We start from the raw sequence: 127,579 nt of genomic DNA, 5'->3' as shown, positions 1-127,579 counted from the left end.
ATGAAACATTGGAATCAATTATTTCCTTGGGGGGACAGAGATCGGATCAGTACAACTGTGTACGACCATAGGGAGAAATGGGGAGTAAATTTCCACCAAACAAGATTAAACGAAGAAATTTTCTAGAAAAAAAAGAGGAAATGGCTGAGCTCCAACAGTTAAAAAATTTGCAAGAACAAAATTCTGAAACTTGGATTTTCAATAGCCAAACTTGTTTGACTTTTGAAACTCAGAAATTTCAAGCATTTTCTTGAAAATTTCTGAGACTAATCTCAAACTTTCTGAGTTTCTGGCAAAGATTTACTCCTGCTCTTCTATCTACCACGGCCCAAGTATATGTTGTAGATCAGTAATACTAAAAACACTGTTTAGTTAGAAAAAAAAAGTATGTTTAACGATCTGTGATTGAATAAAAAAGATTAAATGTGTCAATTAGGCTAAAAATGAGACTTTGGTTTCTTGAAATCTAAAATCTCCATTAATAAATTACTAAACTGATGGCTAGAGGTGGGTAAAATGAGCTTCTTCCACAGGATGGCTGGACTCAGCCGTAGAGAAAGGGTGAGGAGCTCCGTCATCTGGAGGGAAACCAAAGTAAAGCCTTTGCTTCTCCGCATCAAAAGGAGTCAATTGGCTAAACTATCTAAATCAATTCCACTGAAATTGAAACATGTCCATAGTTCAGATTGAATGATTCAGGGTGATTGGTGCAACATCTGTCCATTCATTCTTCTACCGCACAATGATGCAAAATGTCTGACTTCACTTTCTGACACTCTGTAGCTCAGTAGTGAAAGATAGTCCCAGCAACAGTTTCTGTGAGTGGATCAGTTTCTTGGACCACTTCGGTGGCTTTGCTGTTGGAAAGGAGAAGCAGCAGCTTTACTTAAGCTTCTTCATCACACCAGGATTCAATAGTCACAAGATGTCAATCATGAGCAACTAAACAGGATGTTGGATGCAAACTAAAAAATAAAATTGGTGCAACATGTTGAAACAAGGTGATAATCATTTCAGTGGCTACCCACAAGAAAGATGCATGAATCTGCTTTGGCTGGTCAGGTCTTGATTTTCTCATATACATTTTGAAGAAACATATGACACCCATTATTAAGCTAATGTATATATTTTTTCCATGTCAAATTCTGAAACAACACAAGGACATCTAGAGCTTAGTGCATTTTATTCTATGTTGACTGAAAACATAAACTCTACAAAACAGAAATCTTCTAAAAGCTGTTTTCAAATTACCACATATATTCTTTATTTCAGATCTAGAACAAAAATCTAGCCCCTCCACTTTCTCTCACTATTAATGAGATGCTTATTATCTTTAAACTCTTAGAAACTTTAAACACAAATTAGATCATTTTAAACAAAGCTGAAATAAAATTTCAAAATTATAAGGCTCTAGAAGCATAAACACAACTTTGAAAACACATGGAGGTCTAAGAACAGGTGGCCAAACCAAATGGGAGTAAATCAAACTTTTTTAAACTGGAACAGCAGCCAGTGTGTGAAGGATAAAACCATGAAATGAGACAGGAGAGTTGTTGGTAAGGTTAAAAGCATATTATTATCAAGTCATATGATTATTTTTACCTTATCATTAAAATTCTTTGAACAAAGCAACAACCTGTTTATGAATATTTGAAATCAAGTCAGAAATACATTTCCTTAGTAAATAGCTTGTTGGAAGTTGGTTTGCCCTTTTTCAGGGGCCCCACAAAGTTTTGTAAAGGATGGCCAGCTGGGGCCACAAAAAAATTGGGGTGGTACAACAAAACCAAAAATCATTTTAGAGTTTCAGGAATTTTAATAGGTATGTTGCTGATCAAAAATAATTCTAATGTTAAAAAGGTTTTAAAAGAAGAAAAAAACTTTATGTTAATATTTTTACAAGAATATAGGGAAAAGCACAAATTTTTTTAATCCTTACTAACTTCAAACTATACCAAACTTTTGCTGTCCTAAGTCAGCTATGAAAATGATTTCTATTTTCTAAATGCCATTATGAGTAAGACCATTTTTAATTTTAGTATCATTAGATCACATGACTTTCCCCCATCACTGAAGCTCTTCCTTCATGTCACATTTCCAAACTGTGTCCCAGCTTTCGCTGTTGCTTTTGGAATACTGACTTCTTCTTCAGTGAGCGACCTTTCAGTCCATGCAAGAACAGGATTGTTTTAATGTGGAATGACATGTCCAGCTCCAACCACCATTTTCCTAAGGTCTTTTGCATTTGTTTGTGGGACAGATTTACAGTTTTCTTCCTGAAGATTATACTGGCTGGAAGAGATTTGCAGCAGAAAATTGCTTGAATAAATGACTGTAGCTCTTTCAGAAATCTGAAGGTACATTTGACTTGTCTGCATTTCTCTTCCTGATATCTTGGCTTATTTCGTTATTTTTCCCCCCATGATGTCACACAAGGAAGTGATGAATTGATTCCTTTATTTAACTGAAAAATTGTAAACGAACCTATCAGAAACTTACAAAACCATGACGGCATTATCAGAGCACGTTAATCTAAGTGTATCTAAGATTCTGGCTTTAAATAAAGTAATACAAAAATCTAATTCTTATTCTGGCATCTAGCTGAGGAAATAATTAGGGTAATCATAATTTACATAAAAATTCTGAAATGAATATATTTCTATAATCCTGAAATACTATCCCTTTTTTTTGAAAAATTGACCAACTTATCAAGTTTTACTTTGCTGTTGTATATAGCTCTTTAAATAAATATTGGAAGTCAAAATATGTAAATGTACATTAATCAAAACACTAAATATTTATAGGAGGGACTTTGCTTATTTCTGAAAGCCATAAGTTTTTCTTTCTTTCTTTCTTTTTAGCGCAGAGGTTCAGTAGCTGGCAAACAGAAGCGGGTCCGCTGTCATTATTAAAAACTCGGCGGCAGTAACAAACTGAGGCGTGGAGCTGCAGATCTGAAGCAGCGGACCACAGACTGCGTCTGACGGAGGTTCGCAGAGGTCTGGAAGCCAGAGGGAAGGAGGGAGGTCCCGGGCTGCGCAGAGGAGGCAGGACTTTCTGGCTCCGCGGTGCGCTCCGACACCAGAGGTCCGCTTTAATATCAGAGGAGGAGTGGAAGCAGGTCGGCTTTTAACACCGCGCAGACACGGAGGCTGCGTGCAGTCCTGAACAGACAAACATCGAGCATCAGTGCGTAAAACGGAATTTTTGGATTGATACCTCAGATTTAAGATTTGTTTCCCCCCCACAATTACTATTTTTAAAGTTCAGTGCGCTCCCCGGCGTCTCTATGGACACTCATGAACTGGATTTGTGACTGTTCTTTTCCTCATAAATGACTTTAAGCTCACAATGGACTCAGTTTCCCCTGCAGAACCTGTGCAGACGCGCTGTCTCCTGCCTGCAGGCGCGTCTTTGTCATTTTAATGTCGCTGTCATTACCGCGCGTCTGTCTGATTGTCGCTCCGCATTTCAGAGCAAGCTAACAAACTGTGGAGTCTCTCTGCTGGTTGCAAGGCAGACTCTTGTTGTGGACTTCTGATCTTTATTTTTTTTTTTAACTGGAATATTTTTTGCATCCAAACTTTTTGGTCCTGTCTTCCTGGAGCAAACCGATGATGTCGCCCCGCTGCTCGAACCCTTCCTCCTGGTCCACCTGTAGGTTTTTCCTCTGCTTTTTGTGGCTTCTACAAACGCCCCGCTCTTCCTCTCCGCTAATTACAGGTAAGATTAAAGGGATCAAATGGCTTCATAATAACACATCACAACACCCACGGCGCGTAAGAAAATCTCCTGCAAACCGCTGTTATTTAGTCTGCTGCCGCGTCTCTGCGCTCCTGCAGCCTTTAGCGCACCAACCCTGGAGCCGCGCTGCAGCCTCGCTGTGTTTCCCATCAGCGGTAATTTAGCGGTGAAGTTCTGGGTACGATCCCTCGGCATTCGCCTGCAGGTCGGTGCATGATCACCATGGGAATCAACAAATAAACAAGATCCTGGTTAAACACGTTTATTTATAACAAAGAGTCGCATGCGTTTTGATTCAGTAAGACAGCCAATTTGTTGTCTTGATCTTTAAATATCAATCACAATTTTACACTAAGATGATTGAAATCTTAGAACTTCACAGAGAATCAGGAACGATGACACCGGCTTATGAAGCTTCACCAAAATCATCCCCTCTGCGTCCTGGGGACGGAATGAAGTTTATGTTTTATTTCATTCTTCCATCGCGCGTACATTAACATTTCTGTACTATTTACTTAATAACTTTAAAAAAACGACTCAATAATTTGAATCTTCAGGATAAAAGGTCCCTGTTAACTTGTGATCTTTGCTGAAATTATAGTTTGTGCCACTTGGAGAGTTATAATTACATCGTTTTTAGTTAAAAACAGGCTGTGAAGATTGAACCGCTTTTCTGTCCTTCATCCTCAAAACTTTGCTGCGTCTGTGTCTGAACGCTTGCTCTCCGTCTGACATCCACTTTTTGCAGCACTGCAGAGGTTTTAGAGAATGAGATGCAGAGTGGATGAAAAACTGATGAAGTGTTGCGGGATTCTTGACAGCTTCACAACTGATAGGACTTGCGCGTCTCTGCGGTTCTTAATGATCTGAAAATGCAGCAGATTCATTTAGTTATTTTTCTTCTGGTTTCCAAGACTCAATTTGGCTTGATGGTTTTTAATTCCAAGAACACAAAGACCAGAAGCTGTCAGGACCAACTTAGAGCTTCCGAGATCCAAACCCGATAACAGTTTTTATGTGTCCTCCATATTTTGGTAGTTATCCCTCTGTCTGACTCCAACACATGAAGATGAGAGTAAAATATGTATCAGATGGGCCTCCCTTGGCAAACCCGACAGTCAATCTGACTCAGATGAACAGATTCCTTCTTCTCCCATCTCAAATATGTCTGTATTATCAGCAGAAATCCTCAAGAAGTTTTTGTTTAGCACCATTTATACAGAGATTATTAAAAGTCAAGGAATGAAGAAAAGGGGGGGAGAATTGTGAAACATATAAGGAACACAAAACAATTAAAATTTGGGCAAAAGTGCAGATAAATAAAAATGTGATTTAAAGCAGCCAACACTTTCTGCATATATCTGTTTTTCTGGTTCCAAGACTGAGGAGGTTTAGTTCTGGTCCTGGGACCCCTGAATGAATATCACTCAAATGAGCTGAAGTTTCAAAATTGATCACACTTAACCAACATCTCTGAATTATATTTAGGCCCAAGTCATTTCAGCAACCTTAAGATCATTAAAATCATTTTGTTTTGAAATCTATTGTTTTATTAACAGGAAACCAGTTCTTTAGGATCCATTTTCCTAGTGTTGGCCAGGGATTCATGAGCTGCACCTGCCTCATCAACTGCTTATACTATTTATTATACTATTTGTTTTTACAATTATTTGTTAGAGACACCTTTACAAAAATATAACTTGCCAAGCACAGAATTATGCACCAGTTTTTTGCATCCTGTGTTGACAGAAAGACTTAGAGATTTTATGAGATTGTTAGAATTCAAGTTTGAGTCCGTAATGACACCAAGGTTGTTATATATTTTATTTCTAGTTCAGAGACTGTAAGGTACTGTGGTCAGTCTCAAAAATATCAATTTGTGTCTCATCAGCATAGAAATACAACAAGAGAAACATAATCTGAGCAACAGATGCTAAGTAAAAGTAGTCTAAGAATAGAACCCTGGGGAACCTCAGAGTTCACTATTGTTTGCTGAGACTTACAGTTACCAAATGCCAAAAAGTAGACCCGACCTCGGCCCAATACGACCTGAAGCAGTTTATCAGTGTGGCAGTGCAGCAGGTGGAAATGAAGGTCATTTTGTTCTCTGCAGGATTCTGTCGGTGATCAAAAGTACAACATTTCTGGTCTAAATGTACTTCACAACAAAGCACCTGAATGAATAATTTAAATCAAACTGTTTGCACAACTAAATAGGTGAAATTTACCCCAAAGCCTCAAATAAAGTTTAAAAGATTATTTATGCATTAATCTGTTAAAAATCAACAACTTTGACTTATTTGTAGCTCAACACTATTGCATGAATGCATCCTGAAACCACAGGCTGGCTAGAAAATGTATCGTTGGGCTTGTGCAATGAGACATTAAAATGCTGGAGGTTCTAAATAGAACTGTACAAATTTTAATCGTTTATTTATTATTATCAAAAGCAACAATCCAAAGTTTAGTCACAAAGCTGTTTTTGTTCAAATGTGTTGAAAAAGCAGTGCATATCTATGTTTTAATTGAGGTGATGGTCTCCTGTTCTCATTATTTTTTTCCTTACAACTGTCTGAATTCTTCCCCTTCAAAAATATGTTTTTATGTGGTTTTCTTTACCCTCCAGAATTTAACTGTAGGGTTAAATTCTTCCACCTGTAGTTCATTTAGTTGGCTCACTCGATTCCTTTTTCAGGTTCCCTTCTTTAACAAGTTCAAGCTCCTCAGTGGGATGTAGAAAAAGGGAGCAGTTGAAGTAAGATCAACCCCTCCTGTTAGAGCAACCAGTGAAGAAAGTTTGTGTTTTTAAGTAATTAGCATTATCCCACTATTTTCTGCCATCTTTGGTTCTTTCTTCTGTTCTGCTCGAGGTAGTTTCAGTTTAATGTAAGAAGGAGATTTTAATCTTTATTGATGTCCTGGTTAAATAAAGGTCAGAGAATGTAAATAATTTGCTCAGCTTGATGAGTGTATAGGTCTGAGGTAAAATCAACGTAACCTTTAAACAAATTTGTGAGAAAAAGACAAACAACAGCTGAATAACAAGACAGTAAGATTTTTTGGGTCCCAGACGGATCCACAGTGCCTCTCCGCCCTCGTTTACCCCCCCCCCCCCCCCCCCAACACTTACAACCCTGCAATTTTAATTATGCTCGAAGGTTGTAAATTTTACAGTGGTGGTGGAGTCGGCAGGGTTTGTCTGCTCTGCCCGAATCCACAGGCTGGTTTTTACTGCCGAAGTCAGACAACACGACTAGTTACTGCAGGAATCCCTCCACTACGGATGATAGAAAACACGTATATCTGTTATTTAAGGTCCAGTTTTTAATCAATATAGTTGATGTGAGCAGAACACATCGTTTGATTGGCATACATTTTGTTTATTGTAGTCACAGATCAGTGAATGGCCTGAAAATCTCCCCTTTATATTGCTGAATATTGGTCCAACTCAAACTATGTACACATTGCTTTAGTTTGGGATGTGGGTTCAGGAAATGGTTAACTCCTGATCAATCATAATTTCCTCAAACTGAAGAGACATCAGGTTAGAGGTTATGGCACAAAGATAAAAAGAATTGATCCGGTGTTGCACAAAATGTTTTAACCTTTACAGTGTCTATGTTGTGTGTCCCCTACAGAAGAGGCAGTGAAGCAAACTGAAGTCATTTATTGAGAACTGGGAATGAAGGTTATACTTCAGGGACTCAAAGTGATGGAAGCCTCTTGAAAACACAAGAGTTTGATTGCATTGGCTGTGTGATTCAGGATCAGATGTTTACATGAGTCATAATGGGAATTATTGGCTTTTATTCTACATAGATTCCCCAGAGAGAACAATTTGGTCAGAGCTGCCACTAAAGTTAAACACTATTTACAGCAACTTCCACTCTTATTGGTCCCATGGGTAAAAGGTGTATAAAAATCTTTAAAATACTAAATATTTTATTGCAGTAGCATAATTTCACACTGGAAAAGTAGGGAGCATCAACTTTTATTTTGAGAGAATATGTTTAGTAGGGGGGCGGGATTCGAATTTAAGTAAATAATTGTTTTCACCAGAATTAGTGGTGCCACACTCATTGGCACCCCTGCTGTTAAAACTTTGTACAGCCCTCACTTTCCTCATTTCGAGAGGACTTTGTGTTCTCCTATAACATTTCACAAGGCTTTGGCTACTTCTGTTGAGACAATCTGATCGTGGGTGTCCAACTCCAGTTTTCAAGAACTACTGTCCTGCAACTTTTGCATGTATTCCTTCTCCAACAAATTTTTATCAAATGACTGAATTACCTCATCTGTCATTTAACTCTGCAGAGGACTGGTCATTCATTTGATTCAGGTGCATTGGAGCAGGGATGCATCTAAAAGTTGCAGGATGATAGCTGTTGGGGAATAGAGCTGGACATTCCTGTTTTTTTTTACCCCTCCAGGGGGTCTTTTGTGGACTCTAGTGTCCCTTATATGATAAAAGGCTGACAGGAAATGGGGAAGGAGAGGGGGGAAGACATGCGGCAAATGTCGTCGGGTCCGGGAGTCGAACCCGCGACGGCCGCGTCGAGGACTCAAGGCCTCCAAATACGGGTCGCGCTAACCGCTACGCCACCACTGCACGACCGTTGGACATTCCTGTTTTAAATGTTTCTATCCGGAAGTCAGGAGGTGACCATAGAAAATTGTACATTTTGTGCTGTTGTGTCTTTTGTGTTTATTTGGCTTAAAGATCCAGTGGTAATCCTTTTTTTTTTTTTTTTTTTACTGCAAATTCCTCCAGATTTTTAGTTTAAAATGTTCTGGTACTTAAAGAAAAAAAACAAAAAAAACAATGTTTGTGGTAAAGAAAGAAGGATTAATAATTGAAAGCTACTAAGCACTCTGGTGAACTAAAGAAAGTTACATTTAGAAAATGCTTTAGATATATGCATTTTATGGGATTAATAGGAGTATTTTTAATAAGGCACAGGTGATTTTTTTGTTTTACATAGATTGTTGTCTACACATGTCTGGGGAGAACATGAAAACACATTTCTTTCAACATATTTTTTACCAAGTGTGCCAATAAATGTGTCAAGTGTTGTAAGCTACGTATGTCATCCGTGCCAATGTCAAACGTGAAATGGATCATTTCAAGTATTAAGATTTAAATATGAGCTTTGAACAAATGTGATGCATTTTCTAGCTGCTGCACACTGTACTGTATGTTAAAGTGTTCAGCAGCAGGGACAACCTGAGTGACAGCATGACTACAAATGGATATTCAAGTGAATAAATGCAGAAAAATAAATAAATATGCAGTCTATACATTTATTGCATGTAATAGTCCAACTTTATAAATTACCCCATCCAGTTGCAGTTTTATGAAGTGGATAACTTTTAATTATCAGGAAGTTGTGATTCAGCAGTCAACCAAATCTGTTCACACGAACATCAAAAATGATTTCTTTGAGTAGTCTCTGCAACAAATTGGTCTCTCATCATTCGGTTCAGATGCTGTATAATTTTTCCCTGGAAACCTTAGCTCAACAAGAACAAAGTTGCAACCACATCTTTATATCACTTCCACATCTGTGGCTATGCATCATCTCGTTTCCATCCAATAATATTTTTCCCATCTCTGTCACCATGGGGGGATTGCTCTGAATAAAGCAGATCAGACGCATGAGTAAACATCAGAGCAGTCAGTCTGGAGCAGATTTCTTCCTGCATGAGCCGCTGCGCTCTGAGACGTTGACATCTGTATGCTTCAACCCATAAACCCATGTGTTTGGAGTCGTTTCCCCTCGTTGGTTCAGGTTACATTTGCACTCGTAACAAAGTGACTGACTTGTGCTTTTAAGACCTGGGTTCGAATGTCACTCCATTTACCTGGACAGATGAATGAATACAATGGAGGAAAGTTGAGCAAATTTACAGAGTTTTTAAAGCAGTTCTGGGATGACAATGTCACATTCTCTTGGCATTATAGATAGATTTTCATAAGCTATAGAAATTACAGAACAATTTACATATTGTTCTGTAGTGGGGTGCATTTCTAAGACTTGAATTAGGAATGCTCCTCACTATTCTGTCCTTCACAGGCACTGAAGCCAGCTGTGACAATGAAGGAGAAGTCCTGCACATCCCCAACATCACCGACAACCCCTGCATCACCTGCGTCTGCCTGGTAGGAACCCGTTTTCTTCTCTGCTCTGCTCACATTAATGAATGCCAAGTTATCAATCCTCCTCTGTTTGTTCTGCTCTCTTTAATATATAACTTGGTGTTTCCGTTCTGGCCGAGTGAATGACATGAACTCCTTTTGCACTGATAGGGATATTTGCAGAGTCGATCATTTTATAGGAAGATTGCAACAGTAGCAGGACAGTTTCAGCTGGTCTTTCGTGACAGATCAGTGCTTGCTTTGAATGATTTGATTAGATGGTAAACTTTGGCATCAAATTGCATCGGTAAGCAGTTTGTAATTTAAAACAAAATCAAATGTCATGATGCAGTTTTTCCTTGCAGTGAAATACAAAGTGGGTATTGTTTCTTTTTTCCAGGCGTACCCATTATCCTGCCTTGGTGCAGTTGTTAAAACAGACCAACAAAATGTTGGGAGACAACTCTTTCCCAGAACATGTGCTCTTTGACCCCACATCCCCCATTACTGCTGTAGAGCTCTTTGTTTCCGAGGATGAGAATGGACCAGAGAGGCTTTTCTGGTCACTGCTTTATTTTTGGCTGAATGAAAAGTTTTGGCTTTTAAATGCCGTTACCTGACCTGAGTTTATCCTACAGGAAGCAAGGAAGTGTGATGCTGAGGGGTGTGTTTAATGAATCCCAGATCTAGTTCCAGATCTGAGCTCTGACTTCCACAACAAGTTAAGATGTTTTCACACATAACAATCTGATAGACTTGGTTCAATTGGTGCTGTTTGCTTTCTCACTGCACTGTGTCAAATGAACAAAATATTTTGAAAAAGCTGTTCACCCCCTCAAATGTGGTGGCACTGCACTGATAACTACTGAAGGAAACAACATGAAGGAGACACAGAGTGCAACTTCCTTCTTCATAAACAAAAATGGAGTGGCGCCAGATTTTAGCAGTTGTAGGATTTCTTTTCTTGCAAAAGACCACAAGCCATTTCTCCCACCAGCATTAGACTCTTGCGTTTGTTTTGGTTGTATTTACCCAGAATGCTCTGCTCTATGATGTGCTTCTTGATTTTGGAGCCATTGGAATTGGGGGATATTACTGTTATGAGAGTGACAGTGAGATGATTGTAGCTTTGTGACATGGTGTATTATCCTGCTGAAAGTAATCCTCAGAAGAAGAATGCACATATGATCAGAAACAACAACCAAGTAGCTGTGGAGTTTAAATAAAACTTACTTGATCTAAAAGATCCAAAGGATGTCAAGAAAATGCACCTGATTTGGTTTTCTGCTACTGTAGCTCATCTGCTTTTAGGTTCAACACCTTATTCATTCAGAGATGGGATTTCTCAGTTATAAGGTGTTGTGAAAATGGTCATTTCAGCTATTATTGCCTTTGTTACCTCTGACATTAATCAGAGGTATCTTCATCCACTGAACCTCAGCTCGCCAGATATTTTGTCCTTTAACCAGAGAGATCTCACTAGATCAAAACAATCCATCTGGTAACTAAATGTCTGGTTTTTGTCTGGTCTGATATTCAGTTTGAACTTCAGCAGGTTATATTCTCCACAGATAGAGACCTAAATGAACTGGGTTGCTGCCATGTGGTTGGCCAATTGAACAGGTGTATCCAATTAATTGAGTGGGGAAGTTGTGTGGACATATGACTTTGTTTAGTTCATAGCTGCTGTCTGAATGCAGCCAAAATAAAGACAGTGATAGTCAGTTTTGGCTAGCTTGTTTAATTTGCTCAAAATGAACAAAGCCAACAACTTTTATCCAGATTCAGACACCAGTAAACATCTTTTAACCTTTTACTGTTCGTCCCTTTACACATTATTTAGACAGAAGGAAATTATTTTGTTTTCATGGAGTATTGGAGATTTGGAAGTCATTAGAAGGTGTTACTAATTTATAGATGATATCAGAGCCATTAAGTGTATAAATTGTTTTAATCAAAAAGATTTGTTTATTGATCCTGAAACTTGAAAAAAAATATTTCCATTGACTTAGATCAGCAGTTTTTTCTGACACACAGCAGCAGAAATATTCATCCACTGCTGTCTCTTGTCAAAATGTGCAGATATTTACTTATGTGCTAATAAACAAACTCAACAGAGACATCATGACATGACAAACAACCTCAATGATCTTTAAGAAAACATCCTTTAGAGAACATTTTTTAATTTGTGATTATTTCTCCTATCCATCTCTAGCACATTGTGTCTGACAAGCAACAGCTGGGTCCGGACCTAAATTTCGGGAACCGCTAAATTAACAGTTTGAGCTGCATTTTTCTCAGCTGACAGTGGAAATGTTACCACAGCTTTGTTTGACAGCTTCCATACAAATCAGGAGGAGAAAGTTGCTGTTTACCTTGAGAATCTGCATGTTTAGTTATCATCTAAGTGCATTCAGCTGACGGAGTCACACGCCAGCCAAGCCAACAGATTGTCCAGAAGACGTGTGAGAAACTGAGTTCTGCACAGATTGTGTCAGATGTAAAACAGTCCTGTACAGTCTTGGCATCTTGATTGTTGTATTTGAAGGTTACGTTGCGGTTGTGACAGTCGGGTTGGAAACATGACACTTCTGTTGTGTTAATATTTTAAGTCACAGCATCATAAATTAATCCAGACTACCTGTAGACAAATCCTGGTTATCTTTTATAAAGTGCCATTGTAAAGTTTTAGACCCCTGGAATTTGTTTTACATTATGTTGCATCTCATCCAGAGACTTCAGCGTGTTTAATTTCAGATTGACCATCTTCAGTTCAACTGAGCGAATATTTTGGAAAACCAACTTTCCCTGCGTTTACACACTTTGAGGTATATTTCTACTACCTTTACTCAGACTGAAATATTTGTCCATTCCTCTTTGTAAAATTGCTGAGGCTTTTGGATTTAACTCTGGACTTTGACTAGACCTTTTTACCAGATGGATATGATTCCTAGTGAAAGGTGAATCTCTGCAGCAGATTCAAGCATTCTGCAGCCTCAAACTGGTTTTGAGTGTTAACCTCCATTAACGTTCGTTCACCAGGTTCACTGACCCCGCTGAAGAAAAGCATTTCCCTACATGTCTTGTCTTACTTCTTATGTCTTTCATTCAGTTGTGGCTTTGACATACAGTATATAGATCTATATAGATCTCTCTCTCTATATATATATAGGTAGATAGATAGATCTATATATACAGTACAGACCAAATGTTTGGACACACAGTTGTGTCCAAACTTTTGGTCTGTACTGTATATTTAGATCTATATGTGTATATAGATCTATATATCTACATATATATAGATCTATATATTTATATAGATCTATCTATCTACCTATATATATAGAGAGAGATCTATATAGATCTATATACATATATGTGATACTTTTCTATTCAATTATTATTTGTTTAAGATCTGAGTTTAATCAATCCCAATATTAGTTGTTCAACAAATTACATCATTATTGATAATTTCAGTACAAGGTAATATAAAATATTGTGAAGAAAACTTCCCCATGCTGGAGATTTAAGTTTAACAGTAATAATAAATAAAGTTATCTTTAAAATGAATCACTCAAGTGACCCAACAGTAGACTTAAACATCAATAAAATACATCTGGTGTGTTGTTTTTGTCTCCTGCAAACTTTGCTTTAATTCTATTCATTTTTTCTATCTAATCATAATAAATCATAGTCAGACAGAAAGAGTCATGAAACAGGAAGAGCAGTTTCCTAGAAAAAGAGGAAGTAAGTTTCCAGCCTGCAAATTTATAAAAAATAGTTGAGACTATTCCTTATTTTAAAGCATGAAAGTTTTAAAGAATGAAAGTCTAAACATTTTGAGTAATTGGATACGATTCAAAGTAAAATACTTATATTAATATTGGTTTACTTGTAATAATACTTACACTTACATTTGTGGGAATGCTTGCAAGTAAAACAAGTAACTAACTTTGGTATCAAAAAATTAGAATCATGGATTATTATTGGTTTCTTTTCAGAAAACATCTGTAATAACTCACACTAAGATTATAATAAGAGTAATTAATAAGTTATGGTTATAAAATTATAAATGAATGCTAAATCAGAGAAGCTAAAGAAGTTATAAATGTGATTTTGACATTGAACTTGAAATGGTGTAAAATGTGTAACTGCAATTAAACATCACTGATATGTTGGAGGTAGATGGTAGGTGAAAGGTGAAAGGTTAAGGGAAAAAGAGGAACTAACAGGAGAGCAGAGATGATCAATGCCTTATTTGGAAACAGGTTGTTGAACAACTTAAATGTTTCAAAGAAAAGGTTGTGCTGGCCATGGTCATAGGAGGACCACTGGGCAACCCTGAGACATTAGCACAGACATCAGGACATAATGTCTGTAAAACAGTGATGGATATGAGATCATCTGTCTAAGCACACAGCCAATGAAACAAGCACAGCAACAGTGCTAGCCAATGCAAACGCACCAAAATGGTGGATAAACCCTATAAAAGGTGGGTGCAAAAGAGGAATCTTTGGTTGGATCCTCCAGGCAGCTTCGAGCCAAGATCGAGATGGACAAAGAACTCTGCAGCTGAAGAAGAGCCGGGACCACAGAGCCGAAGACTGTCCTGCGCATGGGGACCAACCCGTCAGGCCCACAACCTGTGGCTTCGAATCGCACTTCTCTCATCAGCTGGGTTCAGACCCCAAAGACAAAGATGAAGACAAAGGCAAAGACAAAGACCAAAGGCAAAGAAGAACTGGTGCCTTCCTTCCTGCCAGCACCCAAGTCCTGTGTGACCACACCATCCATGCAGAGAAGAAGCTCATCAGACCTACAGAGATCCCGGCCTTCATCGATCAACATCTTCCTCCTGCTGCAGCACCTTCCATTCACAGATAAACTCTATTAATTTAGTGACTACTTAAATTAAACTGGTTGCGTAGGATTTTATTTAAAAGCTAGAGGTGTGCGATCCTGCATATTTTGGTATCGATCTGATACCAAGGAGCCTTTAGGTGAGTTAGTTTGTTTGTTTTTTTCTTTTAATCATTTGTCCAGACGTATGACAGAATTTGGACAGAGTTTATGTGCTTTAGTATGATATTAACATGATATCCATGCATTTTTCCTACATAGACAAAGCACAAATAATTACCATTTGAAAGCAAATCAAAAAAAAAAATCCTTTTTTAGGTAGAGTTGAAAAACTACAGTACAAAATTTATACAACATTTCATGCTGTAGAACTAAAGCATCAATCCAATACTGATGCTGACATGATATCGATATTATTGATATTTTGGATCAATTTGCCCATCTCTACTAAATGCAGTTGAATTATTTTGGGGGAATACAAATGCACATCACTCTTCAGATTTTCATTTTTTTTTTAATTGAACAAACATGAATTTTCCATTTGATAATTCTGTTATCCATACTTTTGCAAGGCAAATTGCTGTCTTTACATTTAGAAAGCTCACAGAATAATTACCCAAATTCACCTTTTTTACTCCAACCTCTGATACTTCACATGTATCGTAAACCTCAGCTACTGTTTGGCTCCTGGTTGGTTGCAGGAGGTTCTCTTGTCCTCTGTGTTATCAGGCAGACATCAGCAAAGTCCTGCTGAATGATATCAGTCATCAGCAGGCAATGGCTGCCCTTTCATCTCTACTTTAACCCCTCCGCTCCACACACTTACATATCAGCCCCCCGCTCCCTCCTTTTCCTCTACACACACATAGACACTATATCCCTTCATAGCCTTACACACATCCTGGTCATGCTTTTTTAAATTTAACCTATTTTCATCCTCTAGATTTTGGGTTTCTCCTTTTGTTCTGCTTTCTCAGGTAAAATGCTTTTGTTTTTATTTTGGCTTCTTTTTCAGCGTGACTGACTTGCTGCTGTTTGTCATCCCTCATCTTCACTTTCTGTTCACTACCCCAAACGTTGGGATCCTTTTTGTTCCAATTTTTTCTGAATAATTGCGACTTGATGGAAGATTAAGTTCACTTTTCCAAACTGTGTGGAAGAAAAAGTTAAATTCAGTGTTGCATGATCGACACAATCATTTCTGCACTTCCAAAAAGGGTCCCATGTCACCATGAAGTCCCTTTGGGGGGTAACGAGCCACTGGGTCTCCAGTGTCACTTATACATGGGTCGGAGGAGGAGGAGATGGGGGGTCTGCTCACTGAGTCCAGAGTATGGACACACACATGTATGGACACAGAGGATCCATTGTGTGTGTCCAGGCTGAGGCAGAGCAGAGAGTGGATGTGGCTGACAGACTGATTGACAGATAGGTCGCCATGGCGATCTGTTATCTTGGAAGGAGTCAGTCCATCTCTGTCACTCTCTTCATCATCCTCGTCTATCTGTCTGTCCATCTGCATGTCTTTTTCCACTCTCTCATCGGTTCTTCCTCTCCTCCTTCACCCCCAGATCGGCTCTTTTTTTCCCCTTCACATCCCGTCATGCAGATGCAGTTCTTTCAGAATGTCTTGGACCTACACGGACGCCTGTTGTGTCCGTCCATTGAGTCAGAACAGTTAAACCTAGCTTTTAGGTCAGGAAATGTTATTTCTGGTGAACGATTTATCAATGACAAAAACAATTCAAAATGGTGGATGAGCATCAGTTTTAAAGTTTGCAGAACCCTTTTCTGTAAAACTGGATTTATACATCCATGTCAGGGAAAGTAACAATTAAACTTCAGGTTTATATTCAACAAATGCTGTTATAAGTAATTATATTTGTGTTGCACTTGTTTGATATTAAGTGTGTGTGTAAAATAAATGTAAATAAAAATGTGAAACACAGTTTCTGCAGTTTTCACCAACTCTAATTTAAGACATTTTAATCCCTTTTTAAGACCAGTATGAATGAAATTTAAGATTTAAGTAGTGCATCTTACATTTTTGCATAGAATGAATGTAGCATGATTTGGATTGGCAACAGAAGTGAGCCAGTGACAAAGATGAACACTGTCCAGCAAACTGACGATAAATTTACACTTACCAGTGATCAACTAGTTAGAGGTAGACACAGCATGCAATGAAGATGCTCTCATGTGACTGAAAAATAAACTATAGAATATACAAGATGAAAAAGTTCTTCCTCCACAAAACACAAGGCCTGTGATTAACATATGAAAGGCCAACTGGTGTTTTTTCTAATGGATTTAAGACATTTCAAGGCCTTTTGTTTTTGTATAGATGAACTTCAGACTCTTTAAGGATGTGTGGACACCCTGTATAACAAGAACATTTAAATCTAATGTCACTCTTTATCTGCTCTGGTGAAGCAATGATGCACCCAACAGGAGGTGAAAGATTAACTTTGCAGACACCCGTTATGACTTGACTCACCAGTTGATTTCATGCCTAAACAGCACAAGGCCAAAGTAAGTTTCCTATTTGCAGGTGCAACATATTTGTTGCTGTTCCTGTTCATAGCTCAGTTTTCAGTAGGACCTCCCTCTGTTTCCTTTGCCCACTTAGTTCCTGCAGGGTGGTTTGACAGATACATGGCCAAGAGTCAACAAGTGAAAGGTGGGATTCACCCTGGCCAAGTCACCAGTCCATCACAGGACTTCATGGAGACAGTCAAGACAACTCTGCAAACCCATACAATCACACACTCATACTTGTTCACAAACACTCGCACCTGGGGACGATTTAGTAAAAAAAAAGAAACGTGAACATTTTGGGATGGTAGGAGGAAGCTTTCTTTTTTGAGTGTGATGTGACGGAAATAAAACTGTGCCTAAGTGTAGCCAGGAAAATATGTTCATAAATAAAGATATTTATGAACAATATCACCTATTCTGTCCTCTAGACACTATGAAACACAGCTTATTAGCATCAAAATATCAATGAAAAAGTCTGATTGATGTTGTTTTATTTTATTCTAACTTATTCCAATTTTTATTTATTTATTTATTTCTTTGATTATTAAGGGATATAAAATAGTGGAACATTGAAACAGTCTGTAGCACCTTTATTTTGCAGTAAGAAAATCCTGGGTTCAAATCCCAGAATGGATCATGGCATTTGGATCTCATCTCTCCAGGTTCTCTGGCTTCCTCCCACAGTCCATAAACATGGATGTTAGGTTTATTGATTACTCTAACTTCTCCTCTACACTGCCTGTTATCCAATGACCGCTGGAGAGAGGCAGCAGCTCCCTGGTACCGCGTAAGGAAAAACTGATAAAGACTATTGATGGACAGGATATGAAATAAAATCAAGTTAAAAGTGCTTGTATATAATTTATTTTACAAATTAAAAGAAAAACAAGACTCTAAAGGTTTGGCTGTGACTGAAAATCCAATTCTGTTTCTGTTGATGACAGAAAAAAAGGTTGAAAAACCTCAAACAAAACAAAGAAGACATTCGAGGAGATGAGCAAACAAAAAGTAAAAGAAATACATTTGTGCCATTTGCAGTTTGTTTAGTCTCTCAGATATATTATTATGAAGAAAATGAAGATATTCTGTGCACTTGGTTAATTGCGTTCCTCATGAAAAGCCGTTGACAGCTGAGCAAACAAGCTGCTCTGACAAAAACTACAATTAGAAACAAAATAGCTTCTAAAACTTTACCTCGCAGCAGTTTAGCACATTTTTCCACTTGAATCCTTCAAGTGGAAGGATAAATCAACCAAACAAATCTTTGGTTGATTTATTTTGTTTGCAGTTTGTCATTATTGTAATTTCAGTTATCTTTGTTCTTTTTATAAAGTGAAAAATGGTTTTGTGTGCGCTGTTTTGATGTCAAGAAATAATGTAGAACGTTGAAACATTGAAATAAAGTGAGCTGTCCAGGTTAAATAAAGTATTTAAAAACTAAAGTAAATAATTTGAGAATAACAAGAATCAGTATTTTTCAATGTTTAAAACAATTCTCAACTTTAAAACAAACATTTTGTCATTTGTTAACTAATACCTCTGTTGTACAGTGTAATTAATATATACATTTCACCATCATATTTTGCATGTTTGACATAAATATCAAAGTAAACAATGTTACCGAATACTGTTCTACATTTGCAAAACAATTCATTTGAGATTTGTTTGAGCAGGGTTTTTAAATCACTCCGTGCCCCATCTCTTCACATGGCAGCATTTATGAAACTGACTAAAATAAATATCTGTATGACCCAAATCAGAGCCGCAATATGAGACTCTGTATATTTGTGCTGTAGATGCTGATTAGAGGTTGTTTTGTGAGAAAGAGAAAAGAAATCTCAAATGAAACCTCAGTGTAAATACTGGATTATTTAATAGACGGATGTTGACGGGAAACACAATATAATGAAATGTGAAAAGCAGGGAGCTTTGATCAGTCGAGTTGTTTTTCGTGTGGAAGTGACGCTGAATCAAACAAACTTTTTCCCAGCTCATCTTGTTATGAGCATTTTCGACGTATAGCAGAACAAGTCTGCATTATTTCATCCTTGGAGAAAACAAGAGCCGACGCTGAAGGGGTCAAAGCTCCTGCTGACCGTTAATTGATCAAACAAACATTCCTGTAGAGCTCTGTGAGGAAGTTTTTACACCCGGTAGCAGGATCTCTGAGGAAGGTCAAAGGTTGTTCAACCTAACGAGTAGATGATCAATACAGGACGGAGGTTTGCTTGATAGACAGCTGATAAGAAAACAGCAGCTCTGTTATCTGTTGCCTTCTATAATGTTAATGCTAATAAATGTGCATAAATGCCATGTTTAGCTTTTACTACAAAATAGGAACACATTCTAACCTCTTGTCTTCTGCTCATAATAAGTGTGTTTTATTTGCTTTATTGAAATATCTGATGGAGAAACTGTTGGAATTCAGTTATTTACATGACCTTATGGCTTTAGTGTGGAAGAAAGGTTGACTCCCTGTGGATTGACTTTTAAAATGATTTTAAAAGTCAATCAACAGAAATTCATCATGTTCCTAGAAGTACTACTGCTATGCCTTTTGGTTTTGGAGTGTACATATCCAAACAAATACAAAATGCCCAAAAAATGTTAACAAATATTTGTCAAAGCATATAATGTACTTTGCTACTTTCAAATACTGAGGGCATCCAGTGGCAGAAATAAGGTGATGTGCTACCCTTTTTATATTTTGTTTTGTTGTCATAAAAGTTAAATATTATAATAAAAATTCTGCAGAAATTCCAAATTCCAAAATGGAAAATTATCTTTTTTAAGCTTTTGTGCAATGCACCAATGGCTTGCGGAAGACACAAAGTATTTCACTTTTCAAATTGTGTGTAAGAAAAATGTGTGATTTAATTTTAATTGGAACCACCTGTTTAGAGTTGACCTTGGTTAGCAGTAACTGGAACACTGATCAAAATGTCTTATGTGTATTTACTTGATGATTTTGATGACAACATGTGACAAAAAGTAATGTTTATTGCGTTTTTCGTAATTGATGACTGTGTGATGTTTTAATGATGTAAACCACTTTGAAATGCCTTGTTGCTGAAATGTGCTAAACAAATAAACCTGACTTGACATGTAGACAATGTCACAGTTAACGAGATTTTTCTGACATATTCCAGTGAAAAATTGAGTGAGAATTACATGTCTGAACAATCAAGTTTTCTAACTTTTGCAGAGCAGCAAATGCAGTTTGATTCGAAGTGAAATTTGGCTTCTTCGTACTTTCCTCTTGATTGTGAAGTGATAATGGTGTGGCGATCTAAAGTTAGAACTACTTAAACTATTTCATTGTTGATTTATGCTGAACAACAGACGTGTCTTTTTTTACCCTTATGTTACTACTGTTAAAAAGTTAATAGAAGATCTCTCTTCTCTCTGCCAGTGAAAATAATAACATGTAAATACAATTTAGCTGAATGAACCCTTGATATGGTCTTGGAGTAAGTTTAGAAGTGAATCTTAGAAATGGCTTTGTAACTATTTCAGAACTGATATCACAAAGTTTGTTTCACATCTGGTCTTAACTTTCTTCTTAAATGTGCTTTTTTAAAAACTGACAGATCTTTTTTCATGTATTATGACCTTTTTTTTTTAATCCAACCCATACTACTTATATTCATTTCAAGATAAATGAATTATCTTACTTGTTGAAAAACAAAGTAAGAGACACGACAACATTTGTCTCCTTGGAGTGCTGCTTTTGCCTTTTATGTTTTGGACGCGAGGTGAAAGGTCACATTTAGAAAAGGCCGTTAAGGTTTGAGAGGCTGGGAGGTGTTACGGTCCATGGACGTAAATGGGGTTTTAATTTAAGGGCTGATGGTGATGAGGTGACACCGTCTTATCTCTCCATCCCTTTACCAGACCTGAAAACATAAAAAGGAAAAGGATGCTTGCAAGATGAAAGCTTTAGATCTTTCTTTCTTCTGCACAGCAGCTTTCTTTGAAGTACGTTTAAGTAGGAAAAGTGTGTCTTGAATTAAACAGTAGTCTGTATAAAAAATTGCTTGTTTTGATGAATTAATAATAGAGGATATTTCATTTAGTTTAAGGCCATTTTAGGTAGAAAACTATAATCAGGAACTGATATAAAAGGAAACCAGGATAAAATGGATGGACAGTTTTATGAATGTGGGTGAAACAGGAAAAGGGAAAATAAAGATGGAAAAAAATTAAGAAACGAGGTGAAGCAGTGAACACTGTCGCCTCCGAGTGGCAGAGCTAGCCTAATTTTAACATTCAAGAAATTATGTTGATAATATATTGTTCAGTAACTCAGATGTACAGCATTTTATGTTTTAGTGTTTTTATAAGAACCTTTGTCCCAAATGGCATTATGAAACATTTGTTTTTCAATAGTAAACAACATTAAGACAGATTACAGGATTAGCTACATCATGCAAACCATAGATAGAATCACGTAATAAAATCTTGTCAATTAAAGTTTTTGTGTAAATTTGACCCATTCCATCAAAAGTTTAGAGTCAATGTTTTGCAGAAATGCAGTGTCTTAAAAAAACACCTAGCTACCCTTCATAATCTAACCTTTATTGGTCCCTTCTTTCTTTTTTAAAATAATTTTATAATATCCACCCTGAGTTTAATATTTTCATCTTTCCCAATTAGAGACTTTTCCTCGAACCAGTCTGAATATGTGGTGTTGGAGCTGAGCAGCTAACAGCAAAAGGCTTTTGATCAGCTAGGTTATAGACGTTGACCTTTTACATTCAATAAACACATTAGTAAATTATTCAATTTCACTGATTGAGTTTAAACAATCTGATTACTTGTGCAGTTTCTTGTTCTTGGTTAAATCCGGCGTCTTAGCAGCTGAAATTGTTTGTGATTGATTGTTTTAACCAATTAACTAAAGTTCAGCCGTGAGTTTGGGTTACAGTTTGTCAAGTAGATCACTGTGAAGAAAAGTAAAAGTTGTAAATTCAGGCAGTCGAACAAAACCACGTCTGCATTTGTAGAACCACAGACCATCCCACTGGCATCACTTTCCCTTTGACACAAACCCACTTATAAGCATACCAGTGCCTTATCCCTCTTAAAGTTTGTGTGTGTTGTGGGGGTGGGGTCTCAGTCTCTGCCACAGACAGTCAAGCAGCCTTGGTGCCGTGGTGGTATTTCAAGTGTTTATAAGGCGAGGTGACCCGGTGTGACCACTGACCCCGGCGCAACAAGGGTAGCAGCAGAGTGGGTCACATGTACCACCAATACTCTGCTAATGGATAATAGTGCAGAGACGAAGAAGGACATGACCTTCCAGATGCTGATTTTCAGAATTTAAAGGCACATTCACAAGTTTTTACTATTTAAAAATTGTTTTAAATGCAACACAAACATTTATTATGCCTAAAGCTACTGTACATTGCAAAACTGAACATGTTCTTTCCACTTTGTCACATCCACAAACTGAAATGATTTTATTTTACCCAAAATAAGTAAGCAGTGCATGACTGTGCACTAGATAGAAAAGTAACCTGGACTGAAATTTTAACAAAAATAGCAACAAAATGTGGTGTTGCTTCTTATTCAACACTGCCTCTAGTCTGAGGAGCTTTCAACTGATTCTGCATAAATGAAAGAAACTAAAACATTTAAATTACAGTTGAACACAAGGTTGGTGTTTGGTCAACTTCAAATTTAGATACATTTATTTACAATATCAAAATGTAGGGTTGGTCGTGCTGTTTTACTGTCCTTATATTTGAGCATTCACCACCATTTGTGTGGAGGTTGCATGTTTCTGTGAATGAAGTTATGAAAACAAGCAAATTAACTGATTAGCTAATTGGCTACCCAGTTTTCCTTAGGTTTTAGTGTGTTATTGTTTGCCGTGTATAATAAAGGATATTTAGAAAACAGATAAGTCAATTAAAAAAAAAAAGTAGCTATATAAGAACAGATCTCAGGACTGGTTCTGTCACAATGACAAATATTGCTGGACAAAAACTTCTCCCAGAAAATTTTGCAGTGAACAATAATGTTGTTTTAAGACCATTTTCAAGTAATATATGTAAAAGCATAATAATACAAGAACACATTCTCAGAGACCAATAAACTTTAAATTCTAATGAACATTTAACACTGGAACTGGAAGACATTTTATTTACATTTGGATGTAAATATCCAAAATAAATAAGCAAAAAGCAGAAACAATAAATAAAATGAATTATGAAGTGTCTGTAAAAAAAAAAAGTTCTTCAAAAACTGGGCCAGTTGAGACCAAAGCACCAGAATGAGGACTTTTGTCATCCAGTTTTTGGTAGAAAGAGAGAGAGAATAGAGAAAAACTATAAATCGTGCAAATGGGAATTATTGAGCTTGTTTTAATTCATCATGCGATTAATTGATTTATTGCTTATTGCGACAGGAATACTCAGGACCAAGACTCAGAAGCTTCCTGTTGGTTTACTTATAGCAGCAAGTTCACCGCATGTTTACAGTCAGCTTTAACAGTCTATGGGAAAGTTTCACAAACTCAACTACGGCTGTCTTCCATGATAGATGATTACGGTTTAAATATATATAGAAATCTTTTGCCTTGCAGTTCCTTGAATACCCACTGTGTAGCTTTCCTAATTTATCCATGGCTTCTCTTTAAAATTACAGGCTGAGCCCGGGGCTACACTTATAAAACAGCAGTGGTCTGAGGAACCACCTCATCATCAATTGATAATATAGTGTTCTAGTTGTTTTGCACTTTGACTTGTCACATTTCCACCATTTAGTGGGTTTACATCCACGGCCAATCTTTCTTTCCAACAGTGCATTTATTCCAAAATACTGCAGTGAACAGAAATTTTGAAGAAAAAAGAAAATCTCTTGGCTTGAAGAACATTACACCATGTCTAAGATTTACAACATGTAAATATCATGTTGTATTGGTAACACTTTTCCCTAAGGTGCATTAAAATCTAACAGATTCTGTCAGTTACATGGAAGAAGGTGTCTATTAAAAATGTCTAAGAGTGCAGAAAAAGATATAAAGTAACATAAGTCTTGTTCTTTTGTAAGAAAATGTTTAAATTAGCAGTAATTGATACTAAATTAGAATCCTGTTTGACTGTCTTCTAGATTTTGCCTTTTCTTATTAAAAGACTGTATCGACAACTAAGCACAATTTTTTACATTTAGGTATTTATTATGATATTTTCATTGTTTTCTTCATTTCACTATGTTTTGGTTGTGTTCGCAAAGTGAGACCCTGATGAGTATTTTCACCTTTGGCATTAATTATAGTGAAACTGATTACCCAGATAAATAAATGCATTAATACTTTATCATTGTCCTAAAAAGAGGACATTAGATATAACTGGATGTAAAGCTCAGCTGTCCTTGTGAGATTTTCTTCTGGTTTGTTTCCTGTAACTAAAGCCAGAGGAATGTCAATTGTACATTGCTATTTATATTTACTAAATGTTCTGATAACTTTTATTAGTAATATTTTATGCTACTATGCCATGATTAATATTAGCATCCTGTAAATTAAAAGTATCTTTGCCAGTTTAAATTCTTCAATCCCTTTGCTTCAGGATAAGAGCTGACATTAATCAAGTCATTAAATTCTTCTGCTTCTTCATGAATATTGTAACTCATTAACATATAACTGACTTGTATTTTGCCATAATTTATCCCTGTTGTCTGGAATAAAATGAGATTTTGAGTTTGATGACCAGGTATTAAAAAAATTAAGATTTGCAGAGTAACCTTCAACAAATCAAAATCCCATGCTGAGTTTGTCATTTTCCTCTAGTTGTCATCGTCCCTCTAACCTGTTACACTTCATTATTTGCTTCTTTCCATCTCGGCTCCTCTCCTCCCTCCTCTTGTGTCATGACATCATCTGACCTCGGTGTGGTTGGGGTTTATTCGGAGAGCTGCAGCTATATAAAACTGGCCGGGTTTATTTTCGCACTCGTTTGATCCGTCTTTGTTGGAGCCTCCTGCCGCAAGGCCGCAGGACCTGCCAGCCTCCGCTTTACAAACCCTCATAGTTTGTAAAGTAAAACACACTCAGAGTGGGCAAGAAAACGGCAGTAAAGACTGGGTGTGAAACTTGAGAGAATTAAGCGACGCCGGTTCTGACCGGTCCCACCGTGCTTGTAGCAGCGCTGACGGACACAGAGCGTAGTGTGTCTGGAGGCGACAGGAGGTTTGTTGTGCTGGTGTGAAAATTCACAGCTGAAGCGTCGAGGCTGAGCCATATTTTATTTCTCAGACTGCAAAATTCAAACCAAGCTGCGAATTTGGAAAAAACATAGAGTAGGCACAGCAATTCTGTTTAATTTGATCTTCTTCATTCATACCTGCACATTTGGTGGTGCTGATCTGTCTGCTCAGGCACAGCTAAATGTCACACTGCAAAAACACAAATTCTTGAGTATTTTGATCCAGTTTCTAGTGCAAATATCCCAGTATACTCGAAATAAGTCGAAATTAATCTACAGGTACATTTTTAGAAGCTTAATTTAAGTCAATAATCCCTTAACTAAAATATACTAGTTCCACTGACAGATTATTTCACTTAAAACTTGGGAAAATGTCTTGTTATAGGTTAAATAGTTTGCCAGTGGAACTAGTACTTTTTAATCAGTGGTAAGGAATTATTGACTTAAAACAATCATTAATATATCTTGCTGAAGAGTCTAACCATGTTTTCAGTTTCTCCATCCCTGACTTTAAGATTAACTTTATTTTGGTACATTTACAGCATTACAAACGGGGCTATTTTACGAACCAATAATTGACCACAAAAGGAATTGACTGAAGCCAATGTTTATTCTTGCTTAGCCTATTCACAGTGTCTCAGCACGACTCTTTGGCTGTGACAAAACATAACAAAACAACCCAAGAACACATAAATCTAAGTAAGGAACATCTCTATAATTCATTAACTAGTTCATGAGAGGAAAAAAGTGTCCATTTTGGGTGTTCCAGCAGGAACCAGGGTGACAACTTTCTTCCATCTGGTTGGAAATGAGAAACACACATTCAGCGGCGGTCTGAGTGAAGATTCTTATGTTTCTGTGCAATAACACAGCGTCCTATAACACATATTATAGAAAGATGTGTTTCTATGTTTCTGTGTTATAGGACACTATAACACAGAAACATAAGATTCTGGGATCCCTGGCCAGAAGCTCCCAGTCAGGCTGATTGCAACAGCTAATCAGACTCTTAAAACAGAAAAAGACAGGCCCTACTAAAACAAAGAGGTTTTAGTAGGGTTTTAGTAGTATTATAGGCTATCATAATGGTAGTCTATAATAATGAACGATATCAACTGTAACACATACACACATATTTAAATGCTAGACTTGATTAATGTGACCTTTGACCTATGTAATACTCAGAATAGCGACAGATTATTTGCATGTAGCTTCAAGCCCCGCTGTAATCAAAAGTGGTGAAGAGGCCTTATGTCGAAATTTTATTTATATTTCTCCTGTAAAATATGCCCCAAATAAACTCAAATGCGCCTTTTTTTATAAGCTTGCAATTCATTATCTACTGTATTTTGAGCTATTGGCTGTTTTTCCTTTTAAACAAATTTAAACAGAGAAACATTTCAGTCTTTTCACTCCTTACTCCCACAGCTGTGAAGGTTTATTTTAAAATTTGGGATAAAGATGACTAAAAAGCAAAACTTTTATTATTTAGCAATCATTTTTAAACAGGTTGTCATTTCTAGAACATTCTTTAGCACTGTGTCACTTTCTTTAATCATATCACTATTTTTTCTTAGCTCCTGTTTATACAATAGCAGCATTCCTTCTAAAGCATTTTAATAATATATAGAGAAGTTTTTTCTTAATCTGGACAGTAAGAGAAGATTTGACAAAAAGGATTTGTACCATTTGCATCAGGCTATAAATTTAGAAAAAGTGTCATCAGGTCACAGATATAGATTCTTAAGGGCTTTTTGTTAAATATGAAGAAAAAAATATAAATAATTGAAGGCTTATGTAGTGCTCGTGCTTCAAATAAAAACCCCAAGGTTGGTCATGTCAGAGTAATAAAAACTGAATATTAAATAATTACATTTGGATGATTACCTTGAACAATGCACGTCATGAGGCCCGAATGTTTTTTTTTTACCAGACAATTTTAAAGCATCTTTATTAGCTGGTATCTTGGTCATGATAGCTGTTTTTAAACATTTAGAAGTAAAATTTAAAAAAAAACACTATTGACTTTGATAGTCAGTAGTGATAAAACATGATGGAAATAATGGAAGAGACAAAATGAGAATGTGATATAATAGTAAGACTAAAGTCAGAGTTTTGACAGTTGAGCAGTGCTCTCTTCCTGTCTCTCTCCTGCAGGATGGGAAAGCAGACTGTAAACAGGAGAAATGTCCGCTGGTCTCTGATGACTGTGCTCTGGTGGTGAAACAGACTGGCGCCTGCTGTGAGCGGTGCAAAGGTAAGACAGATGAACAGATCCAGAGTAAGACGAGCATGTATTACTATGTCTTCTGACCCTGATTTGTAAAATAAACAGTGATGATGATAATAATGAACTTGGGAGCTTTTATTGTCCTGCTGTGGTATCTGCAGCTGGAGGACTTTAATGGGGAGAACTGCTATAACGCAGAAACATAAAACTCATACAGATTTACCAAACCTTCAGAGACCACTTTACTGCAGTGCATGCAAACAGCCAGGCCTCAATGCAACCTGTGGGAGTAAATCTGGATGTCTTTTCACCTCATGTGAAGCCACATACACACAGCCATAGCATGTGGAGACAGTTTGGCTGCTGAATGGGTTCACTGTCAGGTTTACAAGCAACAGAAATATAGTTACTTTTATGAGTCTGAAATCATCCAAGATGATTTATTTGTTTATTCATCCACATGGGCAGCATCATTCTGATCTTTGTCTTAATGATCAGAATCGTTCAAGCATCTCTGAGGACGATCATCTGTGTTTAAATCTTCTTCTGAATTTTCTTATAATTTACAGCGTAATAGCTTAACACAAAGTTAATAAATAGTTGAATCTGCAAATGTTAGTATTGGATGCTAAATATACAAAGCATGTGTGTGGAAATGTATACCTCACTTAAATTTCTCTTAAGAGCCCCTTAAAATACAACAACTTCAAGGGCAGCAATGTGATATATGGGCAAAATGTAAAGAAATTCAACACAACATGACAAGCTAATAAAATCTATCAATATGTAAGGACAATGCCCAAATAATCAAATAAAAAGGGTATATCATACTCAACCAAAATCCTGTGTAAAGAGAAGTTTTTTTTAATAGTATATAGTTCTGGGGATATCTCACTTGAGATGGGAGGCTGTTCCACAATTTTTACACATGTATTTCCTCAATTTTTATGTAAGTATTGAAACAAAGTCTGCAGTGCAACAAGATGATAAAAATACTGTTTGGTGTTTTTTTTTCCAGAACGTTTTTCTTTTATGTATTTTCACATTTAAGTCTAAGGTAACTTTTGTTTACCACTGAAATAAATCAAATGGATGGAAATTCAATTCAGACAAAGCAAAAATTAATAAAGTTACCTACAGTAAACTAAGAGCCATGTTTGTGATGCTTAAAAACAATGCCAACAAAATAACCAAATATTTATTCTGATTTCTTCAGAAGAAATATGTTTTTAAGGAACTAACCTGCAACCAAACTGAACCTTTAAATAATAAACAAACCTCCAAAATGACCTTATTTCTTGAAAATGTGTTTGATGAAGAAGCCATGTGGCTCCATGGAAATATAAAAACACTCACACTTACCTCTAGCTCTCTGCGGGGCCGCAACCTTTTTGTTTGCAGCTTTGTTTTACGACTCAGCACTTCATTAATAGAAGTGGAGAAAATTGCTGCGTCGTCACTGCGGCCAGCTTCCTTTCTGATGAACTCTGTTATGTCTTTGCTACTGGAAACACACCAGTTGGTCGTGTTGCTGTGTTTTCACTTCTTAATAAAATCCTTCTCACAACTGATGAGAATCCCAGTCAGGATGCGTCACTTTATTACAAGACTGTGGTCTGAAATTGCTTTTGAAAACAAGTTTATACGTGCCGCAGTGGAGGAATAATGAATAAATCAATTACTACAACTGTGTTAGTTAAACAGATCCTCTGAATGAGGGTACAGAATGTTATTGTTAGCTATTTAAGTACATTTACTGTTTAAGCCATCAACAAGGTATTGCTTTTGGAAGCCAAAAGTTGCAGAAGTTTTTATTTATTTATTTATTTTTACTTTATTAAAGAGAATAAGATTTATTGGAAATGTTATAGTGAATTTTCACAAATAAATTAGAAATAGTTTGAGTCAAAATAGTTACTTTTAATTACAGTAACTTGATTAAAAGTTGGTCTCTTGATTCTGAGAAAACACCTGAGAAAGGGATCACAATATACTGATTAATGCCTGATGGTTGTGATTCTGCCTTTTTTACACTACAAGTCAAACTGTTTTAGTATAGCACTACCTGTTGTAACATAAAGTGCTCTAGATTATCACTTAAACTCTCAAAGAAGTGCAGAAAAGACACATTTTCTCTCAAATTGGGTGCACAGTACTTTAGTAGAAAGCTTATTTTTGATATCTTGCTATTTTTCTATCTTCAGACTGCTGGTTTTAACATGTGAGATTCAGATTTGTTACCTGAACTCAACCTTGATGTATTATATACTCTGCTCCAAAGTCCTAAGTACCCCAAATATTTCTAACAGATGCTGTTTTACACTGATAAAATATAAAAAGCAGTTAGGAAGAGATGGTAACTGTGCCTTGCAAATGTAGTCACACCCCTTGAACCCATAAGTGTACATTGTCAGCATTTAATCTGACAGACCAACACAAAGGAATTGAGGCCAGAAACCTAAATCCAGTTGGGAATCTGTAGCAAGGCTCTCTGTCCATCTGACTGAGCTGAAGTTGTTCTGCAAAGAATAGAAAAACATTTCAGTCTCTACAAAGCTGGTAGAGACATTAGACTGACCGTTCATCTAAAATCACAAGAAAATACATAAAAGTGTGAGGTTGTATAAGGACAACATGTGGGCAAAGTTCATAATGCAGGAAAGTTTTTTCAAGCCACCGTGTTGTTCTGTAACAGTGGGATTTTGTTACCTGAACTCAACCTTTTTTCTAAATTACTGCAAGTCTTCCTGCAGCAGTGATATTGCATCACCGGATTTATTTTACAAAGCAGAAAGTAGATCAATGGCTCTGATTAGGTTTCAGTGTATGAAAAGTTAAACATTGATCTGAGACCGCTTACTGTAAAAGGGATGAAATGAATAGGCTTCTCATTCAGCGCTGAAAGGAAAGTGGGTGACAGTGGAGCGGTCGTTATGTAAAGAGTAGCTGTTGCATCTAAATGCTTTGCTCTGAGGCTGGATTTGTGGAGGAATGGCAGAGGACTAGAGTTTCATATGTACATTTTTCTGTTTCCAGTATTAGAGTTGATATAGAACCTGGATAAAGCAGGTTGTTTGGTAAACTAACTCTGAGTTAAACTTCTCCACAACCACATTCCTGATCCATGTGGTGTATTCCTTGGTCTTCAGGATGCTGGTTTTTATTATTATTATTTACAAATGTTCTCCAATAAACAAATCACACACACAGATTGTTTTACTAATATGTGGTCTTTTATATAATTATCTGTTCTAAATTTGTGAGGTTAGATGGGACTGAATACAATAATGCTAAAGGTTTCAGATTTGTATTTATAATTTTAAAAAAGTATAAGAAAAGAAAAAAGCTAAAATCCCAATAAAACGCACATTCAGTGAATGTGTGGCTGCAACATGACAAAATGTGGGAAAAGTTGGGTTGTATGAATACTTTTTCCAAGGCCTGTATTTTCTCATCACAAAATACTTTTATTAGGTCCCCCCAAAATAAAGATTTATTACCAAGAGATGTGAGTTTATTACAGGAAAAAGTTGAAGCAGCCCTGTAGCTAATATTTCAGGAATGTTAAAATCCAGATTTCATAAGGTTGGGACTGCTTTTTATGAGACATAAAAAGTGGTGATAAACAGATAAACTTTTTTTTACAACATATTGTATGCAGCTTTGGTATTGTTTTACTTTCAGAAATCCTTTTATTAACTTTAACATGAGGAGAAAGTATTAGATTTTTTTATGAAGGGATTTTAAATAGTTAAATTAGAAAAGAAAGTTGGGTTAGAAAATGATATAGTTAGGAGCAATTATAAGAATCAAACATCCATTTATGTTTTTGCAACACGTCTAGCGAGACAACATGCACTGATGCTGGTTTTCTCTTTAAAGCCAGTAAGCCTACATATCATATGTAGTTCCTGTCATAAAAGAAGTAAAAATAAAAATATCTTGAGAAATAATAGGTTATCTGATCACACTACTTACAGTTTAGAAGCATCTTCCAGTTTCATTGCTGCCTTTGATGTTAATCACGAAGTTCATGAATCACAATTTTGTCTTTGCAGATTTTCTTCTTGGTGAACCTGCAGTTCATAAATGATCTATGGAAGAAAGATTTTTCAGCATTTGCAGAAAACTAGGCGTAATATTTGAGATTTACATCTGGGATGATGAATGTTTCATCTGGGATGTTATGTTTTTGTCCTGAGATGAGTTCATGCACTAAATCACACTTTAATTCTCAGCTGCAGCAGTTACTTTATGTGTGTTATTCTAGGGATATTGTTGCATAGCTGCTTTCTCTCTCAGACCAGTTTAAGCATTCAGGTGTTCATGGTACAACCTGAAACAAATAATGCCGCTGTTTTGTCTAATAGAAGACATTTCCAGAACAGAAAAGAAGTGTTTTCCAACCAAAACCTCTAAAAATATCTGCATAGTTACAATTGCGTCTTCTCAATATGCCGTACATGCCACAGCTGGTTAATTTCTAAATGTTAAGAATGTAAAGAGAATTTAAAAGAATAAATCTAACCATTAACTCATCGTGTCTGCTTAAGGCTGCTTGTTAGATGGACGGTCTTATAACAGCTCCGTATCCTGGATGACCTCTACCAAACCCTGCATAACAAGACGCTGTCAGGTGAGTCTCTGAGATATATGTGACTGGTAGCAGATAGAAGGGGGAATTATGAAGTGGGAAGACTGGAAAAAGTCCAAAGGACAGATAAACTCATGCCTGGATAAAAATAACATAATTGTCATGCAATAATCAATGATGAGGATGGAAATAAGTGTATCTATGACACAGATACAAACTGTGTCATAGCAGTTAAAGATTGGAAAATAAAAAAGGCGTAATGATATATTTTAGATGTGAAGCTGAAGGAATTATTTTGCTTCTTGTTCAGGAAGGAGTGATCACAGAGTCGGAAGTTCAGTGTGTCATTCACTGCAAGAACCCAAAAATCCACCCAAAAAAGTGCTGTCCGACCTGCCCGAGTGAGTATTGGTTTTGATGTATAAACAGATAAAACTTTTCATAATTATTTATTTATTCTACTCATATTCATTTAGAGGGAACGCAAGAAGTTTATTTAAAAACATATCAACATCAGCGTTTTTAATCATTTTAATTGCTTTGTACTCAAAATAATTTGGCATTTGTTTTTTTTTTTAATTTTATTACCCAATTTACATATTTTTTAGACTTTCAAGTATTATTTATTGTAATATTTTCTGATTTCTATTCAGACATTGGTATTATTTTCACTGTAAAACACTAGAGTCAAAATTTGTTTATGTTTTCAATTGGTGTTTCTGTGTTTTTCATCTGTTTTAATGCAGTGAATTATTTTCAAAACAAATATTATTAATGAGCTTAACAAAATGTGTTTTAATAAGCTGAATTTAAAGGACATCTAAATAAAATATGGTTAACATCTTTTGCTGCAGGTTGCATCTTTGAAGGTCTCCTTTATAAAGAGAAGGAAGAGTTCAGTCCTGAAGGCAAACCTTGCATCAAGTGCATGTGCACTGTGAGTACACATTCAGCATAAATTCACCTTTCCAACAGGATCTCTGTCCTGTAAATGAGTTAGCTTTGGAGTCTCTCAGGAGTCACAAATTTCTGGTTGGAACAACATCCGCCTCTGCTTTCCCCGTTTTAATTCCTCCCATGTTCCTGCTTCCCTCCAGCATCTCCCCTTAGACAAACAAACCCTTCAGGCAGGTCCATAAACACATGAACGTATTAATGTGTTGACGCCCAATAAGGACACCCTCCAGGATTTTTAAACAAATGCTCAAGCAAACTTGTTATCATACTTTCCCTTGTTTATTTACAAAGTTAACAGAGTTCCTTATGATGCTGAATGATTTTACTGTATCTGTCTGACATTTAAAATGCTGTGTCAAGCTGTATCTATGAAAACTTGCTATGGAAAAATATTGTTTTTGCTGTATTTATCTTTTGTTTTAAGCAGAGGTTGAGCAATAAAATAGGCCAGAGGTGCACAGAGTGTGGCCGGGGAGCCGTTTCTGGCTCTTCAGATGATTGTGTATGGCTCCTATCCCCAGTTAAAAAGTAATGCTAATTGGGGTGCTGGGGTGGCGCAGAGGCAAAGCACAACCCATGTATTGAGGCCTTAGTCTCGTGGCGGTGGTCGCAGGTTCAATTCCTGGCCTGGCGACATTTGCTGCGTGTCTTCCTCTTTACTTTCAGCTCGACAATTTTGTCCCACATGGCAAAATATTTAGGTTATGTGCAAATCACATTATCTATGACAGAGTGTAAAAACATGGAGGCTGATGTGATATACAAACATGAAACCATAATAATGTATGTTGGTAATTGTGATTTATCTTTTTTTTAAAATTATTTTAGGGAGGACGGACTCTATGCATGAAGGAAGTGTGTCCTGTGCTGTCATGCCCCGCTCACCTGAGCCACACCCTTCCTGGACATTGCTGTCCCAGGTGTATTGGTATGTCTGAGCTTCAGCTCCTTTGTAATGCTCTTACTGTTTATGTGATTTTCTTCATACATGATTCTCTTTCACCTCCAGGTCAGCGGAAGGTGTTTGATCTCTCTTTAGGAAGTTGTCTTTTCCACAGTGATGTCTATGAGAACGGTACTTGCTTTATGCTCAACAACTGTACCACCTGCACATGCAAGGTACTTTCTCCAAGATTCATTTTTATTGCAACAGATTTAACTGTTTAACTTATTTTACTACTCTTTTCTCGACAATATGAAATGTGAATATTCTTCGTTTAGAGCTTAAGACTGATTGTACAATGCTTTTTTTTCCCACTTTCTTAAATATATACTGTGTTATTGTACTTGAATCATTTTTGATTCAAGTACAATCAAAATGATTGTACTTGAATTTTTGATTCAAACTCAGACCAAACGTGGTCTGAGTTTTTTGGACTTAAACTCAGACCAAAAAATGTCTTCAATTCCAGAATCATACATATCATTTCTAAGTATTTGGGTACAATTAGCTTTTATGTTGTAAGATTTTGATCAAACAATTGTGGCGTCCTTAACAAATTTCTTTGTTAATTTGAAGTAATTTTAGAAGAAATTTCTTTTACCGGTAATTAATATTGTATTACTTGCTTCGAAGTCTCAATTTCAAAAAGCCCAGATAATAATCTTTTGGCTTTCTAAGCCTCTGATTGGTAAATAAATACTATTATGAAAACCATGAGGAAACAAATAAATGACCGGATATGTTTTATCTGATTTACTGTCAGATAGTGCAGAAAGATTATTCTATATCTTTTTATGCAGTGTGTGTCAATATCTAGGATCAAGAGTGATTAACTCTCTGTTTCTTGTCCTTAAGGATTCAACAGTGGTGTGCAGAAAGCAGTGCTCACGTCCAGGCAGCTGCCAGGGCAGTCAGTGCTGTGATGAGTGTTTGTCTTATGTGAAGGTGGAGGAGGTGAAGTACTGCAGAGTGCGGAACAAAATCTACAGGGTGAGGACGAGAATGAGTGGAGTATTGATGGACAGATTAGACACTTTTTGATAAAGAGTAATAGATGGATGGAGGCAGGATGGATGGGATGAATAGATTGATAAATAATCTATTTATCAATCATTCATCATCTCATTCAGGATGGGGAGCTGGAGAGCTCCTCTTATAGTAGATGATCATTATAGCATCTAAGCTAAACTAGAACTCCAACCAAGATGCTGAAAAGAACATTATTTTATGCAAACAAATATTGTCTTAGTTGCATCAGATTTTTTATGTATAGATTTTTTTTAATTTACTCAAATTACAGTAGATTAAAGCAATGGTTGCACACCTTTGCTTTAATATTGGTGCTTCAAATATTACTAAATCAGCAAGCAGCAAAAGAAATGCAGATGTTGGGTTTATGGCATGCTGTCTGAATGCAATGTGCCAATTTATTCTGTATGTGCTCTAATTCTGCGACCCTGTTGTGTCTGTAGGAAGGAGACATGTGGTCGTCAGTGAACTGCACTCTTTGTGCCTGTGTTAAAGGCAATGTCGAGTGTCGGCCCAAACAGTGTGTGCCGATCACCAGCTGCCCCTCGGTGAGTGACAGAGATTCACTTCCACTTGTAGAAGTACATCTGGATTTTCCGCTTATTAGATTTGCAACTTGTATGTTATTTTGTCTTTTCCCAAACAACCTGCACATTTTACAGGTCCATGTTATGGTTCAAGACTTTCTGTCATTTCCAAAGTCATAAATGCCCCAAAATGTTGACAAAAACTATTAGCCTGATCTAAAAAGTACCAAAAATTATTTTCTCTTATCTTTTTATAAAAATAAAATATTCTTACATTGTTATTTCACTGTCTGTTGATTTATGTGTAGGAATTGCCACCATTTACTGGTGAATAGAATAAAACAATATTTACTTGAATAAGAGCTTAATATTTTAGACTTTCTGAGCTTGCACAATTTCCTTCTGGTCAATATTCACCAAAGATTAATAAAAAAAAACATAGGTAGTTGGTTTTAGGTATATTTTCTACAACTGTTAAATGGCAGCAGCATGCTGAGTTTAAAAGAAGTTTGTGCTGCGTTCACCTGTCGCAGAGTTCGCTCCGAAGTCGTCTGTCGGTCTGCGGGTGATGGAGTGGATTCCTGACATACCGCCGACCGGTGCCGGTCATGAAGTCAGAGCTGGTGTCAGTGTTAGTCCAAGTTCACACGCTTCCAGTGGTTACAACAAGCCCTCACCTGTTGTTCGTGGTCAGAGCTGGAGACTACAGAATGATGTTGGTGGTCTGTGTTGTAATTTCTCTAAAAAGAACATGATTTGTCATGTCAGATTAAATTTCATCATTATTTATAGACATTCTTGTTGTTTTATTTGGAATGGGAGAACACCATGTCAAGGGTTGTGTCATTTAGACACAGAAATTATAATTTGGGAAATAAAAACATCAAATTATAACTCACCCACTCTCATGTCACCAGTGTTTGTGAAGATTCAGAGTGAAAAGGACTGCAAGTAGTGGAGAAAAAGCACTATAAATTGAACAAAATCTACGATAATTTGCTTACTGCTTCACATTATGTTCTGAATCTCTATTAAATTGTTTAAGACCTCTGCAATGCTTCACAAGGCCCAAAATGGAAGCATTTTATTAAAGAAGTGCACCAAATGATGTAGTTTATTTGCTAAAGGTTTGTAATAGTGAAGGGGCAATGTGGCCAATATTGAAATGTAACGTTTTAGTGCAAAAATACATTGTGAATTGTTCATTGATTAAAATTTTTTTTTAACTTTCCAGTGGTTTGAGCAAGACGGAAAGCATTCTGGTCTCTTGGTGTATCACCAAAACAAACATGAAAACAGGAAGAAAATAACAGCTGCTATGAAGGTGACATCACTTATTGAACAACAATGAAATATTAAAGAGAATTTGGTTGATTAAATGTTGTCTAGGAGCAGCTGATGTTAAGAGATGAAGGAATTCCTGTCAACCTATTGCATCTACTATCAAGCCAAACTTTGAAAACATGTTCAAAACACTTCTTTCTAAAACAGAGCTGGATGTTGGTACTGAGGAGAACTGAGAAAACCACATGTTGGCTGAGTTTTGGATTAATTTGTGATGGTAATCTGGTTGTATACAGCACACAAACTGCTCCACCTGTCCTTAGTGGTCACAACTGTGACTCTTCACTGACACAACACACTCTCTAAGCTCACACCGACACACACAATCTCTCCCAGGCCGTCCTCCTGCGGTCAGCAGCAGGTCACCCGAGTGTCTGGGTCCCCTTTGGAGACAGCGTGTCTCCGAACAGCCTTTTGTCTGTATTACGTTTGAGTGACAGCAGAGAAGAGGTTCCCTATATTTAGGCCCTTGAAAACTAATCTGTCACTGTGTGTGCATTTTGAAAGGGAGTGTGTATTCCTCTATGTGTGTGTGTGCACTCTTCAAAGACTGAGAGTGGCCTTTGTGTGGAGGATAGAACTGAAGCGTATGCTGGGAGTACAGAGAACGTCTACGAGCGATGACAGATGAGTGGCGTGCGCATGAAAAAGACAGGGGAGGAAAACTCTACTTTAGAGTTGGCCTGTCCAGGTTTTCAAAGGATAGTTAGAGTTAAAATGGGGGTTGCTGTTCGAGCTTCAAAATTAAGGCTTAAAGTTTAGAAAAACATTACATCAGTGAGGGTCCTCATTTAGAAGCAGGTGCAAATGAAGAGCGTCCCTCAGGCAACAGAAACTCTGCGTGTAAAAGAGTTCTCTGATCTGCTCTTCTGATGGAGGTTGAAACACACACATGCACACACATGCACTAACACATAGACAGAGGTTCCTGTTACACAAAGTCCATCACTCGCAGTTGGAGCATTGATATTTTTGTGGCATCCCTGATTTGACTATAAACTCATTAAAACACAAACCATTTCTTTTGAGCTTTGGTGGGTACCACTAACTAAAAGTTACTTTAATCCCAAAACAATAATCATAAACATTAGCTCTGCTAACACTAAAGTGCAGTATTTAGTGGAAGCTATGCTAAAGCACTGACTTTGATTCAAATTATATTTTCCATTGAAAGATTACAAAGATTATATTTTGTATTTAAGTTTATATCTTGTTCGCTAATATTTATATTTTATTATGTTCCTGTATATTTCTTGTTTGAAAAAAAATTTTTGGGGAGAAAAAAGAGAATATGAGAGGAAAGGATCTGCTGCGTAAACAGTCTTCACCGCTTCAAAATTAGAATAGACAAACACCAACACTAACACTCTTAACAACCAATAACCAAAACTTCATTACAGATGTTTAACTTTGATCAACTGAAAGTTTGCAAAGCAGCCAAGTAATTTACAACTTTAGAATTTACCTAAAAAAAAAACTATTTTGGGAAGTTAGCAAAAGCGCAATTCAAAAAATTAGCTCCGCTAATTAGCAGAAGTGTGTGCACACTGCTTAAGAGCTATACATTTTAGAAGTAATGAAAAACTACAAAAATTTAGAAAAACAATCCATGTTTTTACTAAACATTCAGTCCAAAGTTTTATGATCTTGTAAATGTCAATTAGCTTTTCACATGCAACTTTGTCAGCTTTTCTGAAAGGAATCGAGGTTTAAAGAAACTTAAACTTTTAATTTCACTCAACATGTTGTGTACTGATAACAATGACTCAAACTGTGTTTTTTATTCAATGCATTATGATTATGAAGGGATATGAACCAATTCAACCATTGAACAATTTTTCCTTGAATGATTCTGACTGGTATTTTGCAGGCCAATAACTGAAAAATCTGTTTATTCCAGTCCTCCCATTAATTAAATGGATCTGTTATAAATTTGATCACTTTTAGCTGGACATTCTTCAGTCTTTTTGTTTTTTTCTTGATAAGTATGAATAATGCCTCCACCTTGTTCCTTACAGAACAAGATCCTGAACAGAACCGGCTGCTGTCCAGTTTGCACTGAAAGTGAGTAAGTCCAACTAATTGGAGTATTAAATAATCTCTTACTTATCTTGACATTTTTTTTACACACACACACACGCCCACACACACACCCCTATATATGCTGTATATATATATATAAGTGCTGCATGAATATACAAATGATCCTAAGAGTAAATCTTTACTTCTGAGAGCAAACTTCTGCCGCTTTGGTTAAGTAGTCTTCACAGTACTTTGGTCCAGACTGTGGTTTTGTTCTCAGGTCATTTTTCCTCAGCAGAAATCCCCCAGCATGGTCTATTTCAGTAATACAAATACCCTCTAAACCTCATTTGCACATAAAATAAAATGTAGTTTTATTTGGGTAAGGCAGACTTTTTACCACACCACATATACTGGTTTCACTTCTGAGCAAGGCAGATTAGAGCCACATATTTCTGTATTTCTCATAAATTCCGTTTCTGGAGTTGGATTTCAAGTTTTTCAGATACATTTGTTTTAAAGCTTGTGATGTTCCGTGGTCTGCTTCTCTTCCACTGCAGTTATTTATAGTTACTCAGATTTAAACAGCACAAGCACCTTTTCCATGTCTTTTTTTTCATCATTTCCTTTCTCCGTCTTTTTTTCTGTGCAGAACCTGGTGTATGCACAGTGTTTGGTGACCCTCACTACAACACCTATGATGGCAGGACCTTTAACTTTCAGGGAACTTGTCAATATGTGCTGACACGTGAATGTGGCGGGACCCAATCTGGAATGCCTGGAAACAGCATCAACAGCTTCACGGTAGGCAAATAGGTAAACAGAGGTTGAGGGAATTTGCTTATCCCAAGTTAGATGAAAAATAGAAGGAAAAAACTCACCTCAGCTCAATATGGAAACTTTTCTACTGTGGAAGGAAAATGAAACATAGTTTTCAAAAATTCTTATGATTAACAATCTAAAATGTGTGACTTGCATTTATAATTTGCCACTTTTACTCTTTACCCCATATAAAATTAAGTGCAGCCTTCATAAGTCACCTACATGATAAAATCCACTTCCTCTAATCTCAAATTGTCCTGACACCACCAAACCAGCCAGAGATACAATGGGATGGACTGGACCAAAACATCTTCATGTGTTAGAATGGCCTAAACCTAAATTGGACTCTGGGACAATAATTGAAAAAGATGTTCACAGACACTTTCCATCCATCCCTACAAAGGTTAAGCTGTTCTGCAGAGAGGAATGGGCAAATGGGATTTTGAGTTATTTGCTTGGAATGAATACAAATGAGTGGTATACCTTTCTAAAAACAAGCTTTTCCAAAACAGCTGGCTGTTAAAAAAATGGAAATGGTTGATAGATTTACCTTCACATCAAGATCTTGAGCTTAAATATTAGTGTAATGAGTCAAATTTTGCTTAATTGCAGGTGTTGGTGAAGAACGATGCTCGGCGAACTCGCTCGTTCTCCTGGACTCAGTTTGTTGAAGTTCGACTCGGCGCTTTGAGTCTCAGTCTGCATCAGCACCTCACAGTTCGAAGGAATGGGACTCGCATTGCACTGCCGTACCACGGCCCTGGGGTGCACATCGATTTAGATGGATACCTGCTTAAACTCACCACCATTGCAGGTTGGGACACATTAAGACACATAGTATATTTGGATATTGTTGGGCAACTGAAAATTTAGCCCATATTAACTTTTTTTTTTAAATCCACAGTCCCTAAGCTTTGTTTTTCACACTGCAGGTCTAGAAATCACCTGGGATGGCGACAGTTTTGTAGAAGTTGTTGCTGCTCCCCACCTACGCGGTCGCCTTTGCGGCCTCTGTGGGAACTACAATGGTCAGAAGCGAGACGACACCATTGGGGGTGATGGCTTGTTGAAGTTCGACGTGGACGAGTTTGCCGAGTCATGGAGAGTCGATGGAAATGATGTTTGCTCCCAGCAGCATCCACCTCGCAGGTCGACGTCCCACCTGTGCCCCGGCACAGTCAAAGTCAAGCTCCGGGCCCACCGAGAATGCCAGAAGATAAAATCGTGGGATTTTCAGAAGTGCCACCGTGTGGTTGATTTTGGGCCGTTCTACAGGTAGAAACAAGATTTTTTTTTTTTTTGTGGAATTGACTGTTTTGTCCACAAGCCATTTTGTCACTGATTAAGCTTGTGATAAGAGTCTTTGTCTATTTGTGCTACTCTTTAATCAATCAATCAATCAATCAATCAGTGTGTTTGAGGTGTGTCTTGATTTAACAAAAAGTGTAAATCAACTGTCATTGCTTTGTAAGCAATGACAGTCATCTGGCCATTCCCAAATTCTTTGAAGATAAAGGAATCTTGATTGTATTTAAAAATTTTACTTTAAGGAATATCTGAGAAAATTTAGATTTAATGTTGTGAAAGTGAAGCCGTTCTACACTAAATCATATTGTGCTCTTTGCAGGTCATGTGTGACAGACATGTGTGAGTGTCCGGTCCATAAAAACTGCTACTGTGAGTCTTTCATTGCCTACAGCAGAGCCTGTGAGAGAGAAGGAGTGCCGGTACAGTGGAAGCCTGACGTCGTCTGCATGGGTTAGTGTTTGTGACACATCGCCAGTCCCATAGACTAATACATAGAAGAAACACAATAGTTTATAGAGATGACTTGAGATCTAAATACTAGCCTTTCTGATTTCCTTTCACCTTAAGAGTGTTGCATAGTTTATGTGTTTATGGTAGAGGTATCCTTAAAGGGAGCTAAAAATAGTAAGTTTGTTTTATCCCGAATAAAATTTGTGATTCTTGTCATAAAACTAGTGTACAGAATTTGGCATTTAACTGTATAGATTTGCTAACAAAACAGCTTGGTTTATGTTTTGCTATTTACATACTGAGTGTGTTTGTGCTTAAAAATAATGCATGAGGCTATGAGATGTTTGTTGCATCCAGTTTTCATGCTTTAAGTCCTGATTTTCTCTTTTTTCTACTTCTTTCTCCCAGCCACCCAGTGTAAACATGAAGCAGTCTATGACACCTGCGGTCCTGGATGTATTAAAACCTGCGACAACTGGAATGAGATCGGACCATGTCATAAACCCTGCGTGGCCGGCTGCCACTGCCCCGCCAATCTGGTTCTGTTCCAGGGACGCTGCATCAAACCCACGTCCTGCCCTGGACGGTGACCCTTGTTAACCTCTGACTGAGTGGGAGGGGCTAATTTAGGGAGACTCATCTGTAGTGTTTAAACTAGAGGACCAAGCTAACAAAGAGCGGTAAGGACGCTAATGGGTTCAAGACTACCAGTCAAATGCACCATGGTACTCAGGGTCCATAATGTTGCAAAGAAATGTGCTGCAGTGACTTCCAACATAAGAGAAACAAAAAACGGGGGACAGACTGACGCATCTCAGATGTTCTTGTGACTCTTCTGATGCCAAGTACTGTGGCATTTTTAGAAGAAAAACTAAATATCAAGAAAAAACTCAGGGCACCATCTGAGGACCGCTCAGGTTTGGGCCTTTGAGAAGCTGCTTGGGCCAGAGGACTCATCTCAGAGCCAATCAGGCACCTCCTTGCAGAGATTTAAGTTGGAGACACTGGGTATACCGATTTGTGCATTACTGAGAAACTTTCTGATGCATCATATCAAACTGCCCGGCTAATCTCTATTCCATCAGTGCATACTGTAAGCTTACCAGATTCATATAAAAGACAGAACAGCTTTTATATTATTATTGCTCTAATTATTATTATGTGTTGTTGATGTTAATTTATATATCCTTCATTGACATGTTGTAGCAAGAGCCAGAACCAAGAAATCTAATTGTTTTGTTTGATTCAAAGGGAAACAAAAAGCTATTTATGTATTTGTTGTGTACTTTTGTGTTACTGTTTGAAGAAAAATGCCCAAATGTGACTCATTTATTGCACCATCGCAGGGAATAAGTACTGTATTGTATTAAAGCTCCGTGTACAGTTTGTTGTGGATAGTATAAAACCTGAAGGTGTTCATGTAAACATATGTTTCACTTGACGATAATTATTTAAGACCAGCAATATATCATTTGTTTCGAAGTTCCTTTTTGACTACTGTCTCTGCTCTTTATATTAAATGAATATTGGAGTATATCACTATCTTCAAACAGAGAAGAATTGGACTGATAGTAAATTGTCTTTGAGAAATGCTTATACTACAAAAAGTAAAACTGGAATCAAATATACAAGAAAATTATAGTACTGGGAGCAACATTCTAGGAAGTGACAAGGGAGTCAAAAATAAAAAGTAAATCAATTTGTTAAAAAAAAAAAAATTAGCTGAATATAGATGAAGTATAGGTAAAAATGAAAAAATTAGAAGCATACAAAGTGCAAAATGTTATTTTCAAATATTGTGAGAATTTAATTGTTTTTTTTTAGATATTTCAAAATCCCTTTTTCCATATTTTGTTTTGTTTGCTGCCTCTGCAACTAATACAGAAATAGCAAAAAGCAATGGAGAAAGAACAAATATTAAATAAATTGTATTTTCGTACCTTTATATATAAACCTGCCTAAATTATTAAATATATACAAAATAAAATATGTGTAAAGTTAGTTTTTATTTACAGAACTGTATCTAATTATTCATTGTATGGATTTTATTTTTAAGATTTTTTTATGCTGTCCAATCGATTCTGGATTAATGTGATATACACAGCGCCGTGAAAAAGGTTTTGCCCCTTTAAAGATGTCTTTTGCTTTAAATGGTTCAGATTAAACATTTAAATATCAGAGCAAAGAAACAAATATTGAAATAAAAAAAGGTCATTTTAAAATGATTTTCTCATTATTAAGCAGAAAAATACATTCAATACCAACTTGGCCATAAGTGTAAAAGTAAGTGCGCCCTAAACTTAACTACTGACTTCAGGTATTAGTGATAACTGAAAATGAGTTGTTTCCTTTGTTGTAGAGAAATTTTGGCCCACTCTTCTTTGAAGGATTGTTGTGAAGAATCTTTTAAACATGAAACACCTGTTTAAAGTTATGCCACAGCATCTTTTTCTTTTTTTTTTTAGTGTTTCAGTTTTGGACTTGCTGGCAGGTTTGACTCACTTATTTTAATCTTATACATTTGTCTAGTCAGTTAACAACTTTTTTTCCGGAACATTTAGCAGATCATCAAGATGTTTTTTGCACATGTGAAACTTTTATCTCAGCAGTGGTTTTTAATTTTGACTTCTCTGATTGATGCAGCGCTTCAGATGTTCTGGGTTCTTTTGAGACTTCCTAGACGAGTCACTGAAGCTCTCGGAGTAGTTTGAGTTTGCTGGCCTCTTCTGGGAAGGTTCAACATTGTTCCATGTTTTTTTTCCCCCCATATATGTAAAATGATTCCCACCGTGGCTAACTGGAGTTCTAAATCCTTAGAAATTGCTTGGTAACCTTTTCCTGACTGATTTCATTAACTATTTGTCATCTACTGCTTTCTTTCAGCCTACTTCATGTTGTCAAACTGGTGCTGCTTAAGTGATTTCTTTATTCTACACATCTGAGAGTAATCAGGCCTGGATGAGGCTAGTGAAATTAAACTCAACCTTCCAAATAATGTGGTTAATCAAAGTTAATTCATGATTTATTAGGGAGGACAATTACTTTTTCCCACAGGGCCACACTGGTTTGAATATTTCCTGTAATAAATTATATCAAACTGATATAAAAATTGCTTTTTGCATTTGCTCAGGTTATGTTTGTGTTGTCTTAAAATGTGTTTTATGATTTAAAACATTTCAGTGTGACAAAAAAGAAAGAAACAGAATAAATTTGTAAGGGGGGGAATGCATCAGTACACAAAGTACAAACAGAATTCTTCACCATGAATGTGGGAAACTATTTTACTGAAATTTGCAAACTTAATACAATCCAAATTTCACATAAATACATTTCTAAGACACAAAACTAAAATAACAAATACAACACAGTAAGTAAAACAACTGCACACTTTTGCAAGACTTTTACAGTTTCGAAGGGAAACAACAAGAAAAAATATGTTAGTTTCTTTTTGGAGTAAATCAACAATTGAGTCTTACGCATTTACCAGATGCCTAAAAATAAACTAAGCAACACTAACATTTCCTTGGATATTAGAAAGTTGACAATCTAGTTTGTTTAGTTAATTTAGCGAGCTAGGTTATTTGCATTCTCTTTGCACTCCAAAGTTGGATTTTTTAAGTCCGTGGTGGAAAACGGAAGAATGTCCATTTAAGCTGGAAGTCATTATTTCCAGTCTATATTCGGCATAGAGCTGTAAACATGTTCCTTTTGTGTTTTCATCCACAAAATGGAGAGAAACATATAGTTATAAGCTTGTATTGCGTATAGTACTGAGCACCAAAATAAATAACTACGCCTCTCATTTTCCAGCTCACAACTAGAATGAGCTCAACATATTTATGATTATTATGAAATTTGTGATCACCTCTAGCAAAACACACCTTCCAGCTTCTTTTAAATAAAAGGGAAGATCCCAATTTATTGTTATTTACTGCTACAGCATCCATTTGTAATGATTCTGCAACTGATGTAGATAAATTGAAGCATGAAAGAGTAAAAAAAAAAAGAGAGTGATGAAATCTGACATTATGAACCTTAATGATGTAAAAGTATATTCACTCAAATTTCTGTTAGCTGTACGTCTCTAGTCTGCTGGTTACTTTAAGTTTGGGACCAACAGACCGGGAGTGTATGTCTGGATGCAGTTTTGCTCGCAATAATACAGGTCAGAACTGGAGTAATGGAGCATTCATTTTCACAAGAAAAGAAAAAAGTCAGTTTTTGTAAGTAAGAGATTATTTAGTACTCCAATTAGTGTAAAACAGTCTATTTTGTATGTAAAGTAATTTTAAATGTGATCTAAAACTTTCTACAAATTCCCAAATGTAATTATGAGTCACTCTGTAATAATAAAAAAGTTTTTTTTCTCTATGACATCTTTTACAAAAACTATTTTATGTTTAGGCCTAGTTATTTTAATACTGAGACTCTTCTTTATTAGTAACTCTAAATAATAATACCAAACACAAAAATGTTTGCAGTTAAGTTAAAAAAAACAACAAAGTAACCAATTATACTGTTTGCACAGAAAGACTGTAAAACTGTAAACTGAACACAATCAACAATCCTGAATGTCTTTCTCTAGGTGAGTTCTATTCTTTGGCATTTTCGGAGTATAACACATTTACTTTTGTTACTAAACTAAAATTCTGTAAAGCATTTAAAGGTCCTGTGGCCTGGTATATTTCTGGGTCAAACAAACAACACATGTCTGAAACAAATAAAAGTTATCCTATAAGCGTTTTTTGGTTCCAAGTGTCCTATAATGTAGAGCCTTTATATAGTTTTAAATAACTGCCTCAATGATTGGCTCGGGACGGCTGAATAATAATGTGAAATCTCTGAAACACAGAGATGATGCTTCAAGTACCTGACATTAAGACCAAAAATGACATATAAAAATCAAACATTAATGAGAAAATGACATGTGTCTAAGCTGAAGGGCAGACACAGTACACACAGCTCTCAGATAGTAACACTCTCTGCAATCAACAAAAGAGCTGCGACTAAACTGGTAACCTTTTTCTCTTTGATTTTTTTTTTTTTTTTTTGGTTATCCAGTTTTAAATACACAATGGTTGACTTTATTCATTTTCTAATCTACATCTGTTGCTATTTCAGAGAAAGATGAACACAATGAGTAACAGTTAGGGTAAACGAAGGTCCAACACAAACAAATCACAACATTATCTTCCAGAGAAACCAAACCAAGTTTGGAAGAACCCATTTTTTTGGTATTACAAATAAACCTACTCAATGAATGTCTTTCATTGACTAGGTTTCTGTTTTAATATTGAATCTTATCTGCCATCTTGTGGTGGGAGAAAAGAACATCATCCAAGATGTTATTCATCAATTATAATAAGGAACTAGTATGAGCAGCTTTTATACCAATTATAAATATCCTCATTTTCTATATAATTAATGAAAATCATTAGAATCTCTTTTTGAAAAATAGGGCAGGTAAAATTCACTTTCTCTTGTTTTTTGTAGTGCCAAATAGCCACCAAAGAATCAAATGTGAAATAACTGAAAGGTTGTTTATACACTTTTTGCAGTTAATCTTTTAGTATTTAAAGAAAGAATGCATATGAATGCAAGTTTGATTTGTGTTATTAACTAAGAAGTGCTAATAACAATAACATAAAGAGAGGATGTCCACAGCTTTGTCTGACATACGGGGAGGAACAAGTGGGTGGTTCCGACTGAAACCTTTATCTTGTTAATTTTAATATAAAAACAAAACTTAATAATAAAAATAGAAGTATTCGGCTGATAAAACTAGCTTCTTTTAGTACTTAAAATATGCATGAATGCTCTATATATAATCTTCCATCACTCTAAGGTAAAACTCTTCCAAACAAAATATACATCTAATAAAAATAAACTCCTAATGTGTCTGGGTGGCCATCTTTAAGGAAATACTAAAATAAAACTTTTAAAATACAGTCATGCTACAACATAAAGATGGAGTCAGATATCACAGCAAAGAAACAAATGAATCAAGAAGAAAAGAGGAAGATGAGGAGGAGTGTGAAGGAGGAGAGGCTGACCCAGAGAGTTCAGTCGTCGTCGCTGTCGCTGCCCGACTCGCTGAGCTGAAGATCGTTTCCTGCAGAGAAAACAGATGAGAAACTGTTTCCTGGAGACACTTCAAAGCTAGCGGTAATCAGAAACTCACGGAGTGTGTTCATGAGCTGGTTGTTGCCCTGCTGCCGGTCGACTCCTCCGTTGACCACAGGGAGGCGGCTGGGGGAGGTCTGGCTGAGCGGCCGCGGTGCGTCGGTCTCGCCGTCACTGCTGCTGCTGTCGTCACCGCTCCCCGAGGCGCTGGCTGAGTCTGAGGAGCTGCTGCTGCCGCTGCTGCTCATCTGCTCTATAACCTCCACCTCCGCTCTCAGCTCTGTCAGAATGGAATCAGCGTGCTTAGAGTTTCTTCCTTCTTCAAACTGATCCAAGTCAGACCTTCTAAAGCTCATCTACAGCATCTTAAAGGAGTAGTATTATGTAAAATTACCTTTTTTGAACTTCACATCACATCAAAAACCTGCCTGGAGTGTTTAGTGACTGTACTCCCCTATCCTCTCATACAACAATAACACATGGACTATCCTCACACACACACACACACACACATCACGGACTGTTTTCTTCACACACACATACAACCTGTAAATTTTATCTGCCATTATTTATCTATAATCCATTCCCTAACATTCTTGTATATTCTGTATAATCTGTGCATACAGCTCCCATATTTATATTTATACACAATATCTATATCTCTTTGCTATAACCCCTTATAGTCCATACATACATAGTCTTGTACATCTGTAAATAAATATTTATATCTCGTAGAGCACTTCTGGATAGATGCAAACTACATCTCGTTGCTTGTACTTGTGACAGTGCAATGACAATAAAGTTGAATTCTATTCTATTCTATTCTAGTTGATTCTTTCATATATGTTGGAGAAATCATTTAATCTCCATGGCAACCATTCAGTTGTGTAAAACACCTGTATTAACCTAGCGCCGCCTCTGAGCTGCAGTTTCCAAGCTGCCGCTCAATGTCAAATGTTAAATTACAAAGTCAAATTTCTAATAAGTTATATTTAATATATACAGCATTTTTATAACAACTGAAAGTAATTTGGTTACTTGATTGTGCTATGACATGGCACTATGAACCTGGAAAATACATACTACTGCCCCTATACTATTTAGCGTTCAGGTAACTTTGATGTGTGCGGCTGAACCTCCTCACCTCTCTTGATGTCATCGAGCTGCGGCTCAGGAGAGGGGTTGTCCTTAGTTTGGGAGGGCGAGGTTTTGATCCCAGTTCCAGGTTTGGTTGGGGCCCGGAACTGAGAGCTAGGCTGGCTGGAGCGAACTGACTGCTGCTCAATTCGGGCCTGGATCTTACTGCTCCCCTCTGCCCTGTAGCATAAACAAACAGCACATATACCTAATATTAGACCTTTTAGATTGTTTTGTGGAAAACTGTTCAGTTTGTCTTCAAGTCTAAAGCATTTTCCCCTCACCTTGTTTTCTTCACCTGGATGCTGCTGCTGAGCTTCTCCAGGACGAATTCACCCGTATCATGGTTAATGATGAGAACACAGTCCTTCTGATATGGTCGCTTGTTTCCCTTAAATACTGTCATAGGAGGCGTGGAGCCCTGAAAGACAAGTTTGATTTTAACTTTCTGTTATTTTTTATTTTCCCTAGCTACATATTTATTAGTAAAAGTATTATTAGAGATATGTAACAGACGGATGGATCTCAATGACTATTTTTCAACTAATAAGGAAACAACTGACCAGTAGCTCCCATTTTAACCAAATCAGAAACACTTTACTTATTTATATAGTAAGGTTGTCACATAATTAACAGATAAACTGTAACCACTGACATATTACTCATTACTCAATATGTCAAACTGGAGTTTTAGGGATTGTCAAGTATGGCCTAACTGGCAATATAAAAGTTGCTTTGTGTCACACCCTCCTCTGAGAGTCTTACTGGAATGTGAGGTAGTGTAATGGTAACTTCATCTCCTTTCCCGACTTGCAGCTCTCCTTCACAACTAGTGTCAATAGATGCTGGTTTGAAGTCATCTGAAAAAGAAATTGAGGCATTAATCACGGGTCTGGTGAGTTCTTAATATGTATGTTTATAATAATCTTTAGGTTGTGGTACTAATGTACTGGTGTCTCTTAAAGACCAAATTCTGTCAGTTTAAAATATTGTGCTTATTTAGATGAGCTGGTTGTTTCCAGTATATGTAAGGCTAGTTAACAATGTTTGCACTGACTAGAGTCACAAACACAAAATTAAATATTATCCCATTAAATGTGGTATATGTAGAAGCAACCAAGCCAAACGGCATGGCGTTACCATGTTTAAATTGCTCCACAATACATTTGAGATCTTTTGTGATAATTAATTGCATCTCAAATAAATTAATGAATAAATGATTAATCTTTCTGTGTATTTATGAACTGAAGTCTGCTAAATAAAGCTTGATTGATTTGCTTCAAATACTAGGTTAGAGACTGCTGAGGTAGCCTCTAGTTCATTCCACTTACAAGTTAATGCTACATAGGATTATAACATTCAGAAAATGGTTGAATAAATACACAATTACAACAAAAGAGGCAACAAAATGTTCTCAAAATTATTTTTTTTTCTCAAGGGGAGCAAGAAATGTTTACTGTTACTTTAAAGTCTTTAAATTTTATTTCAAATTCTAATTTAAGGGTGCAAAAATATATAAAGTGTTATTATAATGTATAAAACGTTATTTCGTTTGCCTAATTTCTGTAGCTTTGCTTGTGGTTCTTCAGACAAAATGTACAAATCTGTGGGAGTAGATAAAGAAGTAAACATAGCTACTGTATAAAAAGTAGAATACAGAATAATAAAGTCTACAAATGTCTTATTGTTTAGTAATTGTACTCTGTTTTCCTATCCCTAGTCTTTATTAACCTTTGACTGTCGATGACTAACTATGGACCTCTCTCTGACTCAGAAAAAATTTAGACTTTTAAACTAAAATATTTTCAAGTACCTTGTCAAGTACTATTTCGGAATGAATTTATAGTATATCCATATTGTCCCAATCGAATTTTAAGATACTTGTAACAAAAACAATGATATTGTTGTAATTATTTAGTAATGATCTGCTCAGTCGTCGCTTCTGATTGTGACTGTAAATAAACACAGCGGCGCCCCTAACACTCACATCTGATGGTGTGAAAAGAAGATTTTGGCCTCTTCTCGAAGCTTTCTCCGAGCTTCAAAACATGCTCCTCTTTATCCAGCAGCGGATTCGTACTCCCATTCATGGTCGAGGCTTTCTTTGAAGTTATTAAAAACTTACATTTGCGTCAAATGCTCTGAAGTGCCGAGTTAGATCTGGCTACTTCAACTGGGTTAAACAGAGAATCCAAATAAAGAAAAAGTTAGCCTGCGGATGCTAACTATTAGCAAAACAACAACGCACTTCCGCTTTTGGTTCGACTGTAAAATACTTCCGAAAATTGGTTGTAAGTAAGTTTTTAATGAACAAACAAGAATCTCAACGTAATAATTTATTAAAGTCATCTCACGTTTTATTTAATGTTTACTGGGAATTTGTATCTATGTCAAGACAGTGGTGCCACTGAAATGGACAAGGAATTACTATTTTTGACTCCACACGGTAGAGTTTAAATAACGAACAAGATGGCGTCGAACGGTGGAAAAGTTTAGCAAATTATATTCTAGTTTTAAATGTCTAGATGTTAGCCTTTTTAAAAAATTGTTACTTGTTGACAAGGCACCCAATTAGTTTTAAGGTATCATGTCATTTACAGGAATTGAAAAGTGCGAAGTTGACCTTACACAAACCGTAAAATTGAAATCCAAAGATGAAACGTTTCCATGCGGACAAGCAACAACCTCCACAGCCAGACATTTAACCCAGGAGGAGCTGGACAGACTGAGCAGCGAGCGGACTCTGGTGTCCGACTTCAAACAGATGAAAATTGAAAAAGAAGCTCAAAAAAACTGGGACTTGTTTTACAAAAGAAATACTACAAATTTCTTCAAAGACAGACACTGGACCACCAGAGAGTTTGAGGAGCTCCAAGCATGTAGAGAGGTTAGCAGACCGAGATAATTCTCAAAAAGTACTCAAATAAACTTCATCAACTGATTAAAAGCAAATGTGACTTACTGTAAAACCAAGAATTTGGCAGCGTGATAGCATTCGGTAATGTAGTATAACACAATGCCAGGGTGTAAAGATGTAAGCAGCCATCAGCATGTTAAGTGGTAGATTTCTTATGTTTGAAAGACTTTTTGAGGGAAATCTTTACATCTAGGAAAACCTGATAGGACCAAAAGTTGTGTGGCTCACTTAAACGAACTTTTTCTGTCCCTGTAATGTTTGTCTGGATATTTAGTTACTTACATTTATATAATAACATTCCCCACTACTATAGATACATTTTTGAAGAAACAGTAGAAACAACTGGCTCCACAGAAATGTCAATGTTAGATTTTTGGAGTTGTCTCAAAGTTTTTGTATTGAGCATAATTTGAACTTATATCAACACATGCATATACTAAATAAATTGTTATTTAACAGTATTCTGTATTTTTTCAAACCTTTTTTCAGTTTGAGTCCCAGAAGCTGGTTCTGCTGGAGGCTGGTTGTGGAGTAGGAAATTGCATCTTCCCTCTGCTAGAGGAAGACCTCAACATCTTTGTTTATGCGTGTGATTTCTCACCCCGGGCTGTTGAATTTGTCAAAGTAAGATTTCAACCTGTGAATCTTTGAATTACGTTTGATTAATTATAGAAGCCCAATTCTACGTTTAACAGTTTAGTTGCTTTTTTAATGCACAATAACAAAAAAGTGACAAAAATAATTCAAGATTTAGTGAAATCAGACTTATTGATGTCAAAAAAATAAAATTAATTACAATCAGCAGCTCTGATCAGTAGAGTGCAGTTTAGTTTTGAAAGCTTGTGCTTGAGAGTATTTAAAAACATTTGGAAGGTTGTATATGTGATTTGTTTTGTGCTGTTGAAACAGAAAAATCCTCTGTACCGCCCCGACCGCTGCTGTGCGTTCCAGTGTGATTTAACAAAAGACCATCTGACGGAAAATGTTCCAGAGGCCAGCGTCGACGTTGTTACTCTCATCTTTGTCCTGTCGGCCATTCATCCTGATAAGATGAAGGTGGCTTTAGAGAACATTGGCAAGGTAAAAACAGAGATGGACAAGCAAAACGTGCTGAGGGTGTCATTGTGACACAAATAGGTGTTTTAGTTTAAGATGTTGTGTTTGTGCTGTTGGCGGGGCATGATGAGAAATTAATTGAATATTGGATTTGTAAGTAATTAATAATGATTAAGAGCATTGTTATCAAGGGCAATATTTGAAGCAATTAGCGAAGTTTTTCAATTCAGAATCTTTGACTTCTTTAAACACTGGGTTAGACAGCGCATCTGTTTACATTCCACTGTGTGATTAATTGCGTTCAATATTTTTTATGTATTTTTTTCTGTTATTGATCCATTAAGATTAACAAGTTAAAGTCCCAGGCCTAGTTTGTACAACATTCATTTAAGTGCATATTTTTCCTTTTGATACTATGCATACAGCATGCCAACATTTTTGGGAACATCATTTGATGTCTAATATGGTCTGAATCTTACTTTCAGGTCCTGAAGCCTGGCGGTGTCGTCCTGTTCAGGGATTACGGCCTCTATGATCACGCTATGCTCCGGTTTAAATCTGGCAGCAAGCTGGGGGACAACTTCTACGTCCGTCAAGATGGAACAAGGTCCTACTTCTTCTCTAAAGGTCAGTAAAGTTCAATGTAGGTATTTTGTTCAACACAGACTATTAAGAGACACAAAAAGTATTTATTTTTCTCATTTATAAATTGAATAAATACACAGCTGTTTCTTTTGATGTCTACTTTGCCTATATTATTGTGATTAACCAACAGTTTCTTTCTTCTTTTTTTTTATTGCCCTTAAGTTTTAGCATCTTGGACTCTAAAGTAAATCTGAAGTGTGACATCAACATTAAAAATTCTTCTAATTGACCAAATATAATGTGAATATGTAGTGTTTGAATGCATATCCATTAAACTATGTGGTAGTTTCTCAAATATGGTGTATAACAAGCAGTCCTCTGTGATCGATTTCTTTTACATTCTCAATCTGTTTTCCTTAACTGTTTTCAGAGTTCCTGGCTAAGCTGTTTGAAGAGGCGGACTTCCAGTCTGTGGTTAATGAATATGTCCTGAGAGAGACAGTCAATAAGAAAGAGGGGCTTTGTGTTCCCAGAGTTTTCCTTCAGAGCAAGTTTATCAAACCAGCACATTCCCAACAAGGTTCTGGACTGTTATCTCACAATTCTTCCAAAGAGAGCAAACAAGAAGATTGAAATGTGGACAGTAAAACAATTTATGTCTACTGGATGAAATTGGAAACTACAATAAGGGACTTGGGGTTTCCTACCATGTTTGCTCTTTGAACGAGGAGGTATTTAAATTTTTTGTACAACAAAAATTTCCAGCTCAGTAGCATGCCAATATAGAACCAGGTGAGGATTTTTTTTAAAATACTTTTTTGTTTGTACCCTTTTAAAAATATTTTTAACCATCTTTGTCTTCTTATCCATTGAAGATGATCTGTAAACCTTGATTGGGTCATTTCAGTTTGGTCCTTTCAAATAGTCATTTATTCTTTAAAATAACAATGATGTCACAAACTCAAAGATATATTCACATCCAGGCTACAGAAAATAAACTCAATACAGTCAGCTGAATTTCATGTACCTTGACATTCATCAGAGCTTGATGTCACAATTTTTTTTTGAGTGAGAATAAAAAGTGACCGAAGACTATGAAACATTTGTTTATGTATTGATAGTACATACTGTATGTTTACCAGATGAGTGTGCTGATGTTAATCAGCCTCCACGGCAAAGTAAAGCAAAGAAAAGACTATTGGCCAAGATACCTTGATCGAAAATATCCACAAACTGTTTTCTGGGATGAGATGTTTTTAAGAATGTCTCACTTTATTTCTTTTAATTTAATTTATTATCCAAAAAGACAAAAACAGTTAAACTGCTAATTAACATACAAATAATTACTTCCATAAATGTTTTTTAATGATAAGTGAGCAGCCAGCAGAAGCAGCGTGGGGTCTCTGTGATGCAGTTTTTCAACCTGACAATGTGGTTTCCTGTCCAGGATGAGAAGAGCAACTGCAAAGTTTCCAGAAGCACCAAACACATGCATGCTCTCTTTATGTGACCAGCTATTTAAAACACAAAAAAGACATCAAGCTACAGTATAACAAAAGAGATATTTAAAATGCAGAGATGACATCCATCCATTAAAATAAAATGTTACTTTCTTAAACTTAGATTTTGAAACTACTATAAAAACTGATTTCTGTAAAAATCATTGTAGTTAATACTTTCACTACTTTCACACATGTTTCTTACCAGTTATAGTCAGCTAAATCTGTAATTATCTTCACACCAAAAAACATATGCTGTTTTTTTGATCTCTGTGATGAAAATGAGAAAACATACTAACAGGTACAATGTGCACCCACTTCCTGAAAGGCTTGCATGCAAGACTCAAACCACAGAACCTTTTGTGGAGATGACCATGCCCACCACCACAGTTTTTGCAAATATATTTTGTTTGAAATATTAATTTTTGGAAGTTCCTTAACACTTTGAAAATAGCTTTTAAAAACAGTTTGCATGTTTGGTGCAAAGACACATAGCATAATCTCTGTGGATTATACTTTCAAGAGGACTCAACAACAATACCCAGCAGGCAAGGGCGTTTCCTGTTAGTGGTTTGACTCACAGGCCTTAAACAATCACATTGCTCAATAAATGAGAGAGCAATGTGTTGAATATCAAATCGGCAGGTATGTTCTTGGAAGAAGTGAACAATTACAGTAAATGCACTTTAAATGTGCTGAAAGTGAAGACAGTTTAAAAAGTATTTCTGTTTTGAAAAAAGAGTTTCTGATATCACTGATAACACTGATATTGACCACCATCACTTCTTCTAGAGAAACAGCATAGATTGACTCATAAAAACGTTTTTAAAATGTTGCAGCATATTTATTTTTTTTTTTTCTGAGTAACAGTGGTTCAGTTTAGGCTCTTTTATTCACTATTATGTTGGATCCTCATCCAATTCTGTTTGTCACAGCTTCAGTTTCCTGACTGTAGAAAGCAGCTATTTCCTTGTAGCCATTTTCTGACTTACAAAGATTATCAGACCTCTGCTCACTTAAATAATATTTAATTGAGCAGAATGGCTTAGAGAAATAATTTTCTTTATTGAATCATGTATTTATATCATGAAGACCTACTTTTCTCCACTTTCCTTCAGAATCTTATTCAACACATTCAGCATCCTCATGATCGTGCCTTTTGTTATGCGCAAAAAAACTTGACACTATCCCTGCTGATACATTTCCAAGTAATCATTTGATTGATCTTTTTTTGCTACTTTTTTAAAAATTCTTTAAAACTTTAAATATTGATGATTGATGAAGTTATTCAGTGGAATAATTAAATCTGTTTTTTAATGGTAACATTAACAGTGTTTCTATGGGGATGAATTAAACTTTTTAAATTTTAATTAGTGAGATGTTTTTCAGACTTCAGAAAACTGAAAATCCACCCAGAAGGTTTTACCCAACCAGGCCACACGCAACTGAGATTTGGTTATAAGATATATTTTTGCGTGCTACTATTTTTGTTTAAAATTCCTAAAAAAATTGCTTGATTTTTCTTCCACTCCACAGACTTGTACTCAGTCTGTAAGTACTTACTTTCCTTATATATCGGCAACCAGGAGTGAGCCAAAGATTGTAACCATGCAACTGTCAAAAAATCTTAGAAAACTGACCAACAAGCATATTTTATTACATTCATCTTATTAAAAACTTTGCAATAGAAAGCAATCACAAATACTTAAGCATAAATTCCACATAAATGACTGGAACTCTTCAATAAAACACAATGTATCTTTCTTTAATTCAACATGATTGTTTTGACCAAATGTTTTAAATGACTGCTGGTTTCGCTTACACACAAAAGCATGTTAAAGGTTGGGAAGATTCATGAAATATCACTGACAGAAACAGTCATATTACCTAATGGAGTACAACAGAAAAAAGGTTAATCTGCACAGAAATATAGTTTGATCTAATTTGATAATTTAAGACAAAAGACTATGTTTCGGAGGAGTATACTTTGACTCATGATCATTTTAACTTGTCATTTTGGAAAAGAAGCAGCTCAGGGATATGGTCTTCCTGCAAGAAAATATAACAGAGAGCAAAACAAGGCGTTAGACTGGAGAGAATGTGTAGTGTCTTATTTCAGATCAACAGTAATGATTTAAACTTTTTTAGCCAGTTATCTTAATCTAATTAAGAACAATGATTTTCTGATACACCTACTTTTGACCTCGATGGTAATGAAATGTCCCATTGCTTGCTCTCCACTCTCACATGTAGCTTTACACTGATATCGACCACCATCGCTTCTGGTCACACTCATAATCTCCGTCACGACTTGTCTACGTCTCCATTTGTCATCACTGATCGTCTCGTTGACTGTGGTTAGGTACCGGTCAGGATCAGTCAGCTCACTGCTTGTTTCGGTAATCTCTTGTAATCTATGCCACACCACATGTACCACTCCACACTTTTCAAAGAGATAATTTGCCTCACAAGATAGTTTGGCTGAGGATCCTCTTGGAGGTTCGATGGTCCTTTGAGGGTAACGGACCACCAAGAAATCTGCAACATGAGAAAAGAAAGCACAAACTATAAGGTTTGCACTTGACTCATAATGAGTTCTGTTGATTGCCTTTCAAAAGTAAAGTATGGGGGTTAGTGCCTATCTGTAAGCTTATCACATAAACAATAAATCAATTAACCAAAAGGTAAACAAGATCTTAACCACTCCTTCAACTGGGACATGGTAACCAGAACAACCAGTCCTCTCTCCTTCCAGGGGACAACCTGCTGCTCTGTTTGGATTTACGTAGAAACCGAGTGACAGTTCCTTGAGGGCTCAGCTTTACCAGAACAATAAGGCTTGTTCTGGTAAAACTGCTGCTCTAATAGAGACAACTACAAAAACAAGAGTTGAAGCTCATTATTCTAAACCTGAAGATGTGGAATGTGATTCCTGTACCGACAAAATGGCCAAAGCCCTACGGTGTGCTCCATCTTCAGCCTCACTATGACACCACCACTACAACTCCTTTTTTATTAAAATTTTGTTTTAATAAAAAACAGAAATATCAGACGTTTCATCAGGCATTACCTACTTTGTGTGCTCTAAGTTTATAAAAGCTCTTAAAAAACAAGTTTTAAAGAACATTTTCACAGTGTTAGAAAATTTGTGATGCTGAAAACATTTCAAAACCTGATAAACTAATAAACAGCTTACAAAAAAATAATCAAGCACTTATTTTGAAAATTTATATTTAAACTCTATGCTAAAAATATCATGAACAAAATTCAGAAACAGGTGATTTAACGTGGCCAGTGTAAAATATGAAAATTTCTTTAGAGAAGTGAGGACCTTTAAGGCACACAGTTCAAAAAACAAAATATGTCACTGATACATTAATGTAGATTTCTACATACTAATTTAGTTTTGGTGTTTAAACCAAGATTTAAAAGCAAACACAACTTGAGTTGGTTTGCTAACCCAGCCCCGCATCAAATGTGGTATATAAAATAATCGCATGACAACGTTTGGTAAAAATACCACAGATTTCTGTTATTTAATAAAAACAGATAAGCCTCCTCTAGAAATAACATAAAATCTTCAGTTAGTAATAGTTATTGCTTAAATTTGATACCCAGACTTAAAAAATAATTTTGGACCAAAGTCAGTGATAGTTTTTGAAAAGTAAATAACTAATAAATAAAATAAAGTCGACTCATTGGCAGCTCCTTCATCGCTGTCAATTTTAAAAACTATTTCAAAGCTTCTTTTTACTCATTGGTCTTCAACAGCTGAGACTTGATTTTACTCTACTTTTATTGGTTTGCAGTAGATTTGATCTGTTTCATTGTTGTGTTTTATCATGTTTGGCATTTAATTTTAATTATTTTACATTGTTTTGTGTTTAGTTTTGTCCTTATATTTGATGTGTTCATAAATTAAACTGATGATTATGATGTTGAAATGCTTAATGCACCCAATTATTTTGTTCAAATTGGGTCACAACGTTTTGGTCTAATTTAATTAAAACTTCACAACTTCTTCTGCAACAAAAAACAACATTTTGGTTAAAAATAAAGGAAACAGCAGTTTTATTTGTATAGAACATACTGTTGATTAGGCAAATTTATTTTTATTAAGGAAATAAATGTTTTTACCACACTGAAACCAACTAATGCTGATTAAAAAAAAATCAGCATTTTTTTAAATGCTTTTTTTATGTTGAGTCTTATGACTGTTGAGTCATAAGACTCAACAGTCTTATGACCGAAATTCACAAAGTGTTCAAAGCAGGAAATACAAACTGCCTATGGTGTGCTACTAAAATATAAAGAATAGTTCTTATATTTAATGGTTTAAACAATTTAGGTAAGATTGCTTTTGGTTTTGTCTGTCCCAACTTAAGTGAGAGTGGGGTTATAGATTCACCTTCTAATTCGCTTTGCAGCTTACCATCAAAAAGCTTATTTGTCTTATTTGTTTAGCGAGGTCCTTTTTTTCTAGAGCCACAAATGTTGACCTACTTGGTTTATGCTTCACATTATTTCTACCTGTTAGTTTTGCAGTGACACTTGGTTACACATTAATTAAACTTGTATGCCAAATCAATAAAGTCCTTGGAAAAGTGATTAAGATTTAAAAAGTTATGGAGTGATTTACAGTGATTGATTTTCGGAGTTATCAATATTAAATGTCTGAGTATATTTTGTCAAATACAATGAACAGTTTTACCTCTTTTTAATATGTTGTTAATCTCATTTCATTGTGCTACAATTTCTATACTCTTCCTAAAGCATGTGGTGCAACCTATTTTGTTATTTAATATGATCTATAAATTTATGAATTGATGATTTTCTGAATATTTATTATCAACAAAGTTTCCTGGTAATTTTTAGGCAAGATATTTAAAACGTGACTTTTTCCCTGAAATTTTCATTTTAAAAACTGTGTATATTCTTTTCAACATAGCTACATTTAGATTATTTGCCTTATAATTTGGACACTAGTTGTCTTGAATCAGCGATATAGTGTGAGAGATATTTTAAGTAAAAAAACTGTTTACTAACCTGTTTCTTCAGCAGACAACAGACTCAAAGTCACCAACACCAGCAGTGTAGGTCCAGTAAAGACAACCATTTTCTGCACAGGGAGGACGCAAGAAAGATCAAATGAGCATCAGGTTGAAGAGCACAGGTTAAAAATAGATTTCACATCTGTGAGCCGCGTGAGTAGAACTGGGTCTGGCTGCATGTGGGTGGAGGTTGAGCAACTCTCTGCTGTCTCAGAGCGAAGCTTCTGCATTCATCCTGACCATCAAAGAGTCTGCTCTATCTTCATATCGCTACTGTTTCCATTTTGCTGCTCTATTTGAAAGTCACCTTTGCTGAAATACATTTGCTGCCTATTGGGTTTTTATTTAATGTAATGCTTAACAGATTAAATTATAATAGCATATTTTAGTTAGCTATTAGTTGCTCCATAAATAACTAAAATGAGAGAATAAAGTACATAAATGTGTTTTTTAAATGAATTTCCTCAGATGTTTGTTTTGTGATTGCTTGCAATCATGGGAAGAAACACTTGAAGTGAAACTTGATATAGATGATAATCATCAAATAAGAACACTTCAAACTAGTCATCCACACATTCTTATGCAATTTCCTGTCTCCCATTTTATATATTCAGTCTTATAATAAGGATTAAATTGGCTGAGTTTAATTTACATTTTTGTTTCCTTGAACCCCATCTTCAACCAACCTAAATATTTGTATATCTATGCTAATCAAATTTCAGTTACATATTTATTTAGTTAAATGTCTCATTGAAAATAAAATATTTTTGTCATAAACAACCATGGCACAGAGGCATATACAACAAATAAAACCCATAATAATTGGTATGAAACTAATGCAGCTGAGCTTTAGAAATAGCAAGCTAACAATAAAACAGAATAGCAGGAATAACCTAAACCAAGCAAACTTTTCTCTTGATGCAAAAAACTGATTGAACTTTTATAGACTTTTATAGAAATTTTGTAAATGATTCCATTAAACAGTAAGGACTATTCTGACTGAAGAATACCGAGAAGAGGCCTTAGTGGGTGTGGTACACATTTAAGCACACAGGGAAAGGTGGCAACAGCACAGTTAGAGAATTTTATTTTTTTTTAAAAAATACAACAGGAAAATCTTCATAATATCAGAGCAGCATGTGGAGAACAGTTCTGATTGCCAAATGGGGCCTTCATGAAGCACTGAGGTTTTCAGCTCAGGGGTTTATTTCTGGATGCTTCATGTGGGCACCAGTCCCCCTGCTGGTCAGAGATGGTTTAACAGGTATAGATCATTTTATTGACTATTGAAACACATGGAAATGACCTTCAAATCAATTCAACTCAACAATAACAACTTACTTGTAACTGATTGCATAAATGAGCAATGCATTATTATTATTATTATTATTATTATTGCATTTTGTGTATTGTTAATCTATTAATTTCTGTAGAATTTACATAAAATTGCAGTAAATTTAATGTAACATGCAATGAAATGAAATCTGATACTGTCAAATAAATAATTTGTTTAAGTTTTAGATTTCAAACTGTTTTGTTTGTAACAGTTCCTATTACAAACAAAACACATTATAGAAAGGGCAATTAACTTAATGTGAGAAATCACAAGTTTTTAGTAAATTTAGTTTAACTTCCCATTTCTAAAATGAGGTACGATACGAATCTGATTCCTTCCTACTATTAAATCTCACTTAAATTGTTGATATCCTCATTTTAAGCTAGCTTCTAGCTTGTTTGTCTCAGACTTGTGCATGGAAGTCATAGTTTCAGTCATTGAAATTAACAATAGTGTAGAATCAGCAGAGAAAATCACTATCCCTGAATTTGTGTTGTGAGATAGAAGAGACAATACCTTATTCTGAGAATTACCAAAAGCCTTTTTCACCTTCCTGGTACACAAAACTAATCTTCACAACAGAGGACCTGGCTCCCAGAGACCAGGCTTTTGTCCATCCCATGTCCCCAGCATAATGACAAAAGAGGAAGACTGCAGCTTTCAAACTAATGTGTAATCAGAGCATTTTGGGATTTAGAAACTGAAATCATAAAGTTTATAGTGTTAAACAAAGGAGAGCAACATTATAAAACGAGGTGTGGAAAATTACTACATGCTCTGTATGATGACATGCCAGCATTTATTTCATTTCACTGTCTGACACCAAAATGTCCAAACGACTTGCCTCTACCGCAAAGTTTTATTAGATCTACAAAAAGCGGTTGGTGTATCCTCAACTCCACCAAGCCTTGACAGCTCAACAATATCATACAGCAATAAAATTTTACGTACAAACCTCATGACGAAGGGCAGATACAGTTATAATTTCACAAATACTACCTTCTATATCAGATTTAATGTATTTAAAACTTAAGCATATTTGTTCTTTGTCTCCTAATGACTTGGCTGTCTGCTATGTTTTTAGTGTTTTTACTTCATGTACTTTTGATGCACTGAATTGTAATAGATTAAGAATTTAAGACTGCTGAGACTTTTACACCACTAATAATAGGAAATAAAGCAACCCATAATAACAGCAGTACAGGACATGAAGTCATAAAGGACATCCTGTACCACACATATGTGTGGTTTTTGTAGGTGCAATGAATATACTTTATATCTCTACGTTGCCATGAAACGGTACACTCACCGCTAATGTTGTTTGCAGTGAAGTTGTGAAAAATTCTGCTAATTAAGATTACACCCTGGTTCCTTTAGACAATAGCCTGCAACTTATCATCAAAAATGTGTTTTTAATCAAAAGCTAAAGGTTAAACATGTAGTATTTTTCTGCTTATTCAAACATCCTCAACCTGAAAAAGTTACTTGTATAGAAAACGCAGCCTACGTTTCTAAAGAAAGTTTAAGGTGTTTGGTGAATTCCCTGTCACCACATTTTATTTCCGTAATATATTTTTAAGATCGGCCATATATTACCTTGTTTTTTCCACTGTATTGTAATCAGCTGGCATAAAAAGGGTGTGATAGTGGCATCACTAGACACTCTCAGGCAGAACTTCTTCTAACCACTGAGCCAAGACCATCAGAAGATGGAGGCAAATGGATACATGAATTCACTATCCAACAGAACGACACAGAGACAGAGATGTTCTTTAGGTGAGAATTTCTTAAATATTTTTTATTAAAATTTCTAATTCTAAGGTGATGCAGGATACAGCAGAATTTGACATTTGACTTGCAATCATATAACAGGCTACACACAGGATTCATCACACCATATGTTGGTCATTGTGTATTTGTTCCTTTTGACTTTTTCTGCATAACATATACACAATGTAGGATTCTGAAGGAATGCTTTCTTTAACTCAAATCAGTATTTGAGTTTTACTAAATATAATTTTTTTCAGTTTAATATGGCTCCAGTTCCAAACACAGCTAAGAGAAAATTATTGAATTGAGCCCTATTGCTCTCAGTCCCATTTATTTTACAAGCAGAAAGCTCGCATCAGAGAAAGGTGGTTTCATAAATCAAAAGTAGTTGGCTTATTAGAATACCTGGGAAGTTAGAAAAAATGCAATTTCTAATATTTTGGATGAGGTTTGTGCTATTAATTAGACTACTTAATCATATTCTTGTTCAAAAATCTCTGGAATCTGAATGTAATTAGCAACCTTTGATTAATTTTTTAAGAGACAGCCTACAGTGTATCAAAATGTTTGAGATCAAACTAACCTTATTATTAGACAAAGAACATTTGAGTAAATACAAAATATAAATTTCAAATAACAATTTTATTTATTTAAGGAAAAATGTATCCAAACCACATTTGAATCTGCTTATACTCAGGTTACTCTGAGCATATGTCTGACTATCAGAAGAATAATCTTCTGATTTAAAGATTTTTGTTTGGTGATCTGAAATGTTCAAGTGTAACAAAAAAGCAAAAAAATTGATTAAGTCTGTAAGGGAACTTTTATGGAACTGTATGCAAGTGTGTAGATATGAAAATTTATTCATATGTTTTATGTATGATCTTTATTTATTTACTCGGTGAGATGAGTATTCATCTTGTAAACCCAGAGTTGTTGGTGCAATTGTAGCTTCCTCCCATGCTACATTAATATACCCGTAGGTAACGCAGTTGGTGGAAAAATGCCTTGGTATAAAATCACTAAAGTTCTGAGCATTCACACCTAATCTATGGCTCCTCAGTCTGTCAACTCTACTATCCAAAACCTAACATGTAGAAACAACTAAAAGTACCACTGTAGTTCTCATCAAATTTATGAATCTAATACATGTGGTGCTTCTTGTTTTTCTTATAGGAAGAGCAAGAGTCTACCAGCTGATTGGAGTCAGCTTTGTCCTGTTGTGCATCACACAATCAGTTCTCAACGTTTACCTTTGGTATCAGTCTGGTAAGAAGCAGAATACACTCTAACCTGACACCTGACATCATACATTGATATTTTTCATAGCAGCAACCTAGTTGCTGTTAGGATCTGTTGTTCTTTTCCACATCTCTGTTTTCCACCAGTTTTATTCTCTTCAGTGTTGTATGTGAGGGTGGATCCTCCATGTATCTCTGTAGCTGTGTCTCCATTACAAATTTGAGCAAAACTTGACTATCCTGCTAATGTTGAAAAAAACACAATTATGTGTAATAATGATAATGATAATAATTCACGGGATAACATGCTGCACTATCATCCTCCTACTACTTCCTATCGTCTTCTTCGACTTTGAAAGTACAATCCACAATATTTTGGAGAAACAGTAACGGCTGTAAAACAACTGAGATGACTGCAAAGATGAAAAGCCAATAAGAATAACAATAATAATAAAACAAGAAATTTGGTTTTGTTAGGCAGAATGTGAAAAGGTTAAAGTGCCTTAATCTTTTGAAGCATATTGCACACAATAGAGATGTGTTCATAAATGAATAAAGCAAAAATGTTTGTAAGAACACAGTTAACTTTATTGTAAAGAGCAGAATTGTACTATGTGGTTTTTTTAATGGAAAAGCAGCTTACACAACTCCAGCAGTCACTAATCAGTAACAACAGACGAGGCTATAAATCAATAAAGTAAAAACTGCCTTATTGTAAAAACCAAAGGCTGGGGACCATGAGGGATGGAAAGAAGTTAAAATGGAAATAACATGGTTTGTTTAGTGAGGTTGTTCTTCAATATCAGATATGATACTGTTAAGAATATCTTCATTTTATTCATAGCAAAACCACCTTTTTTATATATAATTTCCAAATTATCTTAGCATTTCTTCAGTTGTACCAGATACAGTCCAATAAATCTATTCTCTTTACATTTCTAGTTGGAATTTCAAAAAGTATGAATGTCTCAGCATGCAATGTCACCTTGCTGGAAGAATTCCCAGCTTTTCCTTCAGAGAGAGAACAACTTTTTTTAATAAAAGACCAACATCTTAAACAAATAGACAAACTGCTTCAGGAGAAAAACGAGCTGCTTGAGAAGAACAAACAACTACATCAGGATCGAGTCAGTCTGAACGAGAAAAACAAGCTACTGGAACAAGAAAAAGATCAACTTTTCAATGAGAAAAGAGAACTGCTTCAAAATAAAGACAAACTGGAAAACGAAACAAAAAAATATCTGCAGGAGAACAAGCTGCTAAGTGAAGAAAAATACAAACTGAATCTAGAGAAGAATCGACTTCTCCAACGGTATAGTCAACTAAAACAAGAAAAAGATGAGATGGCTAAAGATAAAAATGAACTGCTTCAAAACAAACTTGAACTGGAAAAGGAGAAAAATGAGCTACTCCAGGAGAACAAGCAACTAAAACAACAAAACTGCAATCTGTATCAAGAGAAATTGAAATTACAAGAAGAGAAGGATTTACTAGAAAGGAAAAACAAAGAACTGGAAGATGAAAGAGTGGAAAAAGAAAAACAGATATCAGAACTTCGGGCAATAATAAGTACAGGTGAATGATCCTTTATTGAACATTTTTTAAAACAGATATGCATTTTTTAAAATAAACACATCTTCTACCATCTTGAATTAGAACCTGTTTTGAAAATATTTATCTGTAAACTACAAAAAAAAACCATTTACTTGATTTGTTTCCCACAGTTTTTTATGCTGTACTTTGACTACATATTAATGCGTAAAAATGTTAAAGCACTTTATTACCTTATTTTGTTTTAATTTTGTCATTGATTTCATAGTGGAGGCCAATAAGTCAAGGTGTCCGCCAGGATGGCAGAGGTTTATGTCGAGTTGCTACCAGCTTTCTGCTGAGGCAAACACCTGGATGTATGCCAAACAAAACTGTGAGAGCAAAGGAGCTCAACTCATGATGCTGAATGATGAGACAGAACAGGTGCTTCTTTACCTGTTAAAATATGCAGAAGTTCAAACTGATTCTGTTTGCTTACTCAGTTCAGTCGATTTGTATTTTTTATAATACAGTTCTTCATTTTGAAGAAAATTTTCCCACAGTGAATTGAACAGTATTTATGGTTGATATTTCTGCATTACATAAACATCATAGCTTGGTTTTCCATCTATGATTCTTCCCAACAGAGACCTTTTATTGGCGGAGTGTTAAAAATCTGGATCGGCCTGTATGGTAAAATAGAGAAGAATACCTTAATTTGGTATCTGAAGGGGGTAGATGGAAGACTTCTGAAATCAGGGTAAACTCTTCCTCTGTGTCTGTCCTCCATAATATTTCTCTCCATTTTGTGCTTTAAAACTCTGTACATGACTGATTTAATGAGACAGATTTAATGCATTTAAAGCTAACACAAGTTAGATGGATTTTGAGATTTGGATTAATGAAAAAACTCAATAAATAAGTAAAATTAACAGATTGACTCTTCCATGTTTATGTCTTGAATGCTGAACGCCTTTATCATGACACATTCAATAATTCACATCAAGTCACTCATTTAAAATATGTCAATTCATTGGTTTTCTTATGAAAACTCATTCCACTTATTTGTCTTTTCTCTGTTTCCAGTGGACCAAACACCCCAAAGCCAAAATTTTGGACTATCTTCTCCCAACATTGTGTTTACATCGATCAGAGTCTTCCATGCATGAAGACTTGGTCGATGGGAAGCTGTATGGAAAAATTCTTTTGGATCTGTGAAACGCCAATGGTTGTAGATCTTCTTGAGATGTGAAGAAATCGATATCTTTCTAAACAACCGTGCCAAACTTTTATTTTAAACACATTGTATTTATTTCCTGTTATTGTTGGCTGAACAGACCAAACTCAGCCCAAATCCTCATTATTACAAAAACTTCTTTTTCCTTTCTATTGCCCCAGTTACTATGTTTTTGACCTTGTGTTGTTTGGGACACAAATTGCCTGATACCCTCCATTAAGGTTTGTAATAAAAAATTCACAATTTAAATGGTAAAAAAAAATTACTCTTACTGGTTGATTTTCCAAGAGCAAAAGCATCATCATTTGAGGTGTTTGGTAAATTTCCTGTCAGTCAACTGATAGTTATTTCCTGTCTATATATGTTTTATGTCTTTTTTTTTCTTTTCCTGTTTCTGGTGACAAAAATGCAATTTTTGTGCAGCACCAAATAAGACATGATGACTTTTACAACCCCACACTAATATCAGGAAGACCTCAACTGCTAGAGCAGTCAAAGACAGAACCTTTCCTAGGGTGTAAGAGTGTCAGTGCAGTAAGAATGGAAGTAAGAAACTATGTGAATGTACCAGTCAACAGAGGGATGGACAAGGCTAGAGGTCAGAATATTTTGTTTTCTTTGTATGTTGTAATTATTTACATTCCTCTCGCTTTTATAAAATAAATAGAAAACTTTTCAAGTATGACTCTTGATCTAAGAAGTAAGGAAATATATATATATATATATATATATATATATATATATATATATATATATATATATATATATATATATATATATGTTTGTGATGATTAATCATACAGTTGTCAATAACATTTTTTTTTATTTGCTTGTTATTGTGTTTTATCAATCCTGTCGTTAATCCATGCAGACTTGTGTGAGAATTTGTGACATCATGTATTTGACAAATGTACTTCATTTCTAAAATGCTTCCAGTAAAACAGGTTTTCTGGTAATAATTCAAATGAGAAAAATAATATTTCTTAGCATTTAGCATTCTGCTGAACTACATTTTTTTTTGTCCTTTGTTTCCGCTTTTTGAGCCTGTCATTACAATCCGTAGCTCAGATGTTAACAAAAACAGAAATGTTGGTATGAACCATGAGATGTCTGTTTGGATCTACAATTGTCAAATATCACACATTTAACCAAGCAAAATACAATATATACAAATTTGGTGAGCTGAGTTCGTCTTGTTTAATACCCGAGTCTATAAAAAGCCTTCAGGACTCTTTCTGAAAATTATTAATCTCCCATTGCTTTTGAGAATATAACACCATGTTGAAATATGCAAGATTTATATTCCATTTTCCATGTATTGGTAAGTATACAAAATTCTGTTATTTTTTAAGCTTTACAAAACACTTTCTTAACCTTCTCCTTAACCTTGAGCAAGTTACAAAAAGTGTCTTAAATTAGTTTTTTAATCAACTCAGAGTTAGACATCACAGCTGGCTGAGCTACAACTAGCCATTTGTTCTATGAATACTAACAACGGAAAGAAATGAAGAAACTGAAATAACATTTTTATCTTGAATGAACATAGTTAGTTCTTAATTTTCCTTTTTCTTGCAGGAAGTAATAAAATTCTTCAGATTGTCGGAGTCAGCTTTGTTCTGTTCTGTATCATACGATCAGCTCTCAACATTTATTTTTGGCAGCAACAAGGTGAGCATCCGCACACATTTCCCGCTTTACAACCACATTACATGCATTTTAAAAGGGTTCTTATGAAGGGTAACTCAATTCTCTCTTTTTCTTTTAATTAAATATGAATGTCATAGAAATTGGCAACTTTTAAATATTTATCTAAGTGGTTCTTTTTCTTAGAGTAAAATATAACACTTTACTCTAAGTGTTATCATTATTATTGATCCAAAAACATACAACTTCAATGTTTCTGAATCAATAAGAATTGCCTTGCCAAGCTACAATTTCACTAATATTTGATCAAGTGGCCTTTAGTGTTTGTAGCCACCAACAAGCAACAATACAGATATTTTCCACTGATTTACCATAAACAATGAATGTTTCCTTGTTCCTCTAGTTGGGCTTAATAAAGTCTTTAATGTCTCGGAATGCAATGCCAGCTTGCTATCAGAAAATGACATCAGAGAACATGCTGTAAAGGAAAACCATGTTGAAGAAATAAACCAACTGAAGCAAGATAAAGCCAAACTGAGTAAAGAGAACAATCAACTGAAGCAAGATAAAGCCAAACTGAGTAAAGAGAACAATCAACTGAGGCAAGAAAAAATCAGTCTGGTTCAAGAGAAAAATAAACAACTTGAAAATGAACAGAATTTCAAAAATGAAAAGAATCAACTCTTCCAAGAGAAAAAATTACTACAGGACGACAATGACAAACTGAATAAAATACTTCAACAGAATGAAGAGAGAATGAAGCGCCTGATGGAGGAAAACAGAAAGCTACAAGATCAGATAACAGGTAATAGTTTAACATACAGAATGACACATACATGTTTAAAAAAAAAACAAAGTGGTACAGGCTTCTTAGTTACTATTATTATTATTGTTGTTTGTTTGTTTTTCCAAAAATGAAAGTCTGAACAGTCTTACACCTCTGCTTAAGGAATGTAATAAAGTTGTTTTTTTTAATATTGAGATTCTGGCTCAGATATATAAAAAAGGACAAACTCTTGTTCACTTTCACATGAACTTTTTCTGGTTTTTCTGTGTGGCTGCTGTGATGTTATTTCTCACCTAATTAGAAAAAGAAATAACCTGTTCACTTTGAGTCTTTTCTTGAACTTTCTATATTTTAAAATTGACTTCTGTCCCTAATAGTTCTTCAGCTTGTATTCTTGTTCTGATTTACTCATTCATATTTCCTATGCTGTGCTATGTGTCCTAGATGTATTGCCCCACCTGCCATCCACCCCGGAATGCCCCCCAGTGTCTTCCCCAGTGTGTCCCCCATTAACTCCCCCAATATGCCCCCCAGTAGATCCCCCAGTATGTCCCCCAATAATTCCCCCAATATGCCCCCCAGTAGATCCCCCAGTATGTCCCCCAATAATTCCCCCAATATGCCCCCCAGTAGCTCCCCCAGTATGTCCCCCAATAATTCCCCCAATATATTCCCAAGTAACTTCCCCAGTGTGCTCCCCTGGATGGCACACATTGAAGGGGAGCTGCTACTGGGTTTCTAGTGAGCAAAGCACCTGGGTTGATGCTAGGACCATGTGTGAGTCGTACGGTGCGGATCTCGTGATTGTCAATGATGAAACAGAACTGGTATGAGAATCTTCTTATTTTTCTAAACAGATAAACAGAGCAAACCTGCTTATGAGATTGCAGTGGTTTCGAATTATTCAAAACCATCAGCAAGAATAAAAAATTCATTGGTCACTTTATTGTGTACATCTTTCTATTTCTGGTGTTCAAAATGACTTAAAAACCCCTTTCACAACATTGTAATGCTCTGTTGAAATTCCAGTGAGTTGTTCTCATTGTCTGTGACAGACTGGCGACCTGTCCAGGGTGACCCCGCCTCTCGCCCAAATCATTTGCTAGAGATAGGCACCAGCACTCCTCCCAAACCCGCTAGGGACAAGGGTGTACAGAAAATGGATGGATGGATGTTTTCATTGTGACTAGAAGCCTAAATGCATCTAGTTGAACCAACTTAATTGAACTGCTTCAGTTGGTAAAAGTAATTCAATTAGGTTTATCCAACTTAATTTGTTAAGTTTAACCAACTCAAGTTATGTCTATCCAACTCAATTTAATATATCTACCCAACTAAATTTACCAAGTTCATCCAACTCAACATATTATGATCATCTGACTCAATTATATAAGTTCATTCAATTAACTTAAGTTTTTTTTAACTGCATTCATTAAGTGTGCTTAAAATGACAAATTTATGTCAGTCTTAATCAAATCACTAAGTTTACTTCAAATGAAAAAGGAAACTAATCAATGATCTCTTTTTGACCCGGGTTTTTTGGCTCAGGTGGTCTTTATTTGAGGGTAGTTAGACAGGAAAGTGGGTAATGTCAGAGAGGGAAGACACGCAGCAAAGGTCAACTTACGATGGCTGCGTTGAGAACTAAGGTCTCCTTGTGTGAGTTGTGCTCTACCCCTGCACCACCGCAACACCCCGGTTGATACAGGATCTATATGAATGCGGCATTGAACTAAATTGTTTCCAAAACACTTTTGAGAGTGCACTCTAAGAAAATACACTTTTTAGAAAGTACTCTAAGTCGCAGTTTGGATTCCAGCCTGGTGACCTTTGCTGCATATCTTCCCCCTTTTATTTATTAGGTTAAATCAACTTAATAAATTAAGATGGATAGACTATTTTCTATTTTCAGTTTACAGGATCTTTGAAAAACTAAAATAACATGTTAAAACATACATTTTAAATCATTAAAATTCTAGCTGTATTTAAAGTGCAATGTGAGTGATAATGTATACCTACATCTTTAATTATAATGTTATGTTTTGAATATTTTTACTTTGGAACAACTTAAAAGTTTGAGATGACTTCCTGTAGAATTTAGTTAAAGAAATTTGAATAACTTATTACAAAATAATTAATAATTTGAGGAAGAATGACTTAATTTGTCATGTTAAATATACTTACTGAATTAAGTTATAAAAACTTAGAAAAACTAAGTTGGATAAACTTAATGAATTGAGTTGGATGATCATAATATATTGAGTTGGTCAGACAGGATGCAAAACTGGCATTGAACTCAATTGCTTCAAGTAAAGTCAAAGTGAATTTAAGTTAACTGAACACAAAAAAGTTAGTTGTCATCACATAACCAAATGAATTAAGTGAGATTAATGTAAATAAGTCCATAAAATGAACTACAGCCAAAAACACTTTTTAGAGTGTGCATGTGTGCTGGCTAATACAACACTTTTGTCAATTTATAAATGCAATTAAAAGGGTGTACCTAATACAGTGGCCAGTGAGTGTATGCAACGTCTCTGTCTCATTTCTGTCAGATATGACTCATTTAATGAACTTATTAGATTCGAGCATTTCAGCTGTGCTTCTGTCCAAACAGAGTTTCTTGTCTGGTCTTGTGGGAACAAGCAGCACATGGATCGGCTTGTATGTCAATCACAATGTCTACTCTCAGGCTCTGGTGTGGGTGGATGGAAGCATCATGGCCTATAGGTAAAACTGCTTTACAATGGATAGTCACTCTAAAAATTACTTTGACAGTGAGTGTTGGATATTATGCTGAAGTATTTTAGACTGGCTTTATTTTTCAGAGTTAAATTAGCAAATTTAGAAAATGATCCATTTCTGTAAACAAAGGTGGGTGTTAAAGAAATAGTTAGGGTACAGAAATTGTTCATGAGGTATTAAGCATAACTTTGGCATGTCTTGAACAAACTGTCCATGCAGCTCAGAATGTCACTTTTGTCAATTTTTGTCAATTTTTAATCCACACATCTGAAAATCCAGATGTGTCAAATAATTAATATGTACTGAATGATAATGTTTGAGCATAAGATTTCTTACTGTTTTTTCTTCTCTTATGCTTGCAGACCCAATCATTTTCTTTACTATGGGACCAGTGAGGACAGCTGCATGTACATGAAGTTAAGTGGGTACTACTCAAGCATTTGCAACCAAAACTATGGTTGGATCTGTGAGAAGAAGTTGGAAAAAATGTCCTACTTGCATGCATAAGTAAAAATTTTGCCAAGAAATCTTCCACTTATTTTATGTAGAGACTTATTCCAACCCTAACATTAGCAATAATCATTAATCATTGGGTGTTTAATGTCTGTTTTAACAATGCTTTTTGTCACTGCAGAAAGTAACTGTAGACCTTTTATAAATGTTTTTGTCTGTTATACTTTTTTCTGAATTATAAGCTGTTTTGATAATAGGTAATTGTTGGCCCACGTCTAATCAAAAATATTTGGTAAAAAATAAGGAAAGGTTGATCACAAAATATTCTTTTGATAACATTTAGAACAAAGACTAAATTAGACGTTCCTCAAGATTCTACTCTCAAGCCACTTTTATTTATTAGGTTATTCTTAATTTCAGTTTGTATTTTAGTGAAACATAAAAATGGCTACTTACAATCACTGAGTTGGTGTATCCATGACATGAGAAGGTTGATGGACCAAAATGTCCACCAGCTTTATGCAAAATAGACACAAATCTGGTTGCCTTCAACCTAAGCCTATTGTAGAAGACATAACTCAGATGACTGAAAATAAGGTCAGGCAGAGAAACAAAAAACAATGAAACAAACAGAACCCAGAAGTAATTGTTTTTGGTTCTTAAAATAAAGCACCCACCTGTCCAGGAAACCTAGTCCTGCAGAGGTTCTTGTGTCTGTTACTAGTTCAGACTATCAGACTATAATCATTTTTTTTTTAATGCTATGCTTAAATTTAACAATTGTTCCTGTTTTTTTTTTTGTTTGTTTGTTTTTTAAATCTTGTTTTAAATACATTTTAAACACTGTTCAATCATTTGTCTGTTCAGAACTTTGAATCACCTTGTGTCTTTGATAGATTCCAACTGCAATTACCACTATTACGTGAATATATGACCCTTTGGCTGTCAAACTCTTTTAATAAACAAATTCCTGCACAAAATATGCACCAGAAAGAAAATCTTAAATGCAGAGTCGAAAAGTGTCAAGTTATTGTGTTATTGGTTGCTGTCCACTAGAGGGCGCTGTTGTTTAATTTTACTTAATACTTCTAGGATTCAAACAGAGAAAGCAAAATCCCTGCACCTTTTTCATAAATATCACACAATGCTTGTATTTTAATTGGCTGTATCACAAACTCAAAGTGTTTTCTTCTGTTCTTTCAGTCTTCACAGCAACATGCCTTAATTTAACAGTTTCGACTCTTCTCTTGCCTATGTAATAACACTGTTGATACATTTCCTACTGAAATATATGAGATAATAAACACTTTGAATGCAAATTAATTAAATTAAAAGATGTTGATTTTTTTATTTTATTTTATTTTTCTCTTACAAATAGATTGAACAATAGAGCATGCATTTGTATTATGTCCCGTTTAATTCTATACTACTCATTAAAATGCTGTTACCACTAACATTAAGGAGTGATCTAATGGGTGTAACACAATTTAATTTCAATACAAATCCAGCTTACCTGTCATTCTCAGCTATGAAACACTACTGAGCAAACAGTACCATAAAGATTTTTCAATTTGTAATCCTTAAAATAATATCAAAAACCATGTTTTTCCCCTTTCCATTCGATATTTTTTTAAATTTATGAACCATCCAATAAATACTTAAAATGTTGAGGTTTTTATATGACAAAATGTGAAATAATTAAAGGTGTAGGTATACTTTTGCCAACCAACGTAATTAAAGATCATATTTCGTGGCTAATTTTTTTTGACAAAAAAGTTGTAGAAAATTGCTTTAATCTATATATCTACCAAAGATGTACTTTACAATAACAGTTGTTTTTTCATCGTAAGCAGTTATTTGCTGAGAGAACATGTCCCTGTTTATCATTCTCTCATCAGGAAGCAGATAGCAAAAAGATGGGGGCATAGAGGTCAGATTTTATGCCTTGCAACAAGGTTAATGATACAGCACAACAGTTCAAGAGGATATATCTCTACAGAGTTATGTAACATCCTCAACAGTTACTTTTTTTATTTATTCACAGCTGCAGCAGCAAAACTAACATTTTTAGTCTTAATAATTATGTCCAGTGAATATGACAAGTCAATTATAAACAATGTCAATGTAAACAAGAAAGTAGTAGGTCTATCACAGAACAGAAAAGGATCTGAATGCTTTAAATGCTTCATTCACTCAATGTTACTCTTATTGTTTTCAGGATTTCCTAAAGATCTGGTTCTGCAAACTTTGCACAAGACCAGGAGCTGCGTTAAAGACATTTGTGTTTATAAATTAAACTTTCCGTGACCAACTACAAAACATTAGGACTGCAATTCATTTGTGAAAAGGGTAGATGGTAAATGACATCTATTTATAACAAATCAACCTACATGAACTTTAAGTAAAAATACAACTAGTTCCACTGACAGATTATTTCACTTTTAACAAGACATTTTTCCCATGTTATAAGTAAAATAATCTGCTTGTGGAATTAGTACTTTTTCTTCAATATTAAGAAAGTATTGACCTAAGACAAACTCATATCTTGCTAAAAAGTTCCTTGTAAGCTAGTTCTGTCTTAATTTTGGTCTAATTTGCTTTATAAATTACACCACAAACACTTAGTAAGATTTTGTGTTTTTGCAGTGCAGAAAACCTTTTTCTTGGCAACAATGGCTGATGTTGGTAGGACGATGAGTCATGTTACACATTAATTATGAGGGAAAATCCTTAGTAATTCTTGCGTTTATAAAACTTTGCCCTGGTTATCTAACTTGGAGAAAAAGAAGGAAAAGTGGTTCCAGAGAATCCTTATTGTTTTTTTTTGTCTTCTTTACTCTCACATTAATTTTCTTTTCTTTCCAAACAATTGAGGCATTTAGTTGGTGATCATATCAGAACCACTTTTACAGCTGTCTCAGGGGAGTGAGAGCTAATTAAGTTAAAGAGAATACAATCTGGTTTTCTTCGGTTGTGAAAGCCACCACTGTCTGACTGGTATGTACAACTCACAAAACACTTCGTTTCTCGGTTTAACCATTTAGTTGACACCATCCTCATCCTCATGCCTTACGTTCACAGAGGACATGAGGTGTGAGGGTTTCACTTCTAAGAATGAAAATATTACAAATTGAGGAAATGAACCAAGCTGGCTACATTTTACTAGAGTTTTGCTCCATGTTTTACACCAATCAAAAATAATCTCCATATTTTCAGTGTGCAGAAACCACGTGAGAGCTCGAGGTTTTTATGATATATGAAGAACATAAAAACAACAGAATTCGTGTTATCTTAAATTTTCATATTTTTACTATGTGTTTGAGAAATTGCTTACAAGTTATTGTTATATGCCAATTCTTTTGCTATTTAGTTTTCATATTGTATACATACATTTACTTAAATTATGAAGATGGAAAATTGAAAATAATGCTTTTACAGCACACATGCAGAATTATACCTCTGTGAAGCTGTTTTGGATTCAATGTACTTGAGTTTTCTGCTCAGAGATCGGTAGGTTCTCAGTTTGGTGAAGGTATGAGCAATGACGGGACACTGCAGACTGTTTTGTCCTCTCTAAAATCCTTCGACATATCCTGTTATTCAGAAAAAGCACTATCATCCCAAAGAGCCTAAAACATGCTGATATTTTTAGGCTGCAGAGGTTATGTTGTTCTCTCACCCTGCTTTGTGTATGATAGGGTGAAAAGAGTCACTGCACACAAACTCTAAAGTTTAGTCAGTTTACATAGGAAAATCCAAGCTCTTCTTTAACAACAATGGTATCTTAGCCACTGCTTTCATTAATAAACTACAGGTAAACCCTCTTCCTAATCAACAGAAAGCCCAATGATGTAATGACAGCAATACTATATCCCAGGCTCTGCTGCACTGATAAAGATTTACTAACCTGGTAAGTTGGTTCTTAAAACTGGAAACTCACTACCTTACCTACTTTCAAATCAATTTGTCAAATTTTTATCTCATCACTTCTAACATTGAAATTACATTACAGGACAGTCAGTTTGCTCTTAAATATAAAACACAAGAGAGGATAATATCTGGTTAAATGTAACGTACCATATCATGACACAACAGAAGTTACAAATTCCACACCATTGATCCCAATACACACTATTCAGAACATTAGTACATTAACAATGATACACATATGCTAAACACATATATGTGTCATACATATATATCACATATTTTGTGATATATTTACAAAATTTACATAATGTTGTCATTTTTATTAATGCTTCCAAAAATGATAGGGTAGTCTGAATATCTTGCTTGGCTTAAATTATTTAAAATATGAAAAGTACAGTAACTTGAATCAAAATGTATACATTTATATCAAGTGTTTTATTTATCAGACTGTTAAATTATGAATTACATATTAAAATCAGTCTCTAAGCCTTTCCATTAGATTTTAATCTTATTTGTGTTTGTACAATATGTAAACCCAAGAGAGTTTCATAAATAATTTTTTATTAGGCTAGACTTTGTATGAAATATGTTGTCTAAAATACGCAAGTCAATGTCTGTTTCAACACATAAAGTACCTTCTATTTGTGCTACCTAAAAAAACAAAAACAAAAAAACATTTATGTCAATATTATTTGATATAAATTAGGGGGTAATTTGTCCCTGAATTACAAACATGACCTTTGGGCTTTCAATAGAATCCAAAAAGATGCAGTAAGGTGCAGTATGACAAATCGCTGTTTATGATGGGTGAAATCACACATAAGAAGTATATAATGAAGTGAGAAGCCTTTGCCTCACGAGACTCATAGTTATAAACCGACACGAGTTTCTCGTTGAACATCATGCCCCAGTTTTCAGTAGAAACCTAATGTCTGCCATTGCACGTGTTTGCCCAGAGAAGGTAGTGGACAGTCCTGACAGCAGTGCTGAGGCCTTTTGTGAGAGAAGGGCTTCCAGACATCTGGATTGTTTGAGCAGCTCCATTAGCATCAGCCCTTGAGGTGTGCAGGCACATGATGTCGTGTCGGTTATGCAACCTGTAAAAAGTCACCTCAGGCTCCTGTCTTTCAGTCTCTGAGCACTCAGTGCCATCTCCCCTGATGTGAAAACCTGAACTGAAAGCGTGCCATGCCAATAAAAACCTTTGTTGGAAGCCTTTTGTATATTTGGAATATTTGGAGTTATTAAGACTCTGCGTGGGTTTTTTGTTAATTTGTCCTACCCGTCAGTATATCAAGTTTATTGTTATGTCAGCATAATTAGATGAAGACAGTGTCAAATGTTTTCACCATAAAACCCTAGGCAGCTGAGTTTTAATCAGAACAAATAAAAAGACAAAAATCACAATCATTGCTTTAAATTACAGATTTCTTAGGTTTGAAAAACAAAGAATGATCAGCATATTTATGCTTAATTCAGAAGTAGGGTAATTTATATGAAGAGTTCTGTCCTGAAATACTTACAGGCAGCCATATTTGCAGAAATACCTTCCAGCTGCAATTAGTGCAGCAGATATTCACCTCTGGACTTTATAATCTGAATATATTTAGAGTGTCTGAGATGGGAAACCACCCAGGCTGGCAGCTTGTCTCCCATTCTGCACATGAAGTTGTTGCAGAACTGGAGAGCTCTTTCAGTAACAGATTGCTTCATCCTTGGTGCACAACTAGTCTGGACAATTATTTAATGTAAAGAACTTTGAAGTGCTTTTGCTGAAATGAGATACAAATAAACTTGATTGATTGATAAATGTACAAATCATCTAGAATAGAAGCCTGAAAAATGTAGGAAATAATTCCACTCATTTTTGAGAACAAAGGTTTGAAAGAACTCTGTAGGATATGTAGTTGTTTCAGAGGGCAGAGGCACTGATCACCCCTCATACAGTCCGCTGCCTCGCTGTAAGGGGGCGGTCCCGGTCTGAAGCGGAGCTCTCCGGTCAGCTCAGTTTGTTTCATTATCTCGGTGCGGAGGGAGGGCAGAGCGGAGCGGAACGAAGTGAGACGCTGCTGCGCTGTCTGACGGACAGAAACAAACATGTTCCTCCATGAATGTCATTTATTTTAGGCTGATAATTCCCGTCTGAAGCGGTGATTGCAGCTGGCGACCTGCGGAGACAGATGAGTCTGCGGTGTCTCTGGTGGTTGTAACGAGTCTTTGTTCGGCTGTGGCATCTCTCCTTCACCTCCAACATGGACCGTTCAGAGAAGGAGCACAGGTCAGACGACGAGGCTGACTATGAGGACGAGGAGGTGGACCCCAGAATACAGGTATCATCTTCCCTTCCTTTGCTTTTTGCTGGTTTTATTTTATAGACTAATTGTTGCCCAGCCATTTGTGTCCCCTGGAGCTGCCTGCAAAGTCCAAGCTTACATCAGCCTCTAAGTCAGAGAAATTATTGATTTCAGCTTGTTAAATATTTGTAATCTTTCGGTTTTCATCTCCAAATGAGTGACCATTAAACATACAGAATGTAAATCACTGTTCAAAGATAGGACAGCTGGTTTACAAGCAAAGCTTAAATAAATGTAAGAATAAACAAGATGATTAAATCAATCAATCACTCAATCACGTTTTGCATAGAACAAGCAACAAGGCAGTTCAACGCGCTCTACATCATAAAAACACAGCAGGATTAGCTATATTGAAATAAAACAACCTGAATAGTTTTAGAATAACTAGCTTTAACATAAACAAGTCTGACGTTTTGGATATTTAATAAATAGATTTGATGGAAAATTTATTCTAACAGAAAACCTAATAATACAGCACAAAGGTCCTGGGTTTGAATCCAGATCTGGTGTTTGCTTGTTATGTATGCATGATTTCTCTCTGGGTACTCCAGCTTCCTCCCACAATGTGTGTGTGTGTGTTTTTTGTCCTGTGTCTTTTGTGATGGACTGGTGACCTGTTCTGCATGTTCTCCCCCAATAAACTCTGGAAATTTGCATCATCCATCTCTATCCAGGATCAGTCTGTTTGTCGATGTTTAAATTCTGGCTCTTTGTCATAGATTCATAGTGAACTTTGGTCCTTTTATGATTTAAAATAAAACTGACTTAAAAATCCTCAGAACTTACAACATGTGTTGGACTTGCACAAACAGCTGCTGCTAACTGGGAGGGAGGAATCAATGGAGACATGAAATACCCTTCTGTATATTTTCATGTTTCTATTTTACAGCCATTGACATCATCACCAATCAACCGACTGGACTCAAAATGAGCAGCTCTAGATTCACTGATAGTAAAGTATATACTGTATATGACCGACTGGTACTACTGACACACCTATTGAAATAGATTAATCTTTTTATTTCATAGTACTTGTTTATTATTGTGCTCTGAAGCTGCACAATATATCAAATTGCAATAGTCAGACCAACATATATGTGTGAACATTAAATCTTAACGAGCCACCAATTCTGAATATAGAGCTTGAAATCGGCCAGTTTTCCCTTGATTGGCCCAGACTGATGATCTGCAGTTCAAACACGAAAAAATCCCCACATTTTTTTTCTTGATTAAACTCATAGAAAAAAACAAACCTCTCACCATTTTTTTGAGTTCACTAAAATCTTAGGTGATACTGCCTTTGTTTGCTGTTTGATTCAAAACTACCACTCTTATAAAAGAACCTGTTGTTTGTGTTGTAATTGAAAAGCAAATAAAGTCAGTCTGCAGTCAGATCTCAAAGAAAGCTATGAATTGGTATCGGTGAGGAAAAGCCTGACTGCCATGGCTATAGTAAGCAATTACTGTTCTGCTTAGTCATGGTGGACGAGAACTTTAAAACTGAATATTCCTACACTATCCAGTTTTGTTTATATGATTCTTTGTCAGTCCATTCAACAGATCTTTCTACCTTTAGTTACTCTTTGTATTTGCATCAGCAGCTTATTTTCTTGTGTTTTATGATAGAAGTTGCCATCTGTCTTTTTTCTTTATTTCCTGGTATTTAAACCAGAACTCTCTTATCTCTTCTAGGGGGAACTGGAGAAACTAAATCAATCCACCGACGACATCAACAGATGTGAGACTGAGCTTGAGGTCAGTTCATTGACGTGCAGCGTGCCAGAAGTGCTGCAGGTTGTGTGTGTGTCATGTTTTGACTAATAGTGGATGTGACTGTGGGGATCTCCACCTCTCATCAGCTAAGACTTTGTTTCTGCAGCTCAAGGCCAGAGGTTTAGAGGAACTATCTCTTCCCCCTTTAGAGATGTTTTGTCCCCAAAAGTCCAACTGCTGGTCAACATGATGGAGTCTTTTTTTAGGTTGAACCATAGCTTGAGCTTTGCCCTGTCATCAGGGCAAGCCGTAAAGTTAGTTTTATTTTGTGTCAGCAAGTGTAGAAAACTGTAACTTGTTGCGAAACTAGGGTATACTGTTGTGGGCTATGGAAATACACTGGCTGCTGTGGGACTTAATAGAAGTATTCAGTAATGGCTCCTAACTGAATAGGAAGTTAAAGAAGAAAATAAACCAGAACTGCAGGGAGAGTGTAATTATAAAGTAGAAGTAACTGTGAGTAACATTAAAACTTTCTAAAAGCTTTTGACTTTATTTTGTTTTAGGTCAGTAACATTGTGCAGAGAGATACAAGTTATAAGTTAGATCAGTGTATGACTAAATTTGTGTCTTTGAGTGACATTACTGCAAACATTAAAGAATGAGAAGTTCCCCGGAGTACCTTTGAAAAATGTCTAAAAATAATTAGCATTTCTTTTATGACACTTCTTCAGCTGCTGGCTCACTGGTGCAGTGTTGTATTTCTGTCAGTATCAGCATCTTGTTAACCTGGAGAAGATTTACAGCTGTGGAATTGCAAACATAAATGGTTACAGTGTTTTGCTGATGATGCCGTTTTTTATGCATTTCAAGTGCAATGGGCAAGCAGCATCAGATTCAAACTCTATAAATGACAAACTCTATAAATAGTTTTGTGAATTAAGGTTCTAATCTCTTTCCAAATGTACATGCAATTTCTTGGAAAATGATCTCCCTTTTCTTCCCTAAAACATGATGTATATATAATAATATTTTAATGGTTATCTTCTAACCATTTTTTCACCATAACACAAATATAAGTGAACAGGAAGTAGGGAAAACTACTGACAGAAACAGTTTCTCCACTATACAACTAAAAAATAAATAGAATTTTGTGAAAAAGTTGAATATTTTTTGTCACTCACAAAGTAGACTTTGTCCTCCCACATGGTAGAGATAAGCATTTTCCTCATTTGGGTCAAAATGCTATTGTAAAATGTTTCTGACATACTTATCCTTACCCAGACTTATAAAAATTGTATATGTATTAATTCCTTTCACAGTTCCTGTGGACCCCTTCAGAGGGTTGGGATCATGGACACTTTGACATATCAGGACATTTTAAATAAAAATTTGGTGGAATCTGGCAGAAAACCGAAAATGGGTTGTCACTGGGTCTTTCAACAACATGATGATCCACAGCTAAAATCATCACAGAAACAGTTCACATGACCAAAAATCAGCTTTCTTTCACGGCTATCTCAGTTCCTGGATCTAAAACACGGAATACATTTGGAGTGAGAAGATTAAATAAGAAAGGACTCAGGATGTTGACAAGTAATATCAACAAACATGTCTCAATATTCAGTAAATTCAAGACAGAATTTTGTTTGCTGATGTTTTTGCCAATTGATTGGAGTATCACTACAACTGAACAATTAAAAGAAATTCAGATTGAATGTTTAGAAGCTGAAATGCGTCACAGTTCCAGTATCTGAGTGGAGGGAGAAGTACTCCTCTGTCGGTTACATCCGTCTCAGATGCGTCACACAGTTTGTAAATTACAAAGAAGATTCCAGAATTTAAAACGACAATGACGAGCCCATCTATCAAATCAGTCATTTTAAAACATCTTGAAATTTTTTTCTAAAATGGCACATTGCTTCAAAACCATTTTACAATGCCATGTTTATATGAATGTAGTCCAGCACTTTTGGCATTGATCGCTCAAAGGTTGAAGTGCTGGCTCGTAACTTTTAATGAAGTTGTAACATTTCACTTTTGACACAGATATTGTTGAAATTGTCTTCCTTTTTTCGACATATGACCAAGGTTTAAAAAAGGTCACAATTCCTTATGGTTTTTACTGCTAGGTCAGCACTTTATGCTCTCTTAGTGACTGGTTCTCTAGAAATCCGGTCAAGTAGATTACAAAACCAAAACCGTTGAACCGTAAATAGTTTTCCCTAAAGTGCAGATTTAAGACTAGTTGTAGTTCTGAACTTTTTATTTCATTAAGACGGCAAATAGTTCTTCCAAAATTACTTTTGTTTTTATTTCTTTTGTATTTCACTTACTTGTTAACACAGTTGTACATAGGTATCTAAATGTGGTCATGACAAGCATCAGAATAGAAAGAGGATTTAGATGTATCATGGTGTTGGAACCAGATGGACTTTGTTTGTAATCTTTATTCAACCAGGAAAAGAAACTCATTCAGATTAAAACAAATTCTTTGAGTGTCCTGGGCTATACAGCAAAACAAGACAATTTCAACCTTTAAATGTTTTACATACAACTGGTCTGAGTTTTTCACACACCTGTGATCAACTGGGATTTTTTTGAACAATCATCTCTTGGTTTTACAGACAATGAACTGAAAAACGTCTAGTGAGCAGCTGATGTCTGGGCCAAAATGCCTTTATGATGTAAGAGAAAGGGAGGTGGATTTGAGATGAGTGTTCCAGATTTTTGTCTACAAAATATTGCAATAGATGTCTGAAAAATGATTGAACAGGTATACACTGGACTACAAGTTAAAGGCTTGCTGTTCATACAAGAAACCATAATGGTGATGAAAACTAAAATGTTTTAATAACATCTATTTAGGGTTCCTATATCCTCTCTGGTTCTTGGGTGAAGCATTGAAAAGGCCATATCTAGAAAATGTCTGTAAAATAGTTAAAGCTAGTTAAAATGTTATGATTTTTTTTTTAAAAAGCTGAGGGGAAACAATATTAAATTGAAATTATTTTAAATGTTTCTTCTTTTTATTGCCCTTCTGTTGTTTGCTCATAGTGTTTATTTCAGTTGGACAAGCGTAATGACATTTAAAAGATGAAAGCCTGAATCATTTTCCTTAATAGATCATTTTGAACAAAGTACTTTGACATAGAATACATTTCTTTCTTGTTTAAGTAGGCTGAATCAGAAATGGATTTATTTTTAGTAGCTGCTCACAACAAATTAGCATTGCTCTGATGTTTCTGCTTTCTTTTGGAACAGAGTTGTCTTTATGAAAACTGTGTCAGCTTGGTACATGGTGTGATCATTTAGCCCAAAGTACTGTAAATACAAATTCTGTCTGGAAACAAATGTTTCCATTTCATTATTTGGACTCAGTTTTTCACAGCTTCATTTTTAAATTGGTGGTTTTGGGTTTTACTTGACATGACTCACAGAAAAGGCAGAAATAAGGTCAGGTTTCATTTCCTCTAATAAATTTACAATCTGAACAGAAAGGGAATTAGAGGTCAGCGGTGACATTCACAGATGTATCAGGAGGAAATGCTTGATGCTTGATAGATATAAAAAACAAAAAACACAGTAGTAGTAAAAAAACATCTGTTTTTTACTTTTATGATTGCGACAGAATGGCACAGAATAATGTTTAAGGAAATTGATCCACCAGGTCAGAGGTCATGAGAAGACCTTCTGACACAATGATGGAAAGTTTATTGTCTTGTACAATAATTCACAAAAAATACTTTTGTGATTAACACAAATACTTGACAAACTTGTCTGACCCCCAAATCTTGTCAGCTGAAAGCACTAAATGTTGTATTTCTTTGTTTTTCTCAGGATGCGAGGCAGAAGTTCCGTTCAGTGCTGGTGGAGGCCACGGTGAAGCTGGATGAACTGGTGAAGAAGATCGGGAAACCAGTGGAGGAATCGAAGCCTTACTGGGAGGCCCGCAGATTGGCCAGACAGGTCAGTCATTTCCACATGGCAATGAACACAAAAGATGTTTAATCTACATTTTGTACGTCCTACACTCTTTCTTCTGTATTTTTATGACTATGACTTGATATGCTTTATAATTAAATGATAAACATGTTGGAGCTGAAATTTTGTAAATGGCTATTAGTGTCCAAACATAATTATCTTCTCAGGCATTTTCTGGTTCCTTTGAAGTTTTTCTTTCCATTTTTTCTCTTTCTTTGTGCTTGCAAACCTGAAAATTAGCATAAAAACATTTTTCATGTGCATAGCCTGCAAAACTGTATTGTAGGCTATGCACTGTTTCATTGTGTAAAAATCTGTCCTCGGCCTTGACCTACTGCCTCCACTTGCTCTGTCTGCAGCTAATGCTGGGCAACTTAATTTTGCCATTTATAATGATCCAGTTTGTCTGTTTACCTTATGAACTTATCAGATTTATTTGACTTCTTTGCAGTCGAAGGTATAAAAAGATCAAATGATGATGGTGCAAAGAGGGATTTCACATAAAATCAAGAAAATTATGGACAACCCTGACCATCCTCTTAATGACACTGTCCTCAGTCAGAGGCTTCTTCAAGTTTGTTATAATCCAGACAGCTAGAGGAGATCTTTCCTGCCTACAGCCAAACCCATCTGCAATAACTCTTTAATTAAATGAGTTACATTTAATTTCCATTTGGGATCCATTAAGCATTTTTGAATACAATTAGATGAAGTTGTTTTTGTCCTCAAACAGACGCAGAAGATATGAAAAAAGCTTCATGTTGCAGCATTTAGCTACATTTTCCTTCAGATAATTCTTTGGGGACTGCTTCCTTTAGTTGAGTTGAAGAGGTCACACCCTGTTTTCTAATTTCTGGCAAACACTCCACCCTAAAGCCAGTCTTGGCCCTTCTGCCTCTGTCCTTCAGCTGTTTCTTGTTGAACCTTCCTTGTAATGGTTTAAAACGATACACTCACTCTGTGATCCGGCTGAACTGATAATTTTAAACAAAGTCTTACTTCCCTTTTCAGTGTGTATAGATAAAAGGGAAGAAGCCCCCTGCATTTCTCGATAAGACGCCATGCAGCTGCAGCAGCTCATTCAGACAGACACCACAGGAGCTTTTATAGGTGTTGGTGTGCAGTTTAGTTCTCCTCTCCAATACAGTAACATTTTCTTTTGGATCTTTTATCAGAAGTACACATGGTCTCACATGGAGCTACATAAGCACTCTGATTATGAAGGGTCATTTTCAGCTGTGTGCTGAAATGCAGGCAGTGGTGAAAGAGTTTCTGTGAAGTGATGAGGCAAATGAACTTCTCTCTTTTTTGACTTCACGCCTCTTTCTAACCCATGAAAATAAAGTTCTCTGACTTCATGGTTGCCATTGTCAGGATTAAAGTACACACTGTGTTAAAATTGCCATTTTTCAAGTTTCTGCACAGCAGCAATATTATTTGAGGAATACTACTATTTCTAAATACTTATTTTTCAGCAATTTGCCTCATTTGCTTCCTAAATGCTTCCAAAATAGATGTGTCAAATTAGCTTAACATTTTAAGATAACTGAAAGAATGTGTTTTAAACGTTTAGTTCAGATTCATCCCAGTTTTCCAGCAGGACACACATGTGATTGCATTTTTTTCCCTCTCACCTGCTGCCCCAGTTTTATCTAGGTCTTCTCTCCGTATTTATTTATTTTCACTCTTCAGACGTTTATATGGAGCAGCAACTTCCGAAGGAGGGGGATTTCTGGAAAGGTTCTGGAACCTGAATGCAGCTCATTCAGGTTCCAGCGAATGAGCTGCAGAAATCTTTTTTGGTTTTTTTTGTTGTTGAAGAAATAAACAGATTTCTTGCTATGTTTCTTTTATATTTTGTTTTTCTACTATTCTACTACTATTGGCTTAATTGTTATGGTTGGCAAAAATTAAACTAGGCACTTTTGTGTTTCTATGCAAACATGTTTGAGGGGTTGAAACTTCTTCAAAAACACTTGAAACACTTGTCTATTTTCACTTTTGTATACATAACCTTTTAAACCCAGAAGTATATCAATCCACTGTCTTCTGAATATTAAACATCCCATAAAATTAATTCTAACCTCTAATATTAAGCTGTATGCTTGCATAAAATCACATGAAATATCATTTGTTCCTGTAATCCGGCTTTGTTCTCGTGCATCTTTTCATCCTGGCGTCCCTACAGTGACTTCTATTGCATTTGTCTTCTTCTCTCTAATGGCCACCATCTGAAGAGCAGCTTTTATCTTTTTCTCAGATCTCTACTCTGCACCCAACCATGGTTTGCTTTATAACTATATAAAGCAAAGTTCCTATTTACAGTGAGCCATCAAAGGAAACTCACTGACTAATAGCTCTATGTAAGCAACTGAAGTATTGTTGTAGAACCAGGTAGTTCAGTGATGATGCAAACTTGTTTCATTTTGTCATATAATTCAATGTTTTTTCACCAAGTGTCAAATTTCTTTCCTAAAACTACTTCCTGGAAATGGGTCAGTTGGGCAAAACTAGACCCATTTCTGTACTTTAATGATTGCAGAACTATAAATAGAATAAGCCACACACACTCTGCTTTGCTTTGGCCCTTTATCTTTCACACTTTACTCATTTCACAGCTAAGCCGAGTGTGATGTTTTTGGTTCTGTTTATCAGCTTTGTTTTTAGCCTCAGAGGTTCAGTGACAGAAGCTGCTGTTTTTTGAACATTTTGTTTTGTTGTTGATCACAAATTGGGTTGGAACCAAAGGTTTGACTAACCTGATTTGTTTAAATTGTGCTTTTTTTTAATATCTCTCTCAACCTTTTGCTGTTTCTCTTTTTTCTATCAGCTAGTTCTTCCTGCTTTTTTGAGGATGTGAGATATGTTCTTCCTGTATTACTGCTCTTTATCGTTCATTTCCTTTTTCCCTTTTATTCTTGTTTGTTTTCTCCTTTGTCCCTGTGTTGTCTCAATTTGCATTTCTTCCTCTTTATTGTGATTTCAACTTTGCCCCATCTCTATCTTTGGCTAATGCACACATGTTACAATGTCTCTCCCCCACTTTAGTTATTAAGAAGCTAAATAACTGCAGCTACAGATACATGACCGTCTCCACCCCCATAGTGGCGGTGGTGGTGCCAGCCGACCTTGATTCTAAATAAAAGTTAAAAATGATGTGAGAGGGTTAAATATTATCAGATTTCTGGGCCATGTGACAGTTACATCTTGTACAAATCATTATGTAAAAAACTTTTCCTTCCGAATACCCCCAAAGCTTTTATCGTTATACGTTTAATTCAAAGCAAAGAAGCTTTGTTCATTTAGACAATTAGATGCACTTGTTTGCTTAGCAGGGTGAATATGAAATAAGAACTTGTCACTGAGGGTTTTTTGCTCTATCAATTAAGTACAAGTTTATGTATAGAGCAAGTTTTCACAGACTTTACAAGGACCCAATAAAACAGGTAGCACTGTACAATACGGTTGCCGATCAATCAATAATTGAAATGTATTCAAAACAGTTTGAAAGAAGAAAAAAATGTCATTTTTTTTGGTCACTTGTTTTTTGTTACTGTGGCATTTTCAGAAGGGGTGCACCGATTGCAGTTTTCTGGCCGATCGCCGATTACCGATCTTTGAAAAAGCCTAACTCAAAGATTCCAATTTTGGCCAATACCAGTTTTTGGTCCGAAACAGTGCTTAATATATCAAGAAAGTTGCTGAATTGGCAACAATGGGGTGACTATTGTTAATTGTAAATGTGCAGACATGACCTGGTTGGTCGGTTTGTCAGTCAAACCTTTCATGGGAGAAAAGGAAAGCACAGGGATTGATTTTTAGACCTTTGTCGAGGTTGATAACATCGGTGGATAAGATCGGCTTCACATGTAAAAAAGCGGCCGATCACAGATCTCCCAAAATTAAGGATTCAGCACCGATAAATCGGTGCACCCTTAATTTTCAGTGATATTCAAATGCATTCTGGACTGGGATAGCAGTCCCAATCCAGAAAGGGGTTTGGATTCTGGATGGGATTCTCCTTTTTCTCCTTTTTAATTTCTTAATTGCTGTAAGACTTTCTGCCATTTTGACCTTTTGAGGCTGTGTTCAAACCACAGAAAGGGGCTGGCCATGTGCTATTTGTTCAATAATGTGATGGTGATGCAGCAGGGCATTATGGGTGTTTCACTGAAATAGTGAAGTAAAATAAGTGGTGTGGTTGTGTTTACTCTGTGTAGGAAGTAATATGCATCAATAAATACTGTCATAACAGCAGTATTAATATTGGCTATCTATCAAATTTTCATTTCTATGCACCCCTAGTTTTGTTTACAGCTGTGATGAATCCATATGCACCTTTCCTTATGATGTAGCAGTAGGTTGTGTTAATGATATCAAATGGCTGGAGTGCTGACATTAATAAAATTTTGTGTAGTTAATTTCTTTCCTTGCATATTGATCATTAAAAATTAATAATATAACAGAAGGAAAATCGAATACAAACAATGTTTTCATTGATGTACTAATGAGGCTCTAAAGTGACCTGAAGGAACCCAAGCAAATTCGTGTACAGAACCCATTAGAGGAAAAACACTGGAACTTCTTTGTTAGGAAAACCCCCATTTTTTATTTATTTTTTTTTTAGTTTCAAATTGTCACAGTAACTGTTTATAGTCAGAAATTTGGCTGCCATGCAGAGTTCTGTGCTCTCTACTCTCTATCAAGGACAACTTTTTTGTTTTTTGACAATTTGGGCTGAGCTAATACATTTTTCATAAATCAAACTCATGACCTTTTCAGAGAAGTGCACTGTCCCTTCATATTAAGATAAACTGCTTTGAGTTCAATCTCTTACACTTGATTACGTTGATGGTTACTGAGATTGTCCAATGGGGAGGAGTGTGTGTGCACTTAAAGGTAACTTGATTAATCATCATGAAACTGGGTCAGGGTGGCAGAACTTAGGTTTGCTGAGTCGGTGTGTGTGTTGCTGAGTCTGCTCAGTCTCAGTTTGAACATTCAGTAGAGTTGGACTTTTTTTTTATGTATTGAAATATGTATGGGATTCAGTATTCCACTTCAGTTCTAACAAGTCACTTTAGGACGAACATTAGCCAAACATAAACGTCTTGCTGCAAATTATAAGATGTAAAGTTTCAAATTTAAGCACGCTGTTTCTGAACATCCAGGAAAATGTAAAATATGTAACATTTTCTCTGGTTTTGTTTTCTCTTCTATTGTTTTAGTGTCGCATTTTAAAATCAAACCTCCTTGCCTTGCTGTTTATCTTCCTGCTTTAAAATTGAACAGAGATGCAGTGAATCTGCTGATATTCTGTATTTTAAAGGATCAGATTTTCTGGCAGAGAATGACTCAACCACGCTTCATGAATCTTACCAACTGAAATCAGCCACCCACTCAGTCGTGCTGCCTCACGCTGTGAGTCTGCAGGTTTTGTTGATATCTTGTCGGAGAAACTTGGCCTAGAATGGGAATGTGCAACACTGGGATTGGAGAATCATTTGGAAGACATCTGTCAGTGTCTGGTGCTCGAAGTGGCAAAAGAAAAGTGTCAACAGACATGCAAATCTAATGAAAACCCATCCATTTGAAATTTGATAAATAACATTTTATTTTACATTATGTCGTCTGCACCTTGGCCTGTCAGTTTTAGAGGCTGGGGATCCACAGATCTGAGAAGATCTCAGCAGATATACGATTTAAAGGTGTGGAAGTGAAGCTTGAAAAGACATACTGTGACTGAAGTGTTAAGGAAATTACATGGAATTTTTGGAGGAGATTTTCCACTGGAGCTTGGAGAAGAAAAATGCAGGGAGATAAAGTGGGTTTGCTTTGATTATCAGTGATGAGTGATAAATCGGGAAGGTAGCAGAGGTCCTATAACAAACTGTGAATGAGTTAAGGGTATGACTGTTGAGTTTCAATGGTATGGATTTCAGTTTACAGTAATATAATGAGGGCTGTAAATTAGAAGCATCTCATTCATTGTATGTGAAACTTCTAAAACCTTGTCATTCGGAATTGGTCTAATGCAGGGGTGTCAAACTCCAGTCCTCAAGGGCCACTGTCCTGCTACTTTTAGATGTGCCTCTGCTGCACCACACCTGAATAGAATAATTAGGTCATTGCAAGGGTCTGGAGAACTGATCTACACAAGGAGGAGGTAATTAAATAATTTCATTCCAGTGTTTTGTACCTGTGGCACATCTAAAAACTGCAGGACAGCGGCCCTTGAGGACTGGAGTTTGACACCTGTGGTCTAATGTATGAAATCCTTGAAGTTATGATGATAAATGGATGTTGACTGGACACACAGTGGACCTTTGGTATTCACAGGGGCTAGGGACCACAACTGCAATATCTGAAATGCACAAACACCTGAGAGCCTCTCTAGTTTATTTTAATAATAATAATAACACTAAATACACCATAAAATACTTTAATATGCACAATAGAAAACATCCCATCCTGGCATGACCAGAGAAGCTGTTTTTCTTCCTTACCTCCGTTCTTGAGACTGAAACCAATTAGCGCTAAGGTGTGATGTGAAGTTTGGGCAGAGATGGGATAGTGGCCCTAAGCATAACACCTAGATACTTACAAAGAAGCTGAGGGCAATAGTTTTGAAGTTGCCTTCAATGAACCCTGATCTCTGCTCTTAGATAATAGAGCTGGAGGGGTGTGTGTGTGTGTGTGTGCGCGTGGGGGTGTGTGGGGGCGTGTGTGTGTGTGTGTGTGGGGGGGGGGGTGAGCAACCTGACCCAGTTACACCAGTTCTGAGTGAAGGAATGTGCCAAAATTCTAGCCAACTATTGAGAGAAGCTTATGGACGTAAACCCAAAATATCTTATGGTTTTAAAAAGCAATTTGAACAAATACTGTAGCATTTGTTCAATATATCTAAACTCCTGAATCTGAAGAATTTGAAGGATAATGAAAAGGTTTTTTGTTATTCCAGCCTCTAGCAAATTGACAGATTGTTGTAATCCTAGATGAGCTTAAAGTAAAGATTTAATTTCAGAGAGGAAACATTAATACTCTTAATAATTCATAAAAAAACATTTCTTTATATACCACATATACAAATATTGGAGCACATAAAGTATAGTTAGTTTTATGGACAGAGAATAATAACATGATTCTTTTCATTTAAATGTAAGCACATTTATAGTGTCACATTTCTAAATGCACATTGTGTTTACAGCTTGAAGGTTTAACCATCTTGAATTTAATATTGTTTTAGGAAAACTGTCCATTTTTTGATTGAAGAATAAAAGACTGCATGGGCATTGTTTGATGGATGCATGCATTAAAGTGTGTTTTAATCAATTTCCTGCATAAGAGAGACAGTAAAACTTAATAATGAACTGCTACATGGTAACCACATTTTTTCTCTATATATATCATCATATTTTGTCTCATTTCATTTCTTATCCTTCATTCCTCCTCCCCCTTTTTATCATCATCCCTCCTCTGCTGGAGTTGAGCATTTCCTGGCAGTGCCAATGCACAGGAGGGTAATGATGGATGGAGTTGAACAAAGGAAGGGATGGAAAGATGGATGAAATGATGGAGAGACTTAGGAGTTGGTGGGATGGAGGCAGACGAGGCTGAAGGTCACAGCCATCTGCTCCTCCATTGACCTCCTGGGATGGTGCATTAACATGGTGGGTGTGTAGTAGAGCATCAGTGTTTGTAGTACAGTTGCAGCATCCCTAAAGCTGTCAAACTGTGGGGGGAATTAATTTTATTATCACCAAACTCGCAGCCGCTGTTCGTTGTTTTGTTGCAACCCGTTTGGTCTCATCATTAGAGTGATTCTGTGGCTTTCTGATGTGTTTTACTACAGTCACTTTAATGTTTTCCTTTGAACGTTTCCCACCTCTGAGCTCCAAACATATATCTGTGTTAATTTGCATTTTAAAGAGCGTGAAGTGGACATCAAAAGCAGAGGCGGCGCTCCCTGCTACTGAACCGAGAAGTGGTTTCCTACCCAGAGTGTGCTCAGACCATCTAGGCCAGTGGCGGCTTTATCAGGTTTTGTTTGTTGGAATAAACACACAAGTTGAAATGATTTAGTGAGAAGTTTGAAGGCAGAGTGACAGTATTTTTAGCCCTGGATCTCAGCTGATTTTTTTCCTCTTGTTTCTTCGGTGTAAATAAATTCCCACATTCGATTGAGGACACGGATGAGGATAATCAAATTTATCATGAAATGGGCCAGTTCAGGTCACTTTGGAAACAAGAGTCATCTCCTGCACTCCAGTACTCTCCCAGCCCTCATAGTCCTGATTATTTAAGACAAACATGTTTATTTTTTCTGATATATTTACTCAGTTTACTTGGTTTAGCAATTCTAAATTCAGCTGTGCAAAGTGGTGCATCAAGATGTCTGCGCTAGTATTGGTTCTCTTTTTATGAAAATCATGTGGCGGTCTAAAGGAAAATGTGTTATGATCAGAAAACTCAGTTCCCTGAAAATCTTTTTTTATCGAGAGCCATTATGGATGATTATCTCCTTCTGTCCTCCTAGATTTTTAGGCCAACAAAAAAAAAGTACAACATGGCAGATATTATGTGTAGTGTCAATCAGCCTCATGGGAGTCTGCACAACAGCTGGGGGTCAAATCTTTAGATTTGATTGCATATAATTGTCAGGATGCTGCAATCTCTAAAATATTTTTCTCTCACCAGGCTGATGCATTTTATAACAATGAATGTTTGTGTCTGTGTTTAGATCAGCTGATATGTGGTTTCTGAAAACAAGCAGCACCATATATAAATTATTCAGTTTTGCATGTGAAGATTATTTTGGAAATTAAAGTTTATTTCATTTCATCGAAGCAAAATAAATAACAATGGATATTGGAAGGGAAGGATCAAAAGAGAATGGGATATAGAAAGGAATTGGTTGTGGAAGAAGATACACATTGAAAGAAAGAGGAGACAGTAGAAAGAATACTGTAATACACAGTGAATTAATGGAAGAAGTAAAATATGTTGAATTTCAGACATAGGTGAAAAAAACTTAAACATGAAGTACAATTACCATTAGAATAAGCTCCAGCACTGAATATAACGTCACAAAGTACCACAGTATTAACCAGTAATGCGCTGTTTTAAAAGGAGAACCCAGCCACTCCGGTAACAACACATTTGTAGACTAAATGGAGCTTAAAAGGAAGTAGCAATGTTTGTTTTAAATTTAAAGCCACACTGAAGTTAAAGGAACATGACAAATGTTTGAGAATGTCATTCTTTGTATGAATTTCATGTGCATTTGGTCTACTTCTGTATGTTTAGACACATTTTACTCATCCATGTTGGCACAGTAAAACAGAAGGGATACAGAGTTTGCCTGCTCATCACATTGGTTGGTTTAAGATTAAGATATGGAAAAAATGGGTCATATTCTTAGTTGTGCCTGTGCAAAGTTTTTCTTTCTTTTTGTTATCTCCCATTTACTGCTTCCTCTTTCATTTTCTTATTCTTCACCGTCCCACTTAGTGAGTGGGGTCTTTGAACACTTGCTGCATGGTGACAGCATTGATGTTTCTCTTGCCTGTGGCTGCCTTGTTGACGCTGCTGAGAGAAGTAGGGCGAAGACGATGAGGCGGAACAAAAAAGTAAATGGCTTTATTTGTTACAGAGAGTGTATGAAGATAACAGTGGGCTTGAAATGCAATCAACAAAAAGTGGGAACAAAGTTTCATTGGGTTACAACACAAAGGGTCAATAACAAGTTGAAAAAAAATGTTTTTTTCATGGATAATTTGTTTATTTGGAGCATGTTTACTGATGGTATTACATCTGCTGTTTTTTGGGGGGGTTTTTCCTGAAGTAAAAGCAGCAGTGTTTCATGTCTGTGCTGACAGAATGAGGGAGGAAAAGGGTGGGATGGGTGTCAACACATGAAAGATGGGCTTATTGTGGGCAACGTGACAACAGAGGAGGAAATGGAGAGGGAAAAGAAGACTGTTTGTTTTATCTGTATTATTGATGAAGAAAGGACTTCAGTTCTCAGATTTTTCTAACATTGCTTTGACACTGTTCATATAAACTTTGGCAGGAAGGTGATTGAGAACAAACAAACATTACAGCTGCAGAACTCAAAAGAAAATTGGTGTGCTAATTATGCAATTTGAAGCCAACTAAAAACTTCAAAGCTATAATTTAATGTTTCAAAAACCAATGGAATTGAGGTCAACAAAATACAACAAAAAGTAGTATTGATGAAATGTAAGAGTTCTCAGTTCAATCTAATTAACTCAAACTATTCATTCTTGTTGCAAGTCATTCAGGTTTAATTCAGTGTAATACAAGTTTTGACAATCGTATTCAGAAAATCATGAAATGCCAGTAATTAAAACATTAACAAAGGAAACTAGGAAACTGTTTGCAGACCTTGTTTCTTTATGCAACATATTCTAAGTTAAACTAAATCATTTTCTAAAAGGATAACTTTATGTTCCAAAATATGTGAAAAATCTTTTTACACATGAATGTTTATTATTGCTTAAAAATGATGAGGAAATACTTTTAAATGGCTTCCAAAAGCATTCAGTGTTCTGATATTTGTGAATGTTGAATAACAGAAAATGTGGAACTATTTTGGCTGCTGATTTGTTTCATTCTTCATTATTCACCCCAATATGAGACTTTGTGGGTGAATAAAAATGGTTAGAATGGAAAAAAGTAGAAATTGGAGAAAAATTAAATCAGAATTTGGAAAATAATAAAACAGATTTTACAGGAACCTACATATTTTGTCTGCAAATAAAAGCTAAAAACCTAATCTACTCCTCACCTTATCTGTTTTTTTGTGGACTTGAATATGAAAGTCTTTATTATGGAGGTAGTGACTCATGTTTTCAGACAGGTTCTGTTGGTTGGGTATTTTAGCTTATTATATTAGCTATCCATCTTGTTTTTTATACCCAGTTGTCTCTCTTGAGGTTCTTGTTGCTTGCAGTTGCAGATGTATTACAGTCAAATATGTGATGCAAAGTTTTCATATTAAAGGAAACAAGAGACTATTACTTTTTATGCAAAGCTTTATTATCTCAGACAGCTTTGTATCAGCATCTGCCCCTAACCCTCTTTAAATCTATCTGCAGTCAGGCGTTAGTAACCACAATGCAGCAGTGGATATACACTTAAACTTATAGGAATGAGAACAGTGGCCCAGTCTCATGGAGTTGTGTAACTTGTGGTTCTGGGTGGAAAACAAAGCTTGGTCCATGACTGCAACAAGGCGGGAGTTGTTTGCATCTTGCTGCGCTGGCGTGACGATGTCTGCAGATAATGAAGTTACAGTGAGCATGTGGTGATGTCAACCTGTTTGCAGAATTCAGCTGCGCTGATGGGAGGCCCGGACTCTCTGGACGTAAGCTGTTGGCAAAGGAAATATTCTTGATCGGTTTTCATGTGACCACATCGCATTCAAGTAAACAGAACAATAAAAAAATAAAGTATGGGTTTGGAATAATTAGATTTGGAGAGATTTCTATAAGATTGCTGCAAGATTGTAGAGCTCAGATATTGTTTTCTGCTTTTCAGACCAAAGCAGCTAAATAACATGCATGACCTGCTGGTCTAATTTTGTTTACAAGTCTTCATGTACAGCTGAGTTTACATACAGGCTCAGTGGAGTCACTATCTGACTCTATATTCACCAAAGTTTTCACACCTGCATGCTTCATCACAGATAATACTTTTTTGCATGTAATGCAATACAAAATGTCCTTGCAGAGTAAATTCAACTCAGACATTTTTTTCTAAGACAGATAAACTGGCAGCACAGTGATGATTCAGCACATTAACACCATGTACTTTCTTTATATCTGCAGACACATCATGTTCAGCTTGTGCTTGTTTTCTTGTTTTCCAGTCATAATTCAAAGACTTCTTATGTTGAGTTAAAGGCAAGGTTATCATCATTATTCAACATATTAACCAGAAGTAAATATCTTTACTTTACAGTACATGTTTTAAAGTTTAAAATGTTTGTGGGGGTTTTTTGTTCAAAAAGTTGCAGCATAGTGTTGATTTATTATCACGACTGCTTTTTTTGTTTTTCCTTTAAACTTCTACCATAAAACACAGTTTAGTGCTAATTTGTGTGCCTGCATTTAAAAAGCTCTTTTTTATAAAGTGACAATTTCTGAACACTATACTTATTATTTATGCACTTTCACCAGTGACGTGAATTGATTCTTACACATCCACGTGAAACCTTCTCCACCCGTGTGATGCAACTGATGAGGCTTCAGTCTGGGAGTGTGACAGACATCTTGTTTTGTGTAAACTAGATGTGTTGTATTTGTTGCTGCAGCTGAGAAACTTTGGCATTAAAGCTTCACATGAAACACCAGGGCGAAGTCAGTGATGTTATGCAACTAAACATTTGAGCAATGCAACAAATAGCTTTGTGATTGAGCAATTTTTGCTTGTTGTATTTAATATCCCATGCCTCTTTCTGAGAATTTAATGTCTCTAGGCTCAATAATGTCTACAGAATGCTTTAAAGTTTGGTTTTTAAAGATCTCTAAGTAAACCGCATGGTTAGACTGCAGCCCTTTACGATTGAGGAAGTTATTCAGTGGGTGGTTACAATGTTGTGTGCATAGTCACTGTGTGTTCATACAAATGGTGTAAAGCTGATGTCGCCACAAGCTGCAAGTCAGTGACTCGATGCTATCTGCTAACCTTTTACCAATTAACATGAAGAACTGACTGTAACTGCATTATAACCAGAATCAAACTGAAATGTATGTAGTTGAATTTGAATCTGTCTGTAGGATTGATTGGATTAATCTGGTTTCACATTTCTGGATTTGAATTGGAACTGCTTGTCATCTCAAGTATCTAGCCATTTTTACTTGTACATGTAAATATTGGGTTGGGGATGTGACCAGCAGCAGCTTCTCTGGATTTAAAGTGACAAGAGAACCTAAAAAAACTTAATTTTGAAAAGAGGTCAGAAATGTGCAGACTATAATCTTATTATATGAAGTTGATTTCTGTGCAAAAAATGTAGTGAACATATTTTGTATGGCTCATAAACCTAACCTAACCTGTTCAAGGATGCATAATACATTATTTTTAAAAGTTTACTATCTAAGATGTGTTGATGCTATAAACTGTACAGTTAGCTTTAGGTCAAAAAATTGGTTTGAAAAAGGTCTGATGTAAAAAGGCAGAAATATATCAGATTTCTTCTCATTTGTCCAAAAGGCCCAGCTGGAGGCCCAGAAAGCCACCCAGGACTTCCACCGAGCCACCGAGGTTCTGCGAGCAGCGAAGGAAACCATCTCCCTGGCTGAGCAGAGGCTCCTGGAGGAAGATAACCGGCAGTTCGACTCCGCTTGGCAGGAGATGTTGAACCACGCCACACAGCGGGTGAGCAGAGGATTTTATTCCGATAGAAATTTGTCTTGATTAATGCTCAACCAAAATCTAAAACCAAGACTTCCATGAATTCATCCATTTTGGGACACTTATGGACGAATTCATGGGTCTGTCTTGTAAAGAATTTTGTTTTTTACCTAAAACATACAGCACAATCTACAGTGTAATCATTTGTTAAACAAATATGAAGCAGAGGTGAATAGTCAATGGTTCTTCCAGGTGATGGAGGCGGAGCACACCAAGACGAGAAGTGAGCTTTTGCACAAGGAGACGGCGGCGAAATACACGGCAGCAATCGGCCGCATGAAGCAACTGGAGAAGAAACTGAAACGAACCATCAGCAAGTCCAAGTAAGAGCATTGATCTGCAGCTTTGGCACATTAAATTAGATCAATCATAATTCTGTTGCTGCAACTTTTAACAAGATTTGAGCTTCAAGCTTTTTAGATTTAAAAGGCGCACAGATGTTCTTTTTTTTTCTATATGTTTTATTTTGAAAGTCACGCAGAATTAAATCATTGAATTATTAAATCTAGAATCCTGTAACAAAGTACACACCAAGACTTAAATACTGTCAGAAATGTTGTCATAAAAATTGTGTTGTCTGATTTCATCCATCCATTGTTTGTATCTGCTCAGTTTTATTCATTAGAAGTGAAAGCAGCAGCAAAACTGTAATTATTGCCATTGTTGTTATGATAAATAGTCTTTTTTAGTTATATGTTGTATCAACCTCTTGGGTTTTTACAAGAGAAAAAGTCCAAAAAGATGTCATGATCTATGCAAGTTGGATTGAATATGTATTTTTGCTTTATGTTAGAAACCTAGTACATTTATGTTCAAGGCTTTTATTGTGAAGGCTTGCTGGAACTCCTGTCGTCATCTGCTGTACTGAAGTTTTCGAGAAAGTAAAACATGCCAAACAGTTCCAGGAATAAATGCATGTTGTTTTTAGAAATCCTGCTGAGTAGAAACGGATACTAGGTCACAGTTCTAGAAGTCCAAGAATTTAGACACAATAAAACAGACAAACCAGAAGATTCTGAAGATAAAATTTCACATTAACCCACCAGGCAGATAGTAGCGGCTGGCAGCATGTGATAAAAACAGATATACAGTACAGACCAAAAGTTTGGACACACTTTCTGATTGAATTCAATGAGAAGGTGTATCCAAACTTTTGGTCTGTACTGTATATCTGCTATAAGACCTAAAATACAACATTACACTGTTTAAAAGTTCCAGTAGTGTGGTCATTTCTTGTCTTCTTAAATGGTCATTTTATTTTAAATGTTAATATAAACCACACAGAATTTAATCAAAATTAATCATTAAAACCAGTAATTATTTCAACCATATTCTGTAAAGTAAGTTTCTTCTCCCTTATGTCCCATTTTGCTACTGCTGCAATTCTAAAACTATATATTCATACATTGTCATAAGTTCATGAATTTCTGATGCTGAAATTGCCACTGGTAATGATAATATGTTGTTAAACTAGATCAAGGACTTGTAAGAATGGATTTTATATATACATGCATATTTTTGTGTGAGTTCTGGTTTCTCACAGTGGTATTTTCAGCTGCGTCTCGCCTGGATGTGCTCTGACAGCTTGTCCTTTGCTGGTCCAGCATGTGGACACAGCTTGGCGGCGAGCTGCAGGGCCTCCAAGCAGACTGTCGCTGCATGGCTGACTGCTTGAGGTTGATTTCAGCCAAATGTTCTGCTGAAAACCCAAGAACTGTATTTCTGCATAGCAGCATCAGTTTATAATGTTCTTTCTTCTGTCCCTATAAAATAGCATAATGACAAGTAGTGTGACAAAACCAAACCAGGTGCAAGATGTTTCAGTTTTCTATTTTTGTGATGAGGTGATATTGTTCTTCTCTTTTCAGAGGAAAGTGGTTAATCTAAAAACGGTAAAACCTTGTTGTACTGAACCCCACAGAAAGCAGTCAGGTGATTTTAAACAGGTGTCTAAAAAGGGGAAGTCTGGCTAAATGTGGCGCAGTCACAAGCTGCAGCTGAACTGCAGAATCACATGATAGAAAATGTGAAAGCATAAAAAATCTCATTACTGTGTGAAGTTTCATGGAAAAGTCAGAGACACCAGTTACATCAGAACAAATTTTATTGCTCACTGGACAACAGGAGCAAACCAGAACACATTTATACAGATTTTTGAGTGATGCGGTTTCATGTTGAACTTAAATTTTACATTTTATTCTAAATTTAAAAAACATTAAAATGTAAAATTACCATTCTAGTTTCAGCACACCCTGTTTTTGCCTGCTAAAATTTTGCTTTTCATGCTGCAGCTCTACAACACTATAGGCTTTAAGGCCTTAAACTCTTTCAGCATCTTCAAAACTGATCCTGATTCAACCTGAAATGTTGCGTAAGATCCTCTGTCATGTCCTCTATCTGCATCTCACAGCTTAGAGTGAGGAGGAGGGCGAATGAGCCGAGGCAGGCAGGGCATGTCTGGACAAGCAGAGGAAATGTAAAGATCTCTTTTTGACAATGATGAAAATATGTTTGTTTGTTTGAAAATGAGCATTTTGAGAGAGTTTAGCAGCAGTGCATAAAAATCCAGACTTGAAGCAACCAAATCCAATACCTGATGAATATAAATTTTAGGACCTTATTGATGTAAGTTGCCAAAAACCCACCAGTATCCCACTTTGCAGTTAGCTTTTAATGCATCAGAGCTCAGTGCAGTAATTCATAAAGCATGCTGTTGGATTCTTGGTTTCAAAAACTCTGAAGCGTATGATGCTAAACGTAGCTGCCTATTTTTGGTATACATTTACTGCTGATTAATGTATTCCAAAATTCAGACTTAATATTTAAATAAATAAAATATAAATATTCTCTGAAAAGAAAAACAAATACTGAAACATAAGGTAGACAATGTGGAAACTCAACAAATTATTTTTAAAATAAAAACATTTTTGATTTTTTAATATTTTGCTTTTTTTACTCATATTTTCTGATACTTAAAGCATAATTTAGATGTTTTTTCTTCTTGGATCCAGTCTATCTGCATCAGAAGCTGCCGCCTTGCTGTGCGTTGCCTTGGCAGGGTGTTAATTTGTTTTGTATTGCCTGCTCATCCAACATCACAATGCCTTTATCTCCTTCTCCTCCAGCAGGTTGCCATGGTGATGATGTGGGTACTGCTCTGTACTATGTTTTTTCACCCCCTTCTAATCTCCTCTCCTCTGACCTTTCCTCCACAGGCCTTACTTTGAGATGAAGGCGAAGTACTACCTGCAACTGGAGGTACGTCATGACTGTTAAACTCTTACTGCTTCAACTTTGGATAATGATTTTACTGGATTAATTTTTTTGTTTTTGCTGGGGATGTAAAATCAACACTTAAAACCAAAGATGCTACAATCGGACTTTTGTTGTTGATTTTTAAGTTTTGTTAAGCTCTGACTTGCAGATACAATGTTTAGGTGATTTAATTTCTCTTTAATAGCTAAATATTTTTCAGATTTAAATAAGTAAAGTCTAAATATTTTAACAACTTCAATAAGTTGTATTAAGTAATGTTTATGTAGCCTTCTGGCCTTGAGGGGTAATTACTAATTTAAATCAGTTGATATTACAATTAAAGGATGTACATTAAGATGGACATTAAGATGGATGTTATATCTTTAACATTTTGCAGTCTCACTTAGCCTGGCTAACATTAGTAAATTAGAAGTCTTCTAGAGATTGCTGATCTTTATCCTAACTCTGAAATTTCCACAAACAAAAAGGCTGCCAATATTTCCAAATCAAATATTTTCTATGATCAATAGAGGCTAAGACCTCAAACTGATAAAACAGATCAACTTCGCTGTGCTTTGTTCAGCTTTCCTGTTATTTACCTAAAAAAAAAAAACATACTTTGAGAAAAAGCATGTCTTATCACATGCACCAAATATTTTCCTGTCAAATTGCTTCTTCCATTGCTGTGCTTCTTCTGATTCCAGTTTTAAACACCTTACTTAAAGCAGGCATCTTTCAGTCATCTTACAGTCACGACCTTCACACTGAAGAGGGTTGATGTCAGTGCCTGTTGGACTTGTTGTGTGCCCATCAGGCTAAAAATGATCACATTGTGGTCACATGACTTTTTTTTGTGTATCTGATTTTGTGTAGATTTTTTCAGATTTCACTCTAAAACACTAATTCAATTAAAGATTGTATTTTGAGTTTCCAGTCAGCCAGTTACCATTTAGGATTATTCCACCTGAAAAATCAGCCGATTCTGGTTAATGGCCAATTCCTGTGTGCATAAACCGTTTGATTTAGGTCTACAAAAGAGAAGCATGAAAAATAATTTTCAGCAAAATTCAAACAAATTCTATAACATCATGAAAAGTTGACTAGTTTAAATGTGTCCAACATTGAGCTTTCAGAAAGCACTTCTGTAATATTTAACTTATTCCAAACACAAAATTTTTTCCTCAAACTTCTTAATCAAAACTTCTTAATTCTGCTCTCAGCACAGTTCATGCTAAACCAAAATGAACCTTTCCATTTTGTAGCGTCATTTATCAGTTTGCTACTTTTTCCTCCTCTAGAACCTGAAGAAAAACGTGGATGAGCGACAAGCCAAACTATCTCAGGCCAAAGGAGAGTACAGGACAGCTCTGAAGAACTTGGAGATGATCTCTGATGAAATCCACGAGCGCCGCCGGAGCTCCACCATTGGGCCGCGCAGACCGGGAGTCGGTGCCGAGGGGGACAGCAGTTCTGGGGACGACGTCTCCAGCTTCAAGATGGAGTCGGATGGAATTTCCAGTGAGTTCAGAGTCAGGTTTCTCTGGTTCGTTCAGCTTCAGAGAAATGTTTGATGAACTTTTAGGTTATTAAGGTTTCCCTGTCCTGTTAGTACTTGTTGTTTTATGTCAAACCTAACTCTGTTCAGTTGAACAACGACAAAAACACTGCGTCCTACAGAAATTTGATTTGTAGAGATGTTTTACTGTGAGATAAAAAGCCTAAATCTGTTTCATGAGTGGACAGGAGGAATGTTCTTATCACTGCCAGCGGTTCTGCCTTTTTAAAGACTTTGTTGTCATTCCTTTAACAACTGATAAGCGTCTAAAGCAAAAACACAAGAGATTAACGAAGAAAAGCAGCTTAAAGAACACATTAAGCGGGCACACAGAACACATTTTCTGAACTAAAACATCAGAACAACATGGAGAAACAAAGCTAAACATTTTCTAACAAACCAGGCATTTATTACTACAATGGCAGTAAAAATTAATTTAGAATTAAAAGTAAAATCTCCTCCATAATAACAATAAAATTCAAATAAAACAGGCTTCCTCAGTTGATGCCAGAACAATAAACAGTTGCATTTTGAGTCATATTGTAATTCAATGTATTCTCCCAGGACTCCACTGAAATTTCTGTTGATGCTAAAGATTCGTTGGTAGATTGTTAATTTATGTCTCTAGAGAAATTACAGGAAATGAGAAAAGCCAATGAGACAGTAATTTATACGTCTACCAAGTGATTAGCAGTCGATGGTAAACACTGTAAAATGAGTTCTGACATTAAACTTTTACCACTTTAATTTAAACAGTCTTGGTCAGCATCCCACTTTAACATAGAATAATAATTTTATTTTTTTAAAGAATTCATGTTTTTCTATTTTTCATTTTCTTTAGAATATTTCATCTGAAGTTCATCCAAGCGACCTTTGAGCTTCATTTGAGATGTTTTTATTATCTGAAGCAAAAAATGAGCAGCAGAGTGACTTCAGCAGAGGAAATGCCCCCAAAACTCTCCCTCCTCTTTCAGATCACATGGTTTGGAAACTAGTCCACAGAATCCGAATATCCGTCTCGCATATCCATCAGTGTGGCCTATAGATTAACTTTGAGTGTGTTACTATGGTAACAGCAGCCTAGTTAAAGGAGACAGTGAGCAGAGGCGAGTGAGGCTTAAAATAAGCCGGGACACTGACTGAGCATTCACGTGCTTTTGATTTGTGTGCTGAAAATGAGATGCACCCCCTCACAAAGAGACGTGACAGCTCTGTCTATTTATATCACCACTCTTTCTTTATTTTGAAATCTTTTTCTATCTCTTTTGCTCCATTGCTTTCGACCTCTTCCTCGTTGTGTATTAAAACCAGCCGTGTCTTTTCTCCAGTGGCCTCCGAGTGCTTCGATGACGAGCCGTGTGGCGGGAGCAGCTTCATGTCTGAGGAGGACTCGGAGACCCGCTCCACCAGCAGCCTCGGGTCGACCCCCAGCAGCCCCCAGGAGCTCCTGTCACCCTGCCCCTTTGCCGGCTCCTCCTCCTCTGGAACGTCTTCATCCGACTGTCCGTCTCCCACTCCCTCCTCGTCTTCCTCCACGTCGTCTCCAGCTCTTGTTTCCCGGCCCTGCAGCCTCGACCTCCCCAGCACCGTCTCGCTGTCGGACTTCGGCCTCATCTCGCCCGTGCTGGGACCTCGCAGCGAGTGCAGCGGCGCTTCGTCACCTGAATGTGACCTGGAAAGAGGTGATGGCAGGGAAGATGCACCTGGATTTACCAGAGACAGTTTAGAGGGGGAAAAAAAGAGTTTTGAGTGAGTTACAGAAGAAGAGGTCACTCAGGGCTGAAACGATTAATCATGAAGAATCGATTATTGAAATAATCATTTACTAATTTGGTAATTAAATAGTCATCAATCAGAGCATACAGGCTTTAAAAAAGGCCGCTTGTGAAATCACAGTAATTAAACAAAAATTTTACAAAAAATATTAGCATTTTGCATTTTAGATGTCTGAATGTTTTTCACAGAACTTAGAAGTGTCATAGTTTTAGCTTCATTTGGTTCAAATTCTATAAATTTCCCCCACCTTTTGTTGTCCAGTTATTAATTAGTTAATTGAAAAAAGTAGTCAACAGATCAGCCCTACATTGTTCTGATGTTGAATGTAGCAGAAAGGGCTTATGATCAAGCTTATACTAAAATAATTCTACATCTCTTATTTGGAAAAGGACATTTATTTTATTTAATTTTTAAAAATATTTTAAGATTTTATAAAATAAGATTAAGTGGTTAAATTAAAAAATCGACAAATTGCCATTTTTTATCCAATTAATCATCAGAAAAATGCATAGAATAACCAATTATTAAAATAATCGTTAGCTGCAGCCCTACTTGTATTACAAGTAAATTTCTGTTTTAAAGAAACACAACTGATTGCTTCTATTACAAAGATTGTAACATAAAAGTAACCTTCAAAGAAGGGTGTGCATATTTTTAAAAAGAAAATTTCCACTTCGGGGATTATATCCAATTCAAAGTTTTCGTAGAATAATGGTCATCAAAAATTGTGGAGACGTAACAAGGCTCTGTGTGCACACTGTACACACAGAGAGGAAAATAGACAAAAGCAGAGCAAAATAAATAAATAAAGCAAAGTGAGATGGATGGAATTTGCGTATCTATTTCAGTTCGGGTCCTCCATCTCCTGCTACCTGCTTGGCTCACACCTGCTCCCCTAAAGCATAAAATTTGTCAAAGTGACAGTTGGACCCAGTGGCCCGTGTGCAGAGAAGAAACCCATCTGCAGAACCGTATCCAGAGAGAAAATTGTTTACATCCCTTCAGTTTGGCTGAATGAAGAGATTTGAACTCTGGTGCCATCAGTCAAGTTCTCACATGTTGTATTTAAAATCAAGAAACTATTTTCTTATTTCATTTTAGTTAGCATTCTCAGATGTCACATCCAAAGTAGCATTCTCATAATACTATTTCTTATACTATTTACATTAGAATTTTACATCAAAATATGCAAAATCTATTGATTTTATTTAAAATGGAAAATATTTTTTAATATTTCTGCACAGTATGTCAGCCCCTTTTTGCCCTACCTTTTGTCAGCAGTTAGTCAAGGTATCTGCTTAGCTAGCCTGCAGTCTGCTGGTTTACAGTCATATCGTGCTAACTGCAGTTTGAAAACTGTTACCTCAAAAGTGATGGATGGTGCTGCTTTTGTTTTCACACAGTAATTTGGACTTTTTTCATGCCTGATGGCAGGATTGTACATTTCTATAACTGAAAAACCTTTACTAAACTTTTCTTTTCTCCATCATTAAACCTGACCTTCTTCCTATCTCCAGGTGACCGAGCTGAAGGTGCAGAGGGAGATCTGGATAACGCTCCGACTGGAAACGTCATCTCGACTTCCAACACCAAGAGGAGCTTCAGCCTCGAGGCTCGCTTCAGTTTCCTCAACCTGCGACGGCCGCGAGTCGGCAACACCAAAAACAAGGAGAGCTGTCCCCAGAAGACTGAACCGGGACAAACTGTTGTTCTCGTCAAAGGAGTCTGAGGAGCAAACGGGAAATATTTCAGAGGGACTGCTGTTCTGCAGAGACTTGAATTCTGAACCAAAAACTCCTGGAACTCTTATGGGTTGTTAATAAGCTACTTTCTACTTCTGTAGTCCAACTCCACTCTCCATGGTTAAACAGAAAACTTTGAATGTTATATTTGGTGTAATTTAAGCTTCTTTTACAACCTTCACACACCCATGAACTCTCCCACCAGACATAACAAGCTCTGGTAAATGATAAAAAGAATTAAAGTTACATTTTTCTCCAGTAAAAGGATTACTATATGACGAAGCAACAAACCAGCTGCCTGCAAATAACCTTTGACCTGGGTTTGAATTATATATAACTGTTAAATGGCTCATAGAATGCTGTAAGGGATTGTTCTCAGCTTAGTTCAACATTTAAAGGAAGCTGGAACACAGTGGAGGACAACTAACTAGCCTTTAGCCTTATACTCTATAATACTGATAAGACAATGTTGTGTTGTATGAAATGTGTTTAATATTTAGGACTTAAGTGTTAAAAATTGTTTATGGGACACAAACTGCAGTTCAGGAAAATTACCAGCTCCAGCTTCTTATTTCTATTTTACCCCATCGTGTGTTTTAGATTCCTCAGTGCACAACAAGAAACTGTTAAACATGTCTGCTTTCATCACAAGTGGTGCAATTTAGCTTGAATAAAGAGAGAAGTTGACAAAATTGCAAAGCCTTATTCCTCTAATCAATTTAATTTTAAGGAACATTTTGCCCAAAGAGAGAAGAGGATTTTTTGTTTTTAAATACATATTTTTTAGGGGAAAATAAGAAACCCCTACATTGAGAACAGAGGATGGGAGGTAAAGATGTCCCCAGAATCCAACCCTGCTTCCTGGAAGTGTCCTGAAGTGAAAACAAAACCATTATCTTGTAATCGCCACACATTGCCTCAAGCTCAGAGTGGAGAGTCTGGACTTAAACTCAAGTAATTGAACAAAAAGACAAAATGTTTCTAGGAAAACAGATTTCTCTTAGTTCAGAGTAAGGCTCAAACAGTTTAGTTTGCTTTTTACAATTGAAGTGAATTACTTTGAGTAACACAATTCAAAAAATAAAGTTTATTATATAGATATATTACTTAGATCAATAAATTTCATGAATTTATTTCTGCTAAAGCCTAAAGTTCAGCATCTTAAAAATGTTATGTCACAACCAATCCTTACTAGACAGTTGACACTTTTCACAAGGAGTGTCTTTCCACTCACCTGCATCCAAGCAAATGATTAGAAAGTTGAGTGGAAGGACAACAGAGTCCAACAGTGTCGCTCAGTGATGTGTGAAGTGCAATTTTGAGCTTGCTCTTAAATCGGCTTCATCTTCAGGACCTTTCTTGTGATTCTTTCCTCAAAACTTCTCTGGAGGGAGAACTTTCCAAGAAACCTTTTACTTTAAATAAAGTCATTATGTTTAATTTAAACTTTAAAAGACAATTGGACTTCACTCGGCGAAAACACGGTGCTGCTTTAGAGAAGCTCCAACCTAATCTGGTTCAGCTGTCCAACACAAAGAGCTTCTTGTCCTGTAAGTCTGTGGTTTAAATGGGTGAAGGCCTTGAGAATGCTTTTTATAAACAGGATGTGACTGACGTAGATGTAGCCTTGTAACAATGCAGGGTAGTTTTTATTAGAGTAGCAGAGATCTTGATTCAAGATTTTTTTCAGGGTCACTTTGGGTTTTTTATTAACTGGATGTAAAACTGTATCAGAATCTTTTTCATTTTGCAATCAACACAAGCACTGCAAAAAATTGTGAAAGCATGTCGCTGTACATTCAGCCTTTATTTCATTAATGTAACAAAGACTCAGTTTTATAAACCTTTGAAAGAAATTCAAGTGAAATGTGAACCAAAACTGTGTCAATCGTCTAGTTTTATTCTATCTGCCCCAATTAGCATAACACTTTTATTCAATTTTATCCTCACGTCAACAGATCAAAATCTTGTTTCTTCTTCCTAGAAATGTCTCCAAGTACATAAATGACCCCTCGCTTCCTGTTGACCTTTAGGCGTTTTGTTTTTCCACTTGTTTCTCTTGTTGACTTTAATGGCCGCCAAAATTGAATTAATCCCGTCTTTGCACCAGGCTTTCATCAGCCCAGCAGCTGCAACTTGATTTAACTTAAAAAGAAATACATTGCTATAAATTTTGAGTTTAAAGGATGAAAACAATGTCCAGACTGCTTCTACCAACATCAGGCTCAATGACTTCCAGACATAAACACACATCTAAATCTCATCAAAAGCCTCCCAGATGATGTTGCAGCTGCAAAGGGTGTGCCAACAGAATATTAAACCCTGTGGATTAAGAATGAGGCATTCCTCTGGTTACTCGGTGAGCAAATACCTTTCAGCAATATAATGTAGATCAGCTGAATTGGCCATTGAACTTTGACCTTCCACACTGTTTGCTACATGGCCTTATCAGACTTAGGACAAACTGCCACAAAAAATTAGCAGATTTTAGCTAGCTTTGCAGAAATGTGGTTCTGCAAGAAAATTCAGTTAAATTGTTTGGAGAAATTTTATGACATTTCTATCAAAAAAGCAAAATGTACAGTAGCTGAAATATCGTCAACCAATAGTAAACATACCAGGAAAGAAAAAAATCATGGACTTACCTAAGTGTTTACGTCAGCAAATCTGAAATAAACTAAACTCTAAACTTGCTAAACTTCTCAGCTCCAATCAGCTGATGTCGATAACAATTTTATTGTTGCATAACTTTTATATCAATTAAAGCAAAAAAAAAAAATATATATATATATATATATATTGTTTCACAGTTAAAAGTGACCATCTGGAAGGTACGTGGATGTAAGAAAAACTACAGTGAGATAATTTATTTGCAAAATTATGGAAACTATTGGAACCAAATGAAAAAAATGAGTAAAGCAGGTGCAGCTAATCAATTTGGCTTGAATGGCTAAACATTGGGAAGTGTAAGCACCTCTATGAAATCAAGGTTTGCATTAACTGAGTATCAAAGATTAGAGAAAAAAATCTTTAAGAAATCACTGGTGGTGTTGATAATCTGGGAATGGGTCTGAAGTCCACCACTCAATAGTTGGAAAGGTTAATCAGTGACTAATATTTATGAAAAAGTTTGGAATTTTCCCTGATGTCACATCAAGAAGTACAAAGAAATAACAGATACATTTTAGACAATTTTTTATGTTTCTAACTTAGAACTAACATGCATTCCGAAGTAAAATATGAGATCATTTGTCAGAAACAAAATACACACTGGCATGAATACATTGTTTACCAGCCTGACAGGTCAGTCGCACGTGAAAAAAACTCATCTTTCTCCTGTGTGTGAACCCTTACTTAAGTCCTAAAGGGTTCCCAAGTGAGACTAACTCTCTTCAGTGGGGATGTTGTTACTGTGTGAACATAACTGAAAGTTAACTTTTTCTATTATCAGAAAGCAAAACGATACAAAAAGAACTTCTTAATTCCAATGGGACTTTCCCAGTTAAATAAGAATTTTAAAAAAGAATAATCAGATAGCGGCTTGAAAGCAGTATTTCTATTTACTGACGTGTTTAATTCAGGCTGAGAGTAATAACAAGATCACTGAACTTATTACAATGTAGCCCAGTTCAGTCTTTGCAAGGTTTTAAGATTCACCAGTGATGAAACATGCTGGATTTAGAAATGTTTGCAGAATTTTTAAAGTCTTGGAGTTCAGGTAAGGGTCTTACACACAGAAACCACTGTTGTAATAATGCTAGCTATGCTAATTGCTAATACACAATGCTAAAGCATGTTAAAATGTATTTTACAAATCATTTTATAACAGTAGCATCCCACTTTTTTTACACTTAATTAATGACCGCTAAAGGCAAAAAAGCTAAAAAAATAAAAATTAAAAATTAAATTTTATTTTTTTACTGAAGTTCCTAAAGCGAACTCAGTAATGGCGAAAGTTGGTGGAACAAAGCTTTACAAAACACAGATCTGAAAGCATCCATTAATGTTTCTGTTTTTGAAACCTGGACAAAATTAGGTACTGCAACAGGAGACAGAGTCCATAGATAGCAGGAAATCAACAACAGGATGACTAAAACGACCTCAAATTCAGTGAAATGTGATGTAAAGAAAATGGATGGATGAATGAACTTTTTATAAACAAAGTAGGTAAATGCATCTTGTATTGAGTAACTTGGAGGCAGAAACTGATATAATCATTTCCCTGTATTTAAACTTTGAGTAAATCACATCAGTCTACTCAACATTTAGTGCAAGTTCTGCAAACATTACATCAACATTCATACAACAGGCTGGTACAAGATTGTCCTGCTGCATTTGTAGACCACTTCACTGGTAAACAAATCAAAGAAATAAAATAGAATGACAGAGAAAAATGGCTTTTATGACAATAAATTATGTATCAACTGGTACACAGAAGTTCTGGATAATGGACAATTCAAAGAAACATGTAAAAAATATTATTTTACCCTTTAACAGCCCAGCCAACATTCCATTTACAGCCAGTCATATTACTGCACATGGTGGCACATGGTGAGTCAAAAATATGGGTTTAAACCTTTAAAACAACTTGAGTGTAAAGCAGCAGAATGTTGTGGTCAACAAAAGTCAGTTTTATGCTGTATGGTAAATATTATAGTCAGCATTTGGCACACAGCATTCTGGGAAATCTAATGAGTCTGAATGGAAAGGTCATGATAACCGAAAGCACAGAATATGTGAGAATCATCTGTGCAGATCTAAAACTAATGACGAGTTATGTAATATGACTTGCCATTCCTTGAAAATGTTTAAACATTTTTTTGAGTAACCAGTAATCCCTAGTGTCACAATATTCAGCCTTTTTAAATTGAAAATAAAATTAAACCCATTTCATCCACTTAGAAGTATTTCTGGAGTTTAGCAGTATCACAGTATGCCTTACTGTGATGGAGCTACTGACGCCACAAAAGTTTAGCAAATTCAATTCACCAAAATGGAGAAGAATTTGTCCTAAATCCACTTTTTCAGTTTCAAAAGTCAAAAATAATCTCAGCTGCACTAAACTCCAGTGAGTCTAATAATATTCACTCATTGATGAAGCCATAATTGAGTGAAATCTAGTATAACATAAAGAACAGATCCAAGTCTTATTCTCCCGGTGAGCAGCAGATATTTATCTGACGAGGTTGGTTGAGAGAAAATCACATTTTAATTTCCTCCACTGCTGTAGTTTCATGATTAACATGAAAAAAGTGCAGCAAAGATAAACAGAGCATGGATACTTGGCAATAAAGACTCAGGTAGAACACATACAGTACAGTGACACCTGCCAGAAGCAGGTGCTGCAGTGAAGACTCACTCAGCACCACACTGACACAAAGAGCAGACATCATTCAGATGCCGCCATGCTGGATTCCCTGTGCTGCTCCTGAGTTTAAAAACCACAACAAGGTACAGAAGAAGAAGAACATTTCCTGCCATGTGACATTGTTGGCAGCCAATTGGTGGAAACACTTTACAATATGTTACCATCTCATCAGGTTTTTCTCTATCATATTAAGTCATGGTCGACTGATTTGATAACTAACTCAAGGAAACATTTTTTGTTTTTTTTTGTTTTTATTCCTGTAGAAGCAGAAGTAAAGTGACCTCATGAGCTTTAGGAACTTTAGAACCAAACTGTGATGTTGAGACACATTCAGTAACTTGGCAATCATTTTACAAATCTACTTAAAGCACACATACATACAGTGTGAAATCCTTCATTTTTTATTGCTGTAGATTGATCTCACATTGAAAAATCCCCCCATGTTAAATAAATATAACTGAAACACTTCCATTCCTGTTTTCCTTGGGTCTAAAATATGGCGTGAGACCCATTTTTCTTAGCCACTCTTTAAAAAAACAAGAAAGATATGTGTTGATGTTCTTAAGTCTCCTAATGGAAACAAGACAGCAGGGAAGGGAGGTCAAAAAATCTTCTTTATCAATTATTGTTAAATACCTGCATTTAATTTTCCAGCGTCTGATTATGCTATTGAAATAAATAATACAACTATCTTAAAGCTGCAGTGTTAAATTTTGTGAACAATGTTTTCTCTTACATATTTGTTTGTAACATGTGAGATAATTTGTGAAAGCTCATGCCAGTGCTTCTACTGCCATCTGCAGAAATAAACCGTTCCCGGTCAGAAACAACCAATCAGAGCCTGGAGGAAGGTCCTGATACAGTCGATCAACCTTATGCAAGCGTTGCTCAATGTGCAACTGGTGGAGAAGCAACTTAACATTACAGAAAATCTGTATCATCCATCACCAGTAACCATGCTAACTAGCTCCTTGTGGTGAGCTAGCGGGACAGTGTGAGCAGCGTGTACACGAGGGTGATTAGCAGCACTAAGACACACCTCCCGGCTCTGATTGGTTGTTTCTGAATGAGAGCGGTGTAATTCAGCAGATGATAAGAAGAGGATCAATATTCACCCAGAATTATTTCAAGATCTTGTTGGTTTCTCTGAAATTTATTCAAATATTAGTGGAGTGTATATAAATATTTTAATTTCTGTGGATTAGGGAAAAAGTAAAAAATAAACTGTGGACTTGATTCACATAAAAAAAATAAAAAATAAATAAAAGCCACTGTAAAGTATGTTGTTTAATTATTCCACTCTGGGAAAAAAAAGTTCAAATGTCTCATAAAAAGACCAAAAGTGTTTTGACATCCATGCCAATGATGAGCGAACATAAACTGACCAGGTTAGCAACTACCTTACATTTGTGTTTTCATGCCAATGTCTTGTGTCCCGTGATTAGATTATTAATAATAGTTTATCAAACCTTGTTTTTCATAGAACTATGCATTATTCTTGGTTCATTTAACAGAGACCTTCATACCCACCATCTGCCCATTTAAACTTGGAGAGGCTGCACTGTGTGAAGGCAGTGGAAGTAAAGCAGAAGTCACTTTCTGAACTCCTGGAGCTGCAGGAAGCGCTCATTATTTTGCTCATTTTTAAACTGCAGTCCTATGAAGATCCCATAATGCCTTCCTCTCTTCGTTACCTTCCTCCCCTTTTTCTGTTTGGTTTTTTGTCCTGCACTCTGTCTTCACTGGAGCTGGGAGACTTTGAGGGGGGAAGTGCTGGCAAAGTCCAAGAAGAAAGGTCCTTCCTGTTTAGGCAAGAAGGTGGTGGGGGTGACGTTGTAGATGCCTGCTGGGACGTGGTCCAACTCCATGTAGCAGAAACCGCATCTTTAAAAGCACAAAAATAGAAAATCTTATTAAACAAAAAGTTAGATTTTAGGTGATACACATTAACTGAAGCTGCTGTCTGAAGTTTTTTGTAATTTCCTAGACGTAAAATATTAGAGCCATTATTTAAACTCATCATGCCTGTTTGTAGTTAATGTCTTGTGGAAAAGGTTAAACAGACGTTAACTTCTCCACTTGATCATAAACTTTGCCGATTTATCTCCAGAGCTCTTAAATATACATATACTTCTAGTTCATGTTCATAAAAGCAATAATTCTGGATTATGAGACAGAAACATTTTTACAGAACTCAAAGGTCAGGTATAATTTTAAAGTCTTTGTAACATTTGAACTTTTTTACTTGTTTACACATACAACCACAAACAGGACAAAAGTATTGGACAGTTGGGAAGTGAAAGGAAAATAACAGCTAAGCCTGGCTCCAGAAGCCACCTATTTAAATAACCATATCAGTCCAAATGTATCCATTTTGATACACGTGTTTCTGAGAATTCTCTCTTTTTAATAAAGTTGTTTCACAAAAACATGTTGCAATTAATTATTACATTTGCTTTCTGCTCTGTAGTGAAAGATATGGGGCTGAGATGGCAACACAAAGTCCTAGTTTAGGACATACAATAAAAAAATTATATTAATTTTAAGAATTAGAATTTCATCGGATCATATAACAATAAATTAAGTAAAAGAAAATCTATTCAATGTTTAACTAACCGTGGTAAGAATCAATTGTATCTCAGATTTTCAGGTAGATTTTATAAATTAGTACTTTATCAAATCTAATTTTTGTACAAAAATGTATAAATCCAACTGATATTAAAAAGACATTTTTTCATGGTAAACGCAATTCCATTTATGACAATATAACATTTTCTGACATATCTTGCATGAGGCTGTAAAGGGTTAAGCAGAACGCACTGGTGTGTAGTTTAATTAAATTTAAGTATAAATGTTGTTAGAAAACATTGGAGAACAAACCTGTAATCTCCACTGTTCTTCTTCTGGAAGGAAGCCGTTCCTGGATCACCCACCGTTGACACGGTTACCATCTCAAACCCGACACTGTACTGCCTGCAGGCAGAGTGCAAAACACAGGGAGAGGAAGAGATCACTAACTTCAACACATACTGGAAACACATATAGGGTAAAAAAACTAACAAATGGCAACTATTCATTTTCAATGTTTTTTTTTTTTTTTTCAAAAAACAATATTTGATACACTAAGGAAAATAATTAAACTGCAATTAAGTTTGGAACAAAGACTTTTATGTTAGAAGAGAGTTTATCAGCTCCACCTGAACAGTCAATAAGATTCATGGTTATTCAGACAATATTTTAGCTGATAAAAACAGTAGCTTGTGTCTCTTGTAAACCATAAACTACTAACTGTCCCACTGCAACTCCATGTCTGGTGATCACAATACCTTTCTGTTACATTGTTTATCCCTGTTTGCTTTTCAGCACTACAGAATCTGTATCACAATCCATAAGATGATAAAAAAAAACACTTTGAAACCCAGAATAAGAGGTTAGAAAAAGAACAAAACTCTCTGTATGTAGCAGCATGGGTCAAATCTTACCGAGTAAAGGATTGTGGGAAAAAGAAAGCACTTAAACCAAACAAAACATCCAAAACATCTCCTATATTACTTATATTGCCATTATTTATTAAAGAAAGATATGTATTGTAAGAAAAACTCCCCTACTTCCTTTCAGGGGGAACTACCAGACAGGATGTTGCAAATTTAGAGCAGTTGATTTTTGGCCATTAACACTGTAGGCATGAGTCAGGAGTCGGTACCGATCAAATGAAGCTAAAGGTCAGACACACACTGACAAACTCTAAAAAAAAAAAACTTCGCGTGATCTGACCATAAACTCTGCTTTACACCTAATAGTTCTCTAGAGTCAAATGTGAAGTCAGAAATCTGAAGGTTGATCAAAATTGGGTCTTACAATCAAGGCAGCAAAGCTGTAAAAATGAGTTATTCAAAATATCTCCACTTTGATGTGAACGACTGCTTAAAAAAAAAAATTAAACACAAGAATTTGCTGCTAAAACTATGTCTACAAGCTACTGAACAATTTTTTCTTCAAAAAAATGTTGATTGTTGAATCACGTTTGGTTTCTTTACAGCTACAGTTTAAATTTCAATAAAAATCTAGTAAATAACAGATCACATACAGTATATCTGAATATAAAGCTAAAGACATGGTGCGCTTCGTTTTTGCCATGAATAATTGATGCTAATGCCATCATGGCCACAATACAGAAACATAAAAAGTCAAAGGGAAGTCCTGTTCTAATAGATTTTCTGGTGTGAATCTGACCTGGAACCACGCAGCTCCACCAGCAGGGGGGCGGGCCGCTCCAGGTTTATTTGGTAGATGGGGTTGTTTTTGTACGAGTCCTTGTAGTTCCCACAACCGCCGGCGCTGACTCCTTTCCACTGGCCATTGATCTGAGGACAGAGTTACAAATATAATCTGCTTTGATCAGAATGTTGACTTGGCATTGGTAAAATGTTCAATTTGCAAACAGACTGCACAACACAAACAAACTGCATAAGTAACGTACCCTTTTAGTGTGGGTGAAGGGATTTGGGATTTTGGCGAAAGTGAATTTGCATCCAGTGTACACCTGCATAAAGACAGAAAACAATTATTGCAGTAAGAACAACAAACTCTTCATTTTGGCAAAAATAATATGAGGCATGTTTTTTTGATCTCTGCATTCTTAAAGTTCCTGAGGTTCTAAGTTTATTCAGTTTATTCATGAACATGTTCTCTAAAAAAAAGTTAGCTCCCTGCTTTGATCTTTGCTGAAAACTCTTAGCAAGAAGGAGTTCAATCAGTTTTCCTCTCAGAAAATGATCAAAGCTGAAGGCAGATTGGAATTTATTTTCCTCGGATGATTTTAAGGTAAAGTCTAAAGTGATTACAGCAAATGCAACAGTGTTAAACATAAAGAGAAACGTGCCATCATTAAGGGTGAACAGATCTTATATCCAACTCATCATCTCCTCCCAAGAGCATTTTGCAGTGAGGGAGGAAAGTCTATTAATTATAAAGTACTGAACAGATCTATCTGGGTCACACGTGCACACAAAACAGAACACTTAAAAGACCTCGGCTCACTCATCCAGCCTCAGGATTTTTTCACAGCCACGAGTTCGGCTGAATAATAGAAAAGAGGGATTTTAAATCACAGTGAGAAGATGGAAGTGTGAAAAAGTCACTGCTACTAAATGTCTATTATACATTCACAAAATAAAAAAGAAATATTCTCCTCAATGCACAATGAACGCATTTAGATTTTTGTAGCTTTCTTTCCCTACTACAGTAAGTATTTTATCGTACAGCGCTTTGTGATTTTATGTCTGCGAAAAGCACTTTATAAATAAACTTTACTTACTTATTAATGGGTGTATCACTGAACATGGGTTATTATTTATGGTGCGAGAACTACTGCTGTTAAGAGTCCATAATAGTACTTCATTTAAGTGCACCAAAAAAAAATTCTTTAAAGTTGGTTTTAATTCTTCTACATCGAGTTAAATTTATACAAAAGCCTCTTCATTGTTTAAGCCACTGAACTAACTTTAAACTCAATCATATTCATCCAAATAATTTGCCAAATAAAAGATACGTTCTAAAACCATCCAGGATTGCTGAATTTTACTTTTTAAATATGAGTGTATAGAAAGACTACAAGCCTTTAAATAGAAGCTTGGACAGAAAGTTCTCACCCGCAGAGTGTAGTTGATGGTGTTCTGCTTCTCATACTGAGAAACCACGAGTGTGAAGGTGTGTGTTCCTGCAGAGGTCAGCCGTATCTTGGTCAGATAGTGAGGACTGTTGATGCGGATCCCATCGATGTAAGGAGGAGGGTCAGCTGCAGAAAGTGAACAATGAGGAAAATCTCAACACCACTGTTTGAATTATTTTCCCTAAATGTCAATGAAATTGGATTTGTGCTAATCAATTGTATTATTTCTGGAGTGAAATATTTATTTAGAAAGATATGTTTGGTCTTTACAGCTAAATGCATTTGTTAAGAAAAATTGGTTTCCTCCAATAGACTGTTTCTAAAGATCCCTGACTTTGCGGTTTGACTTTAGGTCAAAGGTAAGCCAGATCTGCACATTATCACACCTCAGCAATGTAGGAACGAAAACCTCACCTGGGTAGTAGACCTTCTTGCCTTCTGTCTTGTAAACAACCAGTGTGATAAACTCCCTGTTTTGAGCAAAATCGTCCTGTAGAAACAAACAAACTAAATTGATCAGCAAATTAGGTTTAAATAAAAACCAAATATGACACAATGATGGTTAATCAGGTATTGACCTTGTCTGTGATGTGTCTGGTGAGCAGCACCCACACAGCGGCTCCCCCTGCTGGACACTGGACCTCCAGCTTGTACTGAGGATTATTTGCGAGGCTGTAGACATCCTTCACAGGTCCCTGCTTTCCATCCCAGCTACTGCAGTTGGTTAAAAAAAGAGATTTCTTTAGTCAAAGTAACAGATTGCAAATTGAAACATATATTAGTCTAGGAACAAAACATCCTACAACCCAGTGAAACAAACTTATTGTCTGTTTGAACCTTTATTTTGATGTAAAAAATATAATAAATAAGGCACAACATATTTTAATGAAAATATGAAAAAGCAACCGGAATAAGTAAAAAAAATGCGAAAAAGCAATGAATACACTGTTATTACTGAAGATTTTCTTTCAATAACATCAAATGCTAGATTATTGACTTATTAGTTTGCAATAAATATATGGAGAAGGCAGATAAAAGTCCTAGTTTAACATGTTCTTGTAAAATGTTTGTACAAACACATAAGCATGATTTGTTCAGTAAACAAAGAAATACCTGTGAATACAGGAGGAGTCCTTAAACAGTGCAGGGTTCCAGCTTAGATAAATGACATCATAGTACTGACAAAGATCCTCCCATGAAATCCAGAAAACCCCTAAAAACAAAACAGAAAATTATTAAACAAAGATTTATACTGGTAGTTGTTCGTAAATTTGACAGTGACTACAGGGAAAATAATTTTTAGAACTGCATCTTTTCTCATGTTTATATTTCTGCCCATACAGTAGATTGCCAAAAATATTGAGTCACTTGTTTTTATGAATGCATTAACTTGAGAGGCATCCAGTTTTTAACCTATGGAGCTGAGTGACGTCAGCCTAATTTTAACAACAAAACTGTTTTTAAGGTTTAGGAGGGATTTATGGGGAGTTCAAACTAATCGTCTATAAGTACATTTATGAGGTCACACATTGCTGTTGACATGAGAGCTTAGCTTACATTTTTTGCTCTACTTCATCCCAAAAGGTGGAAAAGGTAAATGTAATGTTTCTGTGAAAATAAGTCAAGTGGTTTTATAATTTCTAAAGTAATGCATCTTCCAACACATCTCTAAAGCACACAATCCTCTATTTTGTGTTCTTCAGGTGTTTAATTTTTTTTTTGTTTAGCTATTAACATATTTGATTTGTTGTTTTTTTTGGAGAGGGAGGGTTTGGTGGATCTCTGGTGGTTTAACGTCTGTACTGTTTTCAACCTCTCTAAAGCTCTTTGCCCTACATTTGGTTCTATTAAATTTCTCTATAAATAAATTCACTCTGAAGGTGATAAAAGGTGCTTCATTTCCTTGATGTCTTTAAGAAGGAAAATTACAACAATGCTTTTAGCCTAAAGTCTGGTGAGAAGGTGCTTTTATGTGTGCAGTAGCATGAGCATACCGTTATCAAACTTCTGTGCTGTCTTGGGGTCAAAGTTGAGGTATTTAAGGAGCTCTGGAGTCCAGTTTTTCTCATCTCGCTCACTGTAGCGCCCCTTCCACCGCAGATGACTCCACGGATTTTTCAGCTGCAGGAAACGCATTCCCTGCAAGCGCAACAGACACAACAAAGCGAAGTTAATCCTCTTGGCTGCCAAATTAATTTGTAGCAACTGCAATGTGAAGTAAAATGTTCATAAATCTCCTAAAACTCGATGTTCTGCATGGGAAAGTAATAAATACTAACCTTGTATTCCCTGATGTCAAGAACTGCATAGGCATGTGTTGGCACTAAGCCCCATCTCTCCCCTTCCTCCTCAGTCATCACTCCTGTTGCCGTGGTGATGAGAACATCACCCCTATGAAATCTGGATGCATAGAGAGCCAAGCAAAATTAGAGAGAGGTTAGGTTAGAAAAGAAGAGGTGTTACAGAAGTAACAGTGTGAGTTGGTGTGTTGTCACCTTTGGAAGAGCATGCGGAAGGTGTCTTCCTTGTTGAATGACTGATTGTCAGAGTGCATAGCAATGCGCTCAGGGATCCAGCCGGTGAGTGCATGCAGATCAATATTCTAGAAAAACAAAAAATTTGAATTTTAATCTTTAAAAACATCCAATTTTGGTTCAAATCTGGACATATGTGCACAGACTGTAGACACATGTAAGAAAAGATCCAAATGGTACATGAAACCACTATTTCCACTTTAACAACACTCTACTGAGACGTGTAAGCAGTTCCTATGAGCTATTTGTGAGTTTTTTATCCCTTTAAGTAAATGAATCTGAGGAGTTTAACAACAGTAGGTACAGTACCAAACTGAAAAACAGCTTGATGCCATAGTCCTTACCGAGTTGGAGCCGGGGAAATCATAGCCACCCATCACCTTCATGTAGGCCTTCTCTATCAGGGAAACCCATAACTCATTCCGGTTACTAGAGTAGGAGCAGAGCAGCTCTCCGTTACGATCCACCGGCAGGTAGTCATCAATAATCACCTGAACCAAAGATCACGATCAGTGGGGAAAAGAAACTATGGAAGAATTCTAGGCATTTTATCTTTATATCAGCGAATGCTGTGTCAGTTGAGGACACTTACAGAAAAAGAAAACAATTTCAGTTTCTGTTTTAACACTGACTAAAGCCTCTTCTTAAGCCAGGATTTAGGCTATTTTCATGGCTCCTCAAACAATCTCTGTATACAGTAGATGAAAATTTGCAGTACAAGCAGCACTTTTCTTCCTTAATAGTGTTGTTAGTGGATAGTTGAAGTCAAACCTTTCTGGGCACTCCGTTGATGTGAAGTTTGACCATGTACTTTCCACAGGGATTATACTCTGGCTCCCCTCGCCTGTTCTGAGGGTAGATTATGCTGCAGCGGAGAACAAAACTGATGATTTCTGATTTTATATTCTACATTAAATATCACCGGCTACAAAAAAAAAAAAAAACATTCACAGAGAATCCATTCACATTTGTACCTGGTGATGAGTTTCTTGTTGTAACGCCTCTCATAAGCTGCACTGATGGCCAGTGAAGCCACAAATGAACAGTCAGAGACCACCGTCTAGATAAACAAGGAATTAAAGACAAAAAACTTTTATCTTTTAAATAAATGTTGCTATAATATCTACATTTTTATAAGACACTTTGACAGTTTTGCATCAATTCTCAGTGTAACTGTGCATTATTTCTGTTCAGCATATTAACATGTTTCTGTTCTGCTATAAAGTTGTAAACTTGATGATATTACACCACCTACTGGGTGAATTTGAAATTTGCATATAAATATACATTTAATGATGCTATAATAATGAATTACAACAAACTGAAGTGACTACACTTCTAGTCTAAGAATGTATTGTAAGAAAAAAAAACATCAGTTAAAGTCTGACCTGTTTGATGCTGAAGCTGGACACAGACATGATCATGGTGGGATTATTGCAGATCTCATCTGGTCGAACCCAGCGGGAGAAAATGGCTTTCTGTTTGGGTGACAGGGCGAGTTTCCCGGTTTTGTCCCTGTGGAAAAACATTCAGTTGATTTGAAGCAGTCAGATGCAAAAATCTTTGTTCAACAATCCAATTTATATAGAAGTTTTTCTCTATTTAGACCAAAGCTTTTGATTCTCCATATTTGGCATCCAGATATCCTGTTTAGTGTTTACAAATCATTTACTTTGTGGAAAAACTGGGTAAGTTAGAGGTTTGGCCTTTTATGCTCATCGCATGGATAATCTAATTTAGTTTACCGATATATATTTTTAGACCATGGACCTAATGACAAAACATCTATGAAAGCTGATATTAAATTTAAACGGGTGAAAAAAATCATTAGGACTCACGAGAAGGGCACAGGGAAGGCAAATCGTTCCTTTAAGTCCACACTCATAAAGGGCACATAGGCGATGCCGTTGATTGTAGATGTACTCCTACAAAAGAATCCAGAAAACTGACTGCAGAATCTTTCATACCCAAACAGAGGATTCAGATCATTACTAATCAGAGTTTTAAAGTTCAGACAGGACTCAATAAAAATGTCATAACACATAAAATATAGTTACTTTAACTCTTTATACTTGGATACTTTTCTAATGCGTTCCATTAACAGTCTCACCTGAGGACCTCGATCTCCTCCGATGTATACCGCTGACCCTGGGGCTCACTTGACTGGACCGCTCTGATTGGTTGAGAGTGCTGTCGGTCATGGAGGGAGAAGTCTGGCCCAAGGGGGAAAAACTGACGCACCGGTCCACCAGAACCAGAGCCGCTGCTGGGCTTCGTTCTGTCCTGAGACTGTGCCGAGTTCGATTTGGACTGCGACTCTTTAAGACCTTCCGCTCTGCAAAAAAAGGCATGCTCACTGTCGGTCAAAGCAACCCTTGTTGTTTTTTGTTTCTTGTTAATAACTAATTCAACTTATTTAATCCTTATTTTTAGCTAAATGTATTTTCTGCTAAGGTTCACATGCAAAAAGGTTAAAGGTGATTGACAATGATCTTAGCACAAAAAAGGCAAAAATTTATGTTATCCTTTATCTTACTTTTTGTTGAATTTTTGAAAGACTTCTGACTAATTTAAAGCAACAGCTCTGGATGGTCCAAAACAAAAGCTTAAAACTGTTTTGTGCAAACATTTTGGTTTAGGAAATATCGGCACCAGAACTGACCTGTCCAAGGCTTGACGAGCCAGCTGCTTCAGCTTCATCTGAAGATTTTGGTCGGATGACTCGTTTGACTAACGGAAGAAAAAACAGAACAAAGGAACATACAAGGTAAGATAAGTGTACCACCTCTGACTGGGAGGAGGACAAACATTTATAAAGAAGAAGAAATACCGTTTTGATGCACAGCTCCACTGCCTGAGTGTACAGTTCTATAGCTTCATCATCATTCCCCTTCTCATCTTCCTCAAAGGCCTGGGTAACCAGGAAGTGGGCACGCTCCAGATCCACCTGATGGCGGGATTTCAGCGGGTCGCTCTTCTGGGACTGGACTGGGGTCAAAGTTGAACATAAGTAAGATTTGTTAAGTTAGACTGGTTGGATTTAAAGGAAACGTCTTGGACTTAGTGTGCTTTTTTTATCATTAGAAGTCTTTTATAAAGGTGTAGTTTTCGTTTAAATGGAAAAAATACAGATTAAATGGAAAAATTAGACAGAAAAGTCACAGTTGAAAGTAAGCAATAACAAAATCTTATTTGCAATTTGTAAACAGCGCTGTAGCAGACACTGCAAGCATTAATAAAGGTGCTCTGATAAAAACAGACATTTTGGCCAGCATGTAAATCTTTAACTGGGGTGGAAAACTAACACTGCACATTTCAAACAACACACCTTACTCACAATGGATTATTTTTCTTCAACAGGAATGAAGAAGACAAGCAGCTATTTGAGACTGGGGCAGATTTTCCAGATGGACGATAAACCTACTGCATTTTGAAGAGGCTACTGAAGAAGAGTTCGGATTAAAATAGATATGTTCAATTTGACAAGTCAAAAGACTAAATCCAATTGAGAATCTCTGTCCAAGTTTCTCTGCATCCAATCTGAGTTTGAGCGGCTTTTCAAATTATTTGTAAAGAATTTTAATTTTTTTTTTCTTCTTCCAATTCACAAACTATGTGTATTATTTTGTGTTTTTGTGTTGGTCTATCACATAAAATACACTGAGATTTGTAGTTGTAATGTGTGAAAATCTGAATAATACAAAGGTCTTTATACGAACACCATACCAATTAGAGGTTTGGTGAACAAGGGGAAATAACAGAAAAGCATCATGTTTGACATTTGTCAGGTGAATTTACCTGCATTGTGGAGAGCCTGAACACGGTCCAAGTATTCACTCACTTTGTCCTGGAGCCCCTCCAGTTTGGACCCCGCCATGCCTGCATATATCAGAGCCTGGGCTGCCTCCTTTAACACACGAATCCCAATAAAAAAAATGTTTTAATAATAATAAAACACTACCAATGAGCACTGTCAGGACTATTTATATAATGTTATCAAAACATTAAACAAAATAAAAACTGAAACTATACAGATTCATAAATGTAATTAAGAATCAAGCGAATAAGTGAAAGTGGACTCAACTACAGGAAGCATACAGCTAAATGCTAACCATGACAAGTAACAGCTGTTTACCTACCTTATAATAAAACACAGCCTCATTATATTTGGCATTCTGGTCATAGGTTACAGCAGTTTTCGCGAATTTGAAAGCGTCGACTTCCAGCGCTGTACAATCCATGTTGAACCCAACTTTAATGATAGAGTAAAGAGCTCTCTGCTAGCCAGTGAACAGGACAGCTAATCGCTGTTTTAAGTAAATGTTTACCTTCATTCACCGCACAGTTTCCTTAATCAACTTCGACTGCCCATTTTAAAGGTTATTCTGCGTGTTCTTTCCAGTAAAACACAACTAAACAGACTAGGGAAAAGTTCTGCTTCTCCTTATGATAAATGACTACAAAACCAGCCGACATCAAAACAACCGAGGAGTTTCCGGGGAAAAAACAATTTGCGCAGCCGCAATAGAGGTCTCAAACTCGGCTGTCTCATGCTGCGTTTAAGTAAAGTAGGAAAAATAATATTTGAACGTTGTTATAAAACTAATTTTAACGTTTTTCTTATTAATAGTAGTAAAATGGGAAGTTTTTTTGTTATTAAAACGATGATTTAGCGACTGCAAAGACTCAAATCCATTAAAAATATGAACAAAGAAACCTGGGTTGAAAAATTAGATCAAGCCTGAGCTTGGGGAAATAGCGTTCAGGAACACCACGAAAAATCTTTTAATCTTTTAAAACTTCGTATAGCAAATCATTATCAGAAAGTTTTGAGTTTTAAAAATGTGAGAATTATTTGTTTTCCAACCAAAAACTAAAGAAAATTTAAGCAATGTCTATTTAAATATATTAGTTTTATTCTTATTAATACATTAGTCTTAAGAGGTCATGTGTGTGGTTTTTTGCCCGATCACTGATTTTTAATTAAAAAGCTTGACTTTCCGATACCGATTTTGGCCAACACCATTTTATTTGACTCAAAAGTCCCTAAGTTAGCAAAGAATATTTGTGTAACATTTCACTTTTCATTTTTTGAGTCATTGATAAAGCTACCACATACACATGTATTAATGTTATACCGACATTAAAGTATACATAGTTGAATGCAGGAGTTATGCAAAATCTGGAATTTTACAAGTAACTAATTGCTTCCGGTTTTATTGAGATATAAGGGGCCTGGACATAGATACACTCAACAAAAATATAAACGCAATACTTTTGTTTTTGCTCCCATTTTCCATGAGATGGACTCAAAGATCTAAAATTCATTCTAGATAAACAATATTACCATTTCTTTCAAATGTTGTCCACAAATCTGTCTAAATGTTTGATAGTGAGCACTTCTGCTTTGCTGAGATAATCCATCCCACCTCACAGGTGTGCCACATCAAGATGCAGCTCTGACATCATGATTAGTGCACAGGTGTACCTTATACTGCCCACAATAAAAGGCCACTCTGAAATGTCGCAAGCATCGAGGGAGCCTTCCCGTTATTGATTCTGATCTAACGGATATCCCGGGCTTTAGGATGCACACCTGGATTAACTGGTGACACTTTCAGAATCGCAGTTTGAGTGAAGATTTTAACCCATTTCTGATGTAAAAGTATATAAGACAATTGTTTTTTCAGTGTTGTCTCTTATGGTTGAGTATTTGGGTCACTTGATGAAAAGAATAAAGATGTTTAGTTTAATTACGAGAAAAAATATCAACAATAAAGAAGAAATGACACTGCCACATAGATGTGCGGTAGCCATGTCTTCAGTAAATGAACTAGAAATAAACTATAACATGTTACAAAAACAGTGTTTAAAAAGATTTCGCTATTGTTTCTGTGGATATCTAATTGAAATATCATACAATATGAGGGAGTTGTGGAAAAACAACATAGCCAGTCAATCTTTTTAAACATTTTATTTTTAATCAACATTTATGTTGCCTTTCAGGGATTAATCTTTGCTTTGAGATCTGTTTATGGCATCTTGAGAGCTATTTCAATCTTCCTTTGACGAGTTTCAACCTCTGAAGCAACACATAAATCAGGACAAGTTCTGTGTAATTTACATGTTTTGGTGATTTTGCAGATGAATGTAATAACAAAAGGGCAACATACCATATAAGACCAATAAAAGTCTTTCTAATTAGTTATTCCCGCGATCTTAATGGATGTCTTACGGAATTGGATAGTATTTTTGCAAAAATTTGTAGTTTTTTAAGCTAATCGCATTATTTACTTCCTGGTTCGGTAAAGGGGTCCTAAAAAGCCACGCCCACAGAAACATCTGTCTCTGCCAGATCTATAACACCTGCCGTGACTTCGAAGGTGTTTATTTTATTTAGTATTTTTATTTATATTTTTTACCTCCAGGTGGTGAACTTTCTATTATTCATATGTTTATTTGATATGGAAAGGGCTCCTGTACTTCCCATATATGTGCCCTCTGTCCATCGCACCTTTTCAGCTGTTACAACGGTTTAATCAGTTGCTAAAATGTGGTGAAGTGTTTTTCCGAGCCGCCTTTAAAAGCAACATTAGCATTAAGATGCTTGCACCAGCGGGTTTGTGACGGGCTACTCATTTTATTTTTCTTTGAGCTAGTGGTTACATGAGTAACTTTTTGGGGGGCATTGTACTTTTCACTTTTATTAATAGTAGTTATAGTTTTAATAATATTACTACTAGAAGTAGTAATATTATGAACTATTAATACTTATACTTGAGTAGATTGATTTTGCATAAAGAAATGGACTTCAGTGATTGGAAACATTAGATTCTTAGACTTCTGCAACATATGAGCAAATGTTTATGCAAATCTGAGCATAATTGCTCAGCATGTTCTACATGTCAGTATTTATAACATTAGTTTTTTTTATATTAATAAACAAAATGGGTATTTTATTTGAAAGTTGTTCATGTATTTATATTAAATAAAATGCCTGTTTACTGTGCCTCCCCAAAATCAGCAAAGTTCCTCTGGAGCTGGATTTGATTGTTACTGTTTTTGCAGAGTTCACCAGAGTGGAAAATGGAATCTCCTGTGCTGCATTCAAGTCTGAAAAGGAGTCAACGCACTTCCCAAGATTCTTGACCAGGTTGAACAAAGGGTGAGCATTCTGAATGATTTTGTTTAAGGGGAAGAAAATTCTGCAAGTTTTTAATTTATATCTTGTTCAGTTGGATGCACACACATGCACATGACTCCTCTTCACATCCTGTCATTTGCAATAACCTGCCAGTTTGATGCTGTATTAAAGGGACATTGAGTCATATTGTTTGGGGGGAAATTTGTATTGGTGATATTTGGGGGATTGAGACTGGAAAAAACAGTTAGCTGTTGAAATAACGAATGATTGAGCAACAGTCTGTGACAT

At 36.0% G+C, this 127,579-nt stretch overlaps 8 protein-coding genes across 8 annotated transcripts; 6 read left to right on the top strand and 2 right to left on the bottom strand.

Annotated features, from left to right (window-relative positions):
• Window positions 1-2,969: 2,969 nt before the first annotated feature.
• On the top strand, window positions 2,970-44,825 carry bmper (BMP binding endothelial regulator). The gene is made up of 16 exons (XM_032558078.1): window positions 2,970-3,723; window positions 9,819-9,904; window positions 27,646-27,745; window positions 32,272-32,354; window positions 32,623-32,713; window positions 33,167-33,249; window positions 34,098-34,197; window positions 34,279-34,388; window positions 35,068-35,202; window positions 35,685-35,789; window positions 39,131-39,176; window positions 39,787-39,938; window positions 40,569-40,770; window positions 40,889-41,231; window positions 41,584-41,714; window positions 42,123-44,825. Exons 1-16 carry the CDS (start codon window positions 3,615-3,617, stop codon window positions 42,302-42,304), a joined length of 2,058 nt encoding a protein of 685 aa, XP_032413969.1. The 5' UTR covers window positions 2,970-3,614; the 3' UTR covers window positions 42,305-44,825.
• Window positions 44,826-44,979: 154 nt separating this feature from the next.
• Window positions 44,980-51,205, bottom strand: eaf1 (ELL associated factor 1). Its single transcript, XM_032558081.1, has 6 exons — window positions 50,962-51,205; window positions 49,740-49,834; window positions 49,259-49,395; window positions 48,982-49,154; window positions 47,896-48,117; window positions 44,980-47,826 (listed from the first exon to the last, which is right to left on the bottom strand). The coding sequence occupies exons 1-6, from the start codon at window positions 51,062-51,064 to the stop codon at window positions 47,777-47,779; spliced, it is 780 nt and encodes a 259-aa protein (XP_032413972.1). The 5' UTR covers window positions 51,065-51,205; the 3' UTR covers window positions 44,980-47,776.
• Window positions 51,206-51,382: 177 nt separating this feature from the next.
• mettl6 (methyltransferase 6, methylcytidine) lies at window positions 51,383-54,632 on the top strand. Its single transcript, XM_032558080.1, has 5 exons — window positions 51,383-51,861; window positions 52,381-52,515; window positions 52,801-52,971; window positions 53,433-53,574; window positions 53,963-54,632. Exons 1-5 carry the CDS (start codon window positions 51,562-51,564, stop codon window positions 54,163-54,165), a joined length of 951 nt encoding a protein of 316 aa, XP_032413971.1. The 5' UTR covers window positions 51,383-51,561; the 3' UTR covers window positions 54,166-54,632.
• A 10,746-nt stretch (window positions 54,633-65,378) lies between these two features.
• On the top strand, window positions 65,379-66,723 carry LOC116716101 (trichohyalin-like). Its single transcript, XM_032556903.1, has 3 exons — window positions 65,379-66,004; window positions 66,249-66,403; window positions 66,607-66,723. Exons 1-3 carry the CDS (start codon window positions 65,389-65,391, stop codon window positions 66,721-66,723), a joined length of 888 nt encoding a protein of 295 aa, XP_032412794.1. The 5' UTR covers window positions 65,379-65,388.
• A 333-nt stretch (window positions 66,724-67,056) lies between these two features.
• Window positions 67,057-70,284, top strand: LOC116716095 (rho-associated protein kinase 2-like). The gene is made up of 5 exons (XM_032556890.1): window positions 67,057-67,794; window positions 68,772-68,864; window positions 69,244-69,645; window positions 70,072-70,172; window positions 70,261-70,284. The coding sequence occupies exons 1-5, from the start codon at window positions 67,737-67,739 to the stop codon at window positions 70,282-70,284; spliced, it is 678 nt and encodes a 225-aa protein (XP_032412781.1). The 5' UTR covers window positions 67,057-67,736.
• LOC116716833 (killer cell lectin-like receptor subfamily B member 1B allele A) lies at window positions 70,260-74,153 on the top strand. Its single transcript, XM_032557715.1, has 3 exons — window positions 70,260-70,454; window positions 72,245-72,357; window positions 72,735-74,153. The coding sequence occupies exons 1-3, from the start codon at window positions 70,401-70,403 to the stop codon at window positions 72,877-72,879; spliced, it is 312 nt and encodes a 103-aa protein (XP_032413606.1). The 5' UTR covers window positions 70,260-70,400; the 3' UTR covers window positions 72,880-74,153.
• A 4,608-nt stretch (window positions 74,154-78,761) lies between these two features.
• Window positions 78,762-107,279, top strand: sh3bp5b (SH3-domain binding protein 5b (BTK-associated)). The gene is made up of 9 exons (XM_032558151.1): window positions 78,762-79,085; window positions 80,802-80,864; window positions 84,663-84,791; window positions 98,046-98,210; window positions 98,439-98,569; window positions 101,462-101,504; window positions 102,800-103,019; window positions 104,385-104,738; window positions 106,350-107,279. Exons 1-9 carry the CDS (start codon window positions 79,008-79,010, stop codon window positions 106,559-106,561), a joined length of 1,395 nt encoding a protein of 464 aa, XP_032414042.1. The 5' UTR covers window positions 78,762-79,007; the 3' UTR covers window positions 106,562-107,279.
• A 2,102-nt stretch (window positions 107,280-109,381) lies between these two features.
• capn7 (calpain 7) lies at window positions 109,382-125,014 on the bottom strand. Its single transcript, XM_032558150.1, has 21 exons — window positions 124,287-125,014; window positions 123,946-124,054; window positions 122,978-123,135; window positions 122,810-122,877; window positions 122,258-122,482; window positions 121,986-122,072; window positions 121,536-121,662; window positions 121,122-121,207; window positions 120,919-121,012; window positions 120,492-120,638; window positions 120,109-120,215; window positions 119,893-120,013; window positions 119,608-119,752; window positions 118,727-118,826; window positions 118,192-118,327; window positions 118,028-118,103; window positions 117,594-117,739; window positions 116,423-116,485; window positions 116,176-116,306; window positions 114,823-114,915; window positions 109,382-113,826 (listed from the first exon to the last, which is right to left on the bottom strand). Exons 1-21 carry the CDS (start codon window positions 124,386-124,388, stop codon window positions 113,682-113,684), a joined length of 2,466 nt encoding a protein of 821 aa, XP_032414041.1. The 5' UTR covers window positions 124,389-125,014; the 3' UTR covers window positions 109,382-113,681.
• Window positions 125,015-127,579: the final 2,565 nt, after the last annotated feature.

This window comes from Xiphophorus hellerii, chromosome 3, assembly GCF_003331165.1.
Source record: "Xiphophorus hellerii strain 12219 chromosome 3, Xiphophorus_hellerii-4.1, whole genome shotgun sequence".
Lineage (NCBI taxonomy): Eukaryota > Metazoa > Chordata > Actinopteri > Cyprinodontiformes > Poeciliidae > Xiphophorus > Xiphophorus hellerii.
The sequence above is the reverse complement of the archived record's forward strand: the minus strand, read 5'-3'. Positions and strand labels throughout refer to the sequence as shown.

Bases quoted from the DNA above. Each gene is read 5' to 3' on its own strand.
- LOC116716101 (XM_032556903.1), top strand. From the start codon at position 65,389: ATGAATGTCTCAGCATGCAATGTCACCTTGCTGGAAGAATTCCCAGCT. The intron at 66,005-66,248 runs GTGAATGATCCT...TTGATTTCATAG, and splicing joins TCGGGCAATAATAAGTACAG to TGGAGGCCAATAAGTCAAGG. The intron at 66,404-66,606 runs GTGCTTCTTTAC...TCTTCCCAACAG, and splicing joins TGAATGATGAGACAGAACAG to AGACCTTTTATTGGCGGAGT.
- mettl6 (XM_032558080.1), top strand. From the start codon at position 51,562: ATGTCATTTACAGGAATTGAAAAGTGCGAAGTTGACCTTACACAAACC. The intron at 51,862-52,380 runs GTTAGCAGACCG...ACCTTTTTTCAG, and splicing joins AGCTCCAAGCATGTAGAGAG to TTTGAGTCCCAGAAGCTGGT. The intron at 52,516-52,800 runs GTAAGATTTCAA...CTGTTGAAACAG, and splicing joins GGGCTGTTGAATTTGTCAAA to AAAAATCCTCTGTACCGCCC.
- sh3bp5b (XM_032558151.1), top strand. From the start codon at position 79,008: ATGGACCGTTCAGAGAAGGAGCACAGGTCAGACGACGAGGCTGACTAT. The intron at 98,211-98,438 runs GTGAGCAGAGGA...TGGTTCTTCCAG, and splicing joins TGAACCACGCCACACAGCGG to GTGATGGAGGCGGAGCACAC. The intron at 101,505-102,799 runs GTACGTCATGAC...TTCCTCCTCTAG, and splicing joins AGTACTACCTGCAACTGGAG to AACCTGAAGAAAAACGTGGA.
- LOC116716833 (XM_032557715.1), top strand. From the start codon at position 70,401: ATGTGTGAGTCGTACGGTGCGGATCTCGTGATTGTCAATGATGAAACA. The intron at 70,455-72,244 runs GTATGAGAATCT...CTGTCCAAACAG, and splicing joins TCAATGATGAAACAGAACTG to AGTTTCTTGTCTGGTCTTGT. The intron at 72,358-72,734 runs GTAAAACTGCTT...TTATGCTTGCAG, and splicing joins GGAAGCATCATGGCCTATAG to ACCCAATCATTTTCTTTACT.
- capn7 (XM_032558150.1), bottom strand. From the start codon at position 124,388: ATGGATTGTACAGCGCTGGAAGTCGACGCTTTCAAATTCGCGAAAACT. The intron at 123,136-123,945 runs GTAAATTCACCT...CTTTGACCCCAG, and splicing joins TCAGGCTCTCCACAATGCAG to TCCAGTCCCAGAAGAGCGAC. The intron at 120,014-120,108 runs GTGACAACACAC...CTATGCATCCAG, and splicing joins TTCCGCATGCTCTTCCAAAG to ATTTCATAGGGGTGATGTTC.
- eaf1 (XM_032558081.1), bottom strand. From the start codon at position 51,064: ATGAATGGGAGTACGAATCCGCTGCTGGATAAAGAGGAGCATGTTTTG. The intron at 49,155-49,258 runs GTGAGGGGAAAA...TTTATGCTACAG, and splicing joins ATCCAGGTGAAGAAAACAAG to GGCAGAGGGGAGCAGTAAGA. The intron at 47,827-47,895 runs GTGAGTTTCTGA...TTTTCTCTGCAG, and splicing joins CCAGCTCATGAACACACTCC to GAAACGATCTTCAGCTCAGC.
- LOC116716095 (XM_032556890.1), top strand. From the start codon at position 67,737: ATGGAAGTAAGAAACTATGTGAATGTACCAGTCAACAGAGGGATGGAC. The intron at 69,646-70,071 runs GTAATAGTTTAA...TATGTGTCCTAG, and splicing joins GCTACAAGATCAGATAACAG to ATGTATTGCCCCACCTGCCA. The intron at 70,173-70,260 runs GTATGTCCCCCA...GCCCCCCAGTAG, and splicing joins GCCCCCCAGTAGATCCCCCA to CTCCCCCAGTATGTCCCCCA.
- bmper (XM_032558078.1), top strand. From the start codon at position 3,615: ATGATGTCGCCCCGCTGCTCGAACCCTTCCTCCTGGTCCACCTGTAGG. The intron at 39,939-40,568 runs GTAGGCAAATAG...GCTTAATTGCAG, and splicing joins ACAGCATCAACAGCTTCACG to GTGTTGGTGAAGAACGATGC. The intron at 40,771-40,888 runs GTTGGGACACAT...TTCACACTGCAG, and splicing joins TAAACTCACCACCATTGCAG to GTCTAGAAATCACCTGGGAT.